Consider the following 144,179-nt stretch of genomic DNA (forward strand, 5'->3'; position numbering starts at 1 on the left):
TTATTTTACACTAGACAAGAGTGATTATGATGTGTTGCAGCCAGGACAGCCACATAACATGCTAGTTGCAGCAAACGACTATTAGTGTTGCAGCCAGGACAGCCACATAACTGCTAGTTGCAGCTGACACAACTAATAGTGTTGCAACCAGGACAGCTACACATCTGCTGGTGTTGCAGTCAAGACACCAACACAGCTGCTAGTGTTGCAGCCAGCACAGCTGCTAGTGTTGCAGCCAGCACAGCTGCTAGTGCTGCAGCCAGCACAGCTGCTAGTGTTGCGGCCAGCACAGCTGCTAGTGTTGCAGCCAGCACAGCCACACAGCTGCTAGTGTTACAGCCACACAGCTGCTGGTGTTGCAGCCAGCACAGCCACACAGCTGATAGTGTTGCAGCCAGCACAGCCACACAGCTGCTAGTGGTGCAGCCAGCACAGCCACACAGCTGCTAGTGTTGCAGTCAGCACAGCCACACAGCTGCTAGTGTTACAGCCACACAGCTGCTAGTGTTGCAGCCAGCATAGCCGCACAGCCACACAGCCGCTAGTGTTACAGCCAGCACAACCACACAGCTGCTAGTGTTGCAGCCAGCACAGCCACACAGCTGCTAGTGTTACAGTCACACAGCTGCTAGTGTTACAGCCACACAGCTGCTAGTGCTACAGCCACACAGCTGCTAGTGTTGCAGCCAGCACAGCTACTAGTGTTGCAGCCAGCACAGCCACATTGCTGCTAGTGTTGCAACCAGCACAGCCACACAGCTGCTAATGTTGCAGCCAGCACAACCACACAGCTGCTAGTGTTGCAGCCAGCACAGCCACAGCTGCTAGTGCTGCAGCCAGCACAGCCACAGCTGCTAGCTAGTGTTACAGCCAGCACAGCCACAGCTGCTAGCTAGTGTTACAGCCAGCACAGCCACAGCTGCTAGTGTTACAGCCAGCACAGCTGCTAGTGTTACAGCCAGCACAGCCACAGCTGCTAGTGTTACAGCCAGCACAGCCACAGCTGCTAGTGTTACAGCCAGCACAGCCACAGCTGCTAGTGTTACAGCCAGCACAGCCACAGCTGCTAGTGTTACAGCCAGCACAGCCACAGCTGCTAGTGTTACAGCTAGCACAGCCACAGCTGCTAGTGTTACAGCCAGCACAGCCACAGCTGCTAGTGTTGCAGCCAGCACAGCCACAGCTGCTAGTGTTACAGCCAGCACAGCCACAGCTGCTAGTGTTGCAGCCAGCACAGCCACAGCTGCTAGTGTTACAGCCAGCACAGCCACAGCTGCTAGTGTTACAGCCAGCACAGCCACAGCTGCTAGTGTTGCAGCAAGCACAGCCACAGCTGCTAGTGTTACAGCCAGCACAGCCACAGCTGCTAGCTAGTGTTGCAGCCAGCACAGCCACAGCTCCTAGCTAGTGTTGCAGCCAGCACAGCCACAGCTGCTAGTGTTACAGCCAGCACAGCTACAGCTGCTAGTGTTGCAGCCAGCACAGCCACAGCTGCTAGTGTTACAGCCAGCACAGCCACAGCTGCTAGTGTTGCAGCCAGCACAGCCACAGCTGCTAGCTAGTGTTACAGCCAGCACAGCCACAGCTGCTAGTGTTACAGCCAGTACAGCCACAGCTGCTAGTATTGCAGCCAGCACAGCCACAGCTGCTAGTGTTGCAGCCAGCACAGCCACAGCTGAAGGTGTTACAGCCATCACAGAAACAGCTGCTAGTGTTGCAGCCAGCACAGCCACAGCTGCTAGCTAGTGTTACAGCCAGCACAGCCACAGCTGCTAGTGTTACAGCCAGCACAGCCACAGCTGCTAGTGTTGCAGCCAGCACAGCCACAGCTGCTAGTGTTACAGCCAGCACAGCTGCTAGTGTTGCAGCCAGCACAGCCACAGCTGCTAGCTAGTGTTACAGCCAGCACAGCCTCAGCTGCTGGCTAGTGTTACAGCCAGCACAGCCACAACTGCTAGCTAGTGTTACAGCCAGCACAGCCACAGCTGCGTGTTACAGCCAGCACAGCTGCTAGTGTTACAGCCAGCACAGCCACAGCTGGTAGTGTTACAGCCAGCACAGCCACAGCTGCTAGTGTTACAGCCAGCACAGCCACAGCTGCTAGCTAGTGTTACAGCCAGCACAGCCACAGCTGCTAGCTAGTGTTACAGCCAGCACAGCCACAGCTGCTAGTGTTACAGCCAGCAAAGCCACAGCTGCTAGTGTTGCTGCCAGCACAGCCACAGCTGCTAGTGTTGCAGCCAGCACAGCCACAGCTGCTAGTGTTACAGCCAGCACAGCCACAGCTGCTAGCTAGTGTTGTAGCCAGCACAGCCACAGCTGCTAGTGTTGCAGCCAGTACAGCCACAGCTGCTAGTGTTACAGCCTGCACAGCCACAGCTGCTAGTGTTACAGCCAGCACGGGCACAGCTGCTAGTGTTACAGCCAGCACAGCCACAGCTGCTAGTGTTACAGCCAGCACAGCCACAGCTGCTAGTGTTACAGCCAGCACAGCCACAGCTGCTAGTGTTGCAGCCAGCACAGCCACAGCTGCTAGTGTTGCAGCCAGCACAGCCACAGCTGCTAGTGTTACAGCCAGCACAGCCACAGCTGCTAGTGTTACAACCAGCACAGCCACAGCTGCTAGCTAGTGTTGCAGCCAGCACAGCCACAGCTGCTAGTGTTGCAGCCAGTACAGCCACAGCTGCTAGTGTTACGGCCAGCACAGCCACAGCTGCTAGTGTTACAGCCAGCACAACCACAGCTGCTAGTGTTACAGCCAGCACAGCCACAGCTGCTAGTGTTGCAGCCAGCACAGCCACAGCTGCTAGTGTTACAGCCATCACAGCCACAGCTGCTAGCTAGTGTTACAGCCAGCACAGCCACAGCTGCTAGTGTTACAGCCAGCACAGCCACAGCTGCTAGTGTTACAGCCAGCACAGCCACAGCTGCTAGTGTTGCAGCCAGCACAGCCACAGCTGCTAGTGTTACAGCCAGCACAGCCACAGCTGCTAGTGTTACAGCCAGCACAGTCACAGCTGCTAGTGTTACAGCCAGCACAGCCACAGCTGCTAGTGTTACAGCCAGCACAGCCACAGCTGCTAGAGTTGCAGCCAGCACAGCCACAGCTGCTAGTGTTACAGCCAGCACAGCCACAGCTGCTAGTGTTACAGCCAGCACAGCCACAGCTGCTAGTGTTACAGCCAGCACAGCCACAGCTGCTAGCTAGGGTTGCAGCCAGCACAGCCACAGCTGCTAGTGTTGCAGCCAGCACAGCCACAGCTGCTAGTGTTACAGCCAGCACAGCTACAGCTGCTAGTGTTACAGCCAGCACAGCCACAGCTGCTAGTGTTACAGCCAGCACAGCCACAGCTGCTAGTGTTACAGCCAGCACAGCCACAGCTGCTAGTGTTGCAGCCAGGACAGCCACAGCTGCTATTGTTGCAGCCAGCAGAGCCACAGCTGCTAGTGTTGCAGCCAGCACAGCCACAGCTGCTAGTGTTATTGCCAGCACAGCCACAGCTGCTAGCTAGTGTTACAGCCAGCACAGCCACAGCTGCTAGCTAGTGTTACAGCCAGCACAGCCACAGCTGCTAGTGTTTCAGCCAGCACAGCCACAGCTGCTAGTGTTACAGCCAGCACAGCCACAGCTGCTAGTGTTGCAGCCAGCACAGCCACAGCTGCTAGTGTTACAGCCAGCACAGCCACAGCTGCTAGTGTTACAGCCAGCACAGCCACAGCTGCTAGTGTTATAGCCAGCACAGCCACAGCTGCTAGTGTTACAGCCAGCACAGCCACAGCTGCTAGTGTTGCAGCCAGGACAGCCACAGCTGCTATTGTTGCAGCCAGCAGAGCCACAGCTGCTAGTGTTGCAGCCAGCACAGCCACAGCTGCTAGTGTTATTGCCAGCACAGCCACAGCTGCTAGCTAGTGTTACAGCCAGCACAGCCACAGCTGCTAGCTAGTGTTACAGCCAGCACAGCCACAGCTGCTAGTGTTACAGCCAGCACAGCCACAGCTGCTAGTGTTGCAGCCAGCACAGCCACAGCTGCTAGTGTTACAGCCAGCACAGCCACAGCTGCTAGTGTTACAGCCAGCACAGCCACAACTGCTAGTGTTACAGCCAGCACAGCCGCAGCTGCTAGTGTTGCAGCCAGCACAGCCACAGCTGCTAGTGTTGCAGCCAGCACAGCTGCTAGTGTTACAGCCAGCACAGCCACAGCTGCTAGTGTTACAGCCAGCACAGCCACAGCTGCTAGTGTTACAGCCAGCACAGCCACAGCTGCTAGTGTTGCAGCCAGCACAGCCACAGCTGCTAGTGTTACAGCCAGCACAGCCACAGCTGCTAGTGTTGCAGCCAGCACAGCCACAGCTGCTAGTGTTACAGCCAGCACAGCCACAGCTGCTAGCTAGTGTTACAGCCAGCACAGCCACAGCTGCTTGTGTTACAGCCAGCACAGCCACAGCTGCTAGTGTTACAGCCAGCACAGCCACAGCTGCTAGTGTTGCAGCCAGCACAGCCACAGCTGCTAGTGTTACAGCCAACACAGCCACAGCTGCTAGTGTTACAGCCAGTACAGCCACAGCTGCTAGTGTTACAGCCAGCACAGCCACAGCTGCTAGTGTTACAGCCAGCACAGCCACAGCTGCTAGTGTTACAGCCAGCACAGCCACAGCTGCTAGTGTTACAGCCAGCACAGCCACAGCTGCTAGTGTTGCAGCCAGCACAGCCACAGCTGCTAGTGTTACAGCCAGTACAGCCACAGCTGCTAGTGTTACAGCCAGCACAGCCACAGCTGCTAGTGTTACAGCCAGCACAGCCACAGCTGCTAGTGTTACAGCCAACACAGCCACAGCTGCTAGTGTTACAGCCAGTACAGCCACAGCTGCTAGTGTTACAGCCAGCACAGCCACAGCTGCTAGTGTTACAGCCAGCACAGCCACAGCTGCTAGTGTTACAGCCAGCACAGCCACAGCTGCTAGTGTTGCAGCCAGCACAGCCACAGCTGCTAGTGTTACAGCCAGCACAGCCACAGCTGCTAGTGTTACAGCCAGCACAGTCACAGCTGCTAGTGTTACAGCCAGCACAGCCACAGCTGCTAGTGTTACAGCCAGCACAGCCACAGCTGCTAGTGTTGCAGCCAGCACAGCCACAGCTGCTAGTGTTGCAGCCAGCAGAGCCACAGCTGCTAGTGTTACAGCCAGCACAGCCACAGCTGCTAGTGTTACAGCCAGCACAGCCACAGCTGCTAGCTAGGGTTGCAGCCAGCACAGCCACAGCTGCTAGTGTTGCAGCCAGCACAGCCACAGCTGCTAGTGTTACAGCCAGCACAGCCACAGCTGCTAGTGTTACAGCCAGCACAGCCACAGCTGCTAGTGTTACAGCCAGCACAGCCACAGCTGCTAGTGTTACAGCCAGCACAGCCACAGCTGCTAGTGTTGCAGCCAGCACAGCCACAGCTGCTATTGTTACAGCCAGTACAGCCACAGCTGCTAGTGTTGCAGCCAGCACAGCCACAGCTGCTAGTGTTATAGCCAGCACAGCCACAGCTGCTAGCTAGTGTTACAGCCAGCACAGCCACAGCTGCTAGCTAGTGTTACAGCCAGCACAGCCACAGCTGCTAGTGTTACAGCCAGCACAGCCACAGCTGCTAGTGTTACAGCCAGCACAGCCACAGCTGCTAGTGTTGCAGCCAGCACAGCCACAGCTGCTAGTGTTACAGCCAGCACAGCCACAGCTGCTAGTGTTACAGCCAGCACAGCCACAGCTGCTAGTGTTACAGCCAGCACAGCCGCAGCTGCTAGTGTTGCAGCCAGCACAGCCACAGCTGCTAGTGTTGCAGCCAGCACAGCTGCTAGTGTTACAGCCAGCACAGCCACAGCTGCTAGTGTTACAGCCAGCACAGCCACAGCTGCTAGTGTTACAGCCAGCACAGCCACAGCTGCTAGTGTTGCAGCCTGCACAGCCACAGCTGCTAGTGTTACAGCCAGCACAGCCACAGCTGCTAGTGTTGCAGCCAGCACAGCCACAGCTGCTAGTGTTACAGCCAGCACAGCCACAGCTGCTAGCTAGTGTTATAGCCAGCACAGCTACAGCTGCTAGTGTTACAGCCAGCACACCCACAGCTGCTAGTGTTACAGCCAGCACAGCCACAGCTGCTAGTGTTGCAGCCAGCACAGCCACAGCTGCTAGTGTTACAGCCAGCACAGCCACAGCTGCTAGTGTTACAGCCAGTACAGCCACAGCTGCTAGTGTTACAGCCAGCACAGCCACAGCTGCTAGTGTTACAGCCAGCACAGCCACAGCTGCTAGTGTTACAGCCAGCACAGCCACAGCTGCTAGTGTTACAGCCAACACAGCCACAGCTGCTAGTGTTACAGCCAGCACAGCCACAGCTGCTAGTGTTGCAGCCAGCACAGCCACAGATGCTAGTGTTACAGCCAGTACAGACACAGCTGCTAGTGTTACAGCCAGCACAGCCACAGCTGCTAGTGTTACAGCCAACACAGCCACAGCTGCTAGTGTTACAGCCAGCACAGCCACAGCTGCTAGTGTTACAGCCAGCACAGCCACAGCTGCTAGTGTTGCAGCCAGCACAGCCACAGCTGCTAGTGTTACAGCCAGCACAGCCACAGCTGCTAGTGTTGCAGCCAGCACAGCCACAGCTGCTAGCTAGTGTTACAGCCAGAACGGCCACAGCTGCTAGCTAGTGTTACAGCCAGCACAGCCACAGCTGCTAGTGTTACAGCCAGCACAGCCACAGCTGCTAGTGTTACAGCCAGCACAGCCACAGCTGCTAGTGTTGCAGCCAGCACAGCCACAGCTGCTAGTGTTACAGCCAGCACAGCCACAGCTGCTAGTGTTACAGCCAGTACAGCCACAGCTGCTAGTGTTACAGCCAGCACAGGCACAGCTGCTAGTGTTACAGCCAGCACAGCCACAGCTGCTAGTGTTACAGCCAGCACAGCCACAGCTGCTAGCTAGTGTTACAGCCAGCACAGCCACAGCTGCTAGCTAGTGTTACAGCCAGCACAGCCACAGTTGCTAGCTAGTGTTACATCCAGCACAGCCACAGCTGCTAGCTAGTTACAGCCAGCACAGCCACAGCTGCTAGTGTTGCAGCCAGCACAGCCACAGCTGCTAGTGTTGCAGCCAGCACAGCCACAGCTGCTAGCTAGTGTTGCAGCCAGCACAGCCACAGCTGCTAGCTAGTGTTACAGCCAGCACAGCCACAGCTGCTAGCTAGTGTTACAGCCAGCACAGCCACAGCTGCTAGCTAGTGTTACAGCCAGCACAGCCACAGCTGCTAGCTAGTGTTGCAGCCAGCACAGCCACAGCTGCTAGCTAGTGTTACAGCCAGCACAGCCACAGCTGCTAGCTAGTGTTACAGCCAGCACAGCCACAGCTGCTAGCTAGTGTTGCAGCCAGCACACCCACAGCTGCTAGCTAGTGTTGCAGCCAGCACAGCCACAGCTGCTAGTGTTGCAGCCAGCACAGCCACAGCTGCTAGCTAGTGTTGCAGCCAGCACAGCCACAGCTGCTAGCTAGTGTTACAGCCAGCACAGCCACAGCTGCTAGCTAGTGTTACAGCCAGCACAGCCACAGCTGCTAGTGTTGCAGCCAGCACAGCCACAGCTGCTAGTGTTACAGCCAGCACAGCCACAGCTGCTGGCTAGTGTTGCAGCCAGCACAGCCACAGCTGCTAGCTAGTGTTACAGCCAGCACAGCCACAGCTGCTAGTGTTGCAGCCAGCACAGCCACAGCTGCTAGTGTTGCAGCCAGCACAGCCACAGCTGCTAGCTAGTGTTACAGCCAGCACAGCCACAGCTGCTAGCTAGTGTTGCGGTAGTGTGGGTGAGGGGAGGTACATCTCGCTGCTCGCTACACTTCACATCAATCTCAAGCAACATGTCCTGGTTTGGTGGGAATTCAGACAAGAAAATGCAGGGTAAGGTGGCCATTATGATGATGCTGTGTGTTGAGAGACGTACTAACATATTTATTAATGACAATGGAGTGTATGATGGTGACTGGTATGCCAAGGTGAAGGTTGACAATGGTTTTTGAATGAGTCACATTTCTTGTGACTGATATGTCATTACGTTAGTTTGTGCCGAAAATGATTTTAATTGTTTAATCTTGTATACATTGATCATACAGAAACAATATAGGTATATAATAGCAAAGACTTGTCATATAAGTAAAACTAAACCCCACAAAGTTATTATGGAAATGTAAGTAATCTCACCGACATTTTTAAGCATTGTATAATCAAGTCTTCATTTCCCACTAAGTTTAATATTTTTACAATTGACGTCCCCTCAAGGAAGGCTCCTTGATGTTGGTGAGGGGTTCTTGATTTAGGGAATTGGATCTGTGCTCCAGTTCCCCGAATTAAGCCTGAATGCCTTCCACATCCCCCCCCCCCCCAGGCGCTGTATAATCCTCCGGGTTTAGCGCTTCCCCCTTGATTGTAATAATAATACAATTGACGTGTATGGTAACTTATGTATAAATTAACGTAGGACCCCAATGGAAATAAGTCAACTCTGTCTGACTTTTTTGGGTTATCCCAGGTTCTCTACACATATGCTGCTATGTATGATAATTCTATGTAACTGTATTTGTGTATACTTGAATAAACTTACTTGCTTACTTACTTAGGATAACCCAATACAATCATTGTTATCTTTTAATCCTCCACCCCAGGATGCAACCCACACCTGTCACCTAACACCTATATGCCTACATACTGCTAGGTTAAGAGTAGGTGCTTGGAAACATGCTCAGTGTTTCCACTCTTGTCCCTCAGTGTGTAAGCTGAGGTGGCTACCAACTTAGCCACAAGATACCAGGAAATATAACATCCAGTTTTGCTCTGGTATTACACATCCTTCATAATGAAGGCCTTAATGAGAAACATATTACCTGGACCTCAATGGAAAGGACCTCAATGGAAATAATTCACTGACTTTTTTTTAGGTTATCCTAGATAATTTGCACTTGTGTGATAATGGTACTTACATGTATGTGTACCTAAATAAATTTACTTGCATGGAAATACCTTAAGTCATATTTTTTGACACCTGGATTATCATAGGTTAAATTTTACATACAGTGGAACCCGTTATTGTACAATTCAGTTTTAGACCATTTTTTTCAGCGAAAATTTCCTCGTTTTTCGTACATCTGCTCGGAAATTGTCTGTACGAGATGCGTCCGCCTGCCCGTGGGACACCGCTGCTCATTATCCATCCTGTCATTTTTTCTAGCAGATGCAATTGATGCAATGTTATGGTCTTTGAAGGTGAGATCCTCTGACATGATCACACCCAGGTTTTTGACATTAGTTTTTTGCTCCTCAATTACTGGGAGCGCTTGAGGTTCCTAAACCTGTATTCCCTGGAACGCAGGAGGGAGAGATACATGATTATATACACCTGGAAAATCCTAGAGGGACTAGTACCGAACTTGCACACGAAAATCACTCACTACGAAAGCAAAAGACTTGGCAGATGATGCACCATCCCCCCAATGAAAAGCAGGGGTGTCACTAGCACGTTAAGAGACCATACAGTAAGTGTCAGGGGCCCGAGACTGTTCAACTGCCTCCCAGCACACATAAGGGGGATTACCAACAGACCCCTGGCAGTCTTCAAGCTGGCACTGGACAAGCACCTAGTCAGTTCCTGATCAGCCCGGCTGTGGCTCGTATGTTGGTTTGCATGCAGCCAGCAGCAACAGCCTGGTTGATCAGGCTCTGATCCACCAGGAGGCCTGGTCACAGACCGGGCCGCGGGGGCGTTGACCCCCGGAACTCTCTCCAGGTAAACTCCAGGTAAGGTAAACTCTATTGTGTGGTTGGAATTTGTTTTATACTCCGATTAAATTTTAATATCCTCATGTTTTCCATATCAGAGTAATTGGAATTTCTCATCATTGAACTTCTTATTGTTTTCTGCAGCCCATTTAAAGATTTGGTTGATATCTACCTGGAGACTTGCAGTGTGGGTCTGCCTTAAGAAGAGTATCAAAGGACTTTGGTAGTTTCTTATATTCCTGTGAAATGCTAAACCCAAGTGGGTCATCTTATTGTACTCTCCCACTCAGGCTCCCCCCATGGATTCTAATGGAAATAAGCCAGATATTGTGCCTTTTAATGGTTATCCTAGATTACTCATCCAAATAAAATCTGCTTCACCTATTTTTTTTATTTTTTATTTTTTAGTAATTTTAGCATACATACAGAGGTACAAAAAAATACAGGTAAGAGCAGCATGCCAAAGCCACTTATATGCATAGCATTACGGGCTGGCTTAAAATTAACTTAAGATTAACTAAGCAATGATGAAATCAGTGATAAAACATTATTGTAAACAGATAACTATAAAGCACAAATGAGTATTACAAAGACAGGTCATATGGTTGCATGCATTGCTGTACATTCAGTCGAATGGAGTATTCTGTTAGGTAGTGTATTTAAAAAAATAACAAAGTTAGATTGGGTCCTAGGTTTAACATTTGTGTGATATAATTGTGAGTAACATATAGGATATACAATTTATAAGGTTCAGTTATTCAGTATTTATTTGGTTTTGAGTGAGTAAGTGATCTTTGAGAAGAGACTTGAATTTATAAACAGGTAGTGTTTCTTTTATATTTACAGGTAATGAATTCCAGATTTTAGGGCCTTTTATGTGCATTGAGTTTTTGCATAGCGTGAGATGGACATGAGGAACATCAAAGAGTGATCTGTGCCTTGTGTTATGGTCATGTGTTCTGTTGAGGTTGGCAAGGAGATGTTTGAGGGGAGGGTTAATATCAGAGTTAAGTGTTCTATGTATGTAATAGGTGCATTAATAAGTATGGATGTTTTGTATGGTGAGTAGGTTGAGTGTTTTGAATATTGGTGGAGTGTGCTGCCTGTAGTGAGAATTTGTTATCATTCTAACTGCAGCCTTTTGTTGGGTAATTAGTGGTCTGAGATGGTTAATTGTTGTTGAGCCCCATGCACAAATTCCATAGGTGAGATAGGGGTAAATAAGAGAGTGATAAAGGGCCAATAAAGGGCCTAATAAAGAATCTGTATCTCTTTTACAGGCTAGTCACTTTGATGGAATAATAGGGACAAAAATAATCAGGGTTTTGTATGAGGTGGTCAAATTGTGGTTGACCTTAGGTGTATGGAGTTTACCTGAAGAGAGTTCTGGGGGTCAATGCCCCTACTGCCTGGTGTGTGACCTGGCCTCATGGTGGATCAGGACCTGATCAACCAGGCTGTTACTGCTGGCTGCATGCAATCCAACATATGAACCACAGCCTGGCTGGTCAGGTACCGACTTTAGGTGCTTGTCCAATGCCTGCTTGAAGACAGCCAGGGGTCTATTGGTAATCCCCCCTTATGTTTGCTGGGAGGCAGTTGAACAGTCTTGGTCCCCTGACACTTATTGTGTTGTCTCTTAACATGCTAGTGGCACCCCTGCTTTTCCTTGGGGGTATGTTGCATCGTCTGCCGAGTCTTTTGCTTTTGTAGGGAGTGATTTTCATGTGCAAGTTTGGTACTAGTCCCTCTAGGATTTTCCAGGTGTATATAATTATGTATCTCTCCCGCCTGTGTTCCAGGGAGTACAGGTTCAGGAACTTCAAGCGCTCCCAGTAATTGAGGTGTTTTATCTCAGTTATGTATGCTGTGAAGGTTCTCTGTACATTTTCTAGGTCAGCAATTTCACCTGCCTTGAAAGGTGCTGTTAGTGTGCAGCAATATTCCAGCCTAGATAGAACAAGCGACCTGAAGAGTGTCATTATGGGCTTGGCATCCCTAGTTTTGAAGGTTCTCATTATCCATCCTGTCATTTTTCTAGCAGATGCAGTTGGTACAATGTTATGGTCCTTGAAGGTGAGATCCTTCGACTTGATCACTCCCAGGTCTTTGACGTTAGTGTTTTGCTCTATTGTGTGGTTGGAATTTGTTTTACACTCTGATGAAGTTTTAATTTCCTCACTTTTACCATATCGGAGTTATTGAAATTTCTCATCGTTGAATTTCATATTGTTTTCTGCAGCCCATTGAAAGATTTGGTTGATGTCCGCCTGGAGCCTTGCAGTGTCTTCAGCGGAAGACACTCATGCAGATTCGGGTGTCATCTGCAAAGGAAGACACGGCACTGTGGCTTATATCCCTGTCTATGTCTGATGTGAGGATGAGGAACAAGATGGGAGAGAGTACTGTGCCTTGTGGAACAGAGCTTTTCACCGTAGCCGCCTCAGACTTTGCTCTGTTGACTACTACTCTTTGTGTTCTGTTTGTCAGGAAATTATAGAACCATCTACCAACTTCTCCTGTTATTCCTTTAGCACGCATTTTGTGCGCTATTACATCATGGTCATGCTTGTCGAAGGCTTTTGCAAAGCCTGCGTATATTACATCTGCATTCTTTTTGTCTTCTAGTGCATCCAGGACCTTGTCATAGTGATCCAGTAATTGGGATAGACAAGAGCGACCTGCTCTAAACCCATGCTGCCTTGGGTTGTGTAATTGATGGGTATCTAGATGGGTGGCGATCTTGCTTCTTAGGACCCTTTTCAAAGATTTTTATGATATGGGATGTTAGTGCTATCGGTCTGTAGTTCTTTGCTATTGTTTTACTGCCCCCTTTATGGAGTGGGGCTATATCTGTTGTTTTTAGTAACTGTGGGACGACCCCCGTGTCCATGCTCCCTCTCCATAGGATGGTAAAAGCTCGTGATAAGGGCTTCTTGCAGTTCTTGATGAACACGGAGTTCCATGAGTCTGGCCCTGGGGCAGAGTGCATGGGCATGTCATTTATCGCCTGTTGGAAGTCTTTTGGCATCAGGATAACATCAGATAAACTTGTGTTTACCAAATTCTGTGGCTCTCTCATAAAAAATTCATTTAGATCTTCAACTCTGTGTGATTAGCGGCTTGCTAAAAACTGAGTCATATTGGGACTTGAGTAGCTCACTCATTTCCTTGCTGTCATCTGTGTAGGACCCATCTTTTTTAAGTAGGGGCCCAGTACTGGATGTTGTTCTCGACTTTGATTTGGCATAAGAAGAGAAATACTTTGGGTTTCTTTCGATTTCATTTATGGCTTTTAGTTCTTCCTGCAATTTCTGACTCCTATAAGATTCTTTAAGCTTTAGTTCGATGTCTGCTATTTCTCTGACCAGTGTCTCCCAACGCATTGCAGATATATTGGCCTCTTTTAGCTGCTCTTTTATTCTTTTCCTTCGCCTGTAAAGGGAGCGCCTGTCTCTCTTTATTTTACATCTACTCCTCCTTTTTCTTAAAGGAATATGCCTTGCGCACATATCGAGTGCCACAGAGTTAATCTGTTCTAGGCATAAGTTGGGGTCTGTGTTGCTTAGGCTATCTTCCCAGCTTATATCATTTAGGACTTGGTCTACTTGGTCCCACTTTATGTTCTTGTTATTGAAGTTGAATTTGGTGAAGGCTTCCTCATGACTGATCACATTTTGTTGGTCTGTGGCTCCGCGCATACATGTCTGAACCTCGATTACCTGGAGTTTACCTGGAGAGAGTTCCGGGGGTCAACGCCCCCGCGGCCCGGTCTGAGACCAGGCCTCCTGGTGGATCAGAGCCTGATCAACCAGGCTGTTGCTGCTGGCTGCACGCAAACCAACATACGAGCCACAGCCCGGCTGATCCGGAACTGACTTTAGGTGCTTGTCCAGTGCCAGCTTGAAGACTGCCAGGGGTCTGTTGGTAATCCCCCTTATGTGTGCTGGGAGGCAGTTGAACAGTCTCGGGCCCCTGACACTTATTGTATGGTCTCTTAACGTGCTAGTGACACCCCTGCTTTTCATTGGGGGGATGGTGCATCGATTATGTTGTGATCTGAGTATATTGTTTTTGATATGGTGACATTTCATATCAGATCATCATTGTTAGTGAAGATGAGGTCCAGTGTATTCTCCAATCTTGTAGGCTCTATTATTTGCTGGTTTAAGGTGCAGAGATTTAAAAGCTCGTGTGTGTGTGAGTTCTCATCTGAGCTGCCTCCTGGTGTTATCACTGCAACAACATTATTTGTTATAGTCCTCCATTTTTGGTGCCTTAAGTTGAAATCCCCCAGGAGCAAGATGTTGGGGGCAGGAGCTGGAAGATTTTCCAGACAGTGGTCAATTATTGATAAGAACTACTACATAATGTTTAGGAATGAAGCTAAGAACACTGTACAGCAATCCTCAGCATTTTTATGGTTTTCATGAGAATGAAAATTATTATTATAAAATGATTTATAATAATTTGCTCACTATTAAGGTCAGATTGAGTAGGTGCTAATTAGATGATAGGGACCTATCTCTTGGTTTGTAGACAGGAATCACATTGGCCAAGAACCCCAGTGGAAATAAGTAAGTCACTTAGACATTTTTTCTTTGGGTTATCCTAGGTAATCTACACACATGCTGTGTATGATAATTTATGTAACTGTATTTATGTGTACATGTACCTGAATAAACTTATTTAATCTGTAGCATGATGACTATTTGCAGAGATATATTGAAGAGAATACCTAGTAATAAGTTCCTCCTTGCATATTTTAAGACTCCTTTAAAACAGTTCATTACAGCCTGTGAACTTATTTTGGTTTATTCTGTCTACTTGTTTCAAAACCACGACTAGTGACCATCATATTATGTAATTTGTTTTCATCAGGGCCCCCTGTGCTGTAATTATTATGTTCTTGGTATTTCAGACTGTATGTTCCAGCTGAAATTTTGTGGGAAACAAATGGAGAGACTTTCTAAGAAGGCAGAGAAGGACCAAAAGGTATTTATTTTGACTGCTTTTTAATTTTGGGAATGATGATGGTTTTTCAGATATGGGTATCATTTCATTTTGTCAATGACAATGATTTTTAATACATGGCACCATTTTAAATGTACGTATTATTGCCAGGGCAGCACCAATGGGGTTTTCAGCGCTCCAAAATTCCCTGAGCCAAAATAAAATAGAAATAATAATAACTGCTTCAAAACAGGTCTCCTGGGACCCCCTCCAACTGCATAGCCACCCCTAAGCCCACAATACAGAAATTCTGGCACTGCCCCTCTGATTAATGCTGTATCTGTTAATGATCCTGGGTAGCAGTACTATATAAAGGATCGATTATTTATTATTTTTCTGCAAAGCATATACAGTACTGTACAGTACTGTATATGCTTACAAAAACTATGTACAGCATTATCATTTACTGTTCCCACCAAGTAACTACAGTACCATGTATACTTTACCTAAAAAGGGTGTACATATATATTAGTACTGTACACTCTAGCACAGTGGTTCCCAGACTTTTTCAGCTTGTTACCCAATTTAACATGCCACATAAAGCATGTTACCCCTTTCACAAAATGTTGTTATTATTGATATATATGGCTAAATTAAAACACTTGAGATATTTTCTTTTATTTATTGTATTTGAACATTGTGCATCTCTAATGACTATTACCAAAGATGTCAAGAACATCAGTGGGATGGATGGAGTTACATACTTGAAGCTAGTTTAGGAATTCTTGACTTCGTGGTTGAAAGTGCCAGCCTGGCATCGTTTGCAACATTCAAGCGAGTCCTCTTTTTTGTTTTCATACCCAGCACAGTTGAGAAGCTCTTCTCGCACAGATACGTTGTTGAGAATGATACCAACAACTTCAAGGCTCTCTTGGACAGAGTTGGCGAGTCAGGTAGTCGTGAAATCCAAAAGGAATCTGCATTTTGGTTTTGGAATTCGATTTTCAAGGCTTCATTGGCTCGCATTGTGATCCACTCCTCTTTTGCAGGGAAATCATCATCATGAATGGCATCATCAGGTACAGAGAAGGGATGAATGATCCACTGAAGAGTGGCTGTTTCTTGGTCACTCTCTGGAAAGTAGTGATGCATGCTTGTTTCAAGCCCCTTCAAATGGTCGCTCATTTCTTTGTTGATGGTCTGTAGAAGTGATCCAGTATCATGACTATTTTCCTCAACAAACTGGTCTAGGGTGGGAAACTGGGCGATCACTCCTTTCTCCAAGCGCCGAATCCAGAGTCTCAGTTTCCCCAGAAATGCAGTCACAGTGTGATGGGCATCAATGACAGTCGTGTTTCGGCCGTAATCTTTTGACTACCGCCCACAGGATGGGTATGGGGTGCATAATAAACATATTAAACTAACTGGACTTGATGAAGTTGACGATTTTCAACACATCTTCAAACACTAACTTCAGATTACCAGGCAGGCTTTTCAATCCAAGAGAGTACCGATGAATGATGCAGTGATCTACAGAAATTTCTGGATTGATAGCTTGTATGAGGCCCCGTAATCCACGATGAGCACCCATCATCGACGGTGCTCCATCGACGGAGACCTGGAATAAAAAGAAAAATTATTATAGACTGCGTCAGTTAGTCATTGTTACTTATCTTTTGCATTATAATTATATGGTTTTAATTAATTATTTCGGTACTTGAGTATTTCAGTACGACAGGCACGATATTTTTTGTGTGAATCATGTACAAAATATTAGCTACACTACAGTTACTTGTACAATAAATAAAACTGTATATGACTATATGCCGTGTAATTCATTGTATTTATACTAATTTAGACTTTATATAAACATCGTTTCCTACCTGTTGAACGCTGTTCCAATCCAATCCATTCTTGGTAAAGAAACTGTTGATGATATTGAAGACATCTTCTCCCTTTGTGGTTGTCAGCAGATCCTCGCATAATAGGAACTCTTCTTTGATCTTGTCCTGGTGGACGTAACGGACGAACCCAAGGAGAACAGCACAACTGGCTACGTCACACGATTCATCAAATTGCAAGGAGAATTTGCCATATGAGCTTTCCTTGATCTCTGTTGTAACTTGGGACAGGATATCTGATACCATGTCATCGACTCGTCGGCGGATGGTGTTGTTTGATAGAGATATGACACTCAGTTTCTTCGCTTGATCCTCCCCACATACCTTGCTTACCATCTTGTATGCACAAGGCATAATCAGATTCTCTGCAGTGGTGTGGCATTTCTGTTGTTCGGCAATTTTATATGCAACACAGTAGGATGCTTCGACCGCAGCTTGAAGCTTTTGGGCTTGAATTCCAGATGAGCCGAACTGGATATTCTTCAGTGCTACAGCCTGGCGCTGAAAATAAGCCTGATCCTTATTTTGAAGATTTGGATGGCACTTCTGGAGGTGAGCTGAGAGTTTTGATGGCTTGAGGCTTTCATTTGTCAACACATTGTGGCCGATCCTCTCCACCAGAAGTTAAATTCACAAAGCCATGGCGAAGAAAGGCGTCAGTGTAGGTGCGCTTTTTGGACATTTTCTTGTTCAATCTGCAGAAAAAGAAGAATATCCATGCATACACTGCAAAACGCAAGGTACATAATTTCTCGCATGGCAGCTAACACAAGTTCACTGATGCAAGCACACACGCATACATTCAAAATTGTCAGGCTGCAAGTATCATGCTTGTCAGCACAAGAGCACCGTGTAGCGCGAGACTACAGTGAACGTATACAGCCTCGCATACTCTACTAATCCTAGCAAAACCATTGAAAACGTAAGAACCACACATACATTATATATAAAATTAATAATAGCTACAAATTCACAGTAACAGTGGGTAAATACTAACTATATACTGCACAGGGCAGTACACATACATACCAGCTTATGTCTACCTCGGCTGATGCTCACAGATAAACTGACAGTGTGAAATAGAGGCAGCCTCAGGAAGTGAGTGACGCGTACTGGACAGGTCGATCTGGGCTACTGAGTGACTTTTGTCCTGAAGCATACTTGTCAAAATACTTTTGGGTTTCCACACACTTAGCTATATATTTCTTCTTTTCTAATACTGTATATTAGTTTTTGATGTTTATTGTTATTTGGTTTAACTTTATTACTTACTTATAATAGGTTTACTTTACAACTTTATATACTAAGACAAAGTTAACAATAATCCTCATACCGGGTACCGCATTGTTTTCTTGATTTTCAGAATTCATAACTTTTTTTCTGTCACCCCTCCATTACCCCCCAAAAATGATTAAATTACCCCCAGGGGGTAATTTACCCCCAGTTTGGGAACCACTGCTCTAGCACCTTAAAAGTGAGTTTTATTATATACAGTAAGCCTTTTATTTAATGGACTAATTTGGGGAAGCAGGTGGCCAGTAATGGTAATTGTAGTGGATATAATTATGTTGAATGTGTTTCACTTTTTCCAGATTCAGGAAGGAAAGATTAGGAAAGCTCTTCAACAGGGCAATGTTGAAGGTGCCAGAATTTACGCTGAAAATTCAATACGAAAGAAGAATGAATCGCTCTCTTACTTGCGGATGGCATCAAAAATTGATGCTGTTGAGTCCAGGTGAGAAATGTGACATAATAATAAAGGGGCTCTGGTGGCCTGGTGGTTAACGCTCTCGCTTCACACGGCGAGGGCCTGGGTTCGATTCCCAGCCAGAGTAGAAACATTGGACGTGTTTCTTTCAACCTGTTGTCTATGTTCCCCATCAGTAAAATGGGTACCTGGGTGTTAGTCGACTGGTGTGGGTCGCATCCTGGGACACTGACCTAAGGAGGCCTGGTCACAGACCGGCCCGTGGGGGCGTTGACCCCCGGAACTCTCTCCAGGTAAACTCCAGGTAATATAATTTGGAATGTTTGGCTTGTGTAGTCTAGATTTTATTTTTAACACCTGCTTGTAATAAAGCCTTTATATATCTACAGCTTTAATTACTTTGGATGAGGTGTATTTGTAATTTATGGTTGCTCCACTGTCACCTAATCCTGACAATTTCTCAACCCTATTATCTTTTATTCCTTGCCTCCTTTTACTTAATTCACTTACAAAGACTCACATTTTTATTATCCTCTCTTACCTTTCTGTTTGGGGCTCAACATTTTCCTTACAATCTTCAGAATTTTCAAAATTATACGTTGGTGATATTGATTTAAAGTTCAGGAGTCACTTTCTCTATGTGGATGTGTTGATGTCCTGTTCCTTAGAATACGTATATCCTTTCCTTCAGATAGCCTCCTTATCTTAGGTTAACTGTGTTATGTGTACTAGTTTCTGGATTATTTCAGACCTGTGTTTTGCTCCATTTATGGTAGGTCTTACCACTTATGTGCAATTCTGTTTTTTTTTTTTGAGTTGTAGGGACTTCAGCATCCAGCAAACAGATATGAGCATGTAAGATCAGTAGAAGTAGAGACGGTTGATTTTTGGGATTTGAAAGGATACGGGAGAATGAGCCAGGTAACATTTATAAAGGTATTCAGAGAAATTGCTTAACCAGATTTGAGTTCTGTATAATGGGTAAGAATGTTGAGATTCAGTAGACCATTTGAATTGTGATGTCCATGCATTTTTGGAAAGGTAGCTGGGAGTAAGTGATGTACTAAAAAAAATATCAAATTTTCACTTGGTATTAAAGTAGAACATTGAAATTCAGTTGATCAGGGTCCTTCTAAAGTTTGGGTTTGCTCACCAGACCTGAACCTGAAAATCTAAGGAAAGTTTTCAGGGAAAATTTCCAAGCAAAACATTATAGTGCAAATTGTGAAAAATTATATTATGCCTTACGTACGTACAGTAGACTATTGTATATTACACTGTAGTTATGTTCCTGAAAATGCTGTGTTAGGTAAAACCATGTTAGATTAACTGAAGAACTTATGGAAAAAAAATAGGGTTACATTCCAGGGAGCCCCCAAAAAGCCAAACTTTTTTTTAGATCAACAGATTTTACAAAAATAAAAGTGAATATGTAATTGTAGTTCATTGTCGTGATATATTACGTTTTTACTGCTTAAGACCACAAACGCAACAGAAATAATAGTATTTCTTACCTTTAAATTGTGGGTGCTGGTGTTTGTGAGTGATTGTGAAAAGAGTGGAGATGCATGGTTTGGCCCTACTGGGCTGAGGTGTATGGTTGTTGGTTGTCAGCAGAAGTCGATGGTAGAGGTTCTGGTACAAAAGTTGATGGTTGCATTGGAGTGTGCATAAATTCTGTAATGGATCTCTGGGCTCTTTTACCCTACAGTACATTATACAGCTGATGGTAAAGCATCATCAGCTGGTCTAGATCTTGTTTCAAAGCACTGCTTCTAGATTTGCCAGGGTCCTCTTCAGCAAAAAAGTCTGCAACTTTGCCAATAATATGGAACTGCTGCTATGTCAACTGTTTTTCTTCAGGTTCTTCATCTTCTGTTATGGGGATCCCTTGTATGTATGCATTGAGCTCTGCCAACATTTCCTCTGAACTCGTGTCTTCATTATCATCATCATCTTCTAAGAGCTCATTCACATCTTCATTCATATCTTCAAAACCATCACCTGGTAATCTCCTTGCCAGCTGAACAATTTCCTGAACCTGACTCAAGCAAGGAAAAAACAGTGAAAGAATTAGCTACAGAAGGCCATAACTTTCCCCTGCCTGCATTTAACCCTTTGAGGGTCGACAGGCCCTCTCCGAAACTCGTTCTCAGGGTCGGCCAAATTTAAAAAAAAAAAAATTTATTTTCTCTTATGAAAAGATAGAGAATCTTTTCCCGATCATAAAGACACCAAAAGTTTGAAATTTGATAGAAAACTTACGGAATTATGCTCTCGCAAAGTTAGCGGTCTCGGCGATGTTAACGCATCGGCGATTTTGCCCACTTTGAGCCCCATTTTCGGCCAATTTCACTGTACTAGTCGACAAAAAACATGAATATTTCGCTAGAACTCCATTTTTTCTATCGACTGGGTGCAAGAAACCACCCATTTATAAATTCAACTATCCAGTACAGTGGTCAGAATTTAGCAATTTTGCCAATTTCACACAAATTTCAAAAGATGCCAATTTCCGAATAGGGTCCAGAATAAACAAGAAAGACATTCCTGGCACTAAAATGACATTTCCTCTAGTCATTAGTCACGTCTCAAGGGCCCTCTTATATTCTTTTGCTTTCCACTTTGAATTTTTATTCTCACAAAAAATATAAGATTTACTGTTATGCAGACTACTGCATTAGTGTAAAAAATGGTATAAATATTATTGGTGCACTTGTAAAAGAATATTAGACTCACCAGTTGACGTGTATTGCACGCTTGGCACGATTTGTTTACTTTTGAAGTTTGGTAAAAATCGAACATTTCTGCTACTTTGAGCTCAATTTCAAGGCACCTTTCATTGTAAAACCAGTCAAAATCATCTCAATTTCTGTAATATGTCTTCCATTCTATAAAATGAGACCAAGAAAACTAGAATACAACAATAAATACCATACGAAAATACACTGCAAAGTCGCTGATTTATTAAAAAAAATGGTCAAAGTTTTTTTTTTCTCATTATGCACTGTGTGCTGCAGGATTTTTTTTAGACTGTGCACAATGACCACATAGACCCATTCTTTCATATGAAGGCCTACCAGCTTTCTCCCACTAGATTTGAGGCCGCTAGAATTTATGAGTACTAGTACGTCAAAAACCCCTACGCGTAAAACGTACTAGTACGACCAAAACCCTCAAAGGGTTAATGTTGATCAGGGCACTTCATTCCATGCACTTTTAGCATAGCTGATGGCATCTGCAATGTTAAATTTATTCCAGAAACTTGGTGCTGCTAGGTTGGAGTTAGAGTCCATTGATACAACTAGTTTTTTTATAATTTTTTTGTGTAGTTACACTTGAATTACTTAACTCCCTGATCTAATGGTTGTATTAAAGTTGATGTATTTGGAAGTAAAAATACAACTTTTACATGTGGGGCCACATCCAGCAAAGCTTGTGGATGAATACGGGAATTATCAAGAATGAAGAGAGCTTTGAATGCTGTGTAGGTAAAACTTGACTTCAGGAATAAAGTGATACTTAAACCAGTCAATAAATATTTCCTCTGTCATCCATGCTGACTGGTTTGACCTCCAAATTACTGGTAAGGTGTTTTTATCTACTTCTTTCAAAGCACGAAGATTCTTAGAGCTGTAAATAACCATGGGCTTACACTTGAAATCACCTGACTCATTACTGCAAAGGAGCAAGGTGAAGTGATTCTTTGCTGACCTGAAGCCCAGTGCACTTTTCTCTTGCTGACTGATATAAGTTCTTGTTGGCATTTTCTTCCAAAAAACTTGTCAGCGTTAAACACTTGATGTGGCTCATAGCCACCCTCAGAAGTAATTTCCTGCAATTCAGCAGGAAATTACTTCTGTGGTGAGCATACACTTTCTCAGGCCTTCCTTCCTTCCTTATTACAAATATCCCACAGGCAATGCTCCAATTTTTTTTTCCTCCTGCAAACTGTACTTGCTGCTGTATATTCAACTGAAGCACTTTCACCAGAAAACTTAATACGTATTACGTAACTTATTATGCAACTTAAAGTTGTGGAACTAGCCTGTGGTGAGCATACACTCTTTTTCAGGCCTTCCTTCCTTCCTTCCTTATTACAAATATCCCACAGGCAATGCTCCAAAATTTTTTTTCCTCCTGCAAACTGAACTGTGTTAAGTTAATTTTATGAAGCGTTGTATAAAATTGTGGCGCAATTTTTCAATAGTGCAAAAGCCTTCGACAAGTGTGACCATGGCGTAATAGTGCACAAAATGCGTGCTAAAGAAATAACAGGAAAAGTTGGTAGATGGATCTATAATTTCCTCACAAACAGAACACAAAGAGTAGTAGTCAACAGAGTAAAGTCTGAGGCGGCTACGGTGAAAAGCTCTGTTCCACAAGGCACAGTACTCGCTCCCATCTTGTTTCTCATCCTCATATCTGACATGGACAAGGATGTCAGCCACAGCACCGTGTCTTCCTTTGCAGATGACACCTGAATCTGCATGACAGTGTCTTCCATTGCAGACACTGCAAGGTTCCAGGCGGACATCAACCAAATCTTTCAGTGGGCTGCAGAAAACAATATGAAGTTCAATGATGAGAAATTTCAATTACTCTGATATGGTAAACACGAGGAAATCAAAACTTCATCAGAGTACAAAACAAATTCCGGCCACAAAATAGAGCGAAAAAACAACGTCAAGGACCTGGGAGTGATCATGTCGGAGGATCTCACCTTCAAGGACCATAACATTATATCAATTGCAGCTGCTAGAAAAATGACAGGATGGATAATGAGAACCTTCAAAACTAGGGATACCAAGCCCATGATGGCACTCTTCAGGTCGTTTGTTCTATCTAGGCTGGAATATTGCTGCACACCAACAGCACCTTTCAAGGCAGGTGAAATTGCTGACCTAGAAAATGTACAGAGAACCTTCATGGCACCCATAACGGAGATGAAACACCTCAATTACTGGGAGCGCTTGAAGTTCCTGAGCCTGTATTCCCTGGAACGCAGGCAAGAGAGATACAGTGGACCCCCGAGTTTCGTGATTAATCAGTTCCAGAGAGCCCGCTGAAGGTCGAAATTCACGAAACTCGAAACCATTTTCCCCATAAGAAATAATGGAAATAAAATTAATCCATTCCAGACACCCAAAAATATTAAAATAAAATATTTTTTCAAATTAAATAAAGATTTACATAATGAAAGCAATCAGAAATCAAGTACATGCATTTAAAATAAATAATAATAACATTACACTTACCTTTACTGAAGACTTCTGGGTGGATGGAAGATGGGAGGAGGTGATAGGAGGAAGGTGTACACTATTGTTTGGAAGGAGAATCTCCTTCCATTAGGACTTCAGGTAGCAAGTCCTTATCTGGGGTTACTTCCCTTCTTCTTTTAATGCCACTGGGAACAACTTGAGAGTCACTGGACCCCTGGCGCACAAAATATCTATCCAGAGAGGTCTTTTTCTGGCGTTTCTTTAAGATTTCCCTGAAGTGGGACACAACACTGTCATTGTACATGTTGCAGATATGGCTTGTTTCAGCTTGGTCAGGGTGATACTTTTCAACAAAACTTTGCAACTCATTCCACATTCACATGTCCTTAATCACTGAAGAAGGCACCTCATCCACTCCCTCTTCCTCCTCCTCTGAAGCAAGTTCCTCAGCTGTGGTCTGATGCTGTTCCAGTTGAAGCTCTTGCAGTTCGTCAGTGGTTAGCTCTTCCCTGTGGTCCTCCTCCAACTCTTCCACATCCCTGTCACTCTCTTTATTTACCAAAGGACTTGCACTAGCTTTCCTTGGGTCCATAATGACTTATTTAGCAGTTGCAAGCACAAAAAACAATGGATTATTATGAAATGTATTGTATGAACCCGCGGGGTGATGGTCACATGTTGGTAAACAATGGCACACTGAGCGTGAATGGCATGGGAGACTGGCTTTGTGTGCGTGGTGACGGGCGGACGGGTACTGGACAGTCGCCGAAACACGAGTTTTTTCACGAAACTCGAGGCCAAATTTTTCCCAACAAAACTCGCCGAAGGTCGAATTTCGCGAAAGTCGAGGCTGCCGAAACTCGGGGGTCCACTGTACATGATTATATACACCTGGAAAATCCTAGAGGGACTAGTACCAAACTTGCACACAAAAATCACTCACAACGAAAGCAAAAGACTTGGCAGACAATGCAGCATCCCCCCAATGAAAAGCAGGGGTGTCACTAGCACGTTAAGAGACAATACAGTAAGTGTCAGGGGCCCGAGACTGTTCAACTGCCTCCCAGCATACATAAGGGGGATTACCAATAGACCCCTGGCAGTCTTCAAGCTGGCACTGGACAAGCACATAAAGTCGGTACCTGACCAGCCGGGGTGTGGCTCATACGTTGGATTGCGGGCAGCCAGCAGTAACAGCCTGGTTGATCAGGCTCTGATCCACCATGAGGCCTGGTCACAGACCGGGCCACGGGGGCATTGACTCCCGGAACTCTCTCCAGGTAAACTCCAGGTAACCAAACATGCCAAATAAAACTGTGTAATATAACAGTCTACTGTATACAGCATGTAATTCTTGTGTTAAGTAAGGTTATGAAATGAAATATTGTAATTAAACTGAAATTCCTTAAAAAAGATGATAGAATTTTGCCATTGCCACATGGCATCAAGTGTACCTGTAATAACACTTATTTTATCACCTGTTCACTAGTAATACATGTATGTTTTACCCAACACCATCCTGTAAATCATGTGTTAGGTAACTTATGAAGCAAATTATAATCAAAACCAAGTACTAAACTCACTGAGTCATACAACTTTATGAAGCAAAATATGGCTTTTGTATGGAATTTTTTTTATAAATCTTTATAGATTTTTTCCATATAAATGCCATAAATTTACTACTGGTTGTAGGTTGGTAGACAACAGTCACCCAGGGAGGTACTACTGTCCTGCCATATGAGTGTAAGATGTAAACCTGTATTTATTTTACATGATGGTAAGAGTGCTGGTATCTTTTTTTCTGTCTCATGAACACAAGATAACAGGTATATCTTGCTACTTTTACTTGCAATTAGGTCACACTACACATGCATGTACACATGTATACACTCACCTGAAGTTTCTTTTATTTTTTTCTTAATGGTTCTTGTTCTTATTTCCTTTCATCTCCATAGGGAAGTGGAATGAAAATCTTTCCTCCATAAGCTATGCGTGTTGTAAAAGTCAACTAAAATGCCTGGAACAATGGGCTAGTAACCCCTTACTAAGAATAATAATAAGAAAACCTTTAAGTTGGGTGTCTGAATGTGCATGGATGAAATGCAGATAAGAAAGAGATGATTGTGGATGTTATGGATGAAAAGAAGCTGAATGCCCTGGCTCTTAGTAGAACAAAGCTGAAGGGGGTAGGAGAGTTTCACTGGGGAGATATAAATGGAATTAGGTCAGGGGTTTCCAGTAGAGTTACCACTAAGGAAAGGGTAGCAATAATGTTGAAGGATCATTTATGGCAGAAAAATAAGGAATATAAATGTATAAATCCAAGGATTATGTAGAGTAAAATTAGAGTGGGATGTGAAAGGTGGGTTATAGTAAGTGTTTATGCACCTGGAGAAGAGAGAAGTGTAGAGGAGAGAGAGAGCTTCTGGGAGGCATTGAGTGCTTGAAGAGTTTTGAACCAAGTGTGAGAATACTTGTGGTGGAGGACCTAAATGCCAGTGGGTAAAACTGTTGTAGAGGGAGTATTAGGTAAGTTTGGGAGGCTATGGGGGCTTTTAATTGAATAAATAAGTATAAAAGATATGATATAGCGTGTAATGAAAGGAGTTTGTTGGATTATGTATTGGTGGATAAAAGGTTGATGGGTAGACTTCAGGATGTGCATGTTTATAGAGGGGCAACAGATATATTGAATCATTATTTAGTTGTAGCTACAGCTAGAGTAAGAGGTAGATGGAGCAAAAGGAAAATGGCAGCAGCAAGTAAGAGAGGGGCAAAAGTTTATAAACTATGGGAGGAGGAAGTTAGGGTGAGATATATGCAACTATTGGAAGAGAGGTGGGCTAGTGAGAGTATAGGTAGTGGGGGGGTTGAAGAACGGTGGGATAGTTTTAAAAATGCAGTGTTAGTATGCAGGGCAGAAGTTTGGGGATATAGGAGGCTGGGTGCAGGAGGAAAGATAAGTGATTGGTGGAATGATGAGGTAAAGGGTGTGATAAGGGAGAAAAAGTTTGCTTATGAGAAGTTTCTACAAAGCAAAAATGATAAAGATGGGTGGAGTATATGGAGAGTATAAAGAGAGTGGTGAGAGACTGCAAAAGGAGAGCAAATGATAAAGTGGGAGAGGTGCTGTCGTCAAATTTTGCTGAGAATAAGAAATTTATGGAGTGAGATAAATAAGTTAAGAAAGCCTAGGGAACAAATGGATTTGACAGTTAAAAACAGAATAGGGGAATTAGTAGATGGGGAGTTGGAGGTATTGGGAAGATGGCAGAAATATTTTGAGGAACTGTTAAATGTTGATGAGAGGGAGGCACAACATCATTTAGTATTGAAGAAGAGCCAGATGTGAGTGTGGTGGAGGTGCTTAAAGCATTAGGTAGAATGAAAGAGGGTAAAGCAGCTGGAACTGATGGGATGACAGATGGTTTATTTCCCTGGATCAAGAGCCTCTTATTGGCATCACTGCACTATAGTAAGAATGACATTCATTACATGACATGAATTCCTAATTTCCTTATCTCTACTAACAGAGATATCATTTGTGTAATTCCATTGTTTATTTATTTTTTTGTCTCTAGGACTTTGATTCTTGATTGTCTTCTTTATACCTTTTATTCAGGATCCAATCAGCAATGGCTATGAAAGGGGTCACCAAAAACATGGGGTCGGTGGTAAAAGCTTTGGATCAAGCCCTTAATGCTATGGACTTGCAGAAAGTTTCTTCCATTATGGATAAATTTGAGTCACAGTTTGAGGACTTGGATGTGAGAACATCAGTAAGTAACAAATTTCTATACTTAACCCTTAAACTGTCCAAACATAGATCTATGTTTTTTCAACATTTGAAAGTATGTAAAAAAAAAGTAGATCTTTTTTTTTTACATTTGAAAACGTAAAAAAAATTTGATCTACTTTTTTTTTTTTTTTTTTTTTGAAAATATGTAAAAAAACGTAGATCTACTTTTGGAGCACTACGTATATGAATGTAGATTTGCTTGGACAGTTTAAGGGTTAAAATATATATTATAATGGAACTAGTGAAAGTATATAGGTATAATTGTTCCCTAGCACACTTTCTTGAATTTACCATGTCCTCCTAGGAGACCTGTCTTCCTTCTCAGTATATACTATGTATTGCATATATTTTATTGGAGGATATATTGTTTTGTTTAAAAAAAATATTTTTTAATTTCCATTTTAATTTAAATATAGCTAAAGGTACCAAAATACTATTTCAAGTATTATTAATCAGACACTCTGTCTTATAATTAGGTACTAGAAGATAGCATGGGTGCAGCTACAACATTAAGCACCCCAAAAGAGGCTGTGGATGCTCTTATCCAGCAGGTGGCAGATGAGGCAGGTCTTGAAGTGATGGATCAAGTCAATGCTCAGTCTGTGCCAGCAGGAACACTTACTGCTGGTGAACGCACTGCTGACCATGAAGATCAGCTCAGCAGACGGCTTGCTGCTCTCAGGAATTAGTATTGAACCACCTTGGTAAGGGGCCATGAATACTTTATGTATGCAAACATAATATATAAACTCATACAGACTTGATTTTGTTGCAGAATATGACTTACTATATTTTATCAGTGGCTGACAGGTTAAAAGAGCATAATTCCATTCTGCACTTCCATTGCAGAATGGAATTATGCCCTCTTCAAAATACATATTAAAGTAATTCATTATATTATTAGTATTAAGCAGACAGAGAAAGGTGTTTATTCACAAGAGTGTTTTTACTTATTTTGCTTTATATACTTTATACAAATCTTTCTTTAATTTAATTGGAGACTTCTAAATAAAATGTACAGTGGAACCTCATATTTCGAACGTATTGCTTATCGAACTCTTCGAAAATAGAACCCTTTTTTCGAACCAACTTTGTCCCTATTATCGAACTCGCCCCTATTTTCGAATCGCCAGGTACCAGACCTGTCCGGCAGCCCACTCTGTCTGCATCTCCACACAGGCGCTGTGAGCCAGTCTGGTTTTGTTGATGCTTGAGTGAACACTAACCTGCGCTCTCATTCAAACATTTCACGATTATTTCATTGTGTTTAGTGCTTGTGGGACTGTGAAATAGGCTACAATGGGCCCAAAGAAACTTGCTAGTGGTACCCCTGTGGTAAAGAAAGTGAGAAACACCATAGATGTGAAGAAGGAAATAATACAGAAATGGAATGATGTCCAAGTGGAATGATGTCCAAATATTTATGGAGAAGTACCACCCTGAGCAAGGTGAAACAAGCCATCTTTGCAACAAGTTCAGTGACAGAACCATGTCCAATTTTAGGGAAATCTTTAAGAGGCACCAGAAACAGAGGACTGTGGACAGTTATTTTGTGAGACAGGGGTCCAGTGACTCAAGCTGGTCCTAGTGGCATTAAAAGACAGAAGGGAAGTAACCCCAGAGAGGGCTTTGATACCTGAAGTCCTCATGGAGGGGGATTCTCCTTCCAAACACTAGCCCCAACTCCCTCTCTCCTCCTCCCTATCTTCCAGATACCATCACCAATCTTCAATAAAGGTAAGTAAAATGTTATTTTATATGTTTATTTAAATTTATTAATACATAATTGAGCACTATATTTGTTGTATGTAGAACTATAATTAATCTCTATAAAATGTATTTTTTTGTGTGTGAATATTTTTGTGTTTCTGGAACGGATTAATTTTATTTCCATTATTTCTTATGGGTAATATTGCTTCGCTTTTCAGACTTTTCGAATTTAGAACTAACTCCTGGAACGGATTAAGTTCGATATTTGAGGTTCCACTGTAATCTGAGACAACTCTTGAAATTTTGTTGTAAAGGAAATCCACTTGGCACTTGGTGATTGTAATTATCTTTCAGGGTGAGTTTTTGTCTCGCTAAGATAGTTCATCATTCCAGTTATTTGCTGGAATGACCAGCTATCATTCCAGCAAATTAAGTGTTTAAAGTATAATGTCATCAGTTATAGTAAAAATAGGATACTGTGGATTTTTTTTTTTTATTTTTTGCTGAAACTATTTCTGTTATTTTCACAATATATTGTAACTACTTACATCTTTAATGTATTGTTCCCTTTGGTGATTTCCCCACCCTTGTACTTATTTTAATCAAATGTAGAACCTTCTCAAGACATTTCAGATGACTAAGTATTAGAAAGGCTCATGCTGGAGCACTGGAGACATTGGCATAGTTACTACAGATGTGAGTCACTTCTGGCACTCAGAAAGTTGAATGAGAATTGTTATTAACTAGTACACGAAAATGAGAAGACATGAAAAGGCATGTACAAGTGAATAAAAAGATGGTGATGGAAAGATGAAGATCAAGCTGCACTAGTGCAAGTAAGAGTTCCACCATTAATGGGAAAGATGTGCTCCTCTTTTCCTTGACAGTGCTTGTATGAGCAATGTACACCAATCTGCACATTATCCTTAATACAGTATTTAAGTAAGCATTATCTTTATACTGTATTATTTATTATTATGGATTGTTTTGACAATAGTTGTAGGGTTACGTTGAACTTTGGGTGTCTTGGGGAAATGCAGCATAATAAACAGCTTGAGGTCCTCTAAGAGGAAAGTTTCATAATAATTTTTTGTTAGGGAGTGGAATATTTTAAGAAGTACTTTGCCTAATATTGGAATCTTTTTTTTTTTTACCAACTGTATTCCACCGAAGTAGGGGAACCCATTAACCTTTAAACAGTGTCTAACGTACTAGGACGCACAATTTTTCATACCTTCAAATTTGCCACCTGCCAATATTTTTGACCACAACACTTTGGGTCTTCTACAGTCTATTCATACATATGAAAAAAGTCTAAGGCCAAGAGGATCCACACAGTGCATCATGGTTAACTACACAGGTGATGTCTGTCTTACATACTAGTATGCCTAACTACCATATGTAACTATTGAAACCAGGAGCTGTTGTTCCACCACTAACTTCTCTGCTAGCCAACAGGGTGTGGAAGTGGCATGAAGGCGACTTATTCATTCCAAATTTATTACAGTTTCATGATACTAACAGTGGAATTCAGCCACAAATCATACTAAGTATACTTCAACAAACCAGACATATCCCACCAAGGCAAGATAACCTAAAAAGAAAAACGAAAGTTTCTTTTTTTAAATTTAGTAATGTATATAGGAGTAGGAGTTACTAGCCCCTTGCTCCCGGCATTTTAGTCACCTCTTACAACATGCATGGCTGACAGAGGAAGAATTCTGTTCCATTTTCCCATGGAGACTTAATGTATATGTATTTAACCCAATATAATACCGTAAAGTCAAACAGTGCAACTTATTTCCATGTTTTCAGGAATATTACACTGAAACCGTAATATTTGTTGTATATAGCATTAGAACAAGAAAATAGTAAAAAAAAAAGAAATAAAAACAATTCCATATATATACAGCCTCTCCTCACTTAACGATGGAGTTCCATTCCCAAGACCACGTCACTAAATGAATTCGTCGCCAAGTGAGGAGCATACTATAATGGTTGTGGGTTTGTGTCAACCACCTTTGATATTTTAATGTCACCTTTGCACCATTTATAACATTTCTGGTATATTTTTAAATGTTTATACAGTGGTGTACTGTGCATTGTAATAAACAGAATAGAGGAAATCAGCTCTAATATACATTATCTAGGCATACATACTGGTCAGAGAGCCTATTGTAAGTCTGAGTCGTTATTAAACGAGAGGCTGTACTGTATAATCAAAGTGGAGCAGTGTCAGGCTAAGCATTTTCCCATGTTTGAAGTGCAAAACACCTTGAATCCTGGAGGTGGGAAGTACAATGCCTGCACTTTAAAGGAGGGGTTTGGGATATTGGCTGTTTGGAGTGACATATAAACAAGTGAATTTGCCAGGTTGCAGGATCTGGCTGGTGAAATCTTTTTAAGTTTTTCTGCAGTCACTCTTCCTTACTGTCGTATCTGAGCACCTCTGCAAAGACAGTGATTATGTGTGAATGATGGTGAAAGTGTTGAGTTTTTTTCTTCTTCTTGGGTCACCATGCCTCGGTGGGAAATGGCTGACATGTTAAAAAAAATATAATATATATACATATATATATATATATTTATATATAGGTAGTAGGTTGGTAGACAGCAACTGCCCAGGGAGGTACTACCGTCCTGCCAAGTGAGTGTAAAACGAAAGCCTGTAATTGTTTTACAAGATGGTAGGATTGCTGGTGTCTTTTGTCGGTCTCATAAACATGCAAGATTTCAGGTATGTCTTGCTACTTCTACTTACACTTAGGTCACACTACACATACATGTCTTTCTTTCAACACACCGGCCGTATCCCACCGAGGCGGGGTGGCCCAAAACGAAAAACGAAAGTTTCTCCTTTTACATTTAGTAATATATACAGGAGAAGAGGTTACTAGCCCCTTGCTCCCGGCATTTTAGTCGCCTCTTACAACACGCATGGCTTACGGAGGAAGAATTCTGTTCCACTTCCCCATGGAGATAAGAGGAAATAAACAAGAATAAGAACTAGAAAGAAAATAGAAGAAAACCCAGAGGGGTGTGTATATATGTGCTTGTACATGTATGTGTAGTGGGACCTAAGTGTAAGTAGAAGTAGCAAGACGTACCTGAAAACTTGCATGTTCATGAGACAGAAAAAAGGACACCAGCAATCCTACCATCATGTAAAACAATTACAGGCTTTCGTTTTACACTCACTTGGCAGGACGGTAGTACCTCCCTGGGCGGTTGCTGTCTACCAACCTACTACCTAGGACACATACATGTACAAGCATAAATATACACACCCCTCTGGGTTTTCTGCTATTTTCTTTCTAGTTCTTGTTCTTGTTTATTTCCTCTTATCTCCATGGGGAAGTGGAACAGAATTCTTCCTCCGTAAGCCATGCGTGTCATAAGAGGTGACTGAAATGCCAGGAGCAAGGGGCTAGTAACCCCTTCTCCTGTATATATATTACTAAATTTGAAAGGAGAAACTTTCGTTTTTCCTTTTGGGCCACCCCACCTCGGTGGGAGACGGCTGGTACGTTGAAAGAAGATGTGTGTGTATATATATATATATATATATATATATATATATATATATATATATATATATATATATATATATATATATATATATATATACACACACACACATAAAAGAAACCAGTGTACATAGTGTTAAGCATTAAAAGCAATTAAAAAACAAAAATAATCATATATTGGTGACAATAAACAGTAAAATTTGAATATCACCAGTGTATTTATGCTGCTGTTGCCAATGATTGATAATTTTTTCACCAACTTCAACATGCCATAAAATCATAAGTTTTATCCAATTCAGAAAAATACACTTCCAATAAATATATATTAGCTGATTAGGAGTTAACAATAATAATTTAATGTTTACAGGGTTGTAATACAGTTTTCCCCCTTTTTTTTTTTTTACCATTTTTTTTTAATTTTAAATACCTATACACCTTAGATTTTTGGCCAAGGTCAGTGCATAATTTGTTTTTTGCTTATATTGTTCATAGCAGACTAATTATATTTTGATAAGCAGTTTAATATACATAGTGTCAGATGAAGATAAAATTATTTGAGTAATATGGTCTTGAACTGTATTTTTTACTCAAGTATGTAGTCACAATGGAGTTTGGTAATGTAACTTGTATTTCTTAAGTGTACTCTTTAAATTGAAGTGATGCCAAATAAATAGCTTCTTCATGAGCATAAAGCTTTTGTATTTAAAAGGCTTCCTTTGATTACATAAAATGTAATTTATGCTAACTTGATTTTATAGTGTTTCATTTTATAGTACAAGTAAAATTTTGTTATTCACAGAACAAAAATTCTTCATTTATTTTTGAAGGTCTTGTGCATAGTGAGGTAGCCATTACACCAGTCATAAAGCAAATTATATTTCACATAAAGTACAGATGTACAGTATTTTACTTCTTATGTTTTGAAATATGACAAGTTTAGCCAAACCAGGAATTTTCCTTAATCTGACAGTCATGAGTGTTTTTGTAAGTTATGGATTTGTATGACCTCCTGGAATATTACTGTGTTACTAAAGGAAGTCACTACACTATGGCTAGATGACACTTCATTCCATTGTGAAGTCACAAGAGAGGTGGAAGATGATTAAACAGTAGGAATATGAAGCAAATGTGAGAGGAAGAGGGCAGAGGTCATGCACAATTATACCTGACATTTGCATCCTTATTAATGGCTTTGTTTTTTCTCACTTGTGACTTGGTGGTGGTCCAGGATAACTAAAGTACTATTCAGTTTTCATTTCTATCAGTAAACTCTGCTTCTAAGGAAGCAGAGTTTACTGATAACCTTATTAGAAATGTTTTTTTTTTTTTAATAAAATTGTTAAAAATATTTTAAATGAAGCTTGACTTTATATTTTTGTGGTTATTGGCATATTGAACTAAATTTGTGTTCATGATTAATTTAATCTACATATATTTCCTAGTGATTCTTTTAATTCATATTCTGAACAATCTGGTGAGATTGGATATGATATTATCTACCAAAACATTAGTGGACCTGTACTGGAATGCCTTTGTTACAATTCTGAACCATTGAGCAATGCAACTTTATAAACTTATCACAACTAGAATGTATAATGAATGAGATCTTAAGTCAGCATGAAATGTCCAGGCTAGATAAATGTCATTCTGTGGAACTTTCTTGTGTTCACTGTAACTATTAGTTAACTTGAAATTATTCATTGAAACCTAATACACAAGTAGCATTATCATACAATATGTTGTAAATGAAGAAGAATAAGAAATCAGATATGAAGATCAAAAGTAGTGGTCAAAGCTTGTATAAAGGCAAGGGAGCAGCTATGGCCTGTAATTACCTACCTAGTATGATCATCCTTTCATGTATATGTTATGCCATGCAGATCATCCTTTCATTATTTTCCAAGGGTCATTTCTGCATTGACAATTGTGCCTTTGAAATGTAAATTTTGCTTTTGTTATAACTTGATTTGTAAAAACTAATACTGAGAATTTCTCTCATATTTAGAGTATACTGTACTTGCAATAACCACGAAGTACCGTAGTTGGTAGACAGTATAGTAATGATCACATTATTATATTAAAGAAAAAAAGAAGTGTTAAACCCAAGTGGGTCATTCAGCACCAGAATGGGGGTCACTCAGTGCTAGGCAAAAATGGACGTCACAAAAATATTTATTTTTCAAAGTGTCCAGTGCCTGGGCACTGTTACATACCTGCTCTCAAAAAAGCCCTACTCTTGAGTGAAGATACACTCTGGTTTTGATTGAAATGGATGTTACACCAACTCTTGCATTCCTTGCTAGCTTGTCTATTTTTCTGCTATGCTGTATGACCCTTGTGGGTTTAGCACTTAGTTTTGATTGTAATAATAATATTCCTTTGTTGCTTTACTTCGTATAGTCATTAGCATCTCTCAGCCTTTTGGCATTTTGTGATGCATGGGGGCTGAATTCATTATGTAATAATAATAATACTTTTCTAATATAATAAATTTCATTTTTTTTTTAAACTTAATTTATTTATTTTACAATGTGTAATTTATACACTAATTTGTGGGTATTTTCTGGAATATGTGTAATGATTGTGGACTTTTTCTGCAGATGTTGTGCAATTATCATCTTGTTCATGTGTTTATATAAAAATTAGTATTAGTATTGTACTGTATATACATGTATAAATAATTCAAGAATAAAAATATTGATCACCTTTATAATAAAGAGTTTTATTGCCTAAATTATATAAAAAAGAAGCGCTAAATCTACAAGGGTCAGATACTGCAGCAAGTCAGGGAAGGGTGCAGGGGTATTGGGTAGCAAGACGGAGGGGGATTATTATTAGGCCATGGAGTGCAGCAGGGCAGTGAATAGTGCAGGGGTAGAGGGTAGCAAGAGATTGAGGTAGAAAGGGCTGTGAGGAGTGTTCCTCACAGTCCTTTCTTCCTCAAGCTGTATAGTCCTTGTGGCTTAGCGCTTCTTTTTGATTATAATAATAATAATCTTCCTCAATCTCTTGTTACCCTCTACCCTTGCACTATCCACTGCCCTGCTGCACTCCATGACCTAATAATCATCCCTTTCCCTCCTACTACCCATTACCCCTCCATCCTTTCCTGCCCAGCAGTGCTGTATGACCCTTGTAGGTTTAACACTTCCTTTTTCATAATAATGTGAGTGTTAGAGGCATCATCAGAGTTTGTGAAGTAAATCAGTTGCTGTCAATCAACAAGAGAGTGAGACACTTACACAACATATGGGAATCTTTATTGAGGAAACGTTTTGCCACACAGTTGCTTCATCAATCCAATACAAATCAGAAGGGTGTAAGGAGAGGAGGAGTTTGAGGTAATCAGTCCCTCAGCCTGGAGTCGATGTGTTCAGTCCATCAATCTTGTAGAAAGTACAGCATAGGACCGTAGACGTGGCTTATAAACTGTAGTCAGGTGAGGCGAAGCAGGAGAAGGTGGGGTCATAGTGATACCATCAGACACTGCACCATCATGGAATCTTGATACAAAGAATTCTTCAACCTTGTCCAACCTTTGGACGAAGACCTACTTCGACTAGTGGATGGTACCACTATGACCTCACTTTCTGCTTTGCCTCACCTGATTACAGTTTATAAGTCACGTCTACTGTCCTATGCAGTACTTTCTACAAGATTTACGAACTGAACACATCAACTCCAGGCTGAGGGACTGATTACCTCAAACTCCTCCTCTCCTTACACCCTTCTGATTTGTATTGGATTGATGAAGCAACTGTGTGGCAAAACTTTTCCTCAATAAAGATTCTCATATGTTGCATAAGTGTCTCAATTTTCAACTCGTTGATTTTTTAAATCACTTATCACAAGAGAGAGTGGGTTAAAGGAGGGTCCATCAGCAAGAAGGGAAAGTACAGTAAGGGCATTAGAGCAGTGATAACCTTGGAGGTAAATTCTGGGCAGTCCAACAGAATATGGCTAACAGAAACTGGAACCTGACAATTCTCAGAGTGGAACAGGGCACCTCTCCAAGAGATACCTGTAAGACGAGTGTGGCCGATGTGAAGATGGGAGATAGTAGTCTCCCAGCCTCGACATTGATGACAAGAAGATGGCCAGAAACCTATACTACTTGGTTTAATAGAATGTAATTTATGTAGCAGATCAGACCAACACTGCTGCCAACGGGTGCGGAGATGGGTAGCAATTACAGCAAAATAGTGTGAATGGAACACCTCTATATGAAACTGGGAGGTCATGTACTGCTGACCGTACAGCAATGTCTGCCTATTCATTGCCCTGTACATCAACATAACCGGGGATAAAACAAAAAACATTATCTTTGTGCTTGCTAGAGATACAGCATAACCAGGGGATGTGTATCAAATTTTCTCATAGCCCGTAAAGCACTAAGGGAGTCTGAAACGACCACAAATGGTGACACAGGCATTGATGCAATACAGATAAGTGCTACGAGAATGGCATACAGTTCAGCCGTAAAAATGCTAGCCGAGGATAATAAATGCCCTCGCATGACTGCTGCAAATCCGACACCGTCAGAAGACTTGGAACCATCAGTGTACACTGCGATGGCATGAGAATGAAATTGGAAGTGGTTAAGAAAATGAGAGTGAGAAGCCACCATAGGCAGTTGAGCTTTCGTGCATGGCAGTGGAAAAGAACAGACACGAACTGTCGGAACTTCCCAAAGAGGTAGGGAAAAGTGAGATGCTACATGAACATAGAAAGGTTGTAAATGAAGAGAAGATGAGCAAATGTAGGCAAAGAGAAAAGGGACGGAGTAAACGGGCAACGAACAAATAAAGAACACGAGTATCCAAACCATACCATGGGTGGGGTTAGAACCCGTGATTAACTGGTGAAGAGTGAAAAGCACCAGGGCATAAATGTAATCCCTAGTGATGGATGGGATTAAGGCTAGAAAGAGTTGCAGGAGAGGCTGCTGAATATATCTGGTCGCCATAATTAAGTTTCGATAAATTAGGGCTGAATGTAGTCAAAGGAGAGTTGTACGATCAGGCATTCTGTGCCTTCACCTTGTGAATATATTACGCTGTTTTCAGTTAGTTTAAACAATCTGTCTTCATGCCTCAGATGAGAGAATTCCATTTTAATTTCTACCCAAGGGGTTTACTAATTCCATTAAACCCCAGGTCTGCACTTCCATTTTCAGCCAGCTTTGACAAGATACCTTCAGAGAGGTAATGTGAGGTTTCCAGGATAACCAACGGTCAAACAGAAGCTGAGAAACTTGACCATATCATATTCTGTGATATGTGAGCCATACAGGTGCAATGGATGATCAGAGACGACAGAATGTCTAGTGAAAGTAATTTGGTGAGTTTTAGTACTATAAAATTTAAACCCATGAGTAGTGGCCCAATTGGAAATACAGTTGACTGCATGCTGTAGAGAAACTGCAATGAGGTAACAGTCAGCACCTGCACAAGCTATAGCAAAGTCATCAACATAAAGTGATGACCATATATTCAATGGAAGAATAGATGCCAGATCACTTATAGCAAGGAGAAAGTGTTGTGCTCAGAACACAGTCCTGGGGGACACCTTCAGCTTGGACAAAGTCCAGGGAAAGCATATTGTTAACCCAAACACATATATGTCTCTCAGTTAAGAAGTTCTTAAGGAAAAACAATAGATTGCCTTGGAGGCCTAAGGAGTGGGCCTGGGCCAAAATGTTATACATCCAAGTTGTGTTATATGCCTTCTCAAGGTCAAAAAAGATGGCGATAACTGAGCGGTTATTAGCAAAGGCATTACGAACATACGTATCCAAGCATAGTAGGGGGTCAATGGTAGAACGACCCTTACGAAAGCCATACTGACTAGTAGAAAGACTATTGTGTGTGTCTAAATACCACATCAAATGTCTATCTACAAGACGTTCCATCACTTTGCAAACTGCACTGGTAAAAGCAATGGGACAATAGTAGGAGGCATCATGTCCCATAGTATGCAGTTTGAGGAAAGGGAGAACAGCAGCAAGTTTCCACAGCTGGGGAAGAACTCCTTGCAACCAAATAAGATTAAAGAGTAAGAGGACAGCAAGGGCTGACTGATGTAAATGCTGTAGCATATGAATATAAATGCCGTCAGGCCCAGCTGCCGATGATCAGCAAGCAGAGAGTGTTGCCTCCAGTTCCAGAAGTGTAAAAGGCACATTATAAGATTCTTCTCAGATAGAAGAAAACTTTAAGGGCTCTAACTCTCTGGCAGACTTGGAGGAAAGAAATGTGGGGCATAGATGGAGCCCTGAGAGAGATGGACAAGATGGTTACCAATTTCGGTGGCAGTGTCAAGAGGGTTTGCTATAGCAACACTGGCAACCCAAAGAACGGGAGCCGGATTGGAAGAGTATTTACCACTCGGTTTCCATACTTTTTTTCCAGACCGCACTCATAGAGGAAGCCGAAGTAGAAACATAATCTCACCAGCAAGTGTGTTTAGCGTCATGGATGACACGGCGAGCAACCTTTCTCTTCTGCTTAAAATCAAGGAGTTACTCTGTGGTTCTATTGTACCAGCACCTGTCCCATGCAGCATGTTTCAAATGCACTGCCTGAGTACAAGTAGGAGACCACCAAGGCACACACCTCTGACAATGCCTGCTCGAGGTTTGGGGTATGGAATGTGAAGCTGCAGTTAAAACTGAGGTTGAGAAGAGGTGTAAAAGCTCATCAAAGGAGGACGAAGAAGGATCCTAACTAAAAGCAGTTTGACACGAGTAAAGGTCCCAATTTGCTCAGTCAAATTGTCAGCGTGGGCTACAATGAGGTAGTGAATACTAAGGAGAAGTAAGGATGATTGGAAAATGATTGCTGTCGTGCAGGTCTGGGAGGACAGACCAGGTTAAGTCTAGCACTGTTGAGGAAGAGCAAACCAAGATATTGATACGAGAGAAAATTAGTAGGAAGATCAAAATGGGTGAGAGTACCCATATATAAAACATGGAGGGGGAAAGAAGCGAGAAAAGCCTCCCACTGAATGCCGCGGGAGTTACAGTGAGACCCCCCTCCCCAGGAAATGGTGAGCATTAAAATCGTCAAGTAACAGAAGTGGTGGCAGTAAGGAAGAAACCAGAAATGCAACATCTGGGATAGATAATGCACGAGAAGGAGAGAGATACAAAGAACAGATTATATACCACTTGTTCAAGTGGATGTATTAACAAAGAGCTGATGGTATGGAATATCGGTGCGTATAAGAAGTGCACTTTCATTAAAGGTTCCACTGGTAAAAGGATCTGATGAATATAATAAAACATAGCCCAAAACGGGATGGATATCAACGGAGCAGAATTTGGGTTCTTGTAAACAAACACAAACAGGGGACAAACATGAACTTATGACAGACCCCTTTCTATTTTAACTGTAGCAAAACACCTCTTTCATATTCTCATCACTCTCTCTTTCCTTTGGAAAAGAGATCCAATGTCTGAAAAAGTAAAAAGGGTTTTTACAAACTGACCTGACCATACCTTTGTTGAATTTAGAGTTTTTCTACTCCCGGGGCCAGACTTGCCTGCTCAACCAGACTTAGTCCTTATTTTGAACTTCAATTTTTCTACATAATTTTTTACTTCCTTTCCTCTGGTATATTCACTAAATCTTGCCAACACTTTTTTTTTTTTTTTAAACTATTCTTGGGAATCAAAATATTTCTGAAGATGCACAAATTACATAATTGTGTCATTACAATTTTGTGAGTCGTAACAGATGGCTACGCAATGTACACATGATGAAAAGTTCATTAATTGGTTATTGTTGTACTCTTTATCAGCAGTAATAAATACACAGATACATTACATGTATTTAATTTTTATTTGGTATGTTACTAAAAGTATTAGTCAAAAGGGCTGAAGAGGGGTTTTTGAGGTGGTTTGGTTATTAGAGAGAATGGAACAGTAGAATGATTTGGAGAGTGTATAAATCTGTAGGGAAAGGAAGGCGGGGTAGGGGTCGTCCTAGGAAAGACTTCCAGCAAGTATGCATAAGTGTGTTAGATAGAAGTGAATGGAGACCTATGGCTTTTGGGACCTGACAAGCTGTTGGAGTGTGAGCAGAGTAATATTTTGTGAAGGGATTCAGGGAAATCGGTTAGCCGGACTTGAGTCCTGGAAATGAAGAGTACAATGCCTGCACTTTAAGAGAGGTTTGGGATATTGGCTGTTTGGAGGGACATCTAATCTGTCATATCTGAGTGCCTCTGCAAAGACAGTGATTATGTATGAATGATGGTGAAAATGGTGAATGATAATGAAAGTTTTTTTTTTTTCCTTTCTTTTTGGGTCACTCTGCCTCAGTAGGAAATGGCCGACATGTTAAAAAAAGAAAAGTACTTCAAAATATAAACAATAAATAAACAAACCTTTTGAGGTCATTAAAGTTGCCATATAATCTAAAATTCCTAAAAGCTTCTTTGAAAAATATTACAGCAAATGTCTATTTTTTTAACTTGATGTCCATTTCCCACCAACGCAGGGTGACGAAAACACATCCATGTTAAGCTCTTGTGATTTGCAAGTGTTAAGGTGCATGTGAAGCAGGCAAGGAAAATAACATATAAGGCAGGTGTAAAAGTAATATGATACAAGAATTTTTCATGTAATGTGGCTATCTATGCCAAAGTTTCCTTGAATACAAATATATAGTACTGTAGTTTGAATTGCTATAATATTTAGTATTTTGCTATGAAAGGCCAAAAATCAAGAGGACAAACACGATTACATGTATTTCATGGCGAGACAATTAATAAATTTAATGATTCTAGAAGCCTAGTACAGTATAATACTGTAGTTATACCATATTCCTTTACTGTTGACCTTTTGATACCAATATTCACTTTTATAAATTCAAAAGATACTGAAAGTAATTTTTTAAAGAAATAACCAGAGAATCTCTTTAATACTAGTTGAGTAGTTTATTTCACATTCTGTGACCCACCTCAGCAGGTTGACCCAAAGAAGCAAACATCAAACCATCACTCACACTTTAGATGTGTTCTCAGAGGGCACAGATGCCACAGTTCAGTGCTGACACATGAAACCATGATGCTCCCATTGTACTTCCTGACAGCAGGCACCCAGTGTATTTTGTAATTTCCAAAACTCAAGTTTACGTAGCCAGTTTCTCACTGTCCTTTATTTCCACATAATATAAACAAACATCCTAATCACCAAAGAACAGAAAGTAATAATTAAAAAAAAAAAAATGGTGAACCTTTGGAAAAAATTAACCCTTTGACTGTTTTGGTTATATACATACATCTTACGAGCCAATATGTTTGACGTACATATACTCAAAAATTCTAGTGGCTTCAAATCAAGCAGGAGAAAGCTGGTAGGCCCACATGTGAGAGAATGGGTCTGTGTGGTTAGTGTGCGCAGTATAATAAAAAATGCTGCAGCAAGCAGTGCATAACGAGATAAAAAAACTCCAACACCATGTTTTTGGATTAAAAATGCCAACTTTGCGGTGTATTTTCGTATAGTTTTTATTGTTATATTCTCATTTTCGTAGTCTCATTTGATAGCACGGAAAACATATTATAGAAATGGAAGTGATTTTGATTGGTTTTACTATGAAAAGGACCTTGAAATGGAGCTCAAAGTAAGGAAAACGCTTGATTTTTGCCGACATTCAAGAGTAAACAAATGACGTCATTGTCCAATAAATGTCCAACTAGCCATTCTAATATGAAGTCATGAATAGGTTGACATTATTTATACAATTATTCCAATATTGCAGTAATCTATATAACAGTAAATCTTCTATTTTCTATTTGAATAAAAATTCAAAATACAAAGCAAGAGTAATATCAAAGGGGCCTGGAGACACGACTGATGAACAAAGAAAATGTTATTTTAGAGCCAGGAATGTCTGCATTGTCCAGTCTGGACCCTATTTTGAAATTGGCATATTTTTTTAATTTGCATGAAATTGGCCAAATTGCTAATTTCTGACCACTTTATTGGGTAGTTGAAATTGGTAAATGGGTAGTTTCTTGTACTCAATCAATAGAACAAATGGAGTTCTAAAGAAATAGCTATGAGTTTGGTCAACTGGAACAATGGAATTAGTGGAAAATAGGGCTCAAAGTGGGCGAAATTGCCGATTCGTAAAAACTGCTGAGGTCGCTAACTTTGCGAGAGCGTAATTCCGTAAGATTATCTATCATTTCATGATAAAATAATTTTTTTTTTTTTCAAATATTTTGCGACACCAGGAGACACCTCAGGATTTGGGGTTGCGACAGTCAAAGGGTTAATATAAATATTAATGCAAAAAAAGCATGCTCAGTATACTTAAGGAGCATATACAGCTTCAAATAAAAAATAAAGGAGATATCAGCTTTCTTGGAGATACCCAAGGAATGTCATAATAATATTGAAAGTTTTAGCTAATAGTTATAAGAAATATTGTAATTGGGGCACTTATGGGTATAAAAAAATATTCTGCCAGGGTCAGAAAGTTGCAAGTCATGACTGATCACTGCTGACAGCTGGCTATATCAGAGGTAAGAAACAGTCAATTTTCTAAAGTTTTGTACATAAAGTGCATCTGTACTTTCATAATTTAGTTACTTTGATGTATCAAGCAACTTAACTTATTCTGTAGGCACTATTAAAAATGGCTGGTGTGGTACAAGTCTCTGTTTGTCACTGCAGCGCCATATCCATAAAGGTTTCACAAACTGCAGAGATGGGTTCTCATTCAGAGCCTGAAAGAATCAAGTCTATATTACAAACACTAAGATTTATAATTCCTTACATTAATACATTTTTCTTATGCAGTCTACTGCATTAATTGCAACTCTGTATTTTCTAGAAAACATTCATGGCCTGGCAGCAATCTGAGCTCAACCCATATCCAATGTAATTCCCTTTTAATTTAATCTAATGTTAAAACCGTTAAAATAAAATACTGTGTAACATCACCTGCTCTGAAGATTTTTGTGAACATAATTACTGTATTCACAATTTCTGAATTTTCTTTTTTTGGTCTATACAACTTCACTTTTCCTAACACTATCATTTATTATGGCTTGGAAAAGCCATACAGGTTTACCAGAAAATATCTTTTGTAGAAGGCAGGCTGACCCATATGCAAATCCTGCTGTAACTCTCTGACTACATATACAATCCTCCATACACAATCGCATCAATCTTTGTTTTTAATACCCTTCATAACTTTGTAACTTTTGATGAGATGGGCATTTGTAGCACTATTTTTTCAAAACATTTCATTTTTTTGCTTATTCTCCTTTTCCTATATAAGGCAGAATGACCCACAAAAAAAGGAAAAATTACTTTCATTTTATTTTTATTAACTGTGTACTGAAAGAGTGGTTATCAGATCCATGTTTTAGGCATTTTGGTCATCTACTTTGTGCATGGCTTATGGATGGTGAATTATAACCCATTCTCCTATAGAAATATTTCAAAATGCTACTCAAGAAGTCCACATGTTCACTTGACTATCATACAGGAGAAACAGCTTCCACTTACTAGCACTGAGAACAAAAATATGTGGAAAGAGTAAGAATGGCTTCAGCAAGAAACAAAATGAAGCAGAAAGGCAAGGTAGAAGGAACCAAAAGAATGGAAAAAGCTTTCAGAGAGAGGAAAATGTAGAATTAGAGGCACACAGCAGACCAACTACTGCTACAGTGTGTGTGCAAACTGGCAAACAAACAGAAGACTAATTCTTGCTACAGTGTAAGTGCATACAACAGTACAAAAAACAGCTGCTCAACAATTGTTGCCATAGTGTGAATGCATAAAATGAAAAGAACCATCAATAAGAGAAAGTAATCTCCTTGAATTTACACATACTGATACAGGAGGGCCTAACATATTATACAGCAGCTTAGGTTCCAGGATACTGCTGTAAAGCAAAAATCACTGTAAAGTGAATCTTAGCTTTTTTTCACTTTCAAATGAATATAAAAGCTTGATATTATTTACACTATCATATATTAAGTAAGCAGTATAGCTAGGCTTAAAAAATACATATACAGTATACACATTATTTATCTTAAAATATCTTTGTTCTTAGCTTATAGTGAGTGGTAAATATATTTACTGTAGGAAGTCTGAATGAATGAAAAAAAGGTATAACTCTGTATTTGCGAAACTCCATAAAGCGCGGTGCTGTAAAGCACGTCCTGCCCTTACAACTATGTTTTACATAAGTTAATCTACTACTTATTTTACTGAAACTCACTTCGTCAAAACTTTCATCCCAATTGTCCTTAGTAATAACAAACTGCACTTTTTCACTCATATAATCCTCCAGGTCTCTGAAATAGAAAACACATAGTATAAACAAAATTTTTTTTTTTTAAATGAATAGCAATAAATGCATAGTTTGAGTTCATTTTGATATTGTGGTTCCAGTGATATTAAATTGCACAATTCTTTAACAAAGATAATAAGAAATTTGGTCTATAAGTCACACGTGCGCCAGTTAAAATGAAAGTGAAAACCGAACAAATTCTTTTGGTGAATAAGCTCTGTGATTTTTACCAGCATTCTTTATTTTATTTTTGTCTTAATAAAACTGAATACTGGTAGTACTATATAGACAAAACTTTCAATCTTAGTCTCAGTTGCTCAGTTAATTTCACTGTATCTGTGTCCTGCATGAGTGCATGGTTGCGTGTGCGTGTGTGTGTGTGCATGTGTGCATGTGTGTACACACACACATTTCCCCCTCTCTCTCACACACATGCAGATAATTCATAAACCACCTAGAGAGGATATTAATTACCACAAACATTGTGGAATCCAAGGGAAGTCATGCCTCACTAACTTACTAAAATTCTATGAACAGTGCTTCAATAGCAACTGGAAACTTCATTGTATACTGTGCTGCATATTATATATCAATTCACATAAATGTATTTATTAATTAATAAGATCTAATTTCTGAAAAATTAAGCTTACTTGACTGCTTTGCCTACAAAGCACAGAATATCAATGACATGCCTATGGAGATCATTTCCTAATACACACACACAGCTATAAGAGAAAACACAACACACATGACTTTTCAATCTAAAATATACTCCTCACTACTAAGGAAGTTGGAAAAGTTGCACATGGTCTCGTCATCTTACCCATTGAATGCTATGATATAACGTCTCAGTAACCTTTTATTTTCTTCAGCCATCTTTCCATGTATAAAGAAACACTTTCCCTTAAAGTAATCTCCAAGGGTGGGTAGCGGCAGAGCAGAGGTGTCAGGGGATTTCTGATCAGAGAAAAATATTAAGTATCTTGTTCATAACTGCCAAATTTTTTATTATCACATGATTAAATTTATCACCCTGGTTACCCTAAGTATTTAAGACAATTACCATACTATGGTTCACTTTTATACCTAAACTCATAACATAATGCTCTTTCATTACTATACTATGCCTAGACAGCATAATAATATATAATTCATCAACAGTGCTTAGGTGTGTATTCTATTTATTTCCTACTCATCTTCCTTAGTATCACTAATACATACCTACAAACATTAAACTTTCATAGGATAAACAAAAAATTGCTTACTATTATTTTACACATCAGCCCATTTCCAACTACTGTACAGTGATGTAAAAAGACAACACAATGACCATTGGTAAAGGTTAATACAGCCTTTACCAGTGATTCTTATGGTTCCAGCCAATTGCTTACATGAATCAACTAAGTTATGAAATCCTCTCCAAGAAGAAAGGAATAGTACCATCAATCAAGACCCTTCTGTTGACTAATGACAACATGGCATTTAATTTTCACTGTGCCTCTCCTCAGTTCATGCTTTGAAAAGCTGCAGATAAGCAGCACCCACCACCTGTGGACATTACTGACTTTGGCTGGAAAATAACTGATAACTGCCCTATGTCTCTCTTCAATTCCAGTCTTGTGGGCCCCTCCAGCACTGCTGAAGGTCATGCATGAAACTGCCAAGCCCAAGAGAGATTCAGCTGTTTTACTGCTGTTATAGCATGCACATCCCCTCAAGGAAGGTTCCTTGATGTTGGTGAGGGGCTCTTGATTTAGGGAATTGGATCTGTGCTCCAGTTCCCTGAATTAAGCCTGAATGCCTTCCACATCCCCCCCCAGGCACTGTATAATCCTCCGGGTTTAGCGCTTCCCCCTTGATTATAATAATAATAATAATATAGCATGCACAAGTCATTGCCAATGTTCAGATACTGAGGAATATAACTCTTTTACCCATCCAATACTTCAGTGGAGGATAAAACAAATGAGGATGGTGAGAGTGAGTAGCTATAAGGCATCTTTAATGTTTGAACTATACTTACTCAAGTGTATTATTATTTTTTATACATTTTTTTAACAAACCAGCTGTATCCCACCAAGGCAGAGTGACCCAAAAAGAAAAATGAAAGTTTTTCTTTTAAAATTTAGTAATTTATACAAAGGGGTTACTAGCCCCATGCTCCTGGTATTTTAGTCACTTTTTACAACACACATGGCTTACAGATGAAGAATTCTTTTCCACTTCCCCATGGAGAAAATATATTATTATTATTATTATTATTATTATTATTATTATTATTACAGTCTCTCCTCACTTAATGACATGCTCATTTAATGACCACTCAGACTTATGACCAGCTCTCTGAGCAGTATGCATACCAAAATAATGTATATTAGAGCTGATTCCCTCTATCCTGTTTATTACAATATACAGTACACTACTGTGTAAACATTTAAAAATATACTAAAAAGTTTATAAATGGTGCAAAAGTGACATTGAAACAATATCTAAAGATGGTTGATACATCCACTACCAGTATACAGTATGCCATACTCTTAAACTTTCCAGTTAGTAGTAGTAGTATGTTTTTATTAACACACTGGCCGATTCCCACCAAGGCAGGGTGGCCCGAAAAAGAAAAACTTTCACCATCATTCACTCCATCACTGTCTTGCCAGAAGGGTGCTTTACATTACAGTTTTTACACTGCAACATTAACACCCCTCCTTCAGAGTGCAGACACTGTACTTCCCATCTCCAGGACTCAAGTCCGGCCTGCCGGTTTCCCTGAATCCCTTCATAAATGTTACTTTGCTCACACTCCAACAGCACGTCAAGTATTAAAAACCATTTGTCTCCATTCACTCCTATCAAACACGCTCACGCATGCCTGCTGGAAGTCCAAGCCCCTCGCACACAGAACCTCCTTTACCCCCTCCCTCCAACCTTTCCTAGGCCGACCCCTACCCCGCCTTCCTTCTACTACAGACTGATACACTCTTGAAGTCACTCTGTTTCGCTCCATTCTCTCTACATGTCCGAACCACCTCAACAACCCTTCCTCAGCCCTGTGGACAACAGTTTTGGTAATCCCGCACCTCCTCCTAACTTCCAAACTACGAATTCTCTGCATTATATTCACACCACACATTGCCCTCAGACATGACATCTCCACTGCCTCCAGCCTTCTCCTCGCTGCAACATTCATCACCCATGCTTCACACCCATATAAGAGCGTTGGTAAAACTATACTCTCATACATTCCCCTCTTTGCCTCCAAGGACAAAGTTCTTTGTCTCCACAGACTCCTAAGTGCACCGCTCCCCCTTTTCCCCTCATCAATTCTATGATTCACCTCATCTTAGTAGTAGTATGCTCCTCACTTAATAACCAATTTGTCTACCAACCTACTCTTAGGAAAAGAACTCCATCGTTAAGTGAGAAGAGACTGTATTATTAGTATTATTATTATTTTTGCTATTAAGAAAGTCTTCAAACTGAGTGCACCTTCAAATACTTACCAGATACTTAAGGTTTTCCTCATCTACATCTGTGTCGTCGTCATACACCTCATCCTCGCTGCTAACTGCCGTGCCATTTGATACGGCCGCAGTCCCATCTGCTTTGAGGTTTTTCTTAGCATTATTCACAGCTGCTGCTTGTTTGTCTTTCTTTGCATTTTCTGTAGATGATTTATCTTTTCCCTCCATTTTACTAGGAGTATCTGGTTTTGTACTGTGTAGATTGTTTGTCTTTTTGGAGGTTGAATCTTCTGTAGTTATTTTCTGTCTTGCAAGAACTCTGTAAAAGTAAAAATGTCAATATTTCAGTTATCTACACAGCATTACTGATAAAATATAAAGTTACATATGAGGCATTGTAGATACAATAGTAGGGGCAAGCTTTACATCTTAACTATCACAAAAAAAATTATAAAAGTGCTATTTTTATACGCTATCTGTAAAAAACAATAAAAAATTTAAAATGTACAAATAGTTTAAGGCATTTTTTGCCAAGGTTCAGATATTGAGCTCGGCATTACTGTTGGCTATGCCTCAACTGTACGAACTTTCGTGCTTCAGTGGTAACACTTCTTTTACACACTAAGACTCAAGAAATCGTAATGAGACTCTATGACCGTGGGTTCAATCCTGGCCGGGGGTATGTTTTTTTTTTACACACTAAGCTATCAGAGTTTATTCCTGAGATAGACTACAAACCTTTAAATATTCAAATGCCACAAAGAGGCACTGTGTTTGATTACTGGAGAACATGCCACTAAGTAGCACTGTATCTGATTACTGGAGAACATGCCACTAAGTGGCAATGTATCTGATTACTGGAGAACATGCCACTAAGTAGCACTGTATCTGATTACTGGAGAACATGCCACTAAGTGGCACTGTATCTGATTACTGGAGAACATGCCACTAAGTGGAACTGTATCTGATTACTGGAGAGCATGCCACTAAGTGGCACTGTGTCTGATTACTGGAGAACATGCCACTAAGTGGCAATGTATCTGATTACTGGAGAACATGCCACTAAGTAGCACTGTATCTGATTACTGGAGAACATGCCACTAAGTGGCACTGTATCTGATTACTGGAGAACATGCCACTAAGTGGAACTGTATCTGATTACTGGAGAGCATGCCACTAAGTGGCACTGTGTCTGATTACTGGAGAACATGCCACTAAGTGGCACTGTGTCTGATTACTGGAGAACATGCCACTGAATGGCACTATACCTGATTACTGAAGAACATACCACTAAGTGGCATTGTATCTGATTACTTGAAAACATGCCACTAAGTGGCACTTTGTCTGATGATTGGAGAACATGCCACTAAGTGTTACTATGTATGATTATTGGAAAAATGCTATAATTGTGGTAAAAAAGAGTATTGCTCTGCATATACTCTTTTTATCATATTTTTCAGCAAGCCTTACTATCCAACATGTCATAAGTGTGCCAAGGCATAAAAGTAAGAGCAAAAAGAGTCAGAATTAGGGGCATTTGTCACTAGAACCTAAATATTATTTATTTGATATACTATAAAGGATGCTGTGAAGGATATACCAAGGTTGTCTTATATCCCCAAGGTTGTTCAATAGTTATGAAACAGGCCAATGTGAGAAAATTGGAGGAGGTTATGGTGCCCCATGATTCCCATATCATCCAGAGATTCTATGTAAAATTATAAACTATAAATCTATAAACATCATTTTATAATTTACCTTTGAATCTCATCATCAGTATCTTCATTGTCACTCATGTCAGTGCTAATATCAGAACCAATTTCATCACCTGCTGGAATGAAAAGAAAAAATGAGAAACTGGAAAGTTTAAGAGTATGGCACATTTTAAGCACTCTCCTCTTCTTTTATAATTTTAGATGCATTTTTCATAATTTTTCCCTAGCCATTTGCAGAGCAATAAATTACACAGACAAATTTAAGTGATATTTGTACTTCCTGGATTTAGTAGAATGTCTAGGACTGTAATCCCTGTAAAACTCAAGAACTGACTACACTTCAGTGAGTTTGGTGTTCTACACGTCATCAAAGAAACCATTTCAGAAATCATTCACAAAAGAACTATAGGCAAGCCCTGCTTTACTGCACTTCTCTAATGCAGAAATTTCAAACTGTACCCAAAAATTCGTTTATACAGCTACACTATTATGGTATCTGTTAGTTTACATCCTCTGTGAACTCCATGTCTTTCTCGATTATGTCTGGAAACTTTCCAAAGTTTCAAGTGTTTTAAAGTTACTGCATATTTTATATACAGTATACTCTTTTTGTGTTACAATGACATCTAAGGGTAGTTGTGATAAAAAGAGGAGTCATAATGCTCTTACTTTAAGTGCAAAGTTAGAAATGATTAAACTCAGTGAGCAAGGCATGTCTATGGCTGAGATAGTACTGAGATACTACTGATAATTGTATTTATGTGTACCTCTACTTAAATAAACTTACAAACTGTGTTGGTGTGCAGATACATTAAAATCACTATTTGAAGACACAATAACATAATAATCCTAATAATAATAATTACTGGGGCACTTTAAATGTCATGTGTTATGTTATTTTAGACATTTTCATTAACCCTTTCAGGGTCGAGACCCCTGATCTCAAACTTGCTCTCAGGGGTCAAAGAATTTAAAAAAAAAAAAAAAATATCTTATGAAATGACAGAGAATCTTTTTCTGAAGTTAAAGAAACCAAAACTACAAAATTTGATGGAAAACTTATGGAATTACACTCTTGCAAAATTAGCGGTCTTGGCGATATTTACGCATCAGCGATTTTTGCCCACTTTGCGCCCTATTTTTGGCCAATTCCATTATTCCAGTCGACCAAACTCATAGGCATTTCATTAGTATTCCTTCAATTCAGCAAGTGAGTACAAGAAAATGCCTATTTACCTATTTCAATTACCCAATAAAGTGATCAGAAATTTCACACAACATTCAAAAATTGCCAATTTAAAAATAGGGTCCAGAATAAACAATGTAGACATTCCTGGCACTAACAAAACATTTCCTCTGTTCCTCAGTCATGTCTCTAGGCCCCTCTTATAATACGCTTGCTTTCCATTTTGAATGCTTACTCACATAAAAAATAGAAGATTACTGTTATGCAAACTACTGTATTATTGTAATAATTGTATAATGTCAGTGCATTCCTAAATGTGTATTAGATTGGCAAGCTGGATGCATATTTGTGTACTCTGGAATATTGGCAAAAAATGAACATTTCCACTACTTTGAGCTCAGTTTCAACCTACTTTCAGTCCTGAAACCAATCAAAATCATCTATATTTCTGTAATATATCTTCCATTCTATCAAATGAGACCAAGAAACCGCAAATAAAACCATAAAAACCATCCGAAAATACACCACAAAGTTGCTGTTTTAAACCAAAAACACAGTCGCAGTTTTTTTCTCATGTGCTGTGTGCTGCAGGATTTTTTTATATGGTGCACACTTACCACATAGACCCATTCTCTCACACCTAGACTCAAATTTACTGCTCGCAGCTAATCTGAGTGAGCTGAGCTCATGGCATTGTACGAAGGGACCAACACTGGCTTCAAAGCCATTATATGATGAGACTGACACCAAAAAGGTTAATCCATATATGACATATTTCAAAATTATATAAGAAACACACTACATATCATATAAACATGATACAGACAACTGTACTAAAACAAATTATAACTGTGAGGTGTGGTAGCCGGGCGGGTGTAAAAGAATGTAGATGAATGGTTCAGAGAGCCGACAAGTTGATAAATTAGACACATATGCAACACTTGGGTATCTTTATTGAGGAAACATTTTGCCACACAGTAGCTTCTTCAGTCCATACAAAAGAGAATGATAAAGAACAGGAGGAGTCTGAGGTAATCAGTCCCTCAGAATTTCGGTGACCTTGATTTTTTCACGAATTTTCATTTTTTCCTCTGCTTTTTTCCAGTTAATAAAGCCATCCTTGTTGGAAAACCCGCCACATCCGCTGGACATCAGAGTACAATAAAAGCAATAAACAGCACCCTCTGATGAGCTGTACAGGAGCCACTTTCTTGAATCGATGTAGTCAGTCCATCAATCTTGAAAAGATTACAGCATATATATGAAGAAGTAGCTTATATACCGTAGGCAGGAGAGGTGCAGCAGCCGTAGGTGGTATCACATTTGACCAATGTGGAAGTAGGTCATGCCCAAGGGTCAGGCAAATGTGATACCACCTACGACTACTGCACCTCTCCTGCCTACGGTATATAAGCTACTTCTTTGCACATGCATGTATTCTGTATTCTTTTCAAGATTGATGGACTGACTACATTGACTCAAGACTGAGGAACTGATTACCTCAAACTCCTGTTCTTCATCATTCTCCTTTGTATGGACTGATGAAGCCACTGTGTGGTAAAACGTTTCCTCAATAAAGATACCTAAGTGTTGCATATATGTCTAATTTATCAGGGTGTAAAGGAGTGTATGACAATTACTATGACATGTTTTCTCTAGTACAACACCACCATGTTTAATTACAATATGAACCATTGTTTTAGGAAGATACATAGGTATAGAAAGTTTGAAATCAGGGTGCATAAGCATTATCAAGTTAACATATGAAAACCAAAGAAGTGGAAAAAAGTACGAGATCCTTAAATGGTCCAAACGTATACAGTGGACCCCAGCATAACGATCACCTCCCAATGCGACCAATTATGTAAGTGTATTTATGTAAGTGCGTTTGTACGTGTATGTTTGGGGGTCTGAAATGGACTAATCTACTTCTCAATATTCCTTATGGGAACAAATTCGGTCAGTACTGGCACCTGAACATACTTCTGGAATGAAAAAAATATCGTTAACCGGGGGTCCACTGTATATACGTTTTTTCAACATTTGAAAGTATGTAAAAAATGTAGATCTTCTTTTTTGATTTTCATTTGAAAATGTGTAAAAAAAAACTTTTATCTACATTTGTTTTTTTGTTATGTTCGAAAATATGTAAAAAAACGTAGATCTACTTTTGGAGCACTACGGAGTTGAACGTCGATCTGTTTGGACCGTTTAAGGGTTAATGGTACAAGAGAGATAACACTATAAACCTGAGGCAGCAGCTGAAGCATGAGGTGATGGGTTAACAGCTGGTTTGGATTCTTTGGGCAAAAGCTCATCTGCCCAAATCTCTTCTTCACTTTCAGTCTGGTCACGTCCCTTTTCCAGTGAATACCTGATCATACAGTAGACAGCAATTACAGTAGTAATTCTCATGTTAAGTTGATTCAGGTATATCTTATCATTAAAGTTCAGTATACTGTACTAGTATAAACGTTAATCTTGGAAAAATATAAAGTTTCAATATGGCTACATTTGCATTAATGTAGGATTTAAGCTTTAATATGTAGAGTACAATTTAGTATGTACATAATTTAACTTTAAATTACATCATCATAAACAAATATAAACTTTTAAAAACAAGGTTTATCTAAGTTCATAATTTCAAGCAGAGTACAAAGCTTCACTTCATTTTAGATAAATACTGCTTATGGTATATTATACTACACTATATTACTAGTCCAAGTATATAATTGCTCAAAATGCTCTATTTTTACCAGAAATTATTAATGCTGAGTTGTCACACAAAACTATAAATACATGTAATAATCCTTATCTTTATACCTGTACTAGTATTATAAAGTTTTTTAATACTAGTTTCAGCATGCCATAAATGGTTTCCATAACAAGGGACTTGCAAAAAAATAAAGTATAGATATATATAACCTCAGAGTTGAATCATGGGGAAATAAAATTTGAAACTGGTCCTCGTATATCAATCTATTTCTTATCAACATACACATACAGTGGACAATCATAATTTGAGTCGGTTATGTTCCTGAAAGCTGTGCTACTAAAGACAGTATAGCAGTTTATATTTAGTAAATATAAAAGGTTTACCTTTTGCAAGGATATCTGATCTTCTTATTGTGGCAATCGGTGATCCACTTTGCAGTGACAATTTTACCATGCCCTTTCACTTGCTGATATTTTGGAGTGTTTGTAAATGCACATCTGCAGGTTTGTAAGAAACAACTGCTATAAATACATCACACATACAAAAGTGTATCCTGCTTGAAAAATGAAAACAATGATACAAAAAAGCTGTCACCTGAAGAACTACATTCCCTAACCTAAAGTAAAACAGTTATTATTATTATAAAAATCCTTGAAGACTAGGTAAATTTCTGCTAATGTATATAATATTGGAAAATTATTTCAAGGTTAAGTTAGGTTAATAGGCTAGTTTTGGTGCAAAAATATAGAAACTGCCACACAATTTTTTCATGCAAAAATTTTTATGACTATACTGAACAATTTAATGTAGGGCAAGAGGAGATGGGCTGAAAATTTTCAGGGGATCCTTAAAAAGTATTAGAGAATATAATTAAATTAAATTAATTCTTTTTACACACAGTTCAATTAATAAGTAATGCATAATTATTTATGAACACTGAAAGCTTTTTAACTTGCGCAATTATGTCTGATTTGTGTATTTTACTGGATGATTTTTAGCAGATTTCAAAACTTTTGTAATATTAGCAGTATCTTTTTTCTCCATACACACATCTATGGAGTGCTATTCTTTAAAAAGAAATATTCAGTGTTTCATTTCCTGTGACTTACTAAATTTAATATAATATACATACGTAGTCTACAACCGCACAGGGAGGTACTACCATCCTACCAAGTGAGTGAAAAATAGAAGCCTGTAATTGTTTTACATGATGGTAGGATTGCTGGTGCCATTTTTCTGTCTCATAAACATGAAAGATTTCAGGTATGTCTTGCTACTTCTGCTTACACTTGGGTCATACTACACATACATGTACAACCATATATATTATACAACCATATACTATATATACACCCCTCTGGGTTTTCTTCTTTTTTCTTACTATTCTTGTTCTTGTTTATTCCCTCCTGTCTCCATGGGTAAGTGGAACAGAATTCTTCCTCTGATATACCTTTGAAGAGTTTTGAGAGTTTATCTACTCTCTGAGCCCGGCCATGGGCCAGGCTCGTCTGGTGCTTGCCTGGTCAACCAGGCTGTTGCTGCTGGAGGCCTGCTGCCCCCACATATCCATCACAGCTTGGTTGATCTGGCACCTGGTGAAGATACTTGTCCAGTTTCCTCTTGAAGGCTTCTACACTTGTCCCAGCCATGTTTCTGATATCTTCTGGTAAGATATTGAATAGTCTGGGACCCCGGATGTTGACACAGTGTTCCCTGCGCCTCACTGGATTTATTTTACACTTCCTCCCATATCTCTCACTCCAGTATGTTGTTATGGCAGTGTGCAGATTTGGGACCAGGCCCTCAAGTATTTTCCAACGAATACATGTTCAAGACTTGCAGGCGTTCCCAGTAGTTTAGGTGCTTTACAGGCTCAATGTGAGCTGTAAACGATCTCTGTATTTGTTCCAGCTCCAATATTTCTCCTGCTTTGAATGGGGCCATTAGCACTGAGCAATATTCTAAGTGGGGGAGCACCAGCAATTTGAAGAGTGTCACCATCGGCATTATTTCCCTTGTTTTGAAAGTTCTCAATACCTACCTCATCATCTTCCTGGCTGTCATGATCTTTGTCTTGTTATGGTCTTTAAAAGAAAGGTCCACTGACAAAATTATTCCTAGGTCTTTTGTGTGTTCCTTACATTCTATTTAGTGACCCTCTTGAGTTTTGTATATAGTGTTCCTTTTGAGTTCTTCATTCTTTCCATACCTAAGCAGCTGGAACTTATCACCACTGAATGTCATGTTGTTCTCCACTGCCCACTGGAAAACCCTGTTTATGTCTTCCTGTACATGTACTTTATTCAGTGTCCTCTACCATAGTGACTTTTATGCATATTTTAGTGTCATCTGAAAATGATGATACAAAAGTGTGCTGGGTGTTTTTGTCTATGTCTGCTATGAGGATGAGAAACAGCAGAGGTGCAAGGACAGTGCCTTGGGGCACTGAGCTTTTGACCTCACTGTAAGCCATGCTTGTTGTAAGAGGCGACTAAAATGCCAGGAGCAAGGGGCTAGTAACCTGTTCTCTTGTATACATTACTAACGTTAAAAGGAGAAACTTTTTTTTTTGGGGGGGGGAGGGGGGGGAGGCACCCTGCTTCAGTGGAATGCAGCTGGTGCATTGAAAGAAAGAAGACAGAACACACAGTCTACATACAGCACTCACACTTCAAAATTAAAATAAATTTAAATTCACCAGACTTAGGAATGGAAGTAAACGTGTCAATCAAGTGCTTGCATTAGAGCATAAAAATGAGTAATTCTTATATACGTATAAGGGTGAGAAGTTATATTTATGACATTAATGGATTTGGAAAAGGCATATAACAGAGTGGATAAAACATAAATGTGACAGGTAATGCAAATATATCGATTAGGTGGTTGGTTATCTAGAGCTGTAAGAGTATGATAGGGGAGTAAGCTGCTCAGAGAGGAGTATTTTCCAGTAAAAGCAGGCCTTAAACAGGAATGTGGTTATTTAAAGTCTTTATTGATAGTGTTATAAAAGTAGTGAATGCTAATGTGATGAGGAGAGATGTGGGCTTAAAATTTAATGGATCAGATATGATGTGGAAGTAGCCACAGTTGCTCTTAACTAATGACACATTGCTTTTGAGAAGATTCAGAAGAAAGATACAGAGGTTACTGAAGGAATTTAGGAGGGCGTATAAATGAAGGTAATTAAAAGTGAACCTAGGTAGTAGGTTGGTAGACAGCAACCGCCTAGGGAGGTACTACCGTCCTGCCAAGTGAGTGTAAAACGAAAGCCTGTAATTGTTTTAAATGATGGTAGGACTGCTGGTGTACTTTTTTCTGTCTCATGAACATGCAAGATTTCAGGTATGTCTTGCTACTTCTACTTACACTTAGGTCACACTACACATACATGTACAAGCGTATATATACATACCCCTCTGGGTTTTCTTCTATTTTCTTTCTAGTTCTTGTTCTTGTTTATTTCCTCTTATCTCCATGGGGAAGTGGAACAGAATTCTTCCTCCGTAAGCCATGCGTGTTGTAAGAGGCGACTAAAATGCTGGGAGAATAAGGGGCTAGTAACCCCTTCTCCTGTATATATTACTAAATTTGAAAGGAGAAACTTTCGTTTTTCCTTTTGGGCCACCCTGCCTCGGTGGGATATGGCCGGTGTGTTGAAAGAAGAAAGAAATTAAAAGTGAACATATAAAGGAGCAAGGTGATGAGAATAAGTAGTCTAGGCAACAAAAAACTGGACATCAAATTGTAGGAAAGGAGTGTGGAGGAGTGAATGTATTCAGGAGTGAATGTGCTGGCAGAGAAGATGGAAATAAAAATAGATAAGGAAAGCAAGGACTGTAAAAAAAAAAGTAGAAATGTTTCAGAATACAGTAGTGCTAACACTTTCAAATGAGTGTAAGGTTATTATTTTTTTTATTAACACACCGGCTGTTTCCCACCAAGGCAGGGTGACCTGAAAAAGAAGCAACACTTTCCTCATCATCATTCACTCCACCACTGTCTTGCCAAAGGCATGTCTACACTACAGTTTAAAAACTGCAACATAGGTTGGTAGACAGCAACCACCCAGGGAGGTACTACCGTCCTGCCAAGTGAGTGTAAAACGACAGCCTGTAATTGTTTTACATGATCATAGGATTGCTGGTGACTTTTGTCTGTCTCATAAATAAGAAAGATTACAGGTACGTCTTGCTACTTCTACATACACTTAGGTCACACTACACATACATTTTTTTTTTTAACACTCATCTGAGTATTCTTTGATTTTATCTTAATAGTTCTTGTTCTTATTACTTTTTCTTTTATATCTATGGGGAAGTGGAATAAGAATCTTTCCTCCGTAAACCATGCGTGTTGTAAAAGTCAACTAAAATGTCGGGAACAATAGGCTAGTAACCCCTTTTCCTGTACAGATTACTAAAAAGAAGAAGAAAATTGTCAAAGTGGGATGTCTGAATGCGCATGGATGTTGTGCGAATGATAGGAAAGAGATGATTGTGGGTGCTATGAATGAGAAGAAGCTGGATGTCCTGGCTTTAAGTGAAACAAAGCTGAAGGGGGTGGGAGAGTTTCAGTGGAGAGAAATAAATGGGATTAGGTCAGGGGTTTCAAACAGAGTTAGAGCTAAAGAAGGAGTAGCAATAATGTTGAAGGATTAGCTATGACAGGAAAAGAGTATAAATGTATTAATTCAAGGATTATGTGGAGTAAAATAAAGGTTGGATGTGAAAAGTGGGTTGCAGTAAGCGTATATGCGCCTGGAGAAGAGAGAAGTGTAGAGGAGAGAGGTTTTGGGAATTGTTGAGTGAGTGTGTGGAGTTTTGAACCAAGTGTGAGAGTACTTGTGGTTGGAGATTTCAATGCTAAAGTGGGTAAAAATGTTGTGGAGGGAGTAGTAGGTAAATTTGGGGTGCCAGGGGTAAGTGAAAATGGGGAGACTTTAATTGAGCTATGTGTAGATAGATGTTTGGTAATAAGTAATACATATTTTATGAAAAAGAGGATAAATAAATATCCAAGGTATGATATAGCACGTAATGAAAGTAGTTTGTTAGATTACATGTTGGTGGATAAAAGGTTGATGGGTAAGCTTCAGGATGTACATGTTTATAGAGGGGCAACTGATATATCAGATCATTATTTAGTTGTAGCTACAGTTAGAGTAAGAGGTAGATGGGACAAAAGGAAAATGGCAACAAGTAAGAGAGAGGCGAAAGTGTATAAACTAAGGGAGGAAGAAGTTCGGGTGAGATATAAGCGACTATTGGCAGAAAGGTGGGCTAGTGCAAAGATGAGTAGTGGGGGGGTTGAAGAGGGTTGGAATAGTTTTAAAAATGCAGTATTAGAATGTGGGGCAGAAGTTTGTGGTTATAGGAGGGTGGGGGCAGGAGGAAAGAGGAGTGATTGGTGGAATGATGAAGTAAAGGGTGTGATAAAAGAGAAAAAGGTAGCTTATGAGAGGTTTTTACAAAGCAGAAGTGTTATAAGAAGAGCAGAGTATATGGAGAGTAAAAGAAAGGTAAAGAGAGTGGTGAGAGAGTGCAAAAGGAGAGCAGATGATAGAGTGGGAGAGGCACTGTCAAGAAATTTTAATGAAAATAAGAAAAAATTTTGGAGTGAGTTAAACAAGTTAAGAAAGCATAGGGAAAATATGGATTTGTCCGTTAAAAACAGAGTAGGGGAGTTAGTAGATGGGGAGATGGAGGTATTGGGTAGATGGCAAGAATATTTTGAGGAACTTTTAAATGTTAAGGAAGAAACAGAGGCAGTAATTTCATGCACTGGTCAGGGAGGTATACCATCTTTTAGGAGTGAAGAAGAGCAGAATGTAAGTGTGGGGGAGGTACGTGAGGCATTACGTAAAATGAAAGGGGGTAAAGAAGCTGGAACTGATGGGATCATGACAGAAATGTTAAAAGCAGGGGGGGATATAGTGTTGGAGTGGTTGGTACTTTTGTTTAATAAATGTATGAAAGAGAGGAAGGTACCTAGGGATTGGCGGAGAGCATGTATAGTCCCTTTATATAAAGGGAAAGGGGACAAAAGAGACTGTAAAAATTATAGAGGAATAAGCTTACTGAGTATACCAGGAAAAGTGTACGGTAGGGTTATAATTGAAAGAATTAGAGGTAAGACAGAATGTAGGATTGCGGATGAGCAAGGAGGTTTCAGAGTGGGTAGGGGATGTGTAGATCAGGTGTTTACATTGAAGCATATATGTGAACAGTATTTAGATAAAGATAGGGAAGTTTTTATTGCATTTATGGATTTAGAAAAGGCATATGATAGAGTGGATAGAGGAGCAATGTGGCAGATGTTGCAAGTATATGGAATAGGTGGTAAGTTATTAAATGCTGTAAAGAGTTTTTATGAGGATAGTGAGGCTCAGGTTAGGGTGTGTAGAAGAGAGGGAGACTACTTCCCGGTAAAAGTAGGTCTTAGACAGGGATGTGTAATGTCACCATGGTTGTTTAATATATTTATAGATGGGGTTGTAAAGGAAGTAAATGCTAGGGTGTTCGGGAGAGGGGTGGGATTAAATTTTGGGGAATCAAATTCAAAATGGGAATTGACACACTTACTTTTTGCTGATGATACTGTGCTTATGGGAGATTCTAAAGAAAAATTGCAAAGGTTAGTGGATGAGTTTGGGAATGTGTGTAAAGGTAGAAAGTTGAAAGTGAACATAGAAAAGAGTAAGGTGATGAGGGTGTCAAATGATTTAGATAAAGAAAAATTGGATATCAAATTGGGGAGGAGGAGTATGGAAGAAGTGAATGTTTTCAGATACTTGGGAGTTGACGTGTCGGCGGATGGATTTATGAAGGATGAGGTTAATCATAGAACTGATGAGGGAAAAAAGGTGAGTGGTGCGTTGAGGTATATGTGGAGTCAAAAAACATTATCTATGGAGGCAAAGAAGGGAATGTATGAAAGTATAGTAGTACCAACACTCTTATATGGGTGTGAAGCTTGGGTGGTAAATGCAGCAGTGAGGAGACGGTTGGAGGCAGTGGAGATGTCCTGTTTAAGGGCAATGTGTGGTGTAAATATTATGCAGAAAATTCGGAGTGTGGAAATTAGGAGAAGGTGTGGGGTTAATAAAAGTATTAGTCAGAGGGCAGAAGAGGGGTTGTTGAGGTGGTTTGGTCATTTAGAGAGAATGGATCAAAGTAGAATGACATGGAAAGCATATAAATCTATAGGGGAAGGAAGGCGGGGTAGGGGTCGTCCTCGAAAGGGTTGGAGAGAGGGGGTAAAGGAGGTTTTGTGGGCAAGGGGCTTGGACTTCCAGCAAGCGTGCGTGAGCGTGTTAGATAGGAGTGAATGGAGACGAATGGTACTTGGGACCTGACGATCTGTTGGAGTGTGAGCAGGGTAATATTTAGTGAAGGGATTCAGGGAAACCGGTTATTTTCATATAGTCGGACTTGAGTCCTGGAAATGGGAAGTACAATGCCTGCACTTTAAAGGAGGGGTTTGGGATATTGGCAGTTTGGAGGGATATGTTGTGTATCTTTATATGTGTATGCTTCTAGACTGTTGTATTCTGAGCACCTCTGCAAAAACAGTGATAATGTGCGAGTGTGGTGAAAGTGTTGAATGATGATGAAAGTATTTTCTTTTTGGGGATTTTCTTTCTTTTTTGGGTCACCCTGCCTCGGTGGGAGACGGCCGACTTGTTAAAAAAAAAAAAAAAAAAAAAAAAAAAAAATCAGGGAAACCGGTTATTTTTATACAGCCAGACTTGAGTACTGGAAATGGGAAGTACAATGCCTGCACTTTAAAGGAGGGGTTTGGGATATTGGCAGTTTGGAGGGATATGTTGTGTGTCTTTATACGTATATGCTTCTAAACTGTTGTATTCTGAGCACCTCTGCAAAAACAGTGATTATGTATGAGTGAGGTGAAAGTGTTGAATGATGATGAAAGTATTTTCTTTTTGAGGATTTTCTTTCTTTTTGGGTCACCCTGCCTTGGTGGGAGACAGCCAACTTGTTAAAAAAAAAAAATCAACACTCCTCCTTCAGAGCATAGGCACTGTATCTCCCACCTCCAGGACTCAAATCTGGCTAACTGGTTTCCCTGAATCTCTTCATAAAAGAGTGTGAGGTATGGACTTTATATGTTGTACTAAGGAGGAGGCTGGAGGCAATTGAGCTGTGTTGGAGGTCAACGTGTGGTGTGAATATTATGCAGAAAATAAGAGTGAAGAAATGTAACAGATGCCGCAGGTCAAAAGTTCACTGTGCCAATGCTGGAAGCTTCAACAATAACACAAATCTTTAATGAATAGCTATACTTAAATTTAATATGCAGTAACTGAAGACTTTTTTGAGTTAACAAACAAATGTGTAGTAGAAACAAAATAAAAATGCTTCTTACATTAAGTGGGTACACTTTGGGTCCCAATCACTTTTGTACTTGGCTCCCATGTCTACCATCATGTCTCGTAGCTGTGATCGTTGTGGGTTCTGATAACCACTCATGACAAAAAAGACATCATCCATGAGTGATGAGAAAGGCTTAAATTTTTTCTTCACTGGTAGTAAGATTGATGTAGGAGATTTGGCAGTAGATGCTCTATCTGTTTTTGTTTCCTCCTTAAAGTTTATATTTTTATTTTTCCTGCATTTTCCTTCTCTCTCAGCAGTCTCTGATGACCTGTGCTTTGCTTCTCTTTTGCCATTTTGCTGCCCATCCATATCATGCTTATTTTTTTCTTTGACATCATTGTGATTCTTCTTGTGAGATCCAGAAGCTGAAGGAGGTTTCACAAGTTTGGCCACTGTTGGGGTCTTTACTGGATCTGGCTCTGAGAATAATAATAACAAACAATACAGTAATACAGTAATAATTATGATAATAACAAATAATAATAATAATTATGGTTCATAAAGCTGAATGATTAGGGTAAGTGAAAAAGGTACCCCATGTCTCCTATCCCAGTAAGTATAAAGATAAACATAATTTTATGAAATAACAGTGATTATAGATGGGGTTATAAAGGAAGTAAATGCTAGGGTGTTCGGGAGAGGGGTGGGATTAAATTTTGGGGAATCAAATTTAAAATGGGAATTGACACAGTTACTTTTTGCTGATGATACTGTGCTTATGGGAGATTCTAAAGAAAAATTGCAAAGGTTAGTGGATGAGTTTGGGAATGTGTGGAAAGGTAGAAAGTTGAAAGTGAACATAGAAAAGAGTAAGGTGATGAGGGTATCAAATGATTTAGATAAAGAAAAATTGGATATCAAATTGGGGAGGAGGAGTATGGAAGAATTAAATGTTTTCAGATACTTGGGAGTTGACATGTCGGCAGATGGATTTATGAAGGATGAGGTTAATCATAGAATTGATGAGGGAAAAAAGGTGAGTGGTGCGTTGAGGTATATGTGGAGTCAAAAAACGTTATCTATGGAGGCAAAGAAGGGAATGTATGAAAGTATAGTAGTACCAACACTCTTATATGGGTGTGAAGCTTGGGTGGTAAATGCAGCAGCGAGGAGACGGTTGGAGGCAGTGGAGATGTCCTGTTTAAGGGCAATGTGTGGTGTAAATATTATGCAGAAAATTCGGAGTGTGGAAATTAGGAAAAGGTGTGGAGTTAATAAGAGTATTAGTCAGAGGGCTGAAGAGGACTTGAGGTGGTTTGGTCATTTAGAGAGAATGGATCAAAGTAGAATGACATGGAAAGCATATAAATCTATAGGGGAAGGAAGGCGGGGTAGGGGTCGTCCTCGAAAGGGTTGGAGAGAGGGGGTAAAGGAGGTTTTGTGGGCAAGGGGCTTGGACTTCCAGCAAGCGTGCGTGAGCGTGTTAGATAGGAGTGAATGGAGACAAATGGTATTGGGACCTGACAATCTGTTGGAGTGTGAGCAGGGTAATATTTAGTGAAGGGATTCAGGGAAACCGGTTATTTTCATATAGTCGGACTTGAGTCCTGGAAATGGGAAGTACAATGCCTGCACTTTAAAGGAGGGGTTTGGGATATTGGCAGTTTGGAGGGATATGTTGTGTATCTTTATATGTGTATGCTTCTAAACTGTTGTATTCTGAGCACCTCTGCAAAAACAGTGATAATGTGTGAGTGTGGTGAAAGTGTTGAATGATGATGAAAGTATTTTCTTTTTGGGGATTTTCTTTCTTTTTTGGGTCACCCTGCCTCGGTGGGAGACGGCCGACTTGTTGAAAAAAAAAAAAAAAAAAAGTGAAAATCAAAAAGAACAATGACTTCTACAACACAGCGAGCCTCTTGCTAAGAAACTTCTTCACTGTTATCCAACATAGTTAAAACAATGCAGCAGGCTTAGTAGCCCATGCTAGACAGGTTTTTCTTAAATCCAACCTCTTCTCAGCCATAAATTCATCCAACCTGTCATTAGTCTAAACAAGACAAGTTTCAACATACGTCACCTACAACTTCATGTCACCACACTCTTTATATACATATACACACATTCTCTCTCTCTTTCTCTCTCTCCAGGTATATCTGTTTGTGATTTGATAAAGTCCACTGTGTGGGCAAAACATTGTCAATAGAGGACTGCATAATATTGCATACATCTTTTTTTTCCATTAAATATGTGCTGTTTATTTCACCAATAATCTGACATAATCTAGGCCCTTGCAATTAATGAAAAGATTTTCCTAAATCTGGGGTGGTGAGGAATAGTAGTGGATTGTCCCAGAAGAGGTTGGAGGGAGGGGTTAAAAGAGGTTTTGAGTGCTAAGGCTGTGTCATCCAACAGGATTGTGTGAGCATGCCAGATCAAAACGAGTGGAGGCAAGTGGTTTTTCATAAGGTACCACTTATGAAAGGATTCAGGAAAAGTGATTAGCCCGACTTGAGTCTTGGAGGTGGTAAGTGCAATGCCTGCACTACAAAAGAGGGAATGAGGATGTATAATTTGGAAGGTCACCTGAACTGTGATGTCAGTATGCTTCTGGCATGACAGAGATTGAATGAGTGATGGTTATTGTGCTCTGAGTCAACCCTACCTCAGTGGCAGATGGCCAATGTGTTAAAAATTAATAATGTATTAATTCATGTAGTATAATCTAACCATTCTGAGCCTAACAGTTTTTAGCATTTTCCAAACTGGTTACAATATTTTCTGTGAAGGTTTAGCCTCAACTCATCAATTATATCTACTTTCAACACATCAATGACCTGTTATGAGGGTTCTTCTACCCTTGTTTTGGCAATATTCCTTATCTCTTTCTGGTAGAAAGCTGAGGAGTCTGGGATCACTGGCATTAACAGAGCATTCTTTAATTGTGCTTGTGGTACCCCTACTTTTCACTTACCTGAAATTATTTTCTTTTTGAGTTGATAGAATCCCACATCAGGTGAAGGATCCTGGGATTTCCTCTTGTGTGTTCCTGGAGATGATACAGAGGCTACAGCTTCTGCTGATGCTGCTCGAATGGCTGCTGCACCTGTAACACACAAGAGAGGTTCCTATATTTGTAATGTCTGTTAATGGTACCAAGGATCATCACCCCTGTGGTTTGGACTCAGAGTAGGCCTCCTAAGTAAAAAAGGATTTTTTTTTTTTTTTTCAACAAGTCGGCCGTCTCCCACCGAGGCAGGGTGACCCAAAAAAGAAAGAAAAACCCCAAAAAGAAAATACTTTCATCATCATTCAACACTTTCACCACACTCGCACATTATCACTGTTTTTGCAGAGGTGCTCAGAATACAACAGTCTAGAAGCATACACATATAAAGATACACAACATATCCCTCCAAACTGCCAATATCCCAAACCCCTCCTTTAAAGTGCAGGCATTGTACTTCCCATTTCCAGGACTCAAGTCCGACTATATGAAAATAACCGGTTTCCCTGAATCCCTTCACTAAATATTACCCTGCTCACACTCCAACAGATTGTCAGGTCCCAAGTACCATTCGTCTCCATTCACTCCTATCTAACACGCTCACGCACGCTTGCTGGAAGTCCAAGCCCCTTGCCCACAAAACCTCCTTTACCCCCTCTCTCCAACCCTTTTGAGGACAACCCCTACCCCGCCTTCCTTCCCCTATAGATTTATATGCTTTCCATGTCATTCTACTTTGATCCATTCTCTCTAAATGACCAAACCACCTCAACAACCCCTCTTCTGCCCTCTGACTAATACTTTTATTAACTCCACACCTTCTCCTAATTTCCACACTCCGAATTTTCTGCATAATATTTACACCACACATTGCCCTTAAACAGGACATCTCCACTGCCTCCAACCGTCTCCTCGCTGCTGCATTTACCACCCAAGCTTCACATCCATATAAGAGTGTTGGTACTACTATACTTTCATACATTCCCTTCTTTGCCTCCATAGATAACGTTTTTTGACTCCACATATACCTCAACGCACCACTCACCTTTTTTCCCTCATCAATTCTATGATTAACCTCATCCTTCATAAATCCATCCGCCGACACGTCAACTCCCAAGTATCTGAAAACATTCACTTCTTCCATACTCCTCCTCCCCAATTTGATATCCAATTTTTCTTTATCTAAATCATTTGACACCCTCATCACCTTACTCTTTTCTATGTTCACTTTCAACTTTCTACCTTTACACACATTCCCAAACTCATCCACTAACCTTTGCAATTTTTCTTTAGAATCTCCCATAAGCACAGTATCATCAGCAAAAAGTAAGTGTGTCAATTCCCATTTTGAATTTGATTCCCCAAAATTTAATCCCACCCTTCTCCCGAACACCCTAGCATTTACTTCCTTTACAACCCCATCTATAAATATATTAAACAACCATGGTGACATTACACATCCCTGTCTAAGACCTACTTTTACCGGGAAGTAGTCTCCCTCTCTTCTACACACCCTAACCTGAGCCTCACTATCCTCATAAAAACTCTTTACAGCATTTAATAACTTACCACCTATTCCATATACTTGCAACATCTGCCACATTGCTCCTCTATCCACTCTATCATATGCCTTTTCTAAATCCATAAATGCAATAAAAACTTCCCTATCTTTATCTAAATACTGTTCACATATATGCTTCAATGTAAACACCTGATCTACACATCCCCTACCCACTCTGAAACCTCCTTGCTCATCCGCAATCCTACATTCTGTCTTACCTCTAATTCTTTCAATTATAACCCTACCGTACACTTTTCCTGGTATACTCAGTAAGCTTATTCCTCTATAATTTTTACAGTCTCTTTTGTCCCCTTTCCCTTTATATAAAGGGACTATACATGCTCTCCGCCAATCCCTAGGTACCTTCCTCTCTTTCATACATTTATTAAACAAAAGTACCAACCACTCCAACACTATATCCCCCCCTGCTTTTAACATTTCTGTCATGATCCCATCAGTTCCAGCTGCTTTACCCCCTTTCATTTTACGTAATGCCTCACGTACCTCCCCCACACTTACATTCTGCTCTTCTTCACTCCTAAAAGATGGTATACCTCCCTGACCAGTGCATGAAATTACTGCCTCTGTTTCTTCCTTAACATTTAAAAGTTCCTCAAAATATTCTCGCCATCTACCCAATACCTCCATCTCCCCATCTACTAACTCCCCTACTCTGTTTTTAACTGACAAATCCATATTTTCCCTAGGCTTTCTTAACTTGTTTAGCTCACTCCAAAATTTTTTCTTATTTTCATTAAAATTTCTTGACAGTGCCTCTCCCACTCTATCATCTGCTCTCCTTTTGCACTCTCTCACCACTCTCTTTACCTTTCTTTTACTCTCCATATACTCTGCTCTTCTTATAACACTTCTGCTTTGTAAAAACCTCTCATAAGCTACCTTTTTCTCTTTTATCACACCCTTTACTTCATCATTCCACCAATCACTCCTCTTTCCTCCTGCCCCCACCCTCCTATAACCACAAACTTCTGCCCCACATTCTAATACTGCATTTTTAAAACTATTCCAACCCTCTTCAACCCCCCCACTACTCATCTTTGCACTAGCCCACCTTTCTGCCAATAGTCGCTTATATCTCACCCGAACTTCCTCCTCCCTTAGTTCATACACTTTCACCTCCCTCTTACTTGCTGTTGCCACCTTCCTCTTTTCCCATCTACCTCTTACTCTAACTGTAGCTACAACTAAATAATGATCCGATATATCAGTTGCCTCTCTATAAACATGTACATCCTGGAGCCTACCCATCAACCTTTTATCCACCAATACATAATCTAATAAACTACTTTCATTACGTGCTACATCATACCTTGTATATTTATTTATCCTCTTTTTCATAAAATATGTATTACTTATTACCAAATTTCTTTCTACACATAGCTCAATTAAAGGCTCCCCATTTACATTTACCCCTGGCACCCCAAATTTACCTACTACTCCCTCCATAACATTTTTACCCACTTTAGCATTGAAATCCCCAACCACCATTACTCTCACACTTGATTCAAAACTCCCCACGCATTCACTCAACATTTCCCAAAATCTCTCTCTCTCCTCTACACTTCTCTCTTCTCCAGGTGCATACACGCTTATTATAACCCACTTTTCACATCCAATCTTTATTTTACTCCACATAATCCTTGAATTAATACATTTATAGTCCCTCTTTTCCTGCCATAGCTTATCCTTCAACATTATTGCTACTCCTTCTTTAGCTCTAACTCTATTTGAAACCCCTGACCTAATCCCATTTATTCCTCTCCACTGAAACTCTCCCACCCCCTTCAGCTTTGTTTCACTTAAAGCCAGGAAATATTTCAGTATTAAGAAATTATTAAGAAATGAATTGTAAAGCAAATATTAAATGTAAGTAGAAGTTTGTAAGATTTACCTGTTATGTAATATGTTGGAGACAGAAAGAATTAATAGTATAAATCACATTCAGCTCAAAAAATTTTAACATCTCTTGACACTTGCATAAAGAAAGGCATAGTATGTACTGTTTATTATATATTACATAAACAACTAATTAATGTCTAGAGAACAGTAAGCTAATAATTTTTTTTAACACTCTGGCCATATCCCACTGAGGTAGGGTGACCCAGAAAAAGAAGAAACACTTGGTCTACACATCCCCTACCCTTCTTAAGCCCTTCTTGTCCATCTGTGATTCTGATCTCCATCTTGCTCTTAATTCTTTCAACAATAACTTTATCATACACTTTACCTGATATACTTAACAGGTTTATTCCTCTATGTATGCCCTCTGCCAATACCTAGGTACCTTTCCCCCTTTCAAACATTTATTGAACAAAAAACCATCCACTCTAAAACTACAGCATATCCCCACCAGCAGTTAACATTTCTTTCTTGATCCCATCAATCCCAGCTGCTTTATTCCCTTTTCATTTTACTTAATGAATCGTGCACCTTCTCCTACACTCACATCTGGCTCTTCCTCACTCCTAAAAGATGCTATACCTTCCTTGCCAATGCATGAAATCACTGCCTCCCTCTTTTCCTTAATATTTCCTCCATCTTCCCAATACCTCCATCTCCCCATCTAATAACTCCCCTCTTCTGTTTTTAACTGTTTAATCCATTCATTCCCTAGGCTTTCTCAACTTATTAATCTTACTCCAAAGCTTTTTCTTATTCTTAGAAAAATTTGTTCAAAAACCTCACCCACTCTCTCATTTGCTCTCTTTTTACATTCCTTCACATACTCTTTTAGCCTATTTTACTCTCCAAGTACTCCACTCTCGTAATATCAGCTCTGCTTTGTAAAAACCTCTCAATATGATAACTTTTTCTGTCATCATTACACCAATTGCTATTCTTCTCTCACACACCCCAAGTGACCCTAGTTATGGTTATCTGGTATCAAAACTTACTACTGTTAGGGAACCAACCTGATAAGGGGGATGAAGGTTCTTTATCTTTCCTTCGAGCAAACAGAGAGCCAACTGAAATGGGGTCAGCATCCTCTTCTTTAAGAGTGAAACTTCCAAGCTTGGTAATCTTAGCAGGCAGTGGTGAAGAGTCCTGAAATTGTATACAAAACAGTAAGATGTCAAAAAAAAGAGTGATACAGTAGGGCCCCATTTATACGGCAGGTTAGGTTCCAGGCTACCACGGGAAAGCAGACATCGCCGAAAAGCAGAATGCCATTTTTTCCACTTATAAATGCATATAAATGCCAGATAATGAGTTTACACTAACATATATCAAGTTAGCCAAAGAACTTGGTATTAAAAACAATAAAAAGTAAAATACACACACAGTACACTCATTACTTACCTTAAAATATCTGTAGTCTTAATGTAGGTAGGGTGAAAAATGAGTAGTATTTACAGTATTTGTAGGAAGTCATGTGTAGGAGGTATGGTAGCCATCCAGGCCACCTCACCCAGAAGTAATATACTAGGACATTTAAAGTGCCCCAGAACGATAAAATGCATACAAAGTACACTCATTACTTTAAAATATTTGTAGTCTTAATAGGGTGAGAGGTGAGTAAATGAGGTAAAACGAATAAACAAGAGAGAGAGAGAGAGAACGAGTAAATGAGAGGAGAGAGATGCGGAGAATGTAAACAAGTGGATGAAGGCATCTGGTTTTGGTTCATACACGTTCATCTACACCTAACATCTCACATTTACGTTAATTTATTCTACTGTGGGGTGAATTTATCATGTTTATATGTTATGTAGCATGTTTATTATATAATTTTGAAAAAAATATCATAGATGAGTTAATGAAAATGTTTATATTAACGTAACATATGACATTTAGTGCACCTCAGTGATTATTATTACGTACTATTATTATCATTATTAATATGGTGTCAAGACTAGTAAGACACATTTATTGATTTCAGTGTGTACCTGCACACTGTGTAAGTTTATTTAGGTACAGGTACACATAAGTATAATTATTAGAGTATATATAAAACACGAAATAACTTTAAAACACAATGGAGAGATGAGGTGCTAATGGAGCTCATGGAGAATGTAAACAAATCGGGTGAGGTGTGGCAACCATATTAGAAAGTCAGGTGGGTGGAGCCATATAGCGAGTTTTGGTCATAATTTGCAATGTCTGTATTAGCGGAATGCCATAAAGCGGGGCCCTACTGTAATCTCTTACTTTTAATTAAGAAAATCCTGTCAACTATTTAAGTAGCATCATGTTATTGTTACTAGAGTACTATTTTACTGTACTTGCCATGCTTATTAAATTATCTCTTTTCTGTCAAGCTGCAATTATTATTGAAGTCTTGATTTAAAAAGATATAAATTATAAATAATGTGTCTCTTACACAGTATTTCCTGCTAGATGAAGAGGCGTAATGGATGTGCAAGAACGTACTCATAACTTGCCTTTGCCAGGACTCAGAACTAGTTTCATTTTGTTATGAGCACATTAGTTCAGAAGTATTCAGAGATTTAAGACAAGTCACAATTTCAGCAATCTAGCAACATCTGTGGACATAGACTATTCAGTGTCTTACCAGAAGATATCAGAAACACTGCTGGAACTAGTACACACACCTGCAAGAGGAAATTTGAAGAGTACCTCTGCCAAGTGATGGATCAACTAGGCTGTGATGGATATGTGGGCCAATGAGCTGTTAGCAGCAACAGCCTGGTTGACCAGGCAAGCACTGGAGAAGCCCAGCTCAGGGCCAGGCTACGTGAGTAGGAAAAGTCTCAAAACCCATCAAAGGTAGACCCATGGTAAAGGTAGCAAAATTCTCACAAAGTGAGTGAACTTATGTACAACTGAACCATTTGTTTACTGCCTTCACATGAGATGTTTAACGAAAAGCTCTGAGGGTCATTCACATTATACAGAATCCTGATGCTCAATGAAAATTACAAAATACTAAGACGAGTATAGAGAGGCAGCATGTGTGTTTCATTATTATTAATCAAAAGACTGAACATCTGCCATTTCTTGCTCCAAAGGGCCTGGACAGGTGTATCACCTCAAATAAGGTATAACATTATGCTGCAGATAAAATACATGAACTATATAATATGTACTGTACTATATTTAATTTAAAAAAATAATACAAAACTTCTCACTTATAAAATAAAGTGATATTTTCATTAACATTTGCTTTGCATTATTATGCTGTGCAAATATTGTGTAGCATAAGTGTATGCAGTGTACATACATTTAACATACCGGTGACCAATACTCTCATAGCTCAGTGTTAGGGCAAACTTCCTTGATGATTGCCTTATCAACCAGACTGTTGCTACCAGTCCAGAGGCCTACATAGCTATTACAAGAGGTATACAATACTGAATATATAATACAGTATTTATACTTACAGAATTTGGGCTTCTAACTTTGATGAAGGATAAACCATACTGCATCTGTTTGTTGAATGGCTGTGTGCATATGACTTTTAAACGATCCCACTTTTGTCCAGCCACATTTTTATTCAGCTTGTCGGGACCAAACATTCGGACACGGTTTAAGTCAGTGCCATTTCTTGACTCGATGGGAGTCATGAAAGATGAGGCAACAAGAAGTACCTGGAATATAAAATAGTATATAACATCCTTACTGACATCAGCCACTCAATGCCAAGTGGTTTTGTTATGTTGATAATGTGTTGTGCCTCTGAGTGATTTTTTAATACCTTCACATCTTTCTACCCAGGTTAAATCAATGTATTCCATCAATTTAAATTCACATGGGAAACACTGAGCAGCCTGGGTTCTTGCCTTTTCTAGAAGCTTATAAACACCAATACAGTGGACCCCTGCATAACAATATTAATCCGTTCCTGAAAGCTCATTGTTATGCGAAATTATCGTTATGCGAATGAATTTTCCCCATAAGAAATAATGGAAATCAAATTAATCCGTGCAAGACACCCAAAAGTATGAAAAAAAAAATTTTACCACATGAAATATACATTTTCCTACACACAAAGAGAAGGATACATGCACAATAGTAGAGTAGTACATGCACAATATATATTGTGCATGTACTACTCTACTAAATGAAGAATAAATGACACTTACCTTTATTGAAGATGCAGCAATGACTGATGAGACACTGTGTCCTGGGAGTGCCTTTTCCTCCTGAGTACTGTAGGTCCTGTTTGGCATTTTCTTCCAGAACAGGCCTTATCACACTGTGTATGCCACTACGATTCTTAAATCTCTCAAACCAACCTTTGCTGGCTTTAAATACACCAATATGAGCACTAGTTCCAGGCATTTTTCCCTGTTCACCTGAGTGTTAGTCGACTGGTGTGAGTTGCATCCTGGGAGACAAGATTAAGGACCCCAATGGAAATAAGTTAGACAGTCTTCGATGACACTGACTTTTTTGGGTTATCCTGGGTGGCTAACCCTCTGGGGTTAATTGTTTCTTGGTATTCTCAATAAGCCACACCAACAACGGTGCTACAGCAGCAGCAGCAGCAGCAGCTGACAGTGCTACAGCAGCAGCTGACGGTGCTACAGCAGCAGCAGACGGTGCTACAGCAGCAGCAGCAGCAGCAGCAGCAGCTGATGGTGGTACAGCAGCAGCAGCAGCTGACGGTGCTACAGCAGCAGCAGCAGCTGACGGTGCTACAGCAGCAGCAGCAGCAGCTGACGGTGCTACAGCAGCAGCAGCAGCTGACAGTGTTACAGCAGCAGCAGCAGCTGACAGTGCTACAGCAGCAGCAGCAGCAGCTGACAGTGCTACAGCAGCAGCAGCAGCAGCTGACAGTGCTACAGCAGCAGCAACAGCAGCTGACAGTGCTACAGCAGCAGCTGACAGTGCTACAGCAGTAGCAGACGGTGCTTCAGCAGCAGCAGACGGTACTACAGCAGCAGCAGCAGCTGATGGTGGTACAGCAGCAGCAGCAGCTGATGGTGCTACAGCAGCAGTAGCAGCTGACAGTGCTACAGCAGCAGCAGCATCAGCAGTTGACCATGGTACCACAGTATTTCGATAATATTTCTCACCCTTTTTACCACAGGGTTGGCACTAGAAGCTTTCTTGGGGCCCATGGTCACTTATTTTGCAGATAAAATCACCAAAAACGCTGTAATAATACGAAATGTTCCAATTGTATGCTTGGATGTTACCGCGGAGGCTGGCTTGTAAACAATGCCACCGGCGGAACATGTGAGGCTGGCTCAGGCCTCACATAGATGCGTCTCGGACGAATAGCATTGAGCGGGTTTTTTAGCGGTATGCGAGGCAAAATCTTAGCGATAAAATGTATCGGTATGCGGATTTAACGTTATGTGATGCCAACGGTATGCGGGGGTCCACTGTACAGGAGTGGGTTTAATTTTGTGTATACATAAAGTCAACAACCAGGAGCAAGGGGCTAGTAACCTCTTCTCCTGTATATATTACTAAATGTAAAAGGAGAAACTTTCGTTTTTCCTTTTGGCCACCCCGCCTCGGTGGGATACGGCTGGTGTGTTGAAAGAAAGAAAGAAAGATAAAGTCAACAAATATATGCTCATATGTCTATTATTATTATTCAGAGAATTCCAAGAAGGTAAAACATTCAGTGTTTTTATCCATGTTTTTGCATGCTTTGCATATCTGCAAGCTTAAATATTTTGATGAAGCAATATATTTATGAAATTGGTGTCAAACTACAGTACCCTAAATCTTGAGACCTCTTCTAAGAGTGGCTACAAGGCAAAACTGCTTTATTTCATGCCCTCATAAAACTGCTAATACAGTCCAAGATTATGCAAACTATATGATACTAACCTGAAAAGCTTCAGCTCCTTCTCTCCCTGCCAATACCTCCACAAATGCTGAACCTTCATTGCCAATGTCTATAGAATGGACAGGACTCATTTTCTCAAGCTTTAGTGTAACAGATGATTGCTTCTCTGTTGTTCCAGATGCACATTTCCATTTGCGAAATGTATCAGGGCGCAATAGATTTTCCGCTGGATGATTCTGAATAAAAAGTTAGAAAGCTAGGAACAGTCAGTTTAATATCTTTATTATGCAGCTACACTTTTATAAGCAGCTACACTTTTATATATGGTAACACTCATGAGTTATTTATGCTGACATGAATTAGGTAATGCATTTTCACAAGAAAAGTATAATTATATAATTATAATAGTATAAAGGCTAAAAAGGTTTTTGTGGCATTTATGGATTTGGAAAAGGCATATGACAGGGTGGATAGGGGGGCAATGTGGCAGATGTTGCAGATGTATGGTAGAGGAGGTATGTTACTGAAAGCAGTGAAGAGTTTTTACGAGGATAGTGAGGCTCAAGTTAGAGTATGTAGGAAAGAGGGAGATTATTTCCCAGTAAAAGTAGGCCTTAGACAAGGATCTGTGATGTCACCGTTATTGTTCAATATATTTATAGATGGGGTTGTAAGAGAAGTAAATGCGAGGGTTTTGGCAAGAGGTGTGGAGTTAAAAGATAAAGAATCACACATAAAGTGGGAGTTGTCACAGTTGCTCTTTGCTGATGACATTGTGCTCTTGGGAGATTCTGAAGAGAAGTTGCAGAGGTTGGTGGATGAATTTGGTAGGGTATGTAAAAGAAGAAAATTGAAAGTGAATACAGGAAAGAGTAAGCTTATGAGGATAACAAAAAGATTAGGTGATGAAAGATTGGATATCAGATTGGAGGGAGAGAGTATGGAGGAGGTGAATGTATTCAGATATTTGGGAGTGGACGTGTCAGCGGATGGGTCTATGAAAGATGAGGTGAATCATAGAATTGATGAGGGGAAAAGGGTGAGTGGTGCACTTAGGAGTCTGTGGAGACAAAGAACTTTGTCCTTGGAAGCAAAGAGGGGAATGTATGAGAGTATAGTTTTACCAACACTCCTGTATGGGTGTGAAGCATGGGTGATGAATGTTGCAGCGAGGAGAAGGCTGGAGGCAGTGGAGATGTCATGTCTGAGGGCAATGTGTGGTGTGAATATAATGCAGAGAATTCGTAGTTTGGAAGTTAGGAGGAGGTGCGGGATTGCCAAAACTGTTGTCCAGAGGGCTGAGGAAGGGTTGTTGAGGTGGTTTGGACATGTAGAGAGAATGGAGCAAACCAGAATGACTTCAAGAGTGTATCAGTCTGTAGTGGAAGGAAGGCAGGGTAGGGGTCGGCCTAGGAAAGGTTGGAGGGAGGGGGTAAAGGAGGTTTTGTGTGCGAGGGGCTTGGACTTCCAGCGGGCATGTGCGAGCGTGTTTGATAGGAGTGAATGGAGACAAATGTTTTTTAATACTTGACGTGCTGTTGGAGTGTGAGCAAAGTAACATTTATGAAGGGGTTCAGGGAAACCGGCAGGCCGGACTTGAGTCCTGGAGATGGGAAGTACAGTGCCTGCACTCTGAAGGAGGGGTGTTAATGTTGCAGTTTAAAAACTGTAGTGTAAAGCACCCTTCTGGCAAGACAGTGATGGAGTGAATGATGGTGAAAGTTTTTCTTTTTCGGGCCACCCTGCCTTGGTGAGAATCAGCCAGTGTGTTATTAAATAAATAAAATAATAGTTAAAACATATATGTATATAACATAGATACATAAAGTGAGCATACCACCCCAGCAAAATTACTGATAGCTGTGAGAGAGCTGATGTTGGTGTGAGTGAAAAGTTGATTCCACTTTTCTAATTAACTATACAAAAGAAGAGCTATAGTTTTGGTGTTCCATCTTTTTTAATTTATCATGTATGTTTTCAAAGTTCTCAGTAGTTTTGGCCTATATTATCACCGTCTGGGAATTTGTTCCATCAATGTACCTCTCTTAAAAGGAGCATCTAGAAAATAAATTTTATATTAAGCTATCTCTCCTTACATTTATGGGGGAGCACTAAACCCAATGGAGTCAAATAGTGCCAGAGGAATGGGAGGCAATCAGATTTGATCCAAGAAAAGGGAGGGTAGTTTCAATTCTCTAGATCAAAAGCCCTTCACTGGCCCCAAAACAGAAATTTGCCGAGGATGTGTAGGTGTGTGGAGTCATTGGTAGCGTCCTTGGCTCAGTGAGAAGCCAGGATTGATTCTGGCATGGGAGGAACTTTGGGCATGTTTCCTTGTACCTGATGTCTCTGTTCACCTAACAGTTAGTAGGTACCTGTGTCTTGGTTGACGGCTATGGGTCGAATCCTGGGGGACAAGATTCACCTAAGATGCCCGAAATACTTTTCAAAACCAGGGGCTTTCCATATAGTGTACCAATGATGTCTGCTAGATTTGTATCAGCTGTATTACGTACTTGTGGAAATAGATTCTTCTTCTTATGTGTTGCCTCACACTCTCTTACTGGTCTTGTTCTCTACCTACCGGATCTTCACTGGAGAACGTTATCACTTCAGTAAACTGTATAGCAGGCATATTTATGCTTCTTGTTGGTTGTGGACTTTAGTCGTTGTTGTTGGGGTTCTTAAGGACCACCGAAGTTTACATCTTACTGAGCACTGCCTCCCGGGACTCCCTCCAGAAACATATGTTACCCAAATCCGGGAGGGAATTATATAGGAAACAAATGCTGCACTGAAACTCTTTCCTGATAGCTGCAGCAAAATTCATAGGCATAATACTAGACACAAAAATTTCTATGATATTCCCCGTGTACGGTTCAGCCTTTGTAAAAACACAATGTGCATTAAAAGGGAACAAAAAATCTGGAACTCTTTTCCTGAAGACTCCAAAGGTTCCTTAAGTAAGTAAGTAAGTAAGTTTATTCAGGTATACACAAATACAGTTACATAGAATTATCATACATAGCAGCATATGTGTAGAGAACCTAGGATAACCCAAAAAAGTCAGACAGAGTGACTTATTTCCATTGGGGTCCTTGTCTGCCAACCACTGCAAAGCTACGGTTAAAAAGCTTCTCCTTACCTTAATGTGAGTCTTACAGTAATCTATTGTGTCAAACAAACCCTGAATTATTATTATAATAAAAAAGAAGCGCTAAACCTACAAGGCTCATACAGCGAACAAATCCTGAAACTGTGTTTCATTCAAACTGTGCCTGTTCTTGTTCCATCTTTACTTCAACTAATATGTCTTTCTAGTGATGCAACAATTGGTTATTGGGGTCTGACAAAGACCCATTATGACCTGTGTAATTTTTATTTTTTTGCGATACCATTCACAAAATGAGCATCAGCTAGTGCACAATGAACCAGTAGCTTAGGTGGCACAACTAACTAATTAGACCCTATCCCACATAACAATAGGTCATAGTTTGGAAGAACAATGCAGCAAGCCTAGATTTTTTAGATTAGATTTTGCCACCGAAGTGGCTAGTTTATTGTGCGCCCCATATCCATCCTGTGGACGGTAGCGCAAGAGCATATGGATACACAAAAGGTCTAGGAACTAGTCCCCAAAAGGGTTAACAGGTATACATATGGGTTTATATCTACATATCTACAGTTCACTTATCTGTTACAAGCAAATTTAGGAAATTTGCTTAGTATATTTCGTATCTTATTTTCATTAATAAGATATCTTGACATGTCACATAGGTTATTATACTATATCTGTATTCCTCAATAAGTGGACAATTGAGCACCTAGTGTTCAAGACAGTGACCATATCAGTGATCATATAATTTACATTTAGTCTGATCATCATCTGTGTGTCTCCCAAACTGCCAGAAGTACTTGTAACCAAGCCTAAGCCTGGCCACTACAACATCAGTCAGTCTGTTTAACGTTGCAAGTTGCTTCATAAACATACTGGCACAAGATAAGTAGGTTTTTCTTGAATCCAACCTTTTCTCAGTTATATATTCGTCCAATTCATCATTAGTCTACCAATGCAGTCAGCTTCAAAATACCTCACTCTCACTCAAATGACTGTCACACACACATCATCTCTCCCCATGTAGAGCTGTTTGTGACTTGATAAAGCCCAATGTGTGGGAGAAACGTTGTCAATAAAAAATCACATTATAATGCAATTGTGTTTATTTGTCTTCCTTCATCTGGTTGCAGTTGCTATGTTATACTCCTGCTAAGCAGTGCTTACAGTATGCAGGTTGGTCACTCACAATATAAGTGGCACCATCCAACGAACTTGCCCTTCCGAGCAAAATCTTAGTAGTCTATATTTAAGCAGTTTTGTACTTAGGTTTAGTGTTCTGTAATCCATATTGCGTAATTAGGGACCTCTACGTGTCAAGTAATGATTTTTAATGAACAGTGAAATGTACAACGTAAATTTATTATATCTAAGCTGTAAATATATCCCATGTTTTCTTTTTCAGTCATTAATGTGATCCTTGTTTTAAATAGCGTGTTTCGTTTTGCACACCCGCCGCCCCAGGTGGATAATATATAACTTTTAGTAACTTTTAATTTGCACTTCTCTGATAGTAACAATGAACTCAAAAACAGATGTGTCGAGCAACGTGTCGTCATAGCAACCATGGGACGCCCCTTCTGGCGCCAGTTTAAATGATCTTATTGCCGCTGTGATTTCCCTAACATTCTTTCATTTGGTTAGATCGGTCATACTTGGCTCAGCGATTATTAGAAGTCCGAAAGTAAAGGCCAAATGAGTAAATCTGAGAGTTGGCACTGGAAGCCAAGGATATCGACCAGTATTTGTTTAACTGTATGTACACCTCTAGTTACCGCCTTTTGTTTTCTTAAGTTTTCGTTTATGATCACGCCTGTAAAACTGCCCCACACATATTTATTATAATAATAATAATATACTGCTTATATTATAACACTACTTATTCTACAGATTTTGGTACTTTAAGGTCAAGAAAGATACCTTAGAACATAAGAAGGTTTATACCGTTCCAGAGCTTGATGAGCGTTGTGTGAGGTAATATTGTCTTTCTTCCGAGACACTGATCATGGAGGGAGGCTCCAGTCCTCGCATGACCCCCGCTAGTTGTTCCACCTGGGGAGACCCAGGAGGAGGAGGGGAGACGCTTCCTGGTCAATAGTGGCTCACCCCTGACCATGCTCCCTGCCGTCTTGGCTCAGGTTGTGGAGGGATGGCGGTGTGTGAGGGAACACAGTGCTGGAAAGTGTGATGGAGGGCAGGACGTCACCATACACGCTTGTGACACAGAGGGACCCAACATAGCGTTATGACGGTGTAGTGTACATCTCACTCTCGGAACTTCCTATAAATTCGATTCATGAGAAATCCGTGATGCAGCTGTTAACCCTACACTCTGCCTAGACCCTCTCCCAGATACATCTACGCGTGCTGTTACTGTACATCCCTGCTGCTAGAGGCAACATGTGTATATACTGTAAAACAAGAGAAGTGCATACCATATGTTCAGCTTACTATATTTTTCTAGTTAATTTCGGTTAAATGTTTAATTCATGTTAGCACATGGGGAGTGGAAACGTGGCAAGGCGGACGGGTGTGATGCTGGCCAGAGATGTGAGTATACACTGATGCTTACGTTAGTTATTATACGTGTGTTATTATGTACATTAATCACAGCCACAAACAATACGATCAAGTGATTTATCTATGAATTATCAACAGACTGTACATTCTAGGGCAATGTGTAGCATGTAATCTGACGTCTATCGTAAGATACTCTCAATCTTGTCTGGTTATATGATAGAAAACCATCTGAACATATCAAGGACACACACACACACACACACACACTTGCAACCACAAATGGGTGAGTAGACACTTTCCTCAACCTTTTCACATGATCCTTAACAGTCTCCTTTTTTATGTGGCTATGGAGTAACTGGTTTTGTTTTCGTCTTTCACGAGCTCCCTTCCCTTCCTATTCTTACATATTTGTTTCTAGTTCTGCTTACCTCTCGGGTTTTCTGCATTTTGCTTTGCTCTATATTTTTCCCAAGTTCTCTTGCTTCTCCCTTTGTCCTATCTTCATTCTTTGTTAAACCATGGACTTTCTTTTATCATGCTTTTTTTCTTGCATGGTATTTCACCTTTGCCTCTTGGGGTTTCTTCTCAATTACGTTCATCATATCTCATACAGGTCTGTCTTCCATTTCCCTTTCCCATTCCGCTTCTCAGAAAAATTCTCATGCCATCATTGTCCCCTCTTCTGTAGTCTCATTTTCTGTTACTTTCTTCTTCACTCTCGTTCTCCATTCTCCTCTCCAACAGGTACTCAATGCTCATTACCATATGATCGCTGGCTCCTATTGGTTCCCCATAATTAATTTCTGCTCTCATTTTCATTTTGTGTGAAAACCAAGTCAAGTCTCGCTGGCTCATCTCCTTCCCTCACTCTCGTTGTTTCCCCCTCACACGTTCGCTCATAAAGTTCTTCATAACTGTTCATAAATTTCGCTTTCACAGATAGTCACTGGGGAGAGAAGTTTGGGCAACTTAAAATATACGTTAGACAGTTATGTGAGTGGGTGTGGGCGAGTGTGAGTTTGTCTGGCATAGGCCAGTAGGCCTGCTGTAGTGGTCGGCCAGAGGCGTCGCTAGAGTTGGTATCACCCGGGGCGGAATCTTTGGTGTCACCCTGGGCAGCATCTTTGGTGTCACCCCCATGAAATTCAAGGGCGGGGGGATGGGGGGGGGGTAAACTCCAGTTACGTCACTACTGCATGACCAGTGACAAATGTCTAGCAATGAGAACGTTTAAGGGCCATAAGCCTGGTGGCTAAAGCTTCCGCTTCAAATTCGGAGGGCCCGGGTTCGATTCCCGGCGGGTGGAAACATTTCGACACGTTTCCTTACACCTGTTGTCCTGTTCACCTAGCAGCAAATAGGTACCTGGGTGTTAGTCGACTGGTGTGGGTCGCATCCTGGGGGACAAGATTGAGGACCACAATGGAAATAAGTTAGACAGTCCTCGATGACGCACTGACTTTCTTGGGTTATACTGGGTGGCTAACCCTCCGGGGTTAAAAATCCGAACGAAATCTTATCTTCTCAACTTTATTAATGATAAAATAAATAATCGTAGTAATACTGAGGAAACATAAACTCAAATACCACTTTGAGTACAGGCAACAGATCCTACATTTAATTATCTTCAACAATGTCAAAAAAAAAAAAAATTTGAAAAATAAAGAAAAACATTGCAATACCAGAGAAACACTAGTTCCGATTTGACCTTGAGTAGGGGTAACATATCAGTGAATCTGATCTTACATTTCCTTGCCTTCAGTTATGCAAAATCATCTATCACATCATCAAAATCAATGATTTTCCCTATATAGGCTTATTTGTACTTTGTTAATATATAATAGGCTATGTAGAAACGAAGGATTCTTCTCTTATGTTGCTGCAGCACTATTTTGGTCATTAGTGTCACCTTTAGAGGCTCTATAGTGTCACCCCCTAAATGGTGTCACCCGGGGCGCCCCGCCATCCCCTGCTGTTCCTGCATTCTTATGTTCTTGTGTGAATTACGTATATGTGTTATTGTTGCCAGTTTAATTTGTGGACGCTGCTTCTGTTTATATTATTTAAAATGTATATATACATAAGACATATACACACTCAGGACAGTCAAGCTTACGCAAACATGAAAAGATTATGGTAACGCAACATGCACGTAACGCAAACCAAAAATTCACGTACACTGTATGTAGTTCAGGTACGAGGACGCCCCCGGCGTTACCTCCGTGCTCTTCACCTACCTAATAATGTTATCAGTTTCTGCAAAGTCTGAATGTTTGTGTCGCTTAAAACCTGGAAAACTGAAGCAAAAGTGTCAATTGGATAATTTGTGAAAGGAAAGAGAAACACGTGTGTGGAGAGCTTGGGAGAGAACAGATTGACGAGGAGTGAGCCTAGAGGCCATGTGAGAGTTGAAGACGGCAGCTGTGGGTCGTGATGCACCTCACCTCACATACTCACGCCAGTTATGTCTCTACATTTCAGTGCCAACCAGGTAAGTCAACTTTCTTTTAATACCGTTGAATGTAAAGGCTATATAAGCTATTATCCTATCTTACCTCATTTCAAAACTCAGTTACTAGGTGCCTATTTCAACATTTGGTGAGCAAAGGCAGCAGGTGTAAGGAGACTTATTTATACCTCTAGCCTAATCTGGGAATCTAACCCAGGTCTTTTCGGTTGTGATCTACTGATTATTAAAACATCTTTAAAACTCGCTTTTATTATTACTTGCTCACTAGTATGGATCATTCTTAGGAACGCGACTGTATAGGTTTCAGACTGTTTATTTAACAAAGTTTTAAATACTGACATAACGACGGGAAATCTTTAAACACAGAGTTGATAGTGAGCAATAATTACCCAGCGGGACGGAAATGGCTAGGATGTCAGATATTTAGGTGCTGCAGAGCTCATAAAATGTGTTATATGCTACTACGTGCATTGACTTCGTCCACATTAGCTGATTACTATAATGTCTTGCGTGCTAAGCTGCCAGTTTAAGATCTTTTTACAAACTACTAGTTGTAAGGAACTCCGAAATGAACTTTGTAAATGTGCTGTAATATGCGCTCTTAATTTGAATATACATTTTATATATAAAGAAATTGATAATATGAAACTAGTATGAATAAATTATTTCGAAAACCGACAAGATTACTTATACTAAGATTGATAGACTGAACAGATCGACTCCATTCTGAGGGACAGATTACCTCAAACTCATCTTCCACCGTTTCTCTGAATTGGACTGAAGAAGTCACTGGCTGGCGAAATGTTTCTAGAATAAACATTCCTAAGTGTTGCACAAGTGTCTTATTCATCATTAAACCAGTAATTGTTTGTATACAGCGTGAATATTTATATTTAGAGCGTATGTTACAACACATTTACCAAGTTCGTATCACAATTACCTATTACTCATTACTAAACTTTGCAGGTAAGGTCGCCGATTACAAATTTAATGCAGGATAATATACACTGTACAGCACTTGATATTATACTTAACACTGTCCCTTGATTTGTACTCCCTGGAACGCAGGCGAGAAAGATACTTGATAATATACATCTGGAATATCCTAGAGGGATTAGTACCAAATTTGCACATGAAAATCACTCCTTACGAACGCAGAAGATTCTGCAATAGATGCAACATCCCCCATCCCCAAATGAAAAGCAGGGGCGCCACGAGTACGGTAAGAGACAACACAGTAAACGTCAGGGGTCCAAGACTGTTCAACTGCTTCCCCAGCATACGTAAGGATAAGAGGGATTACCAATAGACCCCTGGCTGTCTTCAAGAAGGCGCTGAACAGGCACCTAAAGTCAGTACCCGATCAGCCGGGCTGTGGGTCGTACGTTGGTTTGCGTGCGGCCAGCAGTAACAGCCTGGATGATCAGACCCTGATTCACCGCGAGGCCTGGTCACAGACCGGGTCGCGGGGACGTTGGCCCCCGAAACTTTTCAGGTATAATGCTTAATTATTACGCTATACCGATCACTACACTTGAGTTAGCTCACCACAATGTACCCTGATCAGTCTACTGTAAACTTCCGTATGTTTCATTCTCATTGTTCATGTATACAGCAAATTTTTACTGGTAGGGTTTTTTAGGCGATATAAATGAGAAGACGGCACACACCAGTGTCTCATACCATGGTCTTTTGTGTTATACCATGGTCTTTTGTGTTATACCATGGTCTTTTGTGTTATACCATGGTCTTGTGACTTATACCATGGTATTGTGTCTTATACCATGGTCTTGTGACTTATACCATGGTATTGTGTGTCTTATACCATGGTCTTGTGACTTATACCATGGTCTTGTGACTTATACCATGGTATTGTGTGTGTCTTATACCATGGTCTTGTGACTTATACCATGGTATTGTGTGTCTTATACCATGGTGTTCCGTGTCTCATACCATTGTCGTCTGTTTCATACCATGGTCTCTGTATCTTATGCAATGATCTGTCTTACGAGTCTCCACCGCCACAGTGACCGCAGAGTTATTTGAAAAAAAAAAAAATAATACTGAAGGCAGAACGCCGACCAAACAGTAAATTAGTCAGTCAGTCTCGAGACAGATGGAAACATTATTATTATATTCGCTAGTGAGTACTACGCCATAACTTTATGGATGCATAACTCCCTCGGAGTAAGACTCAGTCATATATATTTGATCCCTTATTAGTATATTTTATCCAGACACAAACAGTGTGATCACCTCTCAGCTATTTTTATGACTGATTACCTACAGTCATCCAATATACAGAACTCACCACGTGGAGGTGGGTGCTCTTCCAGTTCTAGATGGAGACCGAGGTTAAAGAAGACCAACAGATATACGAAGACCGAGAATCAGGCAGACCAGCAGACGGTGGTAAGACCATGAATTAGGCAGACCAACAGGCTGTGATAAGACACACACACAAACATACAAACTAACAAGCAAACAAACACACACACACACACACACAGCCATGACGAGGTCCACTGTGTTGTTTTGTGAGTGAGGTTACGCCCTGGCAACCTTTTGAAGGAAAGGTCAGATGTTAATCACTGGCTGCACACAAGCTGTGCACTGCAGCCAACTTGAAAAATGGTAAAGTTTTACAAATATAATGATGTGTTTCTTATATTATATAATACTGGATTCTTTTCACATTAAAAAGAGAGCCTTGGGATATATTCATTAAGGAGAGAGTACATAACAAAGGCAGCTATTCAGTAAAGAAGGCGGAAGAAAGTATATGGAAAAAGCAGATAACAGAAAATAGTTTACACTGAGACTAATATCAGAGGATCATATACTATTCTGATGGGGAACGACTATTATCAAGAAGTTTGAGTTCAAGCATTGTAACTACTGCAGCTATCATCACCACAAATGCCTCTGCTACAATCATTTATGCTATGCCCTGAGCGTTCCATGGTCAACTGATCGTCATGGGTATGTGTGTGACCCAACATAAGGAGGACTGACCCTGGTTCTATTAACCATGATCAACATTTCTATTATATTCAGCGAAAAACATTTTTTTTTTTTTTTTCTTTTTTTTTTTTCTTTTTTTTTTTCTTTTTTTTTTTTTTTTTGCAGAGTGCTTAGTTAATCGCACCTTAAAGCACCGTTGTTTTTGCATTTACGTCTTCAGTAGAGAGTATTCTATTGTAATATCATTGTAAAAAAATTTACCCATATTTATAATGCGCTTTTTACCCTGGAATTTGATGCCCATATTTTGTGTTATTTAATCACTTTACGCTTCAAATAATTCTTTGAGTATCTGATGAAGATCTAAGTTAACAAGATTTACCACAGTGTAATAACTTTACTGTGATAGTTTTTCCTGAGTTATCTCGGAATACTAACCTTCCTGGGTTACTCATCCAGTCTTTTTCTACCCTCTATTATACATAAAAAAATTTCTTATATTTGATATTTATCTTTCAACAGCTGGTACAGCATAATTGCCACATCTAATTAATGCATTAAGTCACAGAAATAACCAACCACCACTCGTCCTCGAAGCGGCATTGCTTATTGTAAAATTTCTCGAAGCGGCCATATCTATCAGAAGGATAATCTAATATTATGTACCTTCCGCAACTTTTATCACCTGGTTATATACACGTGATACTAAGCGGACTACGATGATGATCTCTTTATAACAAGGTTAATAATAATGTGTTGTGGTCAAGCCTGAGTAGCATGTGTGGATGGTAATCTGGCGGCGCACTTGTTGGCAACTTTCCCACTGTCAGTGAGCTTAGTGAGTTTCATTACAATGCAGTTTGTTGGCTTAATTGTACCTCCACTACATTGGCTGGCTAATAGTATCAACCACTGTGTTGTATTGATTAGGGTCTTTTCGTTTCGCCATGCTTCATCGCACCGCAATAGCATTATTAGCACAGAACCAATAAATTTGCGTGATTCGAATTTGTTTAATCAAATAAGAGAAATGTGTAGGGAACCGTCAAGGAAGGATTTTTTTTAAATTATTAGTTTATTATGCGATTTCTTCTTTCCAAATGCCTTTACGCTGTTTTTCGGAACAGTCGGAAAAAAACCACATAAGGGTATTACATTCTTAATAAGAGGGCAGACCCTTGTCGATTTAGCACTTAATTTTGATTGTAATAATAATAATCTGAATAAGAGGACAGTTTCTGGTACATTAGTTTGCTTCTATATCTATATTTCAACAGATTAATGTCTTATTATAAGTAATATTTTTTTGCATGTATGAGATTTATTACGTCGTCACCTACACTGCAGGACTAACTTTATTTTCTTGGGTAACTATTTGGAATATAGTTCATCATTTTTTCATGACTTAAGGTTAGGTATCCTTGTAGGTAATGTTTATTACACTTAGTGCCTCACAGCCGCTGCAGTGTACGGTACGCTGCGTGACCATGGTAGACCCTTTCTCCGCAGTCATCCATTGTACAGTTGTTACTGCTATAAAGCCAGGGAAGCATTTAATAGTGTTTTAGATGCTACTTAGAGAGAAATGTTGACCAAATAAAAGCTTGGTCTGCACACTTGTGTCTTTGTCTGCACACTTGTGTCTTGGTCTGCACACTTGTGTCTTGGTCTGTACACTTGTGTCTTTGTCTGCACACTTGTGTCTTGGTCTGTACACTTGTGTCTTGGTCTGTACACTTGTGTCTTGGTCTGCACACTTGTGTCTTGGTCTGCACACTTGTGTCTTTGTCTGCACACTTGTGTCTTGGTCTGCACACTTGTGTCTTGGTCTGCACACTTGTGTCTTGGTCTGCACACTTGTGTCTTTGTCTGCACACTTGTGTCTTGGTCTGTACACTTGTGTCTTGGTCTGTACACTTGTGTCTTGGTCTGCACACTTGTGTCTTGGTCTGCACACTTGTGTCTTTGTCTGCACACTTGTGTCTTGGTCTGTACACTTGTGTCTTTGTCTGCACACTTGTGTCTTGGTCTGCACACTTGTGTCTTTGTCTGCACACTTGTGTCTTGGTCTGTACACTTGTGTCTTGGTCTGCACACTTGTGTCTTTGTCTGCACACTTGTGTCTTGGTCTGCACACTCGTGTCTTGGTCTGTACACTTGTGTCTTGGTCTGCACACTTGTGTCTTGGTCTGCACACTTGTGTCTTGGTCTGCACACTTGTGTCTTGGTCTGTACACTTGTGTCTTGGTCTACACACTTGTGTCTTGGTCTGCACACTTGTGTCTTGGTCTGCACACTCGTGTCTTGGTCTGTACACTTGTGTCTTGGTCTGTACACTTGTGTCTTGGTCTGTACACTTGTGTCTTGGTCTGTACACTTGTGTCTTGGTCTGTACACTTGTGTCTTGGTCTGCACACTCGTGTCTTGGTCTGTACACTTGTGTCTTGGTCTGTACACTTGTGTCTTGGTCTGTACACTTGTGTCTTGGTCTGTACACTTGTGTCTTGGTCTGCACACTCGTGTCTTGGTCTGTACACTTGTGTCTTGGTCTGTACACTTGTGTCTTGGTCTGTACACTTGTGTCTTGGTCTGTACACTTGTGTCTTGGTCTGTACACTTGTGTCTTGGTCTGCACACTCGTGTCTTGGTCTGCACACTTGTGTCTTGGTCTGTACACTTGTGTCTTGGTCTGCACACTTGTGTCTTGGTCTGCACACTTGTGTCTTGGTCTGCACACTTGTGTCTTGGTCTGTACACTTGTGTCTTGGTCTGCACACTCGTGTCTTGGTCTGCACACTTGTGTCTTGGTCTACACACTTGTGTCTTGGTCTACGCACTTGTGTCTTGGTCTGCACACTTGTGTCTTGTCTACACACTTGTGTCTTGGTCTACACACTTGTGTCTTGTCTACACACTTATGTCTTGGTCTACACACTTGTGTCGTGGTCTACACACTTGTGTCTTGGTCTACACACTTGTGTCTTGTCTACACACTTGTGTCTTGGTCTACACACTTGTGTCTTGGTCTACACACTTGTGTCTTGTCTACACACTTGTGTCTTGGTCTACACACTTGTGTCTTGGTCTACACACTTCTGTCTTGTCTACACACTTGTGTCTTGGTCTACACACTTGTGTCTTGGTCTACACACTTGTGTCTTGGTCTGCACACTTGTGTCTTGGTCTACACACTTGTGTCTTGGTCTACACACTTGTGTCTTGGTCTACACACTTGTGTCTTGGTCTGCACACTTGTGTCTTGGTCTACGCACTTGTGTCTTGGTCTACACACTTGTGTCTTGGTCTACACACTTGTGTCTTGGTCTACACACTTGTGTCTTGGTCTACACACTCGTGTCTTGGTCTACACACTCGTGTCTTGGTCTACACACTTGTGTCGTGGTCTACACACTTGTGTCTTGGTCTACACACTTGTGTCTTGGTCTACATACTTGTGTCTTGGTCTACACACTTGTGTCTTGGTCTACACACTTATGTCGTGGTCTACACACTTGTGTCTTGGTCTACACACTTGTGTCGTGGTCTACACACTTGTGTCTTGGTCTACACACTTGTGTTGTGGTCTACACACTTGTGTCTTGGTCTACACACTTATGTCGTGGTCTACACACTTGTGTCTTGGTCTACACACTTATGTCATGGTCTACACACTTGTGTCTTGGTCTACACACTTGTGTCGTGGTCTACACACTTGTGTCTTGGTCTACACACTTGTGTCTTGGTCTGCACACTTGTGTCTTGGTCTACGCACTTGTGTCTTGGTCTACACACTTGTGTCTTGGTCTACACACTTGTGTCTTGGTCTACACACTTGTGTCTTGGTCTACACACTCGTGTCTTGGTCTACACACTCGTGTCTTGGTCTACACACTTGTGTCGTGGTCTACACACTTGTGTCTTGGTCTACACACTTGTGTCTTGGTCTACATACTTGTGTCTTGGTCTACACACTTGTGTCTTGGTCTACACACTTATGTCGTGGTCTACACACTTGTGTCTTGGTCTACACACTTGTGTCGTGGTCTACACACTTGTGTCTTGGTCTACACACTTGTGTTGTGGTCTACACACTTGTGTCTTGGTCTACACACTTATGTCGTGGTCTACACACTTGTGTCTTGGTCTACACACTTATGTCATGGTCTACACACTTGTGTCTTGGTCTACACACTTGTGTCGTGGTCTACACACTTGTGTCTTGGTCTACACACTTGTGTCGTGGTCTACGCACTTGTGTCTTGGTCTACACACTTGTGTCGTGGTCTACACACTTGTGTCTTGGTCTACACACTCGTGTCTTGGTCTACACACTCGTGTCTTGGTCTACACACTTGTGTCTTGGTCTACACACTTATGTCGTGGTCTACACACTTGCGTCTTGGTCTACACACTTGTGTCTTGGTCTACACACTTGTGTTGTGGTCTACACACTTGTGTCTTGGTCTACACACTTGTGTCTTGGTCTACACACTCGTGTCTTGGTCTACACACTTGTGTCTTGGTCTACACACTTGTGTCGTGGTCTACACACTTGCGTCTTGGTCTACACACTTGTGTCTTGGTCTACACACTTGTGTCTTGGTCTACACACTCGTGTCTTGGTCTACACACTCGTGTCTTGGTCTACACACTTGTGTCGTGGTCTACACACTTGTGTCTTGGTCTACACACTTGTGTCTTGGTCTACATACTTGTGTCTTGGTCTACACACTTGTGTCTTGGTCTACACACTTATGTCGTGGTCTACACACTTGTGTCTTGGTCTACACACTTGTGTCGTGGTCTACACACTTGTGTCGTGGTCTACACACTTGTGTCTTGGTCTACACACTTGTGTCTTGGTCTACACACTTGTGTCTTGGTCTACACACTCGTGTCTTGGTCTACACACTTGTGTCTTGGTCTACACACTTGTGCCTTGGTCTACACACTTGTGTCTTGGTCTACACACTTGTGTCTTGGTCTACACACTTGTGTCTTGGTCTACACACTTGTGTCGTGGTCTACACACTTGTGTCGTGGTCTACACACTTGTGTCTTGGTCTACACACTTGTGTCGTGGTCTACACACTTGTGTCTTGGTCTACACACTTGTGCCTTGGTCTACACACTTGTGTCTTGGTCTACACACTTGTGTCTTGGTCTACACACTTGTGTCTTGGTCTACACACTTGTGTCTTGGTCTACACACTTGTGTCTTGGTCTACACACTTGTGCCTTAGTCTACACACTTGTGTCTTGGTCTACACACTTGTGTCTTGGTCTACACACTCGTGTCTTGGTCTACACACTTGTGTCTTGGTCTACACACTTGTGTCTTGGTCTACACACTTGTGTCTTGGTCTACACACTTGTGTCTTGGTCTACACACTTGTGTCTTGGTCTACACACTTGTGTCTTGGTCTACACACTTGTGTCTTGGTCTACACACTTGTGTCTTGGTCTCTCCAGCAGGAAAGACCATGTGAGGAGACGCCTGATACTGCTCCTGAGATTTTTGTTATTGATTTTTTTATTATGTATTTCTTAGCTAATATACAGAGAGTAAAAACCTTAGAAACACGTTTATGGGTGATGCGTCTTTTTCACCTGTAATTAGTTCACTCAGTTATCTTACCTGGCATTCCTATCATGCACGCAGGCTTGCAGGAATTATTATTTGCTTTTTGCCTAATGTACCTCCGTGGAAGTTTTACTGTGCATAACAGTCGAGGATATTGTTTTGTAACGATGGATGTCATTATTTCAAAACTGTTTTGTTACTACCGTGTATCGAGATGTTCAGATTTAAGAGTTAATTCTAGTCATCCTGTTTTGAGACACCTGTGGATGAAGTTATTTAGGAGAATGATCATTTATTACTGTATTAATATGTATGTGCATTAATATGTATATATATATATATATATATATATATATATATATATATATATATATATATATATATATATATATATATATATATATATATATATATACATATATATATATATATATATATATATATATATATATATATATGTATATATATATATATGTATGTATATATACATATATATATATATATATATATATATATATATATATATATATATATATATATATATATATATATATATATATATATATATATATATATATATGTATATGGGGAAGTGGAACAGAATTCTTTCTCCGTAAGCAATGCGTGTTGTAAGAGGCGAATAAAATGCCGGGAGCAAGGGGCTAGTACCCTCTTCTCCTGTATATATTACTAAATGTAAAAGGAGAAACTTTCGTTTTTCCTTTAGGGCCACCCCGCCTCGGTGGGATACGGCCGGTTTGTTGAAAGAAGAAAGAATATATATATATATATATATATATATATATATATATATATATATATATATATATATATATATATATATATATATATATATATATATATATATATATATATATATATATATATATATATATATATATATATATATATATATATATATATATATATATATATATATATATATATATATATATATATTTTTTTTTTTTTTTTTTTTTTTTTTTTTCAACAAGTCGGCCGTCTCCCACCGAGGCAGGGTGACCCAAAAAAAAAGAAAGAAAATCCCCAAAAAGAAAAATACTTTCATCATCATTCAACACTTTCACCACACTCACACATTATCACTGCTTTTGCAGAGGTGCTCAGAATACAACAGTTTAGAAGCATATACGTATAAAGATACACAACATACCCCTCCAAACTGCCAATATCCCAAACCCCTCCTTTAAAGTGCAGGCATTGTACTTCCCATTTCCAGGACTCAAGTCCGACTATATGAAAATAACCGGTTTCCCTGAATCCCTTCACTAAATATTACCCTGCTCACACTCCAACAGATCGTCAGGTCCCAAGTATCATTCGTCTCCATTCACTCCTATCTAACACGCTCATGCACGCTTGCTGGAAGTCCAAGCCCCTCGCCCACAAAACCTCCTTTACCCCCTCTTTCCAACCCTTTCGAGGACGACCCCTACCCCTCTTTCCTTCCCCTATAGATTTATATGCTTTCCATGTCATTCTACTTTGATCCATTCTCTCTACATGACCAAACCACCTCAACAACCCCTCTTCTGCCCTCTGACTAATGCTTTTATTAACTCCACACCTTCTCCTAATTTCCACACTCCGAATTTTCTGCATAATATTTACACCACACATTGCCCTTAAACAGGACATCTCCACTGCCTCCAACCGTCTCCTCGCTGCTGCATTTACCACCCAAGCTTCACATCCATATAAGAGTGTTGGTACTACTATACTTTCATACATTCCCTTCTTTGCCTCCATAGATAACGTTTTTTGACTCCACATATACCTCAACGCACCACTCACCTTTTTTCCCTCATCAGTTCTATGATTAACCTCATCCTTCATAAATCCATCCGCCGACACGTCAACTCCCAAGTATCTGAAAACATTCACTTCCATACTCCTCCTCCCCAATTTGATATCCAATTTTTCTTTATCTAAATCATTTGATACCCTCATCACCTTACTCTTTTCTATGTTCACTTTTAACTTTCTACCTTTACACACATTCTCAAACTCATCCACTAACCTTTGCAATTTTTCTTTAGAATCTCCCATAAGCACAGTATCATCAGCAAAAAGTAACTGTGTCAATTCCCATTTTGAATTTGATTCCCCATAATTTAATCCCACCCCTCTCCCGAACACCCTAGCATTTACTTCTTTTACAACCCCATCTATAAATATATTAAACAACCATGGTGACTTTACACATCCCTGTCTAAGACCTACTTTTACCGGGAAGTATTCTCCCTCTCTTATATATATATATATATATATATATATATATATATATATATATATATATATATATATATATATATATATATATATATATATATATATATATATATATATATTGTTGTTGGTCGTGCGTGTTGTGAGAGGTGTATAATACGAGGTAATAATGTTAGATAACATGCATCACGTGAGATGCAGCTGGTGGTCACCTGGCTTCACCTCCTGCCAAATAATTGAAGACTTGTAGGTTATTTTTCTGGCTTACATAAACAAGAAATTCGGCGTATACCAAAAATAGTTGTCATAAAGCTCAACGAGGTTTTAAATATTTGGCCAAGAAGAATTAAAGACTTCCTGGACGATAATGAGAGTATTGTAGCATCAGCTGGAAGAAGATATACTAGGGTCTTGCGTGATAAACACCTGCACAAGCTAGGTAACCATAACACTTACATTGCTTGGTAGTTTATTGCACAGCAGTACGACCCATACCACTACCGTTTTTTTTATAATAATAATTATTATTATTATTGTGGGTTAATGCAGCTTCAAAGTTAGAGTATTAGAGCTCATGGTGAAGCTCATTATAGTTTAGTTATTATGAATGAACAGAAGAATGGGTGGAGACTTCAGCCGTGGTTCAGGTATATTCCAAGCTGAACCTTATAACCACTCAGCCACGGAACATGTTTGTATATCCGGCACTTCTGTGACATGGTTGTCAGCGGCACCAACTGTGACCATACTGTCTCATCTCACACACCCAGAGGCTGTCAAGGTGCATCTATTTTCATACCCCATAATGCCAAGATAAATCGTAATAAACTTCTGTCAAGAAATAAAATGAAGAATGTACACGCACGTCATTAAGTCTGCTGTTATTTGAACAGAAAAACAGTATTATTAATCTTTCTCTTCTATATGTGTCTATATAAGACAGCAATTTAATCGGGCACGAATTTCAAGGATTCTTGAATCTTTAAGATAGGGATAAAAGGAACTCATTATGCGTTTAAAAATAATTATCGGCAATGAACTGACCACAGTCACAGACACAGGTCACAGACCGGGCCGCGGGGGCGTTGACCCCCGGAACTCTCTCCAGGTAAACTCCAGGTAAACTACAAACTCAAATCACACAATAGAGCGTAAAATTAATGTGAAGAACCTGGGAGCATTAATGTCCGAGGATTCCATCTTCAAGGATCACAACAGTGCCACTATAACATCTGCAAGGAAACTGATAGGATGGATAATGGGAACAAGACAAGAGATGCCAAGCCAGTGATGATCCTTTTTAAATAACTTGTTCTCTCTAGGCTGGAATATTGCTGTACATTAACATCTCCATTCAAGGCAGGTGAAATTGCAGATCTAGAGAATGTACAGAGAACCTTTACTGCACGTATAAGTTCCATCAGACTACTACTGGGAATGCTTGGAAGCATTCTTTAATCCATACAAATTAAATGAGCTCATTTTATATGAAATGATATAAACTGTTATATATACTCTTAGTCAAGTAAGATGTAAAATTAGGTTTTAGACCTGTTGACTGCTAGAGGGTCATAAGACTGGATTCCACCTGTTCACAAATCCATAATTTTTTAATCACTAAAATAGGGATTAAATCAGTATATAATTAAACAGATATACACGTTTCCAAATATATTCACTGCTTCTCTCAGTGCATATACACCGATATGTGATTATATCCGTCTATATATAATGAGGTATGTGTGTGTGTGTGTGTGTGTGTGTGTGTGTGTGCGTGTGTGTGTGTGTGTACGTGTGTGTGTGTGCGCGTGTGTGTGTACGTGTGTGTGTGTGTGCGTGTGTGTGTGTGTATGTGTGTGTGTGTGTGTGTGTGTGTGTGTGTGTGGGTGTGTGTGTGTGAGTGCGTGTGTGCGTGTGTGTGTCTGTGTGTGTGTGTGTGTGTGTGTGTGTGTCTGTGTGTGTGTGTGTGCGTGTGTGTGTGTGTGCGTGTGTGTGTGTGTGTGTGTGTGTGTGTGTGTGTGTGTGTGTGTGCGTGTGTGTGTGTGTACGTGTGTGTGTGTGTGTGTGTGTGTGTGTGTGTGTGCGTGTGTGTGTGTATGTGTACTCACCTATTTGTACTCACCTATTTGTGGTTGCAGGGGTCGAGTCCTAGCTCCTGGCCCCGCCTCTTCACCGGTTGCTACTAGGCCCTCTCTCTCCCCGCTCCATGAGCTTTATCAAACCTCGTCTTAAAACTGTGTATGGTTCCTGCCTCCACTACGTCATTTTCTAGGCTATTCCACTGCCTTACAACTCTATGACTGAAGAAATACTTCTTACTATCTCTCTGACTCATTTGTGTCTTCAACTTCCAATTGTGGCCTCTTGTTTCTGTGTCCCCTCCCTGGAACATCCTGTCCTTGTCCACCTTGTCTATTCCACGCAGTATTTTATATGTCGTTATCATGTCTCCCCTGACCCTCCTGTCCTCCAGTGTCGTCAGGCCGATTTCCCTTAATCTTTCTTCATAGGACATTCCCCTTAGCTCTGGAACTAACCTTGTTGCAAACCTTTGTACTTTCTCTAGTTTCTTGATGTGCTTTATCAAGTGCGGGTTCCAAACAGGTGCTGCATACTCCAGTATGGGCCTGACATACACGGTGTACAGTGTCTTGAATGATTCCTTACTAAGGTATCGGAATGCTGTTCTCAGGTTTGCCAGGCGCCCATATGCTGCAGCAGTTATCTGATTGATGTGTGCTTCCGGAGACATGCTCGGTGTTATACTCACCCCAAGATCTTTCTCCTTGAGTGAGGTTTGCAGTCTTTGGCCACCTAGCCTATACTCTGTCTGTGGTCTTCTGTGCCCTTCCCCTATCTTCATGACTTTGCATTTGGCAGGATTAAATTCGAGAAGCCATTTGCTGGACCAGGTGTCCAGTCTGTCCAGGTCTCTTTGAAGTCCTGCCTGGTCCTCATCAGATTTAATTCTCCTCATTAACTTCACATCATCTGCAAACAGGGACACTTCTGAGTCTAACCCTTCCGTCATGTCGTTCACATATACCAAAAATAGCACTGGTCCTAGGACCGACCCCTGTGGGACCCCGCTCGTCACAGGTGCCCACTGTGATACATCATTACGTACCATGACTCGTTGTTGCCTCCCTGTCAGGTATTCTCTGATCCATTGCAGTGCCCTTCCTGTTATATGCGCCTGATGCTCTAGCTTCTGCACTAATCTCTTGTGAGGAACTGTGTCAAAGGCCTTCTTGCAGTCCAAGAAGATGCAATCAACCCACCCCTCTCTCTCTTGTCTTACTTCTGTTATTTTATCATAAAACTCCAGAAGGTTTGTGACACAGGATTTGCCTTCCGTGAATCCGTGCTGGTTGGCATTTATACTCCTGTTCCGTTCCAGGTGCTCCACCACTCTCCTCCTGATAATCTTCTCCATAATTTTGCATACTATACACGTCAATGACACAGGTCTATAGTTTAGTGCCTCTTTTCTGTCTCCTTTTTTGAAAATGGGGACTACATTTGCCGTCTTCCATACCTCAGGTAGTTGCCCAGTTTCCAGGGATGTGTTGAAGATTGTGGTAAGTGGTACGCACAACATATCTGCTCCCTCTCTAAGGACCCACGGAGAGATGTTGTCCGGTCCCATTGCCTTTGAGGTATCGATGTCCCTTAGCAGTTTCTTCACCTCCTCCTCATCTGTATGTATGTCGTCCAACACTTGTTGGTGTATTCCTTGTTGGTGTCCCCATCTGGTCTGTCCCCCCAGAGTCCTTCCTGTCTCTACTGTAAATACTTCCTTAAATCTCGTGTGTGTGTGTGTGTGTGTGTGTGTGTGTGTGTGTGTGTGTGTGCGTGTGTGTGCGTGTGTGTGTGTGTGTGCGTGTGTGTGTGTGTGTGTGTGTGTGTGTGTGCGTGTGTGTGTGTGTACGTGTGTGTGTGTGTGTGTGTGCGTGTGTGTGTGTATGTGTGTGTGTGTGTGTGTGTGTACTCACCTATTTGTACTCACCTATTTGTGGTTGCAGGGGTCGAGTCACAGCTCCTGGCCCCGCCTCTTCGCTGATTGCTACTAGGTCCTCTCTCTCCCTGCCCCATGAGCTCTATCATACCTCGCCTTAAAACTATGTATGGTTCCTGCCTCCACCACATCACTTTCTAGGCTATTCCATGGCCTGACTACTCTGACTGAAGAAATACTTCCTAACATCCCTTTGATTCATCTGAGTCTTCAACTTCCAATTGTGGACTCAGATGAATCAAAGGGATGTTAGGAAGTATTTCTTCAGTCATAGAGTAGTCAGGCCATGGAATAGCCTAGAAAGTGATGTGGTGAAGGCAGGAAGCATACATAGTTTTAAGGCGAGGTATGATAGAGCTCATGGGTCAGGGAGAGAGAGGACCTAGTAGCAATCAGCGAAGAGGCGGGGCGTGTGTGTGTGTGTGTGTGTGTGTTTAACTCAACACTACACAGTGTAACACTGCAACAACACGGTTTAACACATCATGGTTACACTTGCACCCACTTCTTGGGAACAATAAACTAACACTAAAATTAGCCAGCATTTAAAATACTCTAGAAACAATATATTTTCCCTTCCTCCTCACAGCTTGTATACATTATAGTGAGGGCGGAATTGAATTTTCCCGGGAGAATAATTACTTGGTCATAAAAGTTGGGCGGCCTGTTATTTTCACGATTTACAAGGGAGCTGAGTAGTCGCTCTGACCACTGACAAGAACGCAAATTATACTTTATATATTCTTGCCATGAAATTAATCCTCCTATCATAGCCACATAGCAAGAAATTGTTAGGTAATGCTGGCAAGGAACTACAGTGTTTATGCTACGGGGAAACGAGCCTAAATGCCGTATATTGAAGTCAAAGATGTTTAGTGTTTTAATAGCTATAATTATCTTGCAATTTTCGACTGGCTGTGAACTTCAGACTTGCTAATTAGTGTACTACCACATTATAAAAAAATACCATATCCGTACCCCGCATTTTTATTATTTCAATACATGCAACGAACTTACTAACAGCTTGATGGGTCAGTGACAGCAGCGATTAGCGAATCAAGCTTTCCATACTGCTTGTGCTGAATAACCCATATGTGTTTAGCGCTTCAAATAAATACAGCTACTTCTACTACTGTTTTTACTACTAATGCTACTATTACCACCACTAATAGTAATAATAATAATACAGCAACATTACCATATATATAGATGAACAACTGGCGCCATAGGTAATAAGTTATTTGTGTTGCTTATTTGAATGTTGAATGTGTGTAGATGGTGTGTTTGTGCGCATGTAAACATGGAGGTGTACCCACACGTATGCATGTACGGATTATCATGCGTATACTGATTATCTTATATAGATTAACGGATAAGCATAACGGTAGACTTGTGTAAGTATCCTGGACCATGACAGTGTATGTGTGTCAACTCTTCAAGTTGTACCCATCTACTTGTGTTTGTGGGGGTTAAGTTCTAGCTTCTGGGCCGCGCCTTTGCACCTCGATTAACTGGTACCTCACACTGCAGGAATACATTCTTAATTCTCTGGCTCATTTAAACTTCAAGTTGTATCCCGCGTTCCTTAAGGGGGTTCCTAGCCTTTGGTGAAGGATTCTTTTTTATTTTGGGCATTAGAGCTACCTTCCCCTTCCTTGGATCAGTTCTGATTACCTCGCACTCCATGGGCGTTGTATGTCCCCTACATAATAGTACATGTACTTCGCAATTATGCATATATAATACTACTACTATTAATAATAATATCCCCGTATTCCGTTTCCTTTCTTCGCAAATAGCCTATCGCTATCAATAATGTCTATATCTCTAAGTATCTAATATGTTGTAATCATGTCTCATCGGCCTCTCCGGTCATCTGGTGATGTAAGATCTGGCTCTCTGAACATGTCTTTTCATCTCAGCTCTCGTAGCTTCGAGAACAGCTTTGTAGTAAATCTCAAAACTTTCTTTTTGTATGCTCGATGAGATGAAGGTTCCATGGGGGTTCAGCGTACTCGTAGCAACCATAAATATGCCGTGTACTATGATCTAAATACCTCTTTCAGATTTCTGAACACAATCACCAACACCGGCCGCCCCCCGCTACCACCACTACCACCACCACTACCACCACCACTACCACCACCACCACCACTACCACCACCACCACTACCACCACCACCACCACCACCACAACCACCACCACCACTACCACCACCACCACCACCACCACCACCACCACCACCACCACCACCACCACTACCACCACCACCACCACTGCCACCACTGCCGTCACCACCATCACTACCACCACCATTACCACCTCCACCACTACCACCTCTACCACCACTGCCACTACCACTTTCAGTTTTCAGCCATCATCACCAGTACGCACCCACTACCACAAATGTACTCTGTCTGGGAAGAACTCCAACAACACGTATGTACTCCGCCGAAGGACTCCTGCAGCACGTGTGTACTGTTGAGACTCCAGCAACATAATCTGAGGAGTCCAGCAACACACATGCACTCTGGGAAGGACTCCAGTAACATACATGGACTCTGGGGAAAGGCTCCAGCAACACACATGTACTCTGAGAAAGACTAGTAACATACATGAACTCTGTGGAAGGGCTATAGCAACATACATATACTCTGGGGAAGGACTCCGGCAACACACTTGTACTCAAGGTTGGCCTGGACAGAGAGCGAGTTAGCCAGAATAGCGTGATAGGAATAACTTAGCTATTGGGTAGTGAAGGAAAGACAAAGAAATAGGTACCTGCTACAGCACCAGGTAGTGGTGTGGGTAGTAGGTACCTTTCACAGCACCAGGTGGTGTGAGTAGTAGGTACCTGCCACAGCTCCAGGTGGTGGTGTGGGTAGTCGGTATCTTTCACAACACGAGGTGGTGTGGGTAGTAGGTACCTGCCACAGCACCAGGCGATGGTGTGGGTAGTAGTACCTGCTACAGAACTAGGGGATGGTGTGGGTAATAGGTACCTGCTAGGATATGTTCCGTGATTACTGCGATATGTGTACCCCGGTGACAAGGCGAGAAAATCGATAGAGCAAGACGTCTCAAGCATAGATAGACGCACAGTGATAGGTTGTGTTCTTATCTTGTGTTAGGCGAAGCATTGGCCAGCCTTGTTTGTGTGGGTGTTAGGTGAAGCCTCGGCCTGTCTTGTTTGTGTGGGTGTTAGGTGAAGCCTCGGCCAGCCTTATTTGTATGGATGTTAGGTGAAGCCTCAGCCTGCATTGTTCGTGTGGGTGTTAGGTGAAGCCTCAGCCTGCCTTGTTTGTGTGGGTGTTAGGTGAAGTCTTGGCCTGCCTCTCGTCTCCTGTGCCTATATTTATGCTCCTCATATCGTTTACACCATACATGTCTAAATCATATTAAATCATTAACAGTGACCTATATTCATTTAAATTAAGAATTACTATTGCTATTATAATTAAAATAATAAATAGGTACTCTTTCTCATTAAGTAACTTTTAATTTGTCTCGCAGTTATGTTTCAAGAGGAAATTTTACATACGCATAAAACTGCGATATACTGCCAAAAAAAATCCATTTGAGACCTAGTGTAAGGAGCATTGCAATTATATTTTATATAGTTTATCATTATTAAAAATCTAGCAATTATAGATTTGTTTTCCTTCTTGTCATTATAAGTCTGACTTATTAACTGGCAGTTCTGAGGCCTTAAAATACGACACACAACCCAGTACTATATGGATAATAATGTACTGGTGTTGGTGAAACTGGGGCAACAAGCCACGTAATGCACAGAAAAATATTATAACGATGTTTGGCATTGGGATTGAGCTTTATAAAGTCTGATAAACCCCTGGCAAACTTCAATCCTTAGCAAAGCGTCGTCTGAAATAAAGGCTAGCTTTGCATTACTTTTCTTAATGACCAGAAAATTCAAAATTAAGTTCTTCTAATACACAAGTCATGTATTCCCAGGATCCACAGGCCACACCCTGGGTCCAGTACTCTACGGTCTGCTACTCTCATATTTAACTATCCGAAGTAGATATCTACTGCAGCAATGTATTTATGTCAGGATTTTTTATCGAGCTTTCCGTCTTATTTTAGTAATTGCTTTTATAATTAGCCTCCTCGTGTAATTAGTGCCGATTTGTATTACCAAATGTAGGAGGTGTTTACTGTATACAAGGTAAATCTGAAATACATAAATGTATAATATACTGATCTAAATAGGACTATATATGGGAGTCTAGTGGGAAGCCATGGATGCTTTCTGCTGGTGTAGGAGGTGGTGGTGAGTGTAGCAGCATCACCACCAGTACCACCACCTCCAGCAGCACCGTCACCAGTATCAACCCCAGCAGCAGCAGGACCATCACCGCCAGCAGCACCACCACCACCACCGCCAGAAGCTGCAGCACCACCACCGTCAGTAGAACTACCACCTCCAGCATCACCGCCACCAGTACAAACCCCCAGCAGCACCATCACCACCAGCAGCAGCACCACCACCACCGCCAGCAGCACCACCACCACCACCGCCAGCAGCAGCACCACCGCCACCGCCAGCAGCAGCACCACCACCACCGCCAGAATCAGCAGCACCACCACCGTCAGCAGGACTACCACCTCCAGCATCACCGCCACCAGTACAAACCCCAGCAGCACCATCACCAGCAGCAGCAGCACCACCACCACCGCCAGCAGCAGCACCACCACCACCGCCAGCAGCAGCACCACCACCACCGCCAGTAGCAGCACCACCACCACCACCAGCAGCAGCACCACCGCCAGCAGCAGCAGCACCACCACCGCCAGCAGCAGCACCACCGCCAGCAGCAGAACTACCACCTCCAGCAGCACCGCCACCAGTACAAACCCCAGCAGCAGCACCACCACCACCGCCAGCAGCAGCACCACAACCACCGCCAGCAGCAGCACCACCGCCAGCAGCAGCACCACCACCAGCACCACCACCGCCAGCAGCAGCACCACCACCGCCAGCAGCAGCACCACCACCACCGCCAGCAGCAGCACCACCGCCAGCAGCAGCACCACCACCACCGCCAGCAGCAGCAGCACCACCACCTCCAGCAGCAGCACCACCGCCAGCAGCACCACCGCCAGCAGTAGCACCACCGCCAGCAGCAGCACCACCACCACCGCCAGCAGCAGCACCACCACTACCGCCAGCAGCACTACCACCAGTACCAACCCCAGCAGCACCACCACCACCACCGCCAGCAGCAGCAGCACCACCACCACCGCCAGCAGCAGCACCACCACCACCGCCAGCAGCAGCACCACCGCCAGCAGCAGCACCACCACCACCGCCAGCAGCAGCACCACCGCCAGCAGCAGCACCACCGCCAGCAGCAGCACCACCACTACCGCCAGCAGCACTACCACCAGTACCAACCCCAGCACCACCACCACCACCGCCAGCAGCAGCACCACCACCACCGCCAGCAGCAGCAGCACCACCACCACCGCCAGCAGCACCACCGCCAGCAGCAGCACCACCGCCAGCAGCAGCACCACCACTACCGCCAGCAGCAGCACCACCGCCAGCAACAGCAGCACCACCACCGCCAGCAGCAACACCACCGCCAGCAGCAACACCACCGCCAGCAGCAGCACCACCACCACCGCCAGCAGCAGCACCACCGCCAGCAGCACCACCACCACCGCCAGCAGCAGCAGCACCACCACCACCGCGAGCAGCAGCACCACCACCACCGCCAGCAGCAGCACCACCGCCAGCAGCAGCACCACCACCGCCAGCAGCAGCACCACCACCACCGCCAGCAGCAGCACCACCGCCAGCAGCAGCACCACCACCACCGCCAGCAGCAGCAGCACCACCACCGCCAGCAGCACCACCACCGCCAGCAGCAGCACCACCACCACCGCCAGCAGCAGCACCACCACCACCGCCAGCAGCAGCACCACCGCCAGCAGCACCACCACCACCGCCAGCAGCAGCAACACCACCACCGCCAGCAGCAGCAGCACCACCACCACCGCCAGCAGCAGCACCACCGCCAGCAGCAGCACCACCACCGCCAGCAGCAGCAGCTCCACCACCGCCAGCAGCAGCACCACCGCCAGCAGCAGCACCACCACCACCGCCAGCAGCAGCACCACCACCAGCAGCAGCACCACCGCCAGCAGCAGCACCACCACCGCCAGCAGCAGCAGCACCACCACCACCGCCAGCAGCAGCAGCACCACCACCACCGCCAGCAGCAGCACCACCACCACCGCCAGCAGCAGCACCACCGCCAGCAGCAGCACCACCACCACCGCCAGCAGCAGCAGCAGCACCACCACCGCCAGCAGCAGCACCACCGCCAGCAGCAGCACCACCGCCAGCAGCACCACCACCACCACCGCCAGCAGCAGCAGCAGCACCACCACTACCACCAGCAGCACTACCACCAGTACCAACCCCAGCAGCACCACCAGTACCCTCCACCAAAGGGAGCCACCGTGGCCCAGCTGTCGACGCCTTCACTACACTTATTCGCACCACAACCTCCCACCCGCACACCTGACACCCCGCGTCCTCATCCTTGACCACGGCACCGACTTTGCAACATAAATGCCATTGTTTCCCTCACGAGTCGTTTTCGATCCTAAAATATAGGTACATAACATCATAAACCATAAATATACTTGCAAAAAATGTAAATTTTATATTTTTGTCTTCTATAAAAAATATATTATTTATGTATATAGAGAGAAAGTTAATATATTCGGACGAGGTGGCTTACAATAAAGGCTTGCTCATTATAGCACAGGAATTGTTCGCTTTGAACACCATTCTTATTAGTTATCATGGTGGATATATAATACCAGATCTTGTGATAAAACAAACATTAAATCGCTAACACCACAGTAATATATTTATTAGTTAGGATTACTTGCGGCTTGCCTAACCTATTATATATAATTCTTCAATGCTAAATGCTCAAGTCTAACAAGTTGCTCCTGGTCACCTAGCAGTAAGTAGGTACCTGGGTGTTAGTTTACTGTTATGGATGGCATCCTTATGGTTATATCTCAAAGAGCTGGAGTTTAACATATCACTATATGTTCAACTGTGGTCAGAAAGTATTTCTTCAATTTTTTCGGACCTTATGAGGATTATTTAGTTTTTGTCTGGGTAACCAGGTGAAAGTAAGTGGTTCCCTTGATGCTAGTGAAGGGAGGTCGATTCCTTGATACTGGTGAAGGAAGCTTAAGAAAGGACCTTAAGTTACCTACTCGTAAGTTACCTACTCCTTTTAAGTTACCTACTCCTTCGCATTACATGATTACCTTCCTTTCCCACGGCGTTGTATCACCTCTATTAGTTTAACGCTTACCATTAATACAGTAATAATTCTCTGGTTAGTGCCGTTCCCGGGCGGCCTTAATTATAAGCTGCTGTCAGTGGTACGAGACGCTTCCCTGTGTTCCACCTCTATGACTAGGTCTCGCTCTACAAGCTATCTTCAAGTCAGTACCAATATGAATGGGTAATGGGTATTTGTATGAAGCTATAGAGATCGGGATTGCCGAAATATATGCAGCATTCTTACAGTAAGAACAAGATAGCACATAATTAGCATTGTTGCGTAAGTAATACAACTTTGTAACACTTGTCTCTCAGTGTAAGTGTAACTAACAAATAGCGAGCTACAAGTTACAGTTAACCCATAAATTAGCCATGGAATCTAGGCCACGTTTTGGTCCGCACTGGACCATTATAAACTCAAGTTATCCTTAATATTTCGAGAGGCTGACCGGCAAACTAGCGGAAGCTTCGGTCATGTGTCCACTTCAGGAGGATTTGCGCTGTTTCTTGATTAATCTTACCCAGCTTAACCTATCAAGTCACTTTCAACCTGATAATGGTCTGGACCTTTCTAACATGTGAACTAATTGCAAATTGTTCTAGCCAGGGTATTATACCTGCATTGTATGTTGTACTGCAGGATGAGGTCAGAACAAGCCTACGAGGCTGGGCAACTAGCCAGGGTATTGAGGCTATATTATTCATTGCGTTGCAGTATGAGGTCGGGTACAAGCCTGCGAGGTTGGGCAACTGGGAGGTGGGGCGGACGTTTCCTGAGCGCCCCAGACATCGTCGGGGTCCCACCAAGGTCATCGCAGACGACCGAGGTCACCTCCTGCCAGGGGTGCCCCGCACACACGCCTCACCATGGGGACCTCTAACGCAGGCCATAGGTATGTATGGGACTCCCTCATGCAAGCCATAGGTATGTATGGGACTCCCTCATGCAAGCCATAGGTATGTATGGGACTCCCTCATGCAAGCCATAAGTATGTATGGGCACCTCATTCATGTCATAGGTATGTATGGGACCCCTCATACATGTCATAGGTATGTATGGGATCCCTCATACATGTCATAGGTATGTATGGACTCCTCATTCGTGTCATAGGTATGTATGGGACCCCTCATACATGTCATAGGCATGTATGGATTCCTCATGCATGTCATAGGCATGTATGGACTCCTCATGCATGTCATAGGCATGTATGGACTCCTCATTCATGTCATAGGCATGTATGGTATCCTCACTTTAGTATAAGTCACGTCACACAGGTTATTGATATGTATGAGGTCCTCTTGCAGGTTGTGGGTAAATCTGTAACTACTTCCCAGGTCATCTGTATATCTAGCAGTTGTTAGCTATAACTGGTGGTTCTCACTCTGTGTTCCTACTGATGCTTGGGATAGTGATGCTCTGTCATTCAGTGAATGGTAACTATAAGTTGTGTCATCCAGCAGATGGTAAGTAACAAGTGTTATTTCGTGCAGATCCCAACGTACTGGAGAGACAGCGTCGTCACAACGACCACACACCACCACAACCACCACCACCCTCCGTCCCTGAGTCTGACGACCACCACGTGAGTCGTGCTCAAATTTTGTACTGATTGACTCATACATATATAATTTTGTGCTTTTCTACCATCCTTTACACTTTCTGATTTCCCCCTCCCCCCCACACACACATACATACATATATATATATATATATATATATATATATATATATATATATATATATATATATATATATATATATATATATATATATATATATATATATATATATATATATATATATATATATATATATATATATATTGTGTGTGTGTGTATGTGTGTACTCAATTGTACTCACCCAATTATGGTTACAGGGGTCGAGTCGTAGTTCCTAGCCCCACCTCTTTACTGATCGCTAATAGGTCCACTTTCTCCCTGCTCCATGAGCATTATCACACCTCTTCTTAAAGTTATGTATGGATCTCCTGTGTGTGTGTATGCGTGTGTGTGTGCGTGTGTGTGTGTGTGTGCGTGTGCGTGTGCGTGTGCGTGTGTGTGTGCGTGTGTGTGTGCGTGTGTGTGTGTGTGTGTGTGTGTGTGTGTGTGTGTGTGTGTGTGTGTGTGTGTGTGTGTGTGTGTGTGTGTGTGTGTGTGTGTGTGTGTGTGTGTGTGTGTGTAATTTGTATTAACACATCGGCCGTTGAATTACATTGTCTAACCTGTTGCCTCATGCTTGCTGGTTCAGGAGGATGGTGGTGATGAGGGAGGGCTACAGATCACTGGTGAGAGGCTGCACTCAGCCACACGCGGCAGGGATGCTGACGACCCCCGACCACAACACCAGCAGGACATTTACACAGCCTCCGGTACCATCACTCCTGCTTCTTTCAGGAAACCCGTTAAGGTCTCCACTCCGACTGCCAGGTAATGTGTAATTTTCCTCGCTCCTTCAGCCTCCTCCTGGTTGCAGTGAGGAAGAGGCTGAAGATATGTCATATTCGAGGGCGTTGTGTCGTAAATGTATATATTATATAAAGGGTTCGGAGCGTGGAGATTGGAAGATGGTGTTGGGTGAACAAAGTGCTGAAGATGGGTTTTTGAGGTAGTTTGGGAACTTAGAGAAGAATTTGAGCGATTAGCGGGTTTCTTTGAACGCATTAGATCAGACTGAATGGATATAAGTATTATTTTATGATTTGACGTGCTGTTGGAGTGTAAGCAAGGTAACACTTGTGAAGAGATTCGTAGAATAAGCCAAGTCAGTAAGTTTTGGCTACAGAAGAGGAGAGAGATATAAAACATCAATGCAAATAGATCGTTTATTATTGTTTCAGCGTTTATCGTTTATCTTCATGCTGTAACTTAACAATATTTGTTTTTATCGCAGAAGCTGTGATAAGGCAGCAGTAGCGGGATCACGTAGCTCTTCCGCGTCGACACCAAGCCACGAGAAGATCCTTCAGGAGGCAGCTCACCTGCCTGCGGACACAGTGGAGGATGCTCTGCTGCCTCGCCGACCGGAGGAGGAGCTGGTAGAGTTAACAGGTTCCCGCGCCCTCGCCATCCGTCTTGTAGACCACCCAGCACCCACCAACTGTACCAAATATGTCGTTCTTCGGCCTAATACCGCGCCCTCGCCTGCACCGGCTGCTAAGCCTCCACTACTGCCGAAGCGACCAAAAACTGCCAAGATCATCAGGAAAGTTCCTGAGATTGAATTCGCTTTAAAGTGGGATCTTAAGGAAAACGACATCATGGAAGAAGAAGAGGACGAAGCTATCGAAGTTGTCTCACTGAAGAAGACCAAGTCTCGTGAACCTCCAACACCACGGTCCGTGAGCTCTGTCGACTCCGGGGTTCACATACCTAAGACGGCGTGGAACGACGGGCCAGACACACGCGAACTAGCATCGAAGTTAAAATCCCTTGAAATAAATCAAGAGACCACATCCGAGGCGTCTTCGTCACACAAGAAAACTCAAGAACCAGAGTCGGGTTACGGCACTCCCAAGTCACGGGACTCTCGAGGCAGCCTGCCATCTGTGGGCTCCAGGGCCAGCTCCGGAAAGGCCAGTGTAAAGGTTTCTCTCAAAATCGGGAGTACCACTCCAGACAGCGAGAATGGCAGACGCCGAATATCCATAGATTCCCAGAGGTTAGCCCAAGAGAGTCCCAAGTCAACACCGAAGTCTAGGATAGCTTCCCCGAGTGTGGGAAAACATACCCCGAAATCTTCTAAAGAATCCAGCAGAAGCACTGAGATCCACAGTTCACGGAAGGTTTCAAAACCCCCAAGTCCTCGTGAAAAGAAACAAATGGACCCTCAACTTCGAGATCCTCTAGCAATTATGGAAACAATGGATTCAGTGTTCCACACTGTTCCACTGCGGGACACAGGACGAGGAACCCACACGCACAGGAGCACCACGGTGGAGAAGCAGCAGGTTGTAGCAGCCACGCAGACAGAGGAGGCGGCTGCTGAGCCATTTGTTAAACGTTCAGAAGAGGACGCTATAGGGAGTGCGCCACATGAAACAAAGGTATAATGTTACAAAATTGTATAATGATAAATTAAAATCCAGTGAAAACATCCTTATTATGTATTCAGTATATTCCTGATTTACAAAATTTTAATAACACTTTTCATCTTTTGGGTATTAAACTCACATTCTGTCAACTTAAATTTCTTCGTAGCAGTCTGGTTCATTGCTTTCTGCTCCTCTTGCTCTGTTCATTGTAGGGTAAAATGGACTGCTGCTCATTTATTCACAGATATATAGAACACATAAGTATTCAACTTGGTGATATCTAAACAGCTCTTTTCTGTTATGTTAAGAGACCATAGGGATCCTATAAGTTGGTCCTCAGCCACAACTAATCTATCCGTCTTCTAGCCTTCACAGAAGCCGTTTGTTAATTTTCCCTTAAACACTCCGAATTTTAGTCCCTGTTTAGTTTCTCTTGCTTCTTGCTTTTCCTGATGCATTGTCATATACTCTCCAGGACACTCGTGACTTGATATGATCTTGGTATTCTTCTCACCTGACCAGCCATCTCCTAAACTCTTCAGCTGATCGGACTTCTGGCTTTCTTGCCTTTTTCCTCTCAGTAGTGAACTGATAATGGCCCAAAATGAACCGAAACATCACCTAAAAATTTATCTCCAATTTCTGTCATTTGTGAAAGGTTCAGTCTGTTGGTTACAAAGATAAAGTAATGCTGAAATCTACGTTATGTATAACCTTTAGGTATAATTTAATCCCTTGTAGAATTATACATTTAAGTAACTTTCAACGTAGATCCCTACGGGTTAATATGGAAAATATTAAGTTCAGCGTGCACTTACCGACATGAACGCCTCAGTGTTTATGCTTCCTTCTACCACAAAGATTACACCAGAGTCACAAGCTGAGGAACAACTTATTTTTATATTATACTGAAATTAGCAGATAAAAAAAAATTTTTGTTCACTCGGACGGTTTATAATTTTCCCTACAATTTCAAAATGACACCAGTAATAGATATTTCATTGCCGAACACAGTCAGATAATATGTTGGCACTACTATTTTGTAGTTACCTTCACTGATCCTGTTGCTGGTATTAGCTCCTTTGTATTATTGACATCTTCATTATTGATACTTCTACTGCTAAGAGAATCTATCGGGTTATATAGTTGTAGTTATTATTGTTGGTTTGATAAATGCTCTTGCTATTATGTTGTGACTGACTGTCTACTCTTGTTATTATATTGTGACTGACTGTCTTTGGCCGTGACAGACTTCAGTGACCCATACGGGTATAGTATTGTGCTGTGAATATAATAATAATGTGTGGTGACTCGTACAGGTGCGACACAACCATCCGGGTCACCTGAGGTCCAGGAACTGTCTAGCATGTGAGATGAAAGCCATGGAGGAGCCGCCCAAGAAGTTCCTGGGACCTTCAGACTACAAGCCAGCCTTCAAAGCTGGCAAAGTGCACCCACACACAGTCGTCAACAAGCCCAAGTGTGTAGCTGTGACTGATGGTTATAATATAATCTCTCGAAGTTTATGGGACACAGAAAGCGCCTTCTCAAAAAATTATATATATATATATATATATATATATATATATATATATATATATATATATATATATATATATATATATATATATATATATATATATATATATGTGTGTGTGTGTGTGTATTCTGTCTATTAATAAAGTACATATATAACATATAAATTATAAGGGGTGGTAGAAGAAAATATTTAAACAGCTCCGGGGAGAACCTTGAGTTTTCCCTGAGGTGCGTTTATTGTTTTCTGTGAGGATGAGGGTCCCCAGTAAAGTTCCAGAGGTGGTACCTCCCTATTATTTAAGTAATATATATATATATATATATATATATATATATATATATATATATATATATATATATATATATATATATATATACATATACATGTATACAATGAAGGATGAGTTGCATTAAGGAAGCACTCAGGTAATTTACCAGGGTGTAATTAATCCTTCATTGTATACGTACATAAATTCAAAGTTCTGATCAACATTTACTCCGTCCCACAAACGTTTAACCTGATATGATCATAATATATAATTCCTTAAGTGTAGAGATCCTTAACGGAACCTGGCATATCATTCATGAATCATAATAAATAAATACCAAAAAGGCACAATACCGTGATGGGAACAATGCGCAAATAACTGGCACATAGGAGAGAGGAGCTTACAACCACGTTTCGGTCCGACTTGTAAATGGTCCAAGCCGGACCGTAACGTCGTCGTAAGCTCCTCTCCCCTACGTGCGGGTTATCTGTGAATCATAGTACTGCGATGGAATCCTACAACAACATTCATAAAAACATATAAGGTTTTCACATGAATTGTAATATCATGTTGATGTAGTCTGTGTATATGACCTTGAAATAGCTTCGTAATAACTGTGGGTTTTCTCCACCAGACTAAGGTGTCTTCTGTTACATAATGATTTTAGAATTTAATTTGTTACTCATCTGACTGTTGACACTGGTGTCTTGCTTCAGATACATCCGTCAGAGTGAGAGATACAACGCAAGGCTGCGGGCCCGTCACGAGCCTCCCAGGTATTGGCCCATCAACACCCTCAGCTCGCCCTTCTGCAACCGCTCAGGGTACGGCCAGGACCAGTACCCTGACCACATGCGTCTCCGCACAACCTACGGCATGGCCCACACAACCAGCGTCAAGCCCGTCCACACTGCTCTTATCAACAAGCTCTATCTATAACCTACACGGCTCCGCACGTATCATGATATGGTGTGTTGGCTTTGCTAGGTTCAGAGAGCGGTGGTAATGAAACCAAGTTTACGCGTGAATATAGACACGACCAGTGTATGTCTGCTTGTGCAACTCTATGTGTGGAGGTTTAAGTTGTGAGACACTGCGTGTGCAACAACAGTAAAGTATCTTGCGCGAGAGTAGCATGTAAGACAACCAAGTGATGCACATAGTTTTATTGATCCGTTGATTTTAGCAGTGAAAATTTGTAAAATGACGAAATAAAGTCACGAAATAAATGGCATCAGAAGAAGGCATCCGTAAGATGCTGCAAGGAAATTACAAAGTAAAAACAAATCTATGACTGAATCATGTCACTAACAACAACTTTCCCAGTGAAAGTGATAATACCTGTTAATTGCCTTTCAAATTCCGATTTTTATGTACGCAAATGATTTTATGCGAGCGAGAGTGGACGCAGAAACAAGCCATTAAAGTGTTCATTATTTACCTATTTACCAGCATTTTATTTTAGTGTTGTGGGGTGAAGCCGAGTGTATCTCCTCAGTGTTGTGGGAGATCCTGTGTCTTGTCTGCTGAATATACGTCCCCCTTAACCCATGACTGAAATATTGACGTCCACAACTAGACATTTATTGCAAAATTAAAATCATATATATATGAACTAATTTTACCAACATAAATGTCGATTTATTTTTCTTTGCCTCTCCTAAACCGACTCGTGTTATATGAAATTTTTAATTAACGTAACATTTGGGTCTCATAACACTATAAACTTAATCACATGCCATCTAGCATAGCTCAAATATTCTTAGGTTATAGGGTTTCGGGGAACTTTTAGCTAACAGACAAGTTATGTAAAATATCTAACGGAAGCCTCTTCTCTTAACTCGATGTCCCCAGCACTGCTCAGTAATCTTTTGGAGATACTCAAATTATTTATGAGCAACTCCTCAGAAGCAACGATGGGAAAAGGAATAATTGTATCCCCCTTGCCTCCGGCTACTTCCTCCGAAAATCTTATAAATACGGTCACGCAGAGGTGATCGATTTAGGAGCAGACGTGTCCTCGATGAGTCGTGGGAACCGCAGAGAGAATGACACTATCAGACACCCAAGATGGTAACTCTCTGCCACAGAGTCTCCTGGATAAACCATAGTGATCACCATGGTAATGGTCAAGCACCAGTACCCACTGATCAGTTGCTTTGGGAGCCATATTCTCTCCCCTCTCTGGCTCAGAAGAATGCAAATTAATAGGACCGTCGAACGGTCCTAGAAACGAGGAAAGTAGGCTTTGGCAGTAATCCTCGGCAGTCAGCAGTGACAGGTGATTTGCAGTTCTGGGAAAATATTCGGCACACAACCGAAAGGACCCAGTTTTGATTTCCGGACAGGACAAGTCTGATTACTCTCACTGTCCCTGTTCACTTAGCAGAAATAGGATACCTTGGAGTTAGCTGACTGCTATTGACCCCTTCCTAGGAAAGAGAACCGAAAGGATGCCAAGGGAAATAAGCTACTTTGTTTGACTTTCTCGAGTCATAGTTTGCTAATAATTCTCTGGGGCTAATAATCCGAAAATAATCCTCTGCTCTCTACGGTGATTTCAGTCGGCTGGCAGCAGTTGCTTGACGGGGGCCTCGCCTGAGCTGGAGGCTTTCCGTTCAGTTTATGATGTGTGTAAACTGAGGCAGGATGGCGTCTGGTTCCTCATCCCCGCTTGACCTTGAGGTTCCATAACGAATTGAGGAAAATGGATCTCTGGCTGCGTCTCACTGGTTCACCCACACTGCCAGCAATTAAGTGATAGTGGATACAGCAGTCTTCTATACACAGGTGATAGTGGATACAGCAGTCTTCTATACACAAGTGATAGTGACTACAGCAGTCTACTATACACAAGTGATAGTGGCTACAGCAGTCTTCTATACACAAGTGATAGTGAATACAGCAGTCTCTTATACATCAATTAGAAGCCAGATAATAATTTTCCAATCTTTTTTATTGAATCTCAACGGCTTCGCTGAACTCGGGATCAAAGTGCAAACTATAACAAATTGAACATCTTAGTACAACACTAGTTTCTTATACAAGTTACAGAAGAGTGTGTACATTACCACATGTTTATAGCCTAACTTAAACTGGTTGTATAAAACTACATTACTGTGGATGGTTGTAACGATAACGATTTTAATTTTTTTAAACTTTAATAAATCTCATTGTTTGATGTTTTTATAGACCCTTCATGTATTGTGCCCGCAACACCGCAGATGCACTAATAATCTTAATATTTTCTCATCATGTTTCTTACTCAGTTCAGCTTACATTCTAAGACGGTATCCTACCTCATCTTATTTCAAAGCTAAGTCATGTCTAAGGTATTCTACCACCTCTCAAGAGGCCAACAATAAGTCTGCTAACACGTGAACAGATTTATCATGTCTCGCATAACCCAGGAATCAAGCTTGGGGTTTTTCGATTCTGAAGTGAATGTTACCATTGGGCTATATATCACTTAAGTCTGCTGGCCTAGCAGTCATACAGTTTGTATTTTAATTCTTGGACATTCCCACCTATTACTCTCAAACTTCGGCTTTATCAAAATAATTTTCAAGGCTACAGATCGTAGTTCAAGTAACGTATAAGTGTTGAGGATGATGATGATGACTAACTTTCAGTAACTTATATCACATATGTGTGAAGAAACAACTACTTAACTGTTCATGCATATATTTGTCGACAATTTGGAAATACCTCACACTCGAGCATCCAATGGTATCAGAGGATTTAGCATAAACCTGTATGTGTTATTTAATTCAGAGAGTGGTGGACGGTCGATCGTCTATCCATAGAAGGAAAGAAAGAGAAGGGACATCTCTTCCCTGGTGCTAGGGGAGGAAAACAGTGGTGGGGGAGACTGGCATGCAGGAGTCACGCCTCTAGATTGATTCATCTCGCTAGATCTGGCCGACAACTGGCCAGCCTCCCGGGGCTCCCATACCACCACTCTCTTGACAAGTTACAAAATTACGTGAACCATTGTGTACTTTTTATTCAGTCTGTAATATTTGACACATTGTAATACCATTGTGTTAACATATATACATTTTCCTCAACAATTTGCATCTTGTAAAATAGCGAAATTGTTTCAGAGTGAACGAAAAGTTCTGAAGTACCGGTGGTGAGAATTGTGTTGGCATCAGAGCACGATGAGGAACTAATGTAAATGAGAGATAAAAGACTGATTACCCAGCCACCCTCGACACCCACCTCCCCAGGGATCATAGTCACTACTGACCAGTCACTCTCAACCCTTATCCTCCTTCCTCCCTCCGCCCTCCATGTTCTTATCCTCCTTCCGCCCTCCATGTTCTTATCCTCCTTCCTCCCTCCGCCCTCCATGTTCTTATCCTTCCTCCCTCCGCCCTCCATGTTCTTATCCTCCTTCCTCCCTCTGCCCTCCATGTTCTTATCCTCCTTCCTCCCTCCGCCCTCCATGTTCTTATCCTCCTTCCTCCCTCTGCCCTCCATGTTCTTATCCTCCTTCCTCCCTCCGCCCTCCATGTTCTTATCCTCCTTCCTCCCTCCGCCCTCCATGTTCTTATTCTCCTTCCTCCCTCTGCCCTCCATGTTCTTATCCTCCTTCCTCCCTCCGCCCTCCATGTTCTTATCCTCCTTCCTCCCTCCGCCCCCATATCTTATCCTCATTTACACAGTCATAGCAAGAACCAGAAACATATTACAGCTGTGTTTATGGTTAAATTAGTGCTAAACAGTATTCGAAATTTACAATCATAAGACAAATACTATGAATAATGAAAGAAATAATTATAATTCAGATAGCAAGTCATCATCGTTAACTAAAACATGAGAACGTAAAAATAAAAAAATTAACGAAAAACAGGCTCAATGAAAACAAACTGACTACACTGCCACTACTGGTCAGACAAACTGACTACACTGCCACTACTTGTCAGACAAACTGACTACACTGCCACTACTGGTCAGACAAACTGACTACACTCCCACTACTGGTCAGACAAACTGACTGCACTGCTACTACTGGTCAGACAAACTGACTACACTGCCACTACTGGTCAGACAAACTGACTACACTGCCACTACTGGTCAGACAAACTGGCTACACTGCCACTACTGGTCAGAGAAACTGACTACACTGCCACTACTGGTCAGACAAACTGACTACACTGCCACTACTGGTCAGACAAACTGGCTACACTGCCACTACTGGTCAGACAAACTGGCTACACTGCCACTACTGGTCAGACAAACTGACTACACTGCCACTACTTGTCAGACAAACTGACTACACTGCCACTACTGGTCAGACAAACTGACTACACTGCCACTACTGGTCAGACAAACTGACTACACTGGTACTACTGGTCAGACAAACTGACTACACTGCCACTACTGGTCAGACAAACTGACTACACTGCCACTACTGGTCAGACAAACTGACTACACTGCCACTACTGGTCAGACAAACTGGCTACACTGCCACTACTGTTCAGACAAACTGACTACACTGCCACTACTGGTCAGACGAACTGACTACACTGCCACTACTGGTCAGACAAACTGACTACACTGCCACTACTGGTCAGATAAACTGACTACACTCCCACTACTGGTCAGACAAACTGACTGCACTGCTACTACTGGTCAGACAAACTGACTACACTGCTACTACTGGTCAGACAAACTGACTACAGTACCACTACTGGTCAGACAAACTGACTACACTGCCACTACTGTGGCTACACTGCCACTACTGGTCAGACAAACTGACTACACTGCCACTACTGGTCAGACAAACTGGCTACACTGCCACTACTGGTCAGACAAACTGGCTACACTGCCACTACTGGTCAGACAAACTGACTACACTGCCACTACTGGTCAGACAAACTGACTACACTGCCACTACTGGTCAGACAAACTGACTACACTGACACTACTGGTCAGACAAACTGACTACACTCCCACTACTGGTCAGACAAACTGACTACACTGCTACTACTGGTCAGACAAACTGACTACACTGCTACTACTGGTCAGACAAACTGACTACACTGCCACTACTGGTCAGACAAACTGACTACACTTACACTACTGGTCAGACAAACTGACTACACTGCTACTACTGGTCAGACAAACTGACTACACTGCCACTACTGGTCAGACAAACTCACTACACTGCCACTACTGGTCAGACAAACTGACTACACTGCCACTACTGGTCAGACAAACTGACTACACTGCCACTACTGTGGCTACACTGCCACTACTGGTCAGACAAACTGACTACACTGCCACTACTGGTCAGACAAACTGGCTACACTGCCACTACTGGTCAGACAAACTGACTACACTGACACTGTTGGTCAGACAAACTGACTACACTGCCACTACTGGTCAGACAAACTGACTACACTGCCACTACTGGTCAGACAAACTGACTACACTGCCACTACTGGTCAGACAAACTGACTACACCGCTACTACTGGTCAGACAAACTGTCTACACTGCCACTACTGGTCAGACAAACTGACTACACTGCCACTACTGGTCAGACAAACTGACTACACTGACACTACTGGTCAGACAAACTGACTACACTGCTACTACTGGTCAGACAAACTGACTACATTGACACTGTTGGCCAGACAAACTGACTACACTGCCACTACTGAACAGACAAACTGACTACACTGACACTACTGGTCAGACAAACTGACTACACTGCTACAACTGGTCAGACAAACTGACTACACTGCCACTACTGGTCAGACAAACTGACTACACTGCCACTACTGGTCAGACAAACTGACTACACTGCCACTACTGGTCAGACAAACTGACTACACTCCCACTACTGGTCAGACAAATTGACTACACTGCCACTACTGGTCAGACAAACTGACTACACTCCCACTACTGGTCAGACAAACTGACTACACTGCCACTACTTGTCAGACAAACTGACTACACTGCCACTACTGGTCAGACAAACTGACTACACTGGTACTACTGGTCAGACAAACTGACTACACTGCCACTACTGGTCAGACAAACTGACTACACTGCCACTACTGGTCAGACAAACTGACTACACTGCCACTACTGGTCAGACAAACTGGCTACACTGCCACTACTGTTCAGACAAACTGACTACACTGCCACTACTGGTCAGACGAACTGACTACACTGCCACTACTGGTCAGACAAACTGACTACACTGCCACTACTGGTCAGATAAACTGACTACACTCCCACTACTGGTCAGACAAACTGACTGCACTGCTACTACTGGTCAGACAAACTGACTACACTGCTACTACTGGTCAGACAAACTGACTACAGTACCACTACTGGTCAGACAAACTGACTACACTGCCACTACTGTGGCTACACTGCCACTACTGGTCAGACAAACTGACTACACTGCCACTACTGGTCAGACAAACTGGCTACACTGCCACTACTGGTCAGACAAACTGGCTACACTGCCACTACTGGTCAGACAAACTGACTACACTGCCACTACTGGTCAGACAAACTGACTACACTGCCACTACTGGTCAGACAAACTGACTACACTGACACTACTGGTCAGACAAACTGACTACACTCCCACTACTGGTCAGACAAACTGACTACACTGCTACTACTGGTCAGACAAACTGACTACACTGCTACTACTGGTCAGACAAACTGACTACACTGCCACTACTGGTCAGACAAACTGACTACACTTACACTACTGGTCAGACAAACTGACTACACTGCTACTACTGGTCAGACAAACTGACTACACTGCCACTACTGGTCAGACAAACTCACTACACTGCCACTACTGGTCAGACAAACTGACTACACTGCCACTACTGGTCAGACAAACTGACTACACTGCCACTACTGTGGCTACACTGCCACTACTGGTCAGACAAACTGACTACACTGCCACTACTGGTCAGACAAACTGGCTACACTGCCACTACTGGTCAGACAAACTGACTACACTGACACTGTTGGTCAGACAAACTGACTACACTGCCACTACTGGTCAGACAAACTGACTACACTGCCACTACTGGTCAGACAAACTGACTACACTGCCACTACTGGTCAGACAAACTGACTACACCGCTACTACTGGTCAGACAAACTGTCTACACTGCCACTACTGGTCAGACAAACTGACTACACTGCCACTACTGGTCAGACAAACTGACTACACTGACACTACTGGTCAGACAAACTGACTACACTGCTACTACTGGTCAGACAAACTGACTACATTGACACTGTTGGCCAGACAAACTGACTACACTGCCACTACTGAACAGACAAACTGACTACACTGACACTACTGGTCAGACAAACTGACTACACTGCTACAACTGGTCAGACAAACTGACTACACTGCCACTACTGGTCAGACAAACTGACTACACTGCCACTACTGGTCAGACAAACTGACTACACTGCCACTACTGGTCAGACAAACTGACTACACTCCCACTACTGGTCAGACAAATTGACTACACTGCCACTACTGGTCAGACAAACTGACTACACTCCCACTACTGGTCAGACAAACTGACTACACTGCCACTACTGGTCAGACAAACTGACTACACTGCCACTACTGGTCAGACAAACTGACTACGCTCCCACTACTGGTCAGACAAACTGACTACAGTCGATCCTGATTCACCTAGACGGTAGCATTCGTGGATTATTAAAAAAATGGTAAAGGAAACTCAACAAGTTGAGCTAATAAGATATTATATACATAAAAATACCAAGCGCAAAAAAAAATATGTAAAACTAAATAAACTAGGATGTCACGTACGGTGACATTGCTCCATTTTGAAGATTAAGTAGTGTGTTTGTGGAGAAAGACTAACCTATAAGCTCACACATACAGGGGCAGACGACCAACAGTTGCTGATAAACAGTAAAAGAGACTTTGATTATTGAGGGAGAGGAACACAACGTAGGAGAGGACCCAAGTGTCCAGCCAATTGTTCTGCCCCGTCAAGCACCCTACTGGTAGGCCTACTGAAATGTTTTATTGTAATGGTGATGCTAGTAGGCAATGTTGGCGGTGGTTAGTACTGTTGGAGACTGCAGTTCCACGATGGGGATGGCTGGTGTTGTAGTTTGAACTTCCACAGACTAGTTGTGTCTGTATGGGATGGACCTCAGCTGTTGGCTTCTGCCTCTGGACTTCGATTAGTTAGGTTATTTTATTTCCCGCTTTTTTAGGGTGTCTGTGGGAATTTACTGAGATCGAGAAATCTCACAGGGTCATTGTAACAAACAGTAGAGGCCTTTAGAATCCACTCCGACAAAAATATGCAGTGGAAGTCATGAGTCAGCACAATTATTAATGTTTATACTAATTTGCTAGAATTCAGGTTACAGGTAAAATTAAGAACAATAATAGAATTAAAATAATTGTAGTTTTAAGTTTACTATGTGTACATTAGATAGAAATGAGTAGGGAAAATTAGATACGTAGAGACACCTAGCGGTCCTCCAATGAACTAGAGAAGGACGCTGGTAGCCATCTTTGAGCAAACTCTGTGCTGAGAGCACCTCTTTATAAGTTTCTATTTCTTGAGTCCCATACGAATTCCTAACGTTACCTGGCAGTTAAGAACATGCTTCAGAGGCCTCCTAATGAGTATGTGGATACTAGTCTCTGCGCCAGACCTATTGGTGATATTATTTATGTATTTAAGAAGAACATAAGAAAGGAGGAACACTGCAGCAGGCCTGTTGGCCCATACTAGGCAGGTCCTTTACAATTCATCCCACTAACAAAACATTTGCCCAACCCAATTTTCTATGCTACCCCCGAAGTCTCGTGGCCACAATGCTGGGTGGGGGAATTCAGGGATAGTTAACCTACTGTTCATGACCAACGATCAGGTAATTTTTAATTATTATTTACTACCGTTTACAGTTTTTACTCCTGAAAGTGTTGTACAAGCCACACTTCAGACAGACCATAGGAGTCTGGGGGGACGGTGTCAATAGGCCTTTCTAGAGAGCTTCTCACAAGAAAGAAGACATTGCACATTTTCAGTGTCACATGCGAATATTGAACGGACTAACACTGCATCTCTGGTCACAATAAATAGATGTGTTATTGAGGATTTTTAAACATGAATCTACGAAGGGGTGAGGGTGTCTTCAAGCCGGTGAACGGCTGACTCCAAGTAATCGGAGCTATCTTCTGTTTCCTCAGATCATACCTAATTATTACCCACTCTAGGGGTAAACGTTTCCTATAATAATAATAATGATAATTCCCTTAAACCTACAATACGAAGAAGTCTGAATAAAATAATTATATCTTGCTGAATTTAAGTGGAAAAAAAATAATGATTTTTTCCTTTTTTTTTTTTTTTTTTTTTTTTTTTTGTAGAATGAAACTTAGAAACTGATTATAAAAGTTTATTTTGTGATAATTAATGTGTTTTTAACCTAGTGAAAAGAAACTTGGTCTTGGCAGCCATTCGATAGCATTTCCCTGGTCTTATTCAGTTGCCTGCAGCAAAATATTCAATTCCGTTGTTTGGTGAGCATGAAATCACCTTGTTAGAGGGCGTCCAGCAGGGAGATCCACTTGGCTCCATTCGTCTTCTGCACAGCGGTAAGAGCCAGCTTGAGCAACGAACTCAACAACTGATACCAGGATGATGGAACCCTGGCAAGTACGAAGGAGTCGCTGGTAGCGAACCTTCAGCTGGTGAAGCCACTGGCAGAAGCAGTAGGACTCCTTCCTCTACTACCCTTAGAAATATAAAATAATCTCTAGAAACCATGAGATAATAATGGCTGCTAGAATCATCACACCAGAAGCCGCAGTTAACACCCTTAACGATAATCTTACTGACGGCAAGGCAGTTTCCTCAGGCTGTCAACACAACCCTCGAGTACAAACTGATTGATCTGAAGAGGATGGAGAAGATGAGTGATTTAGATACCCACAGCCCAGTATTTTCTCAGAAGGTGTCTAACACTGTCCAGACTGACCTCTTTCTTGAGGCCTACACCCTACTTGGACAGCCCAATATTGAGAAAATAAAACGCACTCCTGTTTGCTGCGCTGTATGAAATATTTCGGAACAAGACTGTTCAGCAACATCCTTCCCAGCTAAGTGGTACAGGTATGTTGATGATGTTTTATGTCAAATGCATAAGAATATAGATATAAACCATGCCATAAATTTTATTGCTGAGTTTGAACAAAATAACTCGCTGCCTTTTCTAGATGTATTGATTATTAAAGAGAACCACGATTTTTAAATTTAGAATATACAGAACACCAATAAATAACTGTTTTTATGTGTCCTATTATTCTTTTCATCATGTATTCTCAACAATGTTTTTGAGAGCTTTACGTATTTGCAGCCCAGAGTTCATAGATGAAGAAATCTTGAAGATTTATGAAATTAATGATCTAAAATGCCCAAAACAATTGATGAATCTTTTAAAATTGCTAGAAAATACTTTTTACAATTCAAAAAAGGATAAACAGTCTTATTCAACTAGGAATATGTTGGTTTTTCCTTACCATGAATACTTTCTTGATATACCTTCTCCACTTAAGAATTTTAAAATCAAAGTTATATTTGAAAATCTTGATACAGTAAAAAAAATCTTATGATGAAAAATTCTCCCCGAAAAATGCTGACGGCTGAGTCTACGAGATTCATCGTCAAAAATGTGATAATGCTTATTACGGTCAAACTGGTAAAGTCCTGAACTAAGATTACAAGAATATAAATTTATCATTAAAATTGAACAAGAGTCTAATGCTCTATTAATTTATGTGAAAGATTTTAACCATTCATTGATTTTAAAAGGCAGGGAAAGTTTTATCAAGCAGGTTCATGGTTGAGAGAAATATAATAGAATCAAACCTCATAAAAAATGGTTTTGAAATTAATATGAATCTTGGTTTAGAATCCTATAAATTAGATTCATTTATAAATAATAAAATGTGTGGAGAATTTGAAATATATTCGACAAGTTAAAATCATAAAACATGGGTAGAATATAAGCTATGTTTGACAGGTCCTTGACCATCTCGCCCGCATCATCATAAAGGGACGGGTGAGGGTGAAGTGTTGTAAGTTGGCAGCGAAGTGTTATCTCGCCCTTATATGTCTTCTGCTGATCCTTTATTTTTACAGTTTCTTGATAATGGGAGAAATCACGAATGCGCTTGGAAGTTCACTATTTTTTAACAGTGGTCGGTGGTGGTTGGCATTCGGTCGGGTCTCCCCTTCCTCATTCAGAGTGAGATCCTCGCGGGTGTCATTCTGCGCTACATTACTCTGAAAAATCTTCCCCTCATTTTCTCCTGTTGCTGCATTGCACAGCTCCTGATGATGCACTAAGAAGTGTGAAAGTGCTTGAGCTTAAGATTTCCTCCATCCGTGGCTTGTTTTCCGTTGTTAAGATCGCCTGTCTGCGATGTTTTGCAAATAAATTACATTATATGTATATATATATATATATATATATATATATATATATATATATATATATATATATATATATATATATATATATATATATATATATATATATATATATTTATTATCACTGGCCGATTCCCACCAAGGCAGGGTGGCCCGAAAAAGAAAAACTTTCACCATCATTCACTCCATCACTGTCTTGCTAGAAGGGTGCTTTACACTACAGTTTTTAAACTGCAACATTAACACCCCTCCTTCAGAGTGCAGGCACTGTACTTCCCATCTCCAGGACTCAAGTCCGGCCTGCCGGTTTCCCTGAACCCCTTCATAAATGTTACTTTGCTCACACTCCAACAGCACGTCAAGTATTAAAAACCATTTGTCTCCATTCACTCCTATCAAACACGCTCACGCATACCTACTGGAAGTCCAAGCCCCTCGCACACAAAACCTCCTTTACCTCCTCCCTCCAACCTTTCCTAGGCCGACCCCTACCCCGCCTTCCTTCCACTACAGACTGATACACTCTTGAAGTCATTCTGTTCCGCTCCATTCTCTCTACATATCCGAACCACCTCAACAACCCTTCCTCAGCCCTCTGGACAACAGTTTTGGTAATCCCGCACCTCCTCCTAATTTCCAAACTACGAATTCTTTGCATTATATTCACACCACACATTGCCCTCAGACATGACATCTCCACTGCCTCCAGCCTTCTCCTCGCTGCAACATTCATCACCCATGCTTCACACCCATATAAGAGCGTTGGTAAAACTATACTCTCATACATTCCCCTCTTTGCCTCCAAGGACAAAGTTCTTTGTCTCCACAGGCTCCTAAGTGCACCACTCACCCTTTTCCCCTCATCAATTCTATGATTCACCTCATCTTTCATAGACCCATCCGCTGACACGTCCACTCCCAAATATCTGAATACATTCACCTCCTCCATACCCTCTCCCTCCAATCTGATATCCAATCTTTCATCACCTAATCTTTTTATTATCCTCATAACCTTACTCTTTCCTGTATTCACTTTTAATTTTCTTCTTTTGCATACCCTACCAAATTCATCCACCAATCTCTGCAACTTCTCTTCAGAATCTCCAAAGAGCACAGTGTCATCAGCAAAGAGCAACTGTGACAACTCCCACTTTATGTGTGATTCTTTATCTTTTAACTCCACGCCTCTTGCCAAGACCCTCGCATTTACTTCTCTTACAACCCCATATTAAACAACCACGGTGACATCACACATCCTTGTCTAAGGCCTACTTTTACTGGGAAATAATTTCCCTCTTTCCTACATACTCTAACTTGAGCCTCACTATCCTCGTAAAAACTCTTCACTGCTTTCAGTAACCTACCTTCTACACCATACACCTGCAACATCTGCCACATTGCCCCCCTATCCACCCTGTCATACGCCTTTTCCAAATCCATAAATGCCACAAAGACCTCTTTAGCCTTATCTAAATATTGTTCACTTATGTGTTTCACTGTAAACACCTGGTCCACACACCCCCTACCTTTCCTAAAGCCTCCTTGTTCATCTGCTATCCTATTCTCCGTCTTACTCTTAATTCTTTCAATAATAACTCTACCATACACTTTACCAGGTACACTCAACAAACTTATCCCCCTATAATTTTTGCACTCTCTTTTGTCCCCTTTGCCTTTATACAAAGGAACTATGCATGCTCTCTGCCAATCCCTAGGTACCTTACCCTCTTCCATACATTTATTAAATAATTGCACCAACTACTCCAAAACTATATCCCCACCTGCTTTTAACATTTCTATCTTTATCCCATCAATCCCGGCTACCTTACCCCCTTTCATTTTACCTACTGCCTCACGAACTTTCCCCACACTCACAACTGGCTCTTCCTCACTCCTACAAGATGTTATTCCTCCTTGCCCTATACACGAAATCACAGCTTCCCTATCTTCATCAACATTTAACAATTCCTCAAAATATTCCCTCCATCTTCCCAATACCTCTAACTCTCCATTTAATAACTCTCCTCTTCTATTTTTAACTGACAAATCCATTTGTTCTCTAGGCTTCCTTAACTTGTTAATCTCACTCCAAAACTTTTCTTATTTTCAACAAAATTTGTTAATAACATCTCACCCACTCTCTCATTTGTTCTCTTTTTACATTGCTTTACCACTCTCTTAACCTCTCTCTTTTTCTCCATATACTCTTCCCTCCTTGCATCACTTCTACTTTGTAAAAACTTCTCATATGCTAACTTTTTCTCCCTTACTACTCTCTTCACATCATCATTCCACCAATCGCTCCTCTTCCCTCCCGCACCCACTTTCCTGTAACCACAAACTTCTGCTGAACACTCTAACACTACATTTTTAAACCTACCCCATACCTCTTCGACCCCATTGCCTATGCTCTCATTAGCCCATCTATCCTCCAACAGCTGTTTATATCTTACCCTAACTGCCTCCTCTTTTAGTTTATAAACCTTCACCTCTCTCTTCCCTGATGCTTCTATTCTCCTTGTATCCCATCTACCTTTTACTCTCAGTGTAGCTACAACTAGAAAGTGATCTGATATATCTGTGGCCCCTCTATAAACATGTACATCCTGAAGTCTACTCAACAGTCTTTTATCTACCAATACATAATCCAACAAACTACTGTCATTTCGCCCTACATCATATCTTGTATACTTATTTATCCTCTTTTTCTTAAAATATGTATTACCTATAACTAAACCCCTTTCTATACAAAGTTCAATCAAAGGGCTCCCATTATCATTTACACCTGGCACCCCAAACTTACCTACCACACCATCTCTAAAAGTTTCTCCTACTTTAGCATTCAGGTCCCCTACCACAATTACTCTCTCACTTGGTTCAAAGGCTCCTATACATTCACTTAACATCTCCCAAAATCTCTCTCTCTCCTCTACATTCCTCTCTTCTCCAGGTGCATACACGCTTATTATGACCCACTTTTCACATCCAACTTTTACGTTAATCCACATAATTCTTGAATTTACACATTCATATTCTCTTTTCTCCTTCCATAACTGATCCTTCAACATTACTGCTACCCCTTCCTTTGCTCTAACTCTCTCAGATACTCCAGATTTAATCCCATTTATTTCCCCCCACCGAAACTCCCTTACCCTATATATATATATATATATATATATATATATATATATATATATATATATATATATATATATATATATATATATATATATATATATATATATATATATTTATATATTAATATATATATATATATATATATATATATATATATATATATATATATATATATATATATATATATATAATATATATATATATAATATATATATATATATATATATATATATATATATATATATATATATTTATTATATATTATATATATTATTATATATTATATATATATATAAATAAATATATATATATATATATATATATATATATATATATATATATATGTATATACATACATATGTATGTATATACATATAAATACATATACATATATGCCTACCAGAGTCAGCTCACCTCCTCCCTCATTTGAAGGAGGTGAGTTGACTGATGTTTTTTGATCTGAGGAATTTGAGCTACTCTTCTGTTCTCCGGATCTAAAGTAATTGCCTTATATTCCGATGGCTAATTAATAGATCAAATATGACCATCTTCAATAACCATATATGTTATGGCCCAGCTTTCACCACCCCTGGTCTATTACTCAGATATGGTAAACATGAGGAAATTAAATCTTCATCAGAGTACAAAACAAATTCTGGCCACAAAATAGAGCGAAACACCAACGTCAAAGACCTGGGAGTGATTATGTCGGAGGATCTCACCTTCAAGGACCATAACATTGTATCAATCGCATCTGCTAGAAAAATGACAGGATGGATAATGAGAACCTTCAAAACTAGGGAGGCCAAGCCCATGATGACACTCTTCAGGTCACTTGTTCTATCTAGGCTGGAATATTGCTGCACTCTAACAGCACCTTTCAAGGCAGGTGAAATTGCCGACCTAGAAAATGTACAGAGAACTTTCACGGCGCGCATAACGGAGATAAAACACCTCAATTACTGGGAGCGCTTGAGGTTTCTAAACCTGTATTCCCTGGAACGCAGGAGGGAGAGATACATGATTATATACACCTGGAAAATCCTAGAGGGACTAGTACCGAACTTGCACACGAAAATCACTCACTACGAAAGCAAAAGACTTGGCAGACGATGCACCATCCCCCCAATGAAAAGCAGGGGTGTCACTAGCACGTTAAGAGACCATACAATAAGTGTCAGGGGCCCGAGACTGTTCAACTGCCTCCCAGCACACATAAGGGGGATTACCAACAGACCCCTGGCAGTCTTCAAGCTGGCACTGGACAAGCACCTAAAGTCAGTTCCTGATCAGCCGGGCTGTGGCTCGTACGTTGGTTTGCGTGCAGCCAGCAGCAACAGCCTGGTTGATCAGGCGCTGATCCACCAGGAGGCCTGGTCACAGACCGGGCCGCGGGGGCATTGACCCCCGAAACTCTCTCCAGGTAAACTCCAGGTAGCAACACATACATGTGTGTTAAGTAGCAGCCATATACCTTGTGGTAGCTCAGTTATGTACCTCGTAGCACAGTCAGGTACCTCGTAGCACAGTCAGGTACCTCGTAGCACAGTCAGATACCTCGTAGCACAGTCAGGTACCTTGTGGTTCAGTCAGGTATCTTGTGGCTCAGCTTACCTCCTAGCTAGTTGAAACTCGGCATTCAGGAACCGCAGATTTTTTTCAGAAAGAAAAGCCATTTACTTCCTTCAAGTGCATAAGTTTCTGTAAATATATTTATTTATTTATTTATTTTATGTCTTTGCAAACAGTACATTGAGATTTTGTATTTACAATAGTGGGTTGCAATGCAAAGACAGCCTCTATTATGCCTAGACATCATGGGCAGTGTTTGATTATTTAGAAAACTCTCTTTATCCTCTACTCCCCACCATTGATGGTATCCATGGTGTCAGTGACAAGTAGGAGGTGAACATGCTAATGAAAACACGGCTGGTTGCTCGATAAGCAATTTGTTTGACCCTTTCAACCCAGAAGCAAGCGAAAGTTATGAGTCTTCCTGGACTGAGTTGACCTCTCCAGCTTGACTAGTAGTGGTTTTCAAACTATTCCTGGTCACATTATTAACTTCTTTCCATATTTCCTCTCTCTACCTCAGGTATTTAGGGAATAAGTGACTCAAAAATAAAATAATATACCAATCACTGAATGGTATACTATGGTATTAAGTAGAGAAAAGACTGAAAAATAAGATAGTGTACCATTCTCTAAATCTCTTCAGTAGTAGTAACTAAAAAACTCAGTGTATATTAATTGAAGGGTAATTTTAATTTTGCTAAGGAAATCCGAAATACCGTCAATTTTTTTTCGATAAATTGTTATTTCGTACATTTGTGAACGCGTCTTCCACTAACTGGTTAATATTTTCCTTGTTTATTCTATATACAGCACTTTGTTATATATAATTTTCCAGGATTAAGAACCTTCAGTTCATTACAGTAAATAACATTATGCCAGTTTGCTTAATGTAGTCATTGTACTAACTCGTTTGAGTCTGATTTATTACTTTGTTCCATTTAGCTTCTGCTCAACCGGTATTATTATTATTATTATTATTATTATTATTATTATTATTATTATTATTATTATTATTATTATTATTATTATTATTATTATTATTGGGAAGCATTAAACCCGTAGGAACCATAAAGCCTTTGATCTGAGGAAGGAGGAGGGGACAAGACCCAATGAAATATTGTGAAGGGCAACCAGTTCTGGGGGGACCCCGGGAAAAGCAACTTTTGAGGGCCCAGGACAATCATCATTGGCAATATACATTGTGGTTTTATTATACAACTTGTCAAGGAGCGTTGTTTTTGTTTTCCCTCTAGATGACATGTACTTATTTGAAGAGCACCGTATGTTTCAGAATTAAGGCGAAACGCCTACAGTATAAGTAGCAAATCACTGATTTCCTAGGAGTCTTTATTGCACAGCGTTTCTCCACAAGTTGACTTTATGGAGAAACCTTGTACAGTAAAGACTAGAGCCTTGGTTAGTGTCTTTCCACAAATGAACTTACATCATGGTCCCCACGACTCGCCAACACTCAACATCACCCTCCATTCCTCAGAGCGCGACACGTTACATGCTGCCTCTAAATTACTAATCCAACTCGATCCTGTGTCCCTCAATCCTTCTTTACACTCTTCTTCCAACACTCACTTGGGTATCTCCTACATTTATATGCCCTTTTCTTCACCCTATCTCGCTCTTTCCTTCCTTTGTAAATAACTGAACCATCTCAACAAAATTTAACTTTTCTTTTGCTTTCCGAATTATTTCTTTAATTCATATTCTCTACATAATATTCACACCTAACATTGATCTCAAACTCAACATGTACACTGTCTCAGTCTCCCCCGCTGCAACGCTCAAATATATTAGAGTATACCAGTACTCTAATATATTTGAAGAGCACCGTATTTTTCAGAATTAAGGCGAAACGCCTACAGTATAATTAGCAAATCACTGATTTCCAAGGAAATATATTAGAGTACACCAGTACTCTAATATATTTTTTTTTTTTTTGCATTTTCTGACAAAGTGCGTTCTGTTACTCTCAGTCTTCTGTGGTTCTGTTTATTTTCATAGATCCATCTGAGGATACATCCATATATACAACTATTTCCTGCATACTCCGTCCTTCCAGCCGGACGTCCAGTTTTCCATTTCATAGACTTCATACTCTCATCCCTTTTCTCTTGTGTATGATGATTAGCTGTTTTAGAAAAAATGAAGATGAATGCAACAGCTAATTAAACTCTCTATGTAGTAACATTTACCTCGTTCATTACATTAACAAAGATTCACTGCAGCAAAGCCAGGAATATGAAATAACTAATGGTCAGTAGACAGCATTCGTATCCTGCTTTAATGAAGATGTGATTGCTGGATGAGCTGCCCAGTGCTTCACGCTAAGAGTTCCAGACAAGAATAGAATTATGTTTAGATAAGAGCTACCCAACAACTTGGAGATCGTGGCTACAAAATAAAACAAATATCCTAGACTAGAATGTTGCTAGTGGCTGGTAGGAAGGCGGCGCCATCAGCATCCTGGATCAATACCTAGGAGGACGAGGCAGCCTTAAGTGTTTGTGTCTCCCTGGCACCACAACATCCAGGGGAGATGGGCGAGGGTGAGATGTAAGGGACAATGCAGAAAGGGTTAAAAGATTTTTTTCAGGTATCGTCAATCACAGACTGGGTTTAGGTTTTACGGGAAAACTTTATATAATAGAGGAGTTAGATCGAGACAAATCCTCAGTGATGTAGAATCCATAAATCTGGAGAGTCGACCAATTACACGGAGTTTAAGATCGCATGCAGTCATGTGTAAACCAATAAGTGGTCAGTTTACAGAGAACCGCCGAACACCCGTGATTCTCTCCACCAGTCACAGCGCTCACACTAACCACACCGTGGGATGTCCAGCCCACGCACCAATCACCTGCGCGCGACATGTCTCAACGGCCAATAGTACTCGCGGTAGTTCGCTCTGGGGCGTGTCCTGGAAGATGTGGGCGGAGTCGAGAAGGATGCTGCGGGGATGCTGACTTTCATCTCCAGTCGGTTCCGCCAATTTAGTGTGACGGAGTGAATCAAAACAAACCGGGGGTGAAATCGCTTGTGAAATTGGTCATCGTGAGGACAAGGTGTTATTTAAACAGGAGAGTAGTCAATGAACAAGTCAACTTAAGGATACTGATGAACACACTCTTCAACATTTATTCACTATATACAAAGCAGGAAAACATTACTCACACGGGAGAGACAGACTAACCCTGCATTGTCATACTTCCTACAGTCTGTACATAGATGGAAGAGTGAGAGGGGTAAGGTGAGAAGAGAGGATGAGTGAAGAGTGAGAAGAGGAAGGTGAGAGGAGAGAAGGAAGGAGACAGGTGAGGGGGGGCCCTAGCAGGCTCATCATGACGCAGGAAGGTGACTGACTCGTCTCTGTATGTACCAGGTGAGTATTAGGGAAGCCAGACTGCCTACTAGCACTACCTGGCCTTCTAAGTACATATAAGAATGCACATGTAAAGAGACTATAGACCCTTGATAAAGTAAGTCGTATATATATGCCATTAGAGGTGTACTCTCAATTTACATACGCTGAGTTATTTTTTTTATTATTAAAATATTCTTGACTGATAGTTATAAATAATATGAAAAATATAATTACATAAATATATCGAATCATTACACGAAACATTTTGGTCACCGACGTCACATCTTATGTCTAATAATTTAGTTGCTCTAGTCTAGTGCAGTTTCAACGTCATTCTGCCCATCATTCAGTAACTTATGTGAGTCAGATACTCAAGTTTGCACATGGGTAGGGAGGGAAGGTATGTCCTGAGTACAAAAGAATAGGGAGAAGCCAACGCTGTCCAATAGCTACTGTGGCAAGGTGAAGAGAAAAGAAATCCTTCTTTGTATCATTAACTACAAGGGGTTAATAATCCAGGTAGAATTGTTTATATCTATTGGAGACGTTAGATCCTTTTCTCAAAGATGCGATGCACAAAAATCGACAAACTTCTAGGTAACTATTTATTGCTAGATTTACAGGGACCAGGTACTGCAAGACTCCAATACGTCTCATTTCCTTTCGGCTGTGAGCAGAGTGCATTGCTAATGACCTAGTCATCTCTATACTCTAATAAGACAGAGCTTTCCTCTTAGAAAAAGTTGACTGTATGTATCTTGTGTACACTGTGAAGATGATGCTGAAGCCCTCACTCATCCTCACCTTCTCAACACTGTATTAGTAGAAAATGTACAAATAGAATTTGGCTGTTAAGAACGAAAGCGAAACAGAAATATTATTTGCTTTAGCAAATATCAATAAGTTAGTAGGTTGTTAGGAACAATAAGGTAAGCCAATTAAAATCCAGAATGGTCAAGTTTTGTTGTCTGTGCAGACTTTTAAGAAACAATATGATCACAGAATTTTGATATATAAATATGCAAGTTTCGTGGCGTGAAGCAGATATTATTCCTCGAGGAGATGAAAGCCTAGCCTTGTAAACCTAACATTATCACTCGACTGCGAAATTTTCCGGACACATGATGAAGGATGGTTATTATTATTACATTCATGGGGTAGTGCTAAACTTGTAGGGATCATACAGCGCCTGAGGAGTTGGAGTCATTCAGGTTCGAGCCAAGGAAGAGTACTGGTTCAGTTTCTTAGATCAAGAGCCCCACACCAGCATCAAGGATTTTGCCTTGAGAACTTGGTGAAGGAGTCCATGGAAATGCAGATGTATTAGTTCTTGGCATTAGCGAAACGTGCTGATGGGTCGACTGAGGCTTCTTCATCTTGAGACGACCACCGGAAAGACTGCTCAGCACCTCCCGCAAGATGGCAGCATGAATCTTCATCGGCGTGGCTGTCTTTTGGTACTATATCCCACCAGCGCTGAAACATGTCACCCTCCATGTGCATAATGTTCTTCCTCATGATGGGTCGCAGATTCTGGTCTTCCTTCTGATGCCTATTTCATCGCGGTTGCCCTGAGACGTCGCCTGGCGACAACTATACTTCTCCCTTCTCCCTACTAGCAGTCCTTACAAGATGGATCACAGGAACGAACAGACATATACTCTTCACATTTACATGCGCCTGTTTCAGACAAAGTACGATCTCAAAATAGTACAGGACCTATTTGTCAACCAAGCCAACTAGTTGTCTCTTTAGGTTGTAAATGCTCTTCAGAGTGGATGGTGAATTGTGCGCCATTGTGGTGGAAGTGGCTTGACGACAACTAATAACTTTCTCCAGGCAACGCAGTACCTCCGCTCCGCCTTGCTCAAACTTTGGCAAAAGTAGGCAATGACATGCTTGTCGCCCCCCATCATTTGTGAGTACTTCTTCCACTGTCGTCTCGCTCTCATTAAGTACCAGGACAGTCGTCAGGACGCCCTTCAGCTGCGTGAATTCATCTTGACAACTGTAGGTTCAATAGAATTTATGCCTCTTTCCAGTCAGATTGTGTAGATGTATTGAGACTACTACGAACTGCTTGGCAAATCTTTTTTACTAGATGCATAGTCTCAGGAAACTTCTCAGCTTCCCAACGTTGTAAAGACTAGAGTCCTGACAAGTTTGCCTCTATGGATTGGTCACAGTCTCGCGTTCACACCACATGCTCAAGGTGTTTCATCTCTCGGAACAGACAGAACCTCTTTCAATTGACTATTATTAAGTGCCTCACGGAACTTGCCGAAGACTTCTACTATTTTTTTCTTTCCCTGTGAATTACATAACCTAAACATTTAAATCTGCATGGTTTGTCTATAGTGTATGACTGCAACAATTATGTGTTTATTATATACATTGTACTACTCTCTGTAAAAATCATATGTAGATAATTCATATATAAATATTATTTATTATTATTATTATTATTATTATTATTATTATTATTACAGCAGTCCCTAGCCACACAAGAACGCTGTCTCCTTATTCTAGTCCGCTAACTTAAATTGGTGATATCCTGACCGGAGGTTCAACGCTGGACACCAAGTTGCACTTGCCAAGGCATCCACAACAAGTCCTTTATCGTGATCTCACCGAAAGCCTTGTAGTCTATATAGCCTCATTTTCCTTATCAGGGCTCTTGCTGATGGTCGAAGGCTGCTAACTTTATAAATACATTGTTCTCACAAAGGTTTCCATGACGCTTCCATTTTGCGCTACTCCGGTACTATCCTGAAAGGCGGCTGCTTTAATGGGCGGTAATTCATCGTGTGGATGTGATGTTGCAGCAGGTGGTACATCCAGGTCGTGCTTCCCTGCAAAGACGTCCGGGTATGTCTTCAGCAGCTCCTTGAGGTGAGTCACTTAGTCGGTGGTGTGCTGGGAGTTTTCTTGATTCCTGCACTTGGCTTGCCTACACTTCGTATACAGCAACTGATCTACCTCCCATCGTCCTATCAGTCTCGCCTCCTCACCATCTTCGGCTGGCATTTCACATTTTCCATAAAAACTGCGAGAGCTTTGTTGTCTTTGTCCATCCTTGTCCTGCCTACCGTCAGAACCTAGGCGATGACAGTGTCCAGTCGTCCCACATTCAAGCCAAGCCTAGTACATAGGAAGTTTCATCCATACATAACAATAAACAACGGTATTGTCAGAAATTGAAGGGATAACGATGAACTTAAAAGCCAAAATTCTCAGGGTCGGAGCTTCAGTACCTTCCTAGGCACCCATCTAGCCTCGCATCACCATCTCCATCGTCTCCAGGTCTGGGTGACACCTGTTCGAAATGGTTAGTCTGACGTTAGACTAGATGGATCTTAAACATCGGCTGTGAACTAGGGAAGGGTGTCGATTGTATCCGAGATTCTCAGTCGTATATTCCCGGGTGCTTTATCGATGTACAGTATCCCGTTACCCCACACAGCTGCTCGGCTAACTCTAGTGTGTACACTGGACCCTCAAAATACCCATCCAAACAAATGTTTGGTTAGACGCAGTGTCTATGAGTCTGTCACTTCTCACTGCACATACCACTGGTCATGGCAGTCTCGCGTGGTCAGCCAGCTTTAGTTTCTCTACCCGCTGGAGTCCTTAACAGATTGTTAAAACACTCCAGAAATGTCTTATCTGTTTGCAAGCTCTTGCTGGTGCAGCCGCTGTTCTCAATGATCCTTCTGTGGTGCCTGTTTGTCTAGTTGCTCCATTTAATAATTCAAAACGCCCTTTCACTGCATTTTTACTATATTATTATTATTATTATTATTATTATTATTATTATTATTATTATTATTATTATTATTATTATTATTATTATTATTATTATTATTATTATTATTATTATTATACTCAAGGGAAAAATATAAATCCGTACCTTTGATATACCTTACCTTTGATGAGCTTCGAGAGTCTCACTACTCGGAGCCCGGTCATGGGCCAGGCTCGTCTGATGCTTGCCTGGTCAACCAGGTTGTTGCTGCTGGAAGACCGCTGCCGCACATATCCATCATAGCCTGGTTGATCTGGCACAATAAGGGAATGGAAGTAATTAGGGTTGATTCAGAGAAGTGGAGGGCAGTTCCTGTACGCTGGACCATCAAAGCACTCTATTTTCCTTCACCTCAGCCAGTGCTAGTGATTGCTGTCCTCAAGCGTGACTCTCAGGCTCACTGTCACCTCTCTGTCTGCTGTAGCTGTCACTCTTGTCATACTGCTGACAGTCTCTGCTGCAGCAAGCTACATAGTCTAGTTTTAGTCAGTTACACTTAATTTCTAGTGTACCTGCACCAGAGCATCAGCTTACTACAGTTGACCTTCCATCCTTTGTTATTGCATCTGCCTGAGGACCTTAGCTTTCTATTGTTGACTGTCTACATCTGCCGATGATCAGCCGGTATACCGTCTGGTACCTGCTGAAGCATACATGTCACATTGTGTAGGCTTACCCCATGCTGTCCTCGAGTATTTTGAACATTTATTTATAGTATACTAGAATGAAGTAGATGAGTCTCTCGCTGTGTTCATAAGTGAGGAATTAGACAAATGTAGCACTTGCATACACAAGTGCTGCATGTATCTATTTCCTTATCCTGTCGCTATTGGATATCAATATTGTAGGTGTTCAGACAACTTGTTTTGTCTGTAATTGCATTACTGACACCAGTGTTACATTTGAGGGAGACTTTGAAAAACTAGCAGCAACGCAATCAAGATTCATTAAGGGTAATCACTCATCAACAAGTAATTACTGTCTGTCGTGGCGTATCTGTCAATATATTTTTATGCGTAAACAGGTATCTGTTAGGCTTCTTATTTTAGTATAAAAATTCATTTTCCCTTTTTGGCAAGCTGGACGTGTGTCTGATGGGTTTGGATTAAATCCTAGAGAGTGTCTATGATGGGTTAGGTACGTAATTTTGTTATGGGTAGTTGCAACTACACACTCCCAATTGTTTTATACAATTTTATATTCACACTTTGAAGTAATTTATAGAGATGTATTTTGATATTGTGTAAATAAGTATTAAATCCCAATACATGTTTGTATAACTACTGGGTACCACTTGTCTAAGTTTCCATAATATAAAGATATTGTATCATCATACGAGGTGACAAGTCACGACTGCCATGACAGGTCAGTGTACGTTGAGCAGTAATTGTGGTTGTACCTGAAGAGATAAGATTTCGTTCGGATTTTTAACCCCGGAGGGTTAGCCACCCAGGATAACCCAAGAAAGTCAGTGCGTCATCGAGGACTAACTTATTTGCATTGGGGTCCTCAATCTTATCGAATGAGTGTGGAAGTTAGAGACAACAATTACCACACAACTATTCACAAAATCCAATAAAAGAACCATCCTGGGTTGAGGCATGGTTGACGAATAGGCAGCATAGAGTTCGCATAAATGGGGAGAAATTAGAATGGGGGCACATCACAAGCGGTGTTCCACAGGGGTCAGTGCTGGGTTATCGAGGACTAACTTATTTCCATTGGGGTCCTCAATCTTGTCCCCCAGGATGCCATCCACACCAGTCGACTAACACCCAGGTACCTATTTGCTGCTAGGTGAACAGGACAACAGGTGTAAGGAAACGTGTCGAAATGTTTCCACCCTCCGGGAATCGAACCCGGGCCCTCCGAATGTGAAGCGGGATCTTTAGCCACCAGGCTCTCTTGGGAATATTTACATGTTGATTATTATTTCACCAGTCTTCAATAAGCGAAAAAGATAAGTTATTTTTACATTTATGATAGAATTTTGCTTAATTAGAATAAAGAACTTTTCTGACATATTTTGATTTAAAACTTTATTTTTCTGGCGACGCCTAAATCTTCATACATGTTCACATCATCTCGCAGTTTAAGTAAAATCTTCAAGCCGCAGTTCTGATTTTGATATCTAACTTTGTTTAACTGTCACTTGAATAAAGACCCTATAAGTAGTATGGAAACTTTATTTCAGTTGTTCTGCGTGAAGATCAAGTTTAGTCTCCAAGTAAAATGTCGCATGAAATATTTTACGCACCACTTAAAGTTTTTATTCCAGTTTACTGGCATTTTATACCCTTCGTCACTTACTGTATATTGCCTCCGTCTCTCTTCCCTCGCTGCCATATGCTCTCCAGTTATTTACTATGAGGGTTTACTCTCCCATCTGTGGCTCGCTAAAATACCTGTGGCATAGCCCACAAAAACCCATTTTGAATTGAGGAACTATCCATGGAAGCTGAGCCGAAGGATCAGTGTTTACCATGAACAAAAGAATTCAGAAACTCAGAAGCCCTACCCACAAACTGCCAAAATTCAATAAAAGACATCCGTGCCAGCTACGAGGCGTCTCGCATAACAGTGTCATTAAAATGAGTGTGGAAGTTAGAGACAACAATTACCACACAACTATTCACAAAATCCAATAAAAGAACCATCCTGGGTTGAGGCATGGTTGACGAATAGTCAGCATAGAGTTCGCATAAATGGGGAGAAATTAGAATGGGGGCACATCACAAGCGGTGTTCCACGGGTCAGTGCTGGGCCCCTTGTTGTTCACAATCTGCATAAACGACGTAGATGAGGGAATATATAGCGACATAAACAAATTTGCCGATGACACCAAAATAGGCAGTCCAATTCATTCTAATGAGGACATTAGAGCACTCCAGGATGATTTGAATAGACTCATGCAGTGGTCGGAGAAGTGGCAGATGCAGTTTAATATAGACAAATGCAAAGTTCTAAATGGTGGACAGGAAAATAACCATGCCACATATAAACTAAATAATGTAGACCTTAATATTACGGATTGCGAAAAGGATTTAGGAGTTCTGGTTAATAGTAATCTAAAACCAAGACAACAGTGCATTAGTGCTCGCAATAAAGCTAACAGAATCCTTGGCTTCATAGCAAGAAGTATGAATAATAGAAGCCCTCATTTTGTTCTTCAACTCTTTATATCTTTGGTGTGGCATGCAAAGAGTACGTAACCTTTATTCGGCGCATGTACACACCCTCATTTACAGGCTATCTCCCCCAACCAGCGAACCAGGTGACTGAGGGTTGACGATGGGGCCCCGTCGTTCAACCAGTACCCAGGTTCCAGCCAGTGAGAAGATGGTTTTGGCAATCGCAGAGGTTATGTGGGTACCACTCTCCTGTCTGCCCTTGCCATTCCCATTCTAGAGCTGGTTGAAGCACGGTCTGCTCTCTAGTGGCTTCTATTCTGCCTTGCATACCGTGGAGTGCACTAATACCTATCGCTGTACATAGTGTATATAGTGTACATACTTCTGTTCTAAATTGGTGAAGGATAATATAAGTCAAAAGTTTTCTGCTGTGTTTATTTTGCTCCCTTTACACCCAGGATAACAGGCCATTTGGACTCCTGGGTTGTAATATTTGGTTAGGCCTCATTTAGATTATGCTGCACAGTTTTGGCCACCGTATTACAGAATGGATATGAATGCACTGGAAAACGTGCAAAGGAGGATGACAAAGTTGATCCCATATATCAGAAATCTTCCCTATGAGGATAGACTGAGGGCCCTGAATCTGCACTCTCTAGAAAGGCGTAGAATTAGGGTGATATGATTGAGGTGTATAAATGGAAAACAGGAATTAATAAAGGGGATGTAAATAGCGTGCTAAAAATATCTAACATAGACAGGACTCGCAGCAATGGCTTTAAATTGGAAAAATTCAGATTCAGGAAGGATATAGGAAAGCACTGCTTTGGTAATAGAGTTGTGGATGAGTGGAACAAACTCCCGAGTACCGTCATAGACGCTAAGACGTTGTGTAGTTTTAAAAATAGGTTGAATAAATACATGAGTGGGTGTGGGTGGGTGTGAGTTGGGCCTGACTAGCTTGTGGTACTAAGTTGGATGCACTACTCCTCCCTTAAGTGACGTGTCTGACCTCACTAGGTCAAGGCATTGGCTTAAGCTGGTGGGAGAATTGGAGCTTGTAATAATGTTGGTAGAATTACCGACAATATATAAAGTAAAAAGACACAAGTGCAACTAATGTGACATTTTATTGTGGCAACGTTTCGCTCTCCAGGAGCTTTGTCAAGCCGTAACGGCTTGTGTCCTTTTACTTTACAGAATTGGAGCTGCCTCGCATAGGCCAGTAGGCCTGTTGCAGTGTTCCTTCTTTCTTATGTTCTTATTCACAAAATTTATACAGAATTTTCAGTCTGTGGGACAAATTCCAGAACCCTAAATTATACATAGCCTGTTAAGGACAACTGTATGAATAAACGAGACTGTGATAATACCCGAGGTATTAGATGACCATGAGGAACCTAGCAACATGCTAGTACAGTATATATTCAGTTTGTTCTTGGTGGCATAATACGCTATGGTTACCTTGAAAACCATAAGATGAACAAACAGATATTTGGAATTTATTTGAGAACGCTGGAAGGCAAGAAGTACAGTAGTAAAGTATCAGAAAACCGGCCCTAACGGTGTGACCCTAACAGTGACCCACCACAGTTTGGGAGTCATAAAAACACCCTAAAAGACTTATACTTTTCTAATGGGCAGGCGTGAGTCACTGCTGGATAAGAATGTCTTTTTGTTAATTATTATTGTTACACTTATTAATGACTTCATATGTAGAATGTAGAATGTCGTAACTTAGGTTAAAAGTTCTACACCAAAGGTTGGGAATACCACATTTTCTGACAGGATGCCACACACACTAACCTGCTCTTCTTATTTTGGCCGCTAAGCTGACCTGAAGTTGTCACTGCCAGGGCATTCTTCCTCAAGCTTCTCCTTGAGGCTGACACTTGACCTCCTTGGCAGGTTGGACATGGACTTCCCGCTGGCGGGTCACTACACAGCGTGCAGCTACATGACCTCGGCTGACTTGGTGACCCGTGACCCCCGCCTGCTGGCCCCACCTGAGTTAAGGGTCGCTGCCCTCCACGCCACCCCTAGACCTGACCTGCCTGTCAAGCACGACCTCACCAGGTGAGTTCAGCTGAGTCAGATGCTCTGGAGTGTTAGGTGCCCCGGCCTAAGCCAAGTTGTATTAGTGTTGCTGCATAATTTACTGTATTATATTGACCTCGTGTCAATATAAACATGTGATAGATTATTAACTTAGACTTTACATAAGGTGGAGGAACGGTAACACTGTTCTCGTCAGGATGTTTACCTGGAGTTTACCTGGAGAGAGTTCCGGGGGTCAACGCCCCCGCGGCCCGGTCTGAGACCAGGCCTGGAGTACTGGAGTTCAATCCCAGAAGGAAGGAGAACGGTGGATATGTTTATTCATTGACAGTTGTTAATTACAGCTTTAATTTGAGTTCGTAATATTTATGACCCATTAGTTTAGTGCTCATATATTTTTCATTAAATTAATAATGTCCAAACTTGAATCGTTATTAGCTTATAACAAAATAGAACATTACTGAATTTACAGTAACTAGAAAAATCGTAACTGCGGTTGGCTAATGTTAAATTGTAATAACAAAGTGGTTAAGTAAGTGATCTGAAACTTTCACACAGTGGCGGCTCTTAAGTGAAGGTAGTTTGGGCAACACTCAAGCAACTCGATTATAAATGATTCCCAAATTCCAGCGAGGGAAGGCTCTTAGTCCCAGGCTGAAGGCCTGACGCACAACTAATATGCATTACATATCCCTCAAAGATGTGAGACTAATGTACTTAAGACCTATTCATCTCGCACTAAACTAATGCAAAATGTATTGAGCAGACTATTATATAGGACAGAAGATAGATGAGACTTGTGCTTATATGGATTTATGAAACTTGGAAGCACCTCACATTGCATCACGACAGCAAGAACTAGGTAGTTATGAATGACTCACGGAATCGTATGACACGATTGTACTCGCCGAGAGGATGATTCAAACTCATGGTATAAGCCAGTCCTGGCCTGCTAGTTTTAGGGCCGGCTTACCATTGGTTCAAACCTTCGCTCGGTCGGTTGGAACTAGGTACACTCGCGTAACTTGTGGTTTCCTCCTATGCAGGTCAGACCTCAACCCACGCCTCGAGTATCGGCCAGCCCACGACTACACCATCTCCCGCCCCGAACTAAAAGCTGACCTCCTGCCCGTCGAACTGCGTGCTGACCTCGTACGTCGTGACCTCCGCGCAGAGCTCCGATCTCACGAGGGTCCAACAGGGGAGGTCAGAGGGCACGAGAGAGCCTCCAACCTGAAGCGGGAGAACCGACCTTCAGACATAGAGAACGACCCGACATTTGTACTTGCTGGGTCCAACGCCGCCACCAGCAGAAGATCCAGGTAGGTTAAGTAGCCGCACCTCATGTCTCTCCGAGTTCAAGTATACATAAACTAGGAGCTAGAGCTCGACCCCCTCCAACCACAAGTAACATAAACTAGGAGCTAGAGCTCGACCCTCTCCAACTACAAATAAGTATATACGGGTTATCAGTACTATACAATTACTGAATATATAATTCCGAGTGCTGAGTTTAAATTCGTTTATTCGCCCTGTCACACCTAGTGTAGATAGTAATCTATTAGAGGAAAATATAAATACACACCAAGACCTCACTGCCGGTGCCGGGAATCGATCCCGTGTGCCTAAACTGAGCAGCACAGTATTATAATCGTAAGACTGGAGAGTTTCCTTCACTGGTTGAACCAACAAGACCTGGTAGGAAACTCCCGGAGCACAGTGCTTCTGTGTCTGGTCCTCTTATTCCCCGTCTTTTAGTGTTTCCTGTGATCCATGCAGGTTATGTCTTCCAATGTTCAGCTGGGTGAACTTTTGACTGGTCAGGTCATTCATTTTCTTCTTTCCCTCCTCCATTTAATTCATTTTTTTCTTTCCCTCCTCCTCAATCTAGTTATTCATCTTCCTTCTTCCTCTGCAAAGAAAATAGTTAAGTTATTCAAATTCTTAACTTGGGTAAAAGTTATTTTTGTATGCCTGATATTTTGGCTTGGTTAAGTTATGTTAGTTTTCTTAATCGAAACTAAAAATCAGTTAAGAACAAAAAGGTACAATACCGTAACTGGAACACTACACAAATAACCCGCACATAGAAAGAAACGCATGACGACGTTTCGGTCCTATTTGGACCATTAACTAGTAAATGGTTCAAGTCGGACCGAAACGTCGTTATAAGTTTCTCTCCCATGTGCGGGTTATTTGTGTATTAAAAATCGGGGTATGAAAGTTGCATAATTTTAGTTTTTGCTTGATGAGAAGCGAGTCTGCAATTGATCCAGACCTTTCTTTATTAATAATGGTGAGTATTGTGAACAGGTGACCTGGTGTTCCTTACCTGGCGTTCCTTACCTGGTGTTGCAGGGAGCGGGAACACGTGCTGGCTATGACCAAGGAGGAGAGGCGGCGGCGCAGACGCGCTACCCTTAAGTATCGCACTGCGCACGCTAGTCGAGAGCGCATGCGTGTGGAGGCTTTTAATGTGGCATTCGCGCAGCTGCGCAAGCTGCTGCCAACGCTGCCGCCCGACAAGAAACTCTCCAAGATCGAGATTCTTCGCCTCGCCATCTGCTACATTGCCTACCTCAATCACGTACTGGATGTGTGAGCTTCGTAGTGGCCTCCTCCTCGCCACCACGTGCTGGATGTGATCGTCCTGTGGCCTCTTATTTCCCCACACAGCTTCTCTCCCATGATCTTGTGAATGTTTGTTTTTCTTATTTTTACGAGAGCTTAAACAAAGTTTCACATAATTACACACGAATACATACAACCAGAGAAGCCCTTACAAACTTATGCGTTGGCCAAGTGAAGTGTTCACGTCTTCATTCTGCTCCTGTCTTGAGCATCAATGACAAATTTCGTTTTCTTCTTGGGATGCTTGTCCTCGTTATACACAACCCAACGGGCAATACGTCGGGACGCCTTACATCTGCAGCTCCAAATATCAGATCTTATAGGCCCGGGGAAAAACTGTCGTTGTTGACTCCAGTTGGGGGAGGTGAAAGATGTGGGCATATGGCTCTGTCTGGGTTTCGACACATGGGTTGGGGGTTCTGCTTGACTTGATTGGCAATACATTTTTTCCCTTTTTTGGGAAAAAATTCGTTTTCCTCTGGAATACCGACCGAAATTTAGACAAAATAATCACCAAATGTTTGGAAGCAGGGCTCAGCAAAGGCGTCGCTAGGGTTGGTGTCACCCGGGGCGGAATCTACTACATGACCAATGACTAATGTTTAGCAATGAGAACGTTTAAGGGCCATAAACTGTACAGGAGAATACTTCTCAACTTTATTAATGATAAAATAAATAATCGTAGTAATATTGAAGAAACATAACCTCAAATACCACTTTGAGTACAGGCAACAGATCCTACATTTATTCATCTTCAACAATGCCAAAAAAAAAAACTTGAAAAATAAAGAAAACGTTGCAATACCAGAGAAACACTAGTTCCGATTTGACCTTGAGTTGAGGTAACATATCAGTGAATCTGATCTTACATTTCCTTGCCCTTAGTCCTGCAAAATCATCTATCACATCAAAATCAATGATTTTCCCTATAGGCCTATTTGTACTCTGTTAATATATAATAGGCTATATAGAAACGAAGGATTCTTCTCTTTTGTTGGTGCATTAGTGTCACCTTCTTTATAGGCTCTATGGTGTCACCCCCTAAATGGTGTCACCGGGGCGCCCCCCCCCCCTTCCGACGCCACTGGGGCTCAAACAGCACAAGCTGCCTGAGCCATCCCAAACAAGAACCACCATCACTCTTGCAGACAGACCTCTATGATGAAGATATACAAATTGCCCACAGACAATTATCACAAGAACTGTGAGTGAAACTTTGCTACTA

The 144,179-nt window shown here is 41.3% G+C and overlaps 5 protein-coding genes across 11 annotated transcripts; 3 read left to right on the forward strand and 2 right to left on the reverse strand.

Moving 5' to 3' along the window:
* The first annotated feature begins 7,777 nt into the window (after positions 1-7,777).
* On the forward strand, positions 7,778-35,337 carry Chmp1 (charged multivesicular body protein 1). Its single transcript, XM_053786728.2, has 5 exons — positions 7,778-7,928; positions 14,722-14,795; positions 18,247-18,389; positions 27,207-27,363; positions 27,860-35,337. The coding sequence occupies exons 1-5, from the start codon at positions 7,889-7,891 to the stop codon at positions 28,070-28,072; spliced, it is 627 nt and encodes a 208-aa protein (XP_053642703.1). The 5' UTR covers positions 7,778-7,888; the 3' UTR covers positions 28,073-35,337.
* LOC128695845 (zinc finger BED domain-containing protein 5-like) lies at positions 15,865-20,519 on the reverse strand. 2 transcript variants are annotated; one of them, XM_053786732.2, is made up of 3 exons: positions 19,877-20,519; positions 16,637-17,349; positions 15,865-16,371 (listed from the first exon to the last, which is right to left on the reverse strand). In XM_053786732.2, the coding sequence occupies exons 2-3, from the start codon at positions 17,006-17,008 to the stop codon at positions 16,174-16,176; spliced, it is 570 nt and encodes a 189-aa protein (XP_053642707.1). In that variant the 5' UTR covers positions 17,009-17,349; positions 19,877-20,519; the 3' UTR covers positions 15,865-16,173. The 2 variants fall into 2 exon arrangements, with proteins under 2 accessions (XP_053642707.1, XP_069948977.1); XM_070092876.1 differs by lacking the exon at positions 19,877-20,519 and having other exon boundaries at positions 16,637-17,522.
* Positions 35,338-41,354: 6,017 nt separating the features above from the next.
* On the reverse strand, positions 41,355-77,399 carry LOC128695846 (DNA repair protein XRCC1-like). Of its 5 annotated transcripts, none has more exons than XM_070092872.1 (13): positions 77,236-77,398; positions 74,693-74,887; positions 72,286-72,492; positions 69,856-69,988; positions 65,329-65,460; positions 62,404-62,833; positions 54,402-54,515; positions 53,552-53,676; positions 50,160-50,229; positions 48,441-48,720; positions 45,761-45,894; positions 44,866-44,941; positions 41,355-43,360 (listed from the first exon to the last, which is right to left on the reverse strand). In XM_070092872.1, exons 1-13 carry the CDS (start codon positions 77,284-77,286, stop codon positions 43,247-43,249), a joined length of 2,061 nt encoding a protein of 686 aa, XP_069948973.1. In that variant the 5' UTR covers positions 77,287-77,398; the 3' UTR covers positions 41,355-43,246. The 5 variants fall into 5 exon arrangements, with proteins under 5 accessions (XP_069948973.1, XP_069948971.1, XP_069948974.1 ...); XM_070092870.1 differs by having other exon boundaries at positions 50,160-50,232; XM_070092873.1 differs by having other exon boundaries at positions 50,160-50,232; positions 77,168-77,307.
* Positions 77,400-79,754: 2,355 nt separating this feature from the next.
* LOC138853818 (uncharacterized) lies at positions 79,755-113,883 on the forward strand. Its single transcript, XM_070092877.1, has 8 exons — positions 79,755-80,316; positions 82,540-82,777; positions 105,631-105,808; positions 106,407-106,498; positions 107,164-107,342; positions 107,806-108,958; positions 110,266-110,426; positions 111,471-113,883. Exons 2-8 carry the CDS (start codon positions 82,751-82,753, stop codon positions 111,691-111,693), a joined length of 2,013 nt encoding a protein of 670 aa, XP_069948978.1. The 5' UTR covers positions 79,755-80,316; positions 82,540-82,750; the 3' UTR covers positions 111,694-113,883.
* A 16,949-nt stretch (positions 113,884-130,832) lies between these two features.
* Positions 130,833-143,969, forward strand: HLH4C (Helix loop helix protein 4C). Of its 2 annotated transcripts, XM_053786734.2 has the most exons (4): positions 130,833-131,347; positions 140,174-140,341; positions 141,370-141,645; positions 142,682-143,969. In XM_053786734.2, the coding sequence occupies exons 2-4, from the start codon at positions 140,181-140,183 to the stop codon at positions 142,923-142,925; spliced, it is 681 nt and encodes a 226-aa protein (XP_053642709.1). In that variant the 5' UTR covers positions 130,833-131,347; positions 140,174-140,180; the 3' UTR covers positions 142,926-143,969. The 2 variants fall into 2 exon arrangements, with proteins under 2 accessions (XP_053642709.1, XP_053642710.1); XM_053786735.2 differs by lacking the exon at positions 130,833-131,347 and having other exon boundaries at positions 139,417-140,341.
* The last annotated feature ends 210 nt before the right edge of the window (positions 143,970-144,179 follow it).

This window comes from Cherax quadricarinatus, chromosome 41 (assembly GCF_038502225.1).
Source record: "Cherax quadricarinatus isolate ZL_2023a chromosome 41, ASM3850222v1, whole genome shotgun sequence".
In the NCBI taxonomy this organism is placed as follows: Eukaryota; Metazoa; Arthropoda; class Malacostraca; order Decapoda; family Parastacidae; genus Cherax; species Cherax quadricarinatus.

Bases quoted from the DNA above. Each gene is read 5' to 3' on its own strand.
- Chmp1 (XM_053786728.2), top strand. From the start codon at position 7,889: ATGTCCTGGTTTGGTGGGAATTCAGACAAGAAAATGCAGG. The intron at 7,929-14,721 runs GTAAGGTGGCCA...TTGGTATTTCAG, and splicing joins TTCAGACAAGAAAATGCAGG to ACTGTATGTTCCAGCTGAAA. The intron at 27,364-27,859 runs GTAAGTAACAAA...TCTTATAATTAG, and splicing joins ACTTGGATGTGAGAACATCA to GTACTAGAAGATAGCATGGG.
- LOC128695845 (XM_053786732.2), bottom strand. From the start codon at position 17,008: ATGCCTTGTGCATACAAGATGGTAAGCAAGGTATGTGGGGAGGATCAA. The intron at 16,372-16,636 runs GTAGGAAACGAT...TTTTTATTCCAG, and splicing joins ATTGGAACAGCGTTCAACAG to GTCTCCGTCGATGGAGCACC.
- LOC128695846 (XM_070092870.1), bottom strand. From the start codon at position 77,286: ATGCCTGCTATACAGTTTACTGAAGTGATAACGTTCTCCAGTGAAGAT. The intron at 53,677-54,401 runs GTAAACCTTTTA...CTGTATGATCAG, and splicing joins ATCAGATATCCTTGCAAAAG to GTATTCACTGGAAAAGGGAC. The intron at 43,361-44,865 runs GTGAGTTTCAGT...TGATTCTTTCAG, and splicing joins GGGATGAAAGTTTTGACGAA to GCTCTGAATGAGAACCCATC.
- LOC138853818 (XM_070092877.1), top strand. From the start codon at position 82,751: ATGTCTCTACATTTCAGTGCCAACCAG. The intron at 82,778-105,630 runs GTAAGTCAACTT...ATTGCGTTGCAG, and splicing joins TACATTTCAGTGCCAACCAG to TATGAGGTCGGGTACAAGCC. The intron at 108,959-110,265 runs GTATAATGTTAC...TGACTCGTACAG, and splicing joins GTGCGCCACATGAAACAAAG to GTGCGACACAACCATCCGGG.
- HLH4C (XM_053786734.2), top strand. From the start codon at position 140,181: ATGGACTTCCCGCTGGCGGGTCACTACACAGCGTGCAGCTACATGACC. The intron at 140,342-141,369 runs GTGAGTTCAGCT...CCTCCTATGCAG, and splicing joins GTCAAGCACGACCTCACCAG to GTCAGACCTCAACCCACGCC. The intron at 141,646-142,681 runs GTAGGTTAAGTA...CTGGTGTTGCAG, and splicing joins GCCACCAGCAGAAGATCCAG to GGAGCGGGAACACGTGCTGG.